Below are 143,066 nucleotides of genomic sequence, written 5' to 3' on the forward strand. Positions count from 1 at the left end.
AAGTGAGGTATCATTTTTATCGGGGGACATGGGGGAACGCTGGGTGGAAGGAAATTCATGGCTCCTCTCAGATTCCAGAACTTTCTACCACAGAAATATGAGGAACATGTGTTTTTTTAGCCAAATTTTGAGGTTTGCAAAGGATTCTGGGTAACAGAACCTGGTCCGAGCCACACAAGTCACCCCATCTTGGATTCCCCTAGGTCTCTAGTTTTCAGAAATGCACAGGTTTGGTAGGTTTCCCTAGGTGGCGGCTGAGCTACAAGCCAAAATCTACAGGTAGGCACTTTGCAAAAAACACCTCTGTTTTCCTTCACAAATTTGGATGCGTCCACTTTGCGCTTTGGGGCGTTTTCTGTCGCGGGCGCTAGGCCTACCCACACAAGTGAGGTATCATTTTTATCGGGAGACGCGGGGAACGCTGGGTGGAAGGAAATTTGTGGCTCCTCTCAGATTCCAGAACTTTATGCCACAGAAATGTGAGGAACATGTGTTTTTTTAGCCAAATTTTGAGATTTGCAAAGGATTCTGGGTAACAGAACCTGGTCTGAGCCACACAAGTCACCCCATCTTGGATTCCCCTAGGTCTCTAGTTTTCAGAAATGCAAAGGTTTGGTAGGTTTCCCTAGGTGGCGGCTGAGCTACAGGCCAAAATCTACAGGTAGGCACTTTGCAAAAAACACCTCTGTTTTCCTTCAAAAATGTGGCTGTGTCCACGTTGTGCTTTGGGGCATTTCCTGTCACGGGCGCTAGGCCTACGCACACAAGTGAGGTATCATTTTTATCGGGAGACGTGGGGGAACGCTGGGCGGAAGGAAATTCGTGGCTCCTCTCAGATTCCAGAACTTTCTGCCACAGAAATGTGAGGAACATGTGTTTTTTTAGCCAAATTTTGAGGTTTGCAAAGGATTCTGGGTAACAGAACATGGTCCGAGCCACACAAGTCACCCCATCTTGGATTCCCCTAGGTCTCTAGTTTTCAGAAATGCACAGGTTTGGTAGGTTTCCCTAGATGTCGGCTGAGCTACAAGCCAAAATCTACAGGTAGGCACTTTGCAAAAAACACCTCTGTTTTCCTTCACAAATTTGGATGTGTCCACGTTGCGCTTTGGGGCGTTTCCTGTCACGGGTGCTAGGCCTACGCATACAAGTGAGGTATCATTTTTATCGGGAGACATGGAGGAACGCTGGATGGAAGGAAATTCGTGTCTCCTCTCAGATTCCAAAACTTTTTGCCACAGAAATGTGAGGAACATGTGTTTTTTTAGCCAAATTTTGAGGTTTGATATGGATTCTGGGTAACAGAACCTGGTCCGAGCCACACAAGTCACCCCATCTTAGATTCCCCTAGGTCTCTAGTTTTCAGAAATGCACAGGTTTCCCTAGGTGGCGGCTGAGCTACAAGCCAATATCTACAGGTAGGCACTTTGCAAAAAACACCTCTGTTTTCCTTCACAAATTTGGATGCGTCCACTTTGCGCTTTGGGGCGTTTTCTGTCGCGGGCGCTAGGCCTGCCCACACAAGTGAGGTATAATTTTTATCGGGAGACGTGGGGGAACGCTGGGTGGAAGGAAATGTGTGGCTTCTCTCAGATTCCAGAACTTTCTGCCACAGAAATGTGAGGAACATGTGTTTTTTTAGCCAAATTTTGAGATTTGCAAAGGATTCTGGGTAACAGAACCTGGTCCGAGCCACACAAGTCACCCCATCCTGGATTCCCCTAGGTCTCTAGTTTTCAGAAATGCACAGGTTTCGTAGGTTTCCCTAGGTGGCGGCTGAGCTACAGGCCAAAATCTACAGGTAGGCACTTTGCAAAAAACACCTCTGTTTAACTTCACAAATTTGGATGTGTCCACGTTGCGCTTTGGGGCGTTTCCTGTCGCGGGCGCTAGGCCTACCCACACAAGTGAGGTATCATTTATATCGGGAGACGTGGGGGAACGCTGGGTGGAAGGAAATTTGTGGCTCCTCTCAGATTCCAGAACTTTCTGCCACAGAAATGTTAGGAACATGTGTTTTTTTAGCCAAATTTTGAGGTTTGCAAAGGATTCTGGGTAACAGAACCTGGTCCGAGCCACACAAGTCACCCCATCTTGGATTCCCCTAGGTCTCTAGTTTTCAGAAATGCACAGGTTTGGTAGGTTTCCCTAGGTGGCGGCTGGGCTACAGGCCAAAATCTACAGGTAGGCTCTTTGCAAAAAACACCTCTGTTTTCCTTTAACAATTTGGCTGTGTCCACGTTGCGCTTTGGGGCGTTTCCTGTCACGGGCGCTAGGCCTACGCATACAAGTGAGGTATCATTTTTATCGGGGGACATGGGGGAACGCTGGGTGGAAGGAAATTCATGGCTCCTCTCAGATTCCAGAACTTTCTACCACAGAAATATGAGGAACATGTGTTTTTTTAGCCAAATTTTGAGGTTTGCAAAGGATTCTGGGTAACAGAACCTGGTCCGAGCCACACAAGTCACCCCATCTTGGATTCCCCTAGGTCTCTAGTTTTCAGAAATGCACAGGTTTGGTAGGTTTCCCTAGGTGGCGGCTGAGCTACAAGCCAAAATCTACAGGTAGGCACTTTGCAAAAAACACCTCTGTTTTCCTTCACAAATTTGGATGCGTCCACTTTGCGCTTTGGGGCGTTTTCTGTCGCGGGCGCTAGGCCTACCCACACAAGTGAGGTATCATTTTTATCGGGAGACGCGGGGAACGCTGGGTGGAAGGAAATTTGTGGCTCCTCTCAGATTCCAGAACTTTATGCCACAGAAATGTGAGGAACATGTGTTTTTTTAGCCAAATTTTGAGATTTGCAAAGGATTCTGGGTAACAGAACCTGGTCTGAGCCACACAAGTCACCCCATCTTGGATTCCCCTAGGTCTCTAGTTTTCAGAAATGCAAAGGTTTGGTAGGTTTCCCTAGGTGGCGGCTGAGCTACAGGCCAAAATCTACAGGTAGGCACTTTGCAAAAAACACCTCTGTTTTCCTTAAAAAATGTGGCTGTGTCCACGTTGTGCTTTGGGGCATTTCCTGTCACGGGCGCTAGGCCTACGCACACAAGTGAGGTATCATTTTTATCGGGAGACGTGGGGGAACGCTGGGCGGAAGGAAATTCGTGGCTCCTCTCAGATTCCAGAACTTTCTGCCACAGAAATGTGAGGAACATGTGTTTTTTTAGCCAAATTTTGAGGTTTGCAAAGGATTCTGGGTAACAGAACATGGTCCGAGCCACACAAGTCACCCCATCTTGGATTCCCCTAGGTCTCTAGTTTTCAGAAATGCACAGGTTTGGTAGGTTTCCCTAGATGTCGGCTGAGCTACAAGCCAAAATCTACAGGTAGGCACTTTGCAAAAAACACCTCTGTTTTCCTTCACAAATTTGGATGTGTCCACGTTGCGCTTTGGGGCGTTTCCTGTCACGGGTGCTAGGCCTACGCATACAAGTGAGGTATCATTTTTATCGGGAGACATGGAGGAACGCTGGATGGAAGGAAATTCGTGTCTCCTCTCAGATTCCAAAACTTTTTGCCACAGAAATGTGAGGAACATGTGTTTTTTTAGCCAAATTTTGAGGTTTGATATGGATTCTGGGTAACAGAACCTGGTCCGAGCCACACAAGTCACCCCATCTTAGATTCCCCTAGGTCTCTAGTTTTCAGAAATGCACAGGTTTCCCTAGGTGGCGGCTGAGCTACAAGCCAATATCTACAGGTAGGCACTTTGCAAAAAACACCTCTGTTTTCCTTCACAAATTTGGATGCGTCCACTTTGCGCTTTGGGGCGTTTTCTGTCGCGGGCGCTAGGCCTGCCCACACAAGTGAGGTATAATTTTTATCGGGAGACGTGGGGGAACGCTGGGTGGAAGGAAATGTGTGGCTTCTCTCAGATTCCAGAACTTTCTGCCACAGAAATGTGAGGAACATGTGTTTTTTTAGCCAAATTTTGAGATTTGCAAAGGATTCTGGGTAACAGAACCTGGTCCGAGCCACACAAGTCACCCCATCTTGGATTCCCCTAGGTCTCTAGTTTTCAGAAATGCACAGGTTTGGTAGGTTTCCCTAGGTGGCGGCTGAGCTACAGGCCAAAATCTACAGGTAGGCACTTTGCAAAAAACACCTCTGTTTTCCTTCACAAATTTGGATGTGTCCACATTGCGCTTTGGGGCGTTTCCTGTCGCGGGCGCTAGGCCTACCCACACAAGTGAGGTATCATTTTTATCGGAAGACGTGGGGGAACGCTGGGTGGAAGGAAATTTGTGGCTCCTCTCAGATTCCAGAACTTTTTGCCACAGAAATGTTAGGAACATGTGTTTCTTTAGCCAAATTTTGAGGTTTGCAAAGGATTCTGGGTAACAGAACCTGGTCCGAGCCACACAAGTCACACCATCTTGGATTCCCCAAGGTCTTTAGTTTTCAGAAATGCACAGGTTTGGTAGGTTTCCCTAGGTGGCGGCTGAGCTACAGGCCAAAATCTACAGGTAGGCACTTTGCAAAAAACACCTCTGTTTTCCTTCACAAATTTGGATACGTCCACTTTGCGCTTTGGGGCGTTTTCTGTCGCGGGCGCTAGGCCTACCCACACAAGTGAGGTATCATTTTTATCGGGAGACGTGGGGGAACGCTGGGTGGAAGGAAATGTGTGGCTCCTCTCAGATTCCAGAACTTTCTGCCACAGAAATGTGAGGAACATGTGTTTTTTTAGCCAAATTTTGAGATTTGTAAAGGATTCTGGGTAACAGAACCTGGTCCGAGCCACACAAGTCACCCCATCTTGGATTCCCCTAGGTCTCTAGTTTTCAGAAATGCACAGGTTTGGTAGGTTTCCCTAGGGGGCGGCTGAGCTACAGGCCAAAATCTACAGGTAGGCACTTTGCAAAAAACACCTCTGTTTTCCTTCACAAATTTGGATGTGTCCACATTGCGCTTTGGGGCGTTTCCTGTCGCGGGCGCTAGGCCTACCCACACAAGTGAGGTATCATTTTTATCGGGAGATGTGGGGGAACGCTGGGTGGAAGGAAATTTGTGGCTCCTCTCAGATTCCAGAACTTTCTGCCACAGAAATGGTAGGAACATGTGTTTCTTTAGCCAAATTTTGAGGTTTGCAAAGGATTCTGGGTAACAGAACCTGGTCCGAGCCACACAAGTCACCCCATCTTGGATTCCCCTAGGTCTCTAGTTTTCAGAAATGCACAGGTTTGGTAGGTTTCCCTAGGTGGCGGCTGAGCTACAGGCCAAAATCTACAGGTAGGCACTTTGCAAAAAACACCTATGTTTTCCTTCAAAAATTTGGCTGTGTCCACGTTGCGCTTTGGGGCGTTTCTTGTCACGGGCGCTAGGCCTACGCACACAAGTGAGGTATCATTTTTATCGGGAGACGTGGGGGAACGCTGGGTGGAAGGAAATTCGAGGCTCCTCTCAGATTCCAGAACTTTCTGCCACAGAAATGGGAGGAACGTGTGTTTTTTTAGCCAAATTTTGAGGTTTGCAAAGGATTCCGGGTAACAGAACCTGGTCCGAGCCACACAAGTCACCCCATCTTAGATTCCCCTAGGTCTCTAGTTTTCAGAAATGCACAGGTTTGGTAGGTTTCCCTAGGTGGCGGCTGAGCTACAGGCCAAAATCTACAGGTAGGCACTTTGCAAAAAACACCTCTGTTTTCCTTCACAAATTTGGATGTGTCCACGTTGCGCTTTGGGGCGTTTCCTGTCGCGGGCGCTAGGCCTACCCACACAAGTGAGGTATCATTTTTATCGGGAGACGTGGGGGAACGCTGGGTGGAAGGAAATTCGTGGCTCCTCTCAGATTCCAGAACTTTCTGCCACAGAAATGTGAGGAACATGTGTTTTTTTAGCCAAATTTTGAGGTTTGCAAAGGATTCTGGGTAACAGAACCTGGTCCGAGCCACACAAGTCACCCCATCTTGGATTCCCCTAGGTCTCTAGTTTTCAGAAATGTACAGGTTTGGTAGGTTTCCCTAGGTGGCGGCTGAGCAAAAGGCCAAAATCTACAGGTAGGCACTTTGCAAAAAACACCTCTGTTTTCCTTCACAAATTTGGATGTGTCCACGTTGCGCTTTGGGGCGCTTCCTGTCGCGGGCGCTAGGCCTACCCACACAAGTGAGGTATCATTTTTATCGGGAGACGTGGGGGAACGCTGGGTGGAAGGAAATTTGTGGCTCCTCTCAGATTCCAGAACTTTCTGCCACAGAAATGTTAGGAACATGTGTTTTTTTAGCCAAATTTTGAGGTTTGCAAAGGATTCTGGGTAACAGAACCTGGTCCGAGCCACACAAGTCACCCCATCTTGGATTCCCCTAGGTCTCTAGTTTTCAGAAATGCACAGGTTTGGTAGGTTTCCCTAGGTGGCGGCTGAGCTACAGGCCAAAACCTACAGGTAGGCACTTTGCAAAAAACACCTGTGTTTTCCTTTAAAAATTTGGCTGTGTCCACGTTGCGCTTTGGGGCGTTTCCTGTCACGGGCGCTAGGCCTACGCATACAAGTGAGGTATCATTTGTATCGGGAGACATGGGGGAACGCTGGGTGGAAGGAAATTCGTGGCTCCTCTCAGATTCCAGAACTTTCTGCCACAGAAATGTGAGGAACATGTGTTTTTTTAGCCAAATTTTGAGGTTTGCAAAGGATTCAGCGTAACAGAACCTGGTCCGAGCCACACTAGTCACCCCATCTTGGATTCCCCTACGTCTCTAGTTTTCAGAAATGCACAGGTTTGGTAGGTTTCCCTAGGTGGCGGCTGAGCTACAAGCCAAAATCTACAGGTAGGCACTTTGCAAAAAACACCTCTGTTTTCCTTCACAAATTTGGATGCGTCCACTTTGCGCTTTGGGGCATTTCCTGTCACGGGCGCTAGGCCTACGCACACAAGTGAGGTATCATTTTTATCGGGAGACGTGGGGGAACGCTGGGCGGAAGGAAATTCGTGGCTCCTCTCAGATTCCAGAACTTTCTGCCACAGAAATGTGAGGAACATGTGTTTTTTTAGCCAAATTTTGAGGTTTGCAAAGGATTCTGGGTAACAGAACCTGGTCCGAGCCACACAAGTCACCCCATCTTGGATTCCCCCCTGTCTCTAGTTTTCAGAAATGCACAGGTTTGGTAGGTTTCCCTAGATGGCGGCTGAGCTACAGGCCAAAATCTACAGGTAGGCACTTAGCAAAAAACACCTGTGTTTTCCTTTAAAAATTTGGCTCTGTCCACGTTGCACTTTGGGGCGTTTCCTGTCATGGGCGCTAGGCCTACGCATACAAGTGAGGTATCATTTGTATCGGGAGACATGGGGGAACGCTGGGTGCAAGGAAATTCGTGGCTCCTCTCAGATTCCAGAACTTTCTACCACAGAAATGTGAGGAACATGTGTTTTTTTAGCCAAATTTTTGAGGTTTGCAAAGGATTCTGGGTAACAGAATCTGGTCCGAGCCACACTAGTCACCCCATCTTGGATTCCCCTAGGTCTCTAGTTTTCAGAAATGCACAGGTTTGGTAGGTTTCCCTAGGTGGCGGCTGAGCTACAAGCCAAAATCTACAGGTAGGCACTTTGCAAAAAACACCTCTGTTTTCCTTCACAAATTTGGATGCGTCCACTTTGCGCTTTGGGGCATTTCCTGTCACGGGCGCTAGGCCTACTCACACAAGTGAGGTATCATTTTTATCGGGAGACGTGGGGGAACGCTGGGCGGAAGGAAATTCGTGGCTCCTCTCAGATTCCAGAACTTTCTGCCACAGAAATGTGAGGAACATGTGTTTTTTTAGCCAAATTTTGAGGTTTGCAAAGGATTCTGGGTAACAGAACCTGGTCCGAGCCACACAAGTCCCCCCATCTTGGATTCCCCCCTGTCTCTAGTTTTCAGAAATGCACAGGTTTGGTAGGTTTCCCTAGATAGCGGCTGAGCTACAAGCCAAAATCTACAGGTAGGCACTTTGCAAAAAACACCTCTGTTTTCCTTCACAAATTTGGATGTGTCCACGTTGCGCTTTGGGGCGTTTCCTGTCGCGGGCGCTAGGCCTACCCACACAAGTGAGGTATAATTTTTATCGGGAGATGTGGGGGAACGCTGGGTGGAAGGAAATTCGTGGCTCCTCTCAGATTCCAGAACTTTCTGCAACTGAAATGTGAGGATCATGTGTTTTTTTAGCCAAATTTTGAGGTTTGCAAAGGATTCTGGGTAACAGAACCTGGTCCGAGCCACACAAGTCACCCCATCTTGGATTCCCCTAGGTCTCTAGTTTTCAGAAATGCACAGGTTTGGTATGTTTCCCTAGGTGGCGGCTGAGCTACAGGCCAAAATCTACAGGTAGGCACTTTGCAAAAAACACCTCTGTTTTCCTTCACAAATTTGGATGTGCCAACGTTGCGCTTTGGGGCGTTTCCTGTCGCGGGCGCTAGGCCTACCCACACAAGTGAGGTATCATTTTTATCGGGAGACGTGGGGGAACGCTGCGTGGAAGGAAATTTGTGGCTCCTCTCAGATTCCAGAACTTTCTGCCACAGAAATGTTAGGAACATGTGTTTTTTTAGCCAAATTTTGAGGTTTGCAAAGGATTCTGGGTAACAGAACCTGGTCCGAGCCACACAAGTCACCCCATCTTGGATTCCCCCCTGTCTCTAGTTTTCAGAAATGCACAGGTTTGGTAGGTTTCCCTAGATAGCGGCTGAGCTACAAGCCAAAATCTACAGGTAGGCACTTTGCAAAAAACACCTCTGTTTTCCTTCACAAATTTGGATGTGTCCACGTTGCGCTTTGGGGCGTTTCCTGTCACGGGCACTAGGCCTACCCACACAAGTGAGGTATAATTTTTATCGGGAGATGTGGGGGAACGCTGGGTGGAAGGAAATTCGTGGCTCCTCTCAGATTCCAGAACTTTCTGCAACTGAAATGTGAGGAACATGTGTTTTTTTAGCCAAATTTTGAGGTTTGCAAAGGATTCTGGGTAACAGAACCTGGTCCGAGCCACACAAGTCACCCCATCTTGGATTCCCCTAGGTCTCTAGTTTTCAGAAATGCACAGGTTTGGTAGGTTTCCCTAGGTGGCGGTTGAGCTACAGGCCAAAATCTACAGGTAGGCACTTTGCAAAAAACACCTCTGTTTTCCTTCACAAATTTGGATGTGTCCACATTGCGCTTTGGGGCGTTTCCTGTCGCGGGCGCTAGGCCTACCCACACAAGTGAGGTATCATTTTTATCGGGAGATGTGGGGGAACGCTGGGTGGAAGGAAATTTGTGGCTCCTCTCAGATTCCAGAACTTTCTGCCACAGAAATGGTAGGAACATGTGTTTCTTTAGCCAAATTTTGAGGTTTGCAAAGGATTCTGGGTAACAGAACCTGGTCCGAGCCACACAAGTCACCCCATCTTGGATTCCCCTAGGTCTCTAGTTTTCAGAAATGCACAGGTTTGGTAGGTTTCCCTAGGTGGCGGCTGAGCTACAGGCCAAAACCTACAGGTAGGCACTTTGCAAAAAACACCTGTGTTTTCCTTTAAAAATTTGGCTGTGTCCACGTTGCGCTTTGGGGCGTTTCCTGTCACGGGCGCTAGGCCTACGCATACAAGTGAGGTATCATTTGTATCGGGAGACATGGGGGAACGCTGGGTGGAAGGAAATTCGTGGCTCCTCTCAGATTCCGGAACTTTCTGCCACAGAAATGTGAGGAACATGTGTTTTTTTAGCCAAATTTTGAGGTTTGCAAAGGATTCAGGGTAACAGAACCTGGTCCGAGCCACACTAGTCACCCCATCTTGGATTCCCCTACGTCTCTAGTTTTCAGAAATGCACAGGTTTGGTAGGTTTCCCTAGGTGGCGGCTGAGCTACAAGCCAAAATCTACAGGTAGGCACTTTGCAAAAAACACCTCTGTTTTCCTTCACAAATTTGGATGCGTCCACTTTGCGCTTTGGGGCATTTCCTGTCACGGGCGCTAGGCCTACGCACACAAGTGAGGTATAATTTTTATCGGGAGACATGGGGGAACGCTGGGCGGAAGGAAATTCGTGGCTCCTCTCAGATTCCAGAACTTTCTGCCACTGAAATGTGAGGAACATGTGTTTTTTTAGCCAAATTTTGAGGTTTGCAAAGAATTCTGGGTAACAGAACCTGGTCCGAGCCACACAAGTCACACCATCTTGGATTCCCCCCTGTCTCTAGTTTTCAGAAATGCACAGGTTTGGTAGGTTTCCCTAGATGGCGGCTGAGCTACAAGCCAAAATCTACAGGTAGGCACTTTCCAAAAAACACCTCTGTTTTCCTTCACAAATTTGGATGTGTCCACGTTGCGCTTTGGGGCGGTTCCTGTCACGGGCGCTAGGCCTACCCACACAAGTGAGGTATCATTTTTATCGGGAGACGTGGGGGAACGCTGGGTGGAAGGAAATTTGTGGCTCCTCTCAGATTCCAGAACTTTCTGCCACAGAAATGTTAGGAACATGTGTTTTTTTAGCCAAATTTTGAGGTTTGCAAAGGATTCTGGGTAACAGAACCTGGTCCGAGCCACACAAGTCACCCCATCTTGGATTCCCCTAGGTCTCTAGTTTTCAGAAATGCACAGGTTTGGTAGGTTTCCCTAGGTGGCGGCTGAGCTACAGGCCAAAATCTACAGGTAGGCACTTAGCAAAAAACACCTGTGTTTTCCTTTAAAAATTTGGCTGTGTCCACGTTGCACTTTGGGGCGTTTCCTGTCACGGGCGCTAGGCCTACGCATACAAGTGAGGTATCATTTGTATCGGGAGACATGGGGGAACGCTGGGTGGAAGGAAATTCGTGGCTCCTCTCAGATTCCAGAACTTTCTGCCACAGAAATGTGAGGAACATGTGTTTTTTTAGCCAAATTTTTGAGGTTTGCAAAGGATTCTGGGTAACAGAATCTGGTCCGAGCCACACTAGTCACCCCATCTTGGATTCCCCTAGGTCTCTAGTTTTCAGAAATGCACAGGTTTGGTAGGTTTCCCTAGGTGGCGGCTGAGCTACAAGCCAAAATCTACAGGTAGGCACTTTGCAAAAAACACCTCTGTTTTCCTTCACAAATTTGGATGCGTCCACTTTGCGCTTTGGGGCATTTCCTGTCACGGGCGCTAGGCCTACTCACACAAGTGAGGTATCATTTTTATCGGGAGACGTGGGGGAACGCTGGGCGGAAGGAAATTCGTGGCTCCTCTCAGATTCCAGAACTTTCTGCCACAGAAATGTGAGGAACATGTGTTTTTTTAGCCAAATTTTGAGGTTTGCAAAGGATTCTGGGTAACAGAACCTGGTCCGAGCCACACAAGTCACCCCATCTTGGATTCCCCCCTGTCTCTAGTTTTCAGAAATGCACAGGTTTGGTAGGTTTCCCTAGATAGCGGCTGAGCTACAAGCCAAAATCTACAGGTAGGCACTTTGCAAAAAACACCTCTGTTTTCCTTCACAAATTTGGATGTGTCCACGTTGCGCTTTGGGGCGTTTCCTGTCGCGGGCGCTAGGCCTACCCACACAAGTGAGGTATCATTTTTATCGGGAGATGTGGGGGAACGCTGGGTGGAAGGAAATTCGTGGCTCCTCTCAGATTCCAGAACTTTCTGCAACTGAAATGTGAGGATCATGTGTTTTTTTAGCCAAATTTTGAGGTTTGCAAAGGATTCTGGGTAACAGAACCTGGTCCGAGCCACACAAGTCACCCCATCTTGGATTCCCCTAGGTCTCTAGTTTTCAGAAATGCACAGGTTTGGTAGGTTTCCCTAGGTGGCGGCTGAGCTACAGGCCAAAATCTACAGGTAGGCACTTTGCAAAAAACACCTCTGTTTTCCTTCACAAATTTGGATGTGCCAACGTTGCGCTTTGGGGCGTTTCCTGTCGCGGGCGCTAGGCCTACCCACACAAGTGAGGTATCATTTTTATCGGGAGACGTGGGGGAACGCTGGGTGGAAGGAAATTTGTGGCTCCTCTCAGATTCCAGAACTTTCTGCCACAGAAATGTTAGGAACATGTGTTTTTTTAGCCAAATTTTGAGGTTTGCAAAGGAGTCTGGGTAACAGAACCTGGTCCGAGCCACACAAGTCACCCCATCTTGGATTCCCCTAGGTCTCTAGTTTTCAGAAATGCACAGGTTTGGTAGGTTTCCCTAGGTGGCGGCTGAGCTACAGGCCAAAATCTACAGGTAGGCACTTTGCAAAAAACACCTGTGTTTTCCTTTAAAAATTTGGCTGTGTCCACGTTGCGCTTTGGGGCGTTTCCTGTCACGGGCGCTAGGCCTACGCATACAAGTGAGGTATCATTTGTATCGGGAGACATGGGGGAACGCTGGGTGGAAGGAAATTCGTGGCTCCTCTCAGATTCCAGAACTTTCTGCCACAGAAATGTGAGTAACATGTGTTTTTTTAGCCAAATTTTGAGGTTTGCAAAGGATTCTGGGTAACAGAACCTGGTCCGAGCCACACTAGTCACCCCATCTTGGATTCCCCTAGGTCTCTAGTTTTCAGAAATGCACAGGTTTGGTAGGTTTCCCTAGGTGGCGGCTGAGCTACAAGCCAAAATCTACAGGTAGGCACTTTGCAAAAAACACCTCTGTTTTCCTTCACAAATTTGGATGCGTCCACTTTGCGCTTTGGGGCATTTCCTGTCACGGGCGCTAGGCCTACGCACACAAGTGAGGTATCATTTTTATCGGGAGACGTGGGGGAACGCTGGGCGGAAGGAAATTCGTGGCTCCTCTCAGATTCCAGAACTTTCTGCAACTGAAATGTGAGGATCATGTGTTTTTTTAGCCAAATTTTGAGGTTTGCAAAGGATTCTGGGTAACAGAACCTGGTCCGAGCCACACAAGTCACCCCATCTTGGATTCCCCTAGGTCTCTAGTTTTCAGAAATGCACAGGTTTGGTAGGTTTCCCTAGGTGGCGGCTGAGCTACAGGCCAAAATCTACAGGTAGGCACTTTGCAAAAAACACCTCTGTTTTCCTTCACAAATTTGGATGTGCCAACGTTGCGCTTTGGGGCGTTTCCTGTCGCGGGCGCTAGGCCTACCCACACAAGTGAGGTATCATTTTTATCGGGAGACGTGGGGGAAAGCTGGGTGGAAGGAAATTTGTGGCTCCTCTCAGATTCCAGAACTTTCTGCAACTGAAATGTGAGGAACATGTGTTTTTTTAGCCAAATTTTGAGGTTTGCAAAGGATTCTGGGTAACAGAACCTGGTCCGAGCCACACAAGTCACCCCATCTTGGATTCCCCTAGGTCTCTAGTTTTCAGAAATGCACAGGTTTGGTAGGTTTCCCTAGGTGGCGGCTGAGCTACAGGCCAAAATCTACAGGTAGGCACTTTGCAAAAAACACCTCTGTTTTCCTTCACAAATTTGGATGCGCCAACGTTGCGCTTTGGGGCGTTTCCTGTCGCGGGCGCTAGGCCTACCCACACAAGTGAGGTATCATTTTTATCGGGAGACGTGGGGGAACGCTGGGTGGAAGGAAATTTGTTTCTCCTCTCAGATTCCAGAACTTTCTGCCACAGAAATGTGAGGAACATGTGTTTTTTTAGCCAAATTTTGAGGTTTGCAAAGGATTCTGGGTAACAGAACCTGGTCCGAGCCACACAAGTCACCCCATCTTGGATTCCCCTAGGTCTCTAGTTTTCAGAAATGCACAGGTTTGGTAGGTTTCCCTAGGTGGCGGCTGAGCTACAGGCCAAAATCTACAGGTAGGCACTTTGCAAAAAACACCTGTGTTTTCCTTTAAAAATTTGGCTGTGTCCACGTTGCGCTTTGGGGCGTTTCCTGTCACGGGCGCTAGGCCTACGCATACAAGTGAGGTATCATTTGTATCGGGAGACATGGGGGAACGCTGGGTGGAAGGAAATTCGTGGCTCCTCTCAGATTCCAGAACTTTCTGCCACAGAAATGTGAGGAACATGTGTTTTTTTAGCCAAATTTTGAGGTTTGCAAAGGAAACTGGGTAACAGAACCTGGTCCGAGCCACACTAGTCACCCCATCTTGGATTCCCCTAGGTCTCTAGTTTTCAGAAATGCACAGGTTTGGTAGGTTTCCCTAGGTGGCGGCTGAGCTACAAGCCAAAATCTACAGGTAGGCACTTTGCAAAAAACACCTCTGTTTTCCTTCACAAATTTGGATGCGTCCACTTTGCGCTTTGGGGCATTTCCTGTCACGGGCGCTAGGCCTACGCACACAAGTGAGGTATCATTTTTATTGGGAGACGTGGGGGAACGCTGGGCGGAAGGAAATTCGTGGCTCCTCTCAGATTCCAGAACTTTCTGCCACAGAAATGTGAGGAACATGTGTTTTTTTAGCCAAATTTTGAGGTTTGCAAAGGATTCTGGGTAACAGAACCTGGTCCGAGCCACACAAGTCACCCCATCTTGGATTCCCCCCTGTCTCTAGTTTTCAGAAATGCACAGGTTTGGTAGGTTTCCCTAGATAGCGGCTGAGCTACAAGCCAAAATCTACAGGTAGGCACTTTGCAAAAAACACCTCTGTTTTCCTTCACAAATTTGGATGTGTCCACGTTGCGCTTTGGGGCGTTTCCTGTCACGGGCACTAGGCCTACCCACACAAGTGAGGTATAATTTTTATCGGGAGATGTGGGGGAACGCTGGGTGGAAGGAAATTCGTGGCTCCTCTCAGATTCCAGAACTTTCTGCAACTGAAATGTGAGGAACATGTGTTTTTTTAGCCAAATTGTGAGGTTTGCAAAGGATTCTGGGTAACAGAACCTGGTCCGAGCCACACAAGTCACCCCATCTTGGATTCCCCTAGGTCTCTAGTTTTCAGAAATGCACAGGTTTGGTAGGTTTCCCTAGGTGGCGGCTGAGCTACAGGCCAAAATCTACAGGTAGGCACTTTGCAAAAAACACCTCTGTTTTCCTTCACAAATTTGGATGTGCCAACGTTGCGCTTTGGGGCGTTTCCTGTCGCGGGCGCTAGGCCTACCCACACAAGTGAGGTATCATTTTTATCGGGAGACGTGGGGGTACGCTGGGTGGAAGGAAATTCGTGGCTCCTCTCAGATTCCAGAACTTTCTGCCACAGAAATGTGAGGAACATGTGTTTTTTTAGCCAAATTTTGAGGTTTGCAAAGGATTCTGGGTAACAGAACCTGGTCCGAGCCACACAAGTCACCCCATCTTGGATTCCCCCCTGCCTCTAGTTTTCAGAAATGCACAGGTTTGGTAGGTTTCCCTAGATAGCGGCTGAGCTACAAGCCAAAATCTACAGGTAGGCACTTTGCAAAAAACACCTCTGTTTTCCTTCACAAATTTGGATGTGTCCACGTTGCGCTTTGGGGCGTTTCCTGTCGCGGGCGCTAGGCCTACCCACACAAGTGAGGTATAATTTTTATCGGGAGATGTGGGGGAACGCTGGGTGGAAGGAAATTCGTGGCTCCTCTCAGATTCCAGAACTTTCTGCAACTGAAATGTGAGGATCATGTGTTTTTTTAGCCAAATTTTGAGGTTTGCAAAGGATTCTGGGTAACAGAACCTGGTCCGAGCCACACAAGTCACCCCATCTTGGATTCCCCTAGGTCTCTAGTTTTCAGAAATGCACAGGTTTGGTAGGTTTCCCTAGGTGGCGGCTGAGCTACAGGCCAAAATCTACAGGTAGGCACTTTGCAAAAAACACCTATGTTTTCCTTCAAAAATTTGGCTGTGTCCACGTTGCGCTTTGGGGCGTTTCTTGTCACGGGCGCTAGGCCTACGCACACAAGTGAGGTATCATTTTTATCGGGAGACGTGGGGGAACGCTGGGTGGAAGGAAATTCAAGGCTCCTCTCAGATTCCAGAACTTTCTGCCACAGAAATGGGAGGAACGTGTGTTTTTTTAGCCAAATTTTGAGGTTTGCAAAGGATTCCGGGTAACAGAACCTGGTCCGAGCCACACAAGTCACCCCATCTTGGATTCCCCTAGGTCTCTAGTTTTCAGAAATGCACAGGTTTGGTAGGTTTCCCCAGGTGGCGGCTGAGCTACAGGCCAAAATCTACAGGTAGGCACTTTGCAAAAAACACCTATGTTTTCCTTCACAAATTTGGATGTGTCCACGTTGCGCTTTGGGGCGTTTCCTGTCTCGGGCGCTAGGCCTACCCACACAAGTGAGGTATCATTTTTATCTGGAGACGTGGGGGAACGCTGGGTGGAAGGAAATTCGTGGCTCCTCTCAGATTCCAGAACTTTCTGCCACAGAAATGTGAGGAACATGTGTTTTTTTAGCCAAATTTTGAGGTTTGCAAAGGATTCTGGGTAACAGAACCTGGTCCGAGCCACACAAGTCACCCCATCTTGGATTCCCCTAGGTCTCTAGTTTTCAGAAATGCACAGGTTTGGTAGGTTTCCCTAGGTGGCGGCTGAGCTACAGGCCAAAATCTACAGGTAGGCACTTTGCAAAAAACACCTCTGTTTTCCTTCACAAATTTGGATGTGTCCACGTTGCGCTTTGGGGCGCTTCCTGTCGCGGGCGCTAGGCCTACCCACACAAGTGAGGTATCATTTTTATCGGGAGACATGGGGGAATGCTGGGTGGAAGGAAAATTGTGGCTCCTCTCAGATTCCAGAACTTTCTGCCACCGAAATGTTAGGAACATGTGTTTTTTTAGCCAAATTTTGAGGTTTGCAAAGGATTCTGGGTAACAGAACCTGGTCCGAGCCACACAAGTCACCCCATCTTGGATTCCCCTAGGTCTCTAGTTTTCAGAAATGCACAGGTTTGGTAGGTTTCCCTAGGTGGCGGCTGAGCTACAGGCCAAAACCTACAGGTAGGCACTTTGCAAAAAACACCTGTGTTTTCCTTTAAAAATTTGGCTGTGTCCACGTTGCGCTTTGGGGCGTTTACTGTCACGGGCGCTAGGCCTACGCATACAAGTGAGGTATCATTTGTATCGGGAGACATGGGGGAACGCTGGGTGGAAGGAAATTCGTGGCTCCTCTCAGATTCCAGAACTTTCTGCCACAGAAATGTGAGGAACATGTGTTTTTTTAGCCAAATTTTGAGGTTTGCAAAGGATTCAGGGTAGCAGAACCTGGTCCGAGCCACACTAGTCACCCCATCTTGGATTCCCCTACGTCTCTAGTTTTCAGAAATGCACAGGTTTGGTAGGTTTCCCTAGGTGGCGGCTGAGCTACAAGCCAAAATCTACAGGTAGGCACTTTGCAAAAAACACCTCTGTTTTCCTTCACAAATTTGGATGCGTCCACTTTGCGCTTTGGGGCATTTCCTGTCACGGGCGCTAGGCCTACGCACACAAGTGAGGTATCATTTTTATCGGGAGACGTGGGGGAACGCTGGGCGGAAGGAAATTCGTGGCTCCTCTCAGATTCCAGAACTTTCTGCCACAGAAATGTGAGGAACATGTGTTTTTTTAGCCAAATTTTGAGGTTTGCAAAGGATTCTGGGTAACAGAACCTGGTCCGAGCCACACAAGTCACCCCATCTTGGATTCCCCCCTGTCTCTAGTTTTCAGAAATGCACAGGTTTGGTAGGTTTCCCTAGATGGCGGCTGAGCTACAAGCCAAAATCTACAGGTAGGCACTTTCCAAAAAACACCTCTGTTTTCCTTCACAAATTTGGATGTGTCCACGTTGCGCTTTGGGGCGGTTACTGTCGCGGGCGCTAGGCCTACCCACACAAGTGAGGTATCATTTTTATCGGGAGACGTGGGGGAACGCTGGGTGGAAGGAAATTTGTGGCTCCTCTCAGATTCCAGAACTTTCTGCCACAGAAATGTTAGGAACATGTGTTTTTTTAGCCAAATTTTGAGGTTTGCAAAGGATTCTGGGTAACAGAACCTGGTCCGAGCCACACAAGTCACCCCATCTTGGATTCCCCTAGGTCTCTAGTTTTCAGAAATGCACAGGTTTGGTAGGTTTCCCTAGGTGGCGGCTGAGCTACAGGCCAAAATCTACAGGTAGGCACTTAGCAAAAAACACCTGTGTTTTCCTTTAAAAATTTGGCTGTGTCCACGTTGCACTTTGGGGCGTTTCCTGTCACGGGCGCTAGGCCTACGCATACAAGTGAGGTATCATTTGTATCGGGAGACATGGGGGAACGCTGGGTGGAAGGAAATTCGTGGCTCCTCTCAGATTCCAGAACTTTCTGCCACAGAAATGTGAGGAACATGTGTTTTTTTAGCCAAATTTTTGAGGTTTGCAAAGGATTCTGGGTAACAGAATCTGGTCCGAGCCACACTAGTCACCCCACCCTGGATTCCCCTAGGTCTCTAGTTTTCAGAAATGCACAGGTTTGGTAGGTTTCCCTAGGTGGCGGCTGAGCTACAAGCCAAAATCTACAGGTAGGCACTTTGCAAAAAACACCTCTGTTTTCCTTCACAAATTTGGATGCGTCCACTTTGCGCTTTGGGGCATTTCCTGTCACGGGCGCTAGGCCTACTCACACAAGTGAGGTATCATTTTTATCGGGAGACGTGGGGGAACGCTGGGCGGAAGGAAATTCGTGGCTCCTCTCAGATTCCAGAACTTTCTGCCACAGAAATGTGAGGAACATGTGTTTTTTTAGCCAAATTTTGAGGTTTGCAAAGGATTCTGGGTAACAGAACCTGGTCCGAGCCACACAAGTCACCCCATCTTGGATTCCCCCCTGTCTCTAGTTTTCAGAAATGCACAGGTTTGGTAGGTTTCCCTAGATAGCGGCTGAGCTACAAGCCAAAATCTACAGGTAGGCACTTTGCAAAAAACACCTCTGTTTTCCTTCACAAATTTGGATGTGTCCACGTTGCGCTTTGGGGCGTTTCCTGTCGCGGGCGCTAGGCCTACCCACACAAGTGAGGTATAATTTTTATCGGGAGATGTGGGGGAACGCTGGGTGGAAGGAAATTCGTGGCTCCTCTCAGATTCCAGAACTTTCTGCAACTGAAATGTGAGGATCATGTGTTTTTTTAGCCAAATTTTGAGGTTTGCAAAGGATTCTGGGTAACAGAACCTGGTCCGAGCCACACAAGTCACCCCATCTTGGATTCCCCTAGGTCTCTAGTTTTCAGAAATGCACAGGTTTGGTAGGTTTCCCTAGATAGCGGCTGAGCTACAAGCCAAAATCTACAGGTAGGCACTTTGCAAAAAACACCTCTGTTTTCCTTCACAAATTTGGATGTGTCCACGTTGCGCTTTGGGGCGTTTCCTGTCGCGGGCGCTAGGCCTACCCACACAAGTGAGGTATAATTTTTATCGGGAGATGTGGGGGAACGCTGGGTGGAAGGAAATTCGTGGCTCCTCTCAGATTCCAGAACTTTCTGCCACAGAAATGTGAGGAACATGAGTTTTTTTAGCCAAATTTTGAGGTTTGCAAAGGATTCTGGGTAACAGAACCTGGTCCGAGCCACACTAGTCACCCCATCTTGGATTCCCCTAGGTCTCTAGTTTTCAGAAATGCACAGGTTTGGTAGGTTTCCCTAGGTGGCGGCTGAGCTACAAGCCAAAATCTACAGGTAGGCACTTTGCAAAAAACACCTCTGTTTTCCTTCACAAATTTGGATGCGTCCACTTTGCGCTTTGGGGCATTTCCTGTCACGGGCGCTAGGCCTACGCACACAAGTGAGGTATCATTTTTATCGGGAGACGTGGGGGAACGCTGGGCGGAAGGAAATTCGTGGCTCCTCTCAGATTCCAGAACTTTCTGCCACAGAAATGTGAGGAACATGTGTTTTTTTAGCCAAATTTTGAGGTTTGCAAAGGATTCTGGGTAACAGAACCTGGTCCGAGCCACACAAGTCACCCCATCTTGGATTCCCCCCTGTCTCTAGTTTTCAGAAATGCACAGGTTTGGTAGGTTTCCCTAGATAGCGGCTGAGCTACAAGCCAAAATCTACAGGTAGGCACTTTGCAAAAAACACCTCTGTTTTCCTTCACAAATTTGGATGTGTCCACGTTGCGCTTTGGGGCGTTTCCTGTCGCGGGCGCTAGGCCTACCCACACAAGTGAAGTATAATTTTTATCGGGAGATGTGGGGGAACGCTGGGTGGAAGGAAATTCGTGGCTCCTCTCAGATTCCAGAACTATCTGCAACTGAAATGTGAGGAACATGTGTTTTTTTAGCCAAATTTTGAGGTTTGCAAAGGATTCTGGGTAACAGAATCTGGTCCGAGCCACACTAGTCACCCCATCTTGGATTCCCCTAGGTCTCTAGTTTTCAGAAATGCACAGGTTTGGTAGGTTTCCCTAGGTGGCGGCTGAGCTACAAGCCAAAATCTACAGGTAGGCACTTTGCAAAAAACACCTCTGTTTTCCTTCACAAATTTGGATGCGTCCACTTTGCGCTTTGGGGCATTTCCTGTCACGGGCGCTAGGCCTACTCACACAAGTGAGGTATCATTTTTATCGGGAGACGTGGGGGAACGCTGGGCGGAAGGAAATTCGTGGCTCCTCTCAGATTCCAGAACTTTCTGCCAACGAAATGTGAGGAACATGTGTTTTTTTAGCCAAATTTTGAGGTTTGCAAAGGATTCTGGGTAACAGAACCTGGTCCGAGCCACACAAGTCACCCCATCTTGGATTCCCCCCTGTCTCTAGTTTTCAGAAATGCACAGGTTTGGTAGGTTTCCCTAGATAGCGGCTGAGCTACAAGCCAAAATCTACAGGTAGGCACTTTGCAAAAAACACCTCTGTTTTCCTTCACAAATTTGGATGTGTCCACGTTGCGCTTTGGGGCGTTTCCTGTCGCGGGCGCTAGGCCTACCCACACAAGTGAGGTATAATTTTTATCGGGAGATGTGGGTGAACGCTGGGTTGAAGGAAATTCGTGGCTCCTCTCAGATTCCAGAACTTTCTGCAACTGAAATGTGAGGATCATGTGTTTTTTTAGCCAAATTTTGAGGTTTGCAAAGGATTCTGGGTAACAGAACCTGGTCCGAGCCACACAAGTCACCCCATCTTGGATTCCCCTAGGTCTCTAGTTTTCAGAAATGCACAGGTTTGGTAGGTTTCCCTAGGTGGCGGCTGAGCTACAGGCCAAAATCTACAGGTAGGCACTTTGCAAAAAACACCTCTGTTTTCCTTCACAAATTTGGATGTGCCAACGTTGCGCTTTGGGGCGTTTCCTGTCTCGGGCGCTAGGCCTACCCACACAAGTGAGGTATCATTTTTATCGGGAGACGTGGGGGAACGCTGGGTGGAAGGAAATTTGTGGCTCCTCTCAGATTCCAGAACTTTCTGCCACAGAAATGTTAGGAACATGTGTTTTTTTAGCCAAATTTTGAGGTTTGCAAAGGATTCTGGGTAACAGAACCTGGTCCGAGCCACACAAGTCACCCCATCTTGGATTCCCCTAGGTCTCTAGTTTTCAGAAATGCACAGGTTTGGTAGGTTTCCCTAGGTGGCGGTTGAGCTACAGGCCAAAATCTACAGGTAGGCACTTTGCAAAAAACACCTGTGTTTTCCTTTAAAAATTTGGCTGTGTCCACGTTGCGCTTTGGGGCGTTTCCTGTCACGGGCGCTAGGCCTACGCATACAAGTGAGGTATCATTTGTATCGGGAGACATGGGGGAACGCTGGGTGGAAGGAAATTCGTGGCTCCTCTCAAATTCCAGAACTTTCTGCCACAGAAATGTGAGGAACATGTGTTTTTTTAGCCAAATTTTGAGGTTTGCAAAGGATTCTGGGTAACAGAACCTGGTCCGAGCCACACTAGTCACCCCATCTTGGATTCCCCTAGGTCTCTAGTTTTCAGAAATGCACAGGTTTGGTAGGTTTCCCTAGGTGGCGGCTGAGCTACAAGCCAAAATCTACAGGTAGGCACTTTGCAAAAAACACCTCTGTTTTCCTTCACAAATTTGGATGCGTCCACTTTGCGCTTTGGGGCATTTCCTGTCACGGGCGCTAGGCCTACGCACACAAGTGAGGTATCATTTTTATCGGGAGACGTGGGGGAACGCTGGGCGGAAGGAAATTCGTGGCTCCTCTCAGATTCCAGAACTTTCTGCCACAGAAATGTGAGGAACATGTGTTTTTTTAGCCAAATTTTGAGGTTTGCAAAGGATTCTGGGTAACAGAACCTGGTCCGAGCCACACAAGTCACCCTATCTTGGATTCCCCCCTGTCTCTAGTTTTCAGAAATGCACAGGTTTGGTAGGTTTCCCTAGATAGCGGCTGAGCTACAAGCCAAAATCTACAGGTAGGCACTTTGCAAAAAACACCTCTGTTTTCCTTCACAAATTTGGATGTGTCCACGTTGCGCTTTGGGGCGTTTCCTGTCGCGGGCGCTAGGCCTACCCACACAAGTGAGGTATAATTTTTATCGGGAGATGTGGGGGAACGCTGGGTGGAAGGAAATTCGTGGCTCCTCTCAGATTCCAGAACTTTCTGCAACTGAAATGTGAGGAACATGTGTTTTTTTAGCCAAATTTTGAGGTTTGCAAAGGATTCTGGGTAACAGAACCTGGTCCGAGCCACACAAGTCACCCCATCTTGGATTCCCCTAGGTCTCTAGTTTTCAGAAATGCACAGGTTTGGTAGGTTTCCCTAGGTGGCGGCTGAGCTACAGGCCAAAATCTACAGGTAGGCACTTTGCAAAAAACACCTCTGTTTTCCTTCACAAATTTGGATGTGCCAACGTTGCGCTTTGGGGCGTTTCCTGTCGCGGGCGCTAGGCCTACCCACACAAGTGAGGTATCATTTTTATCGGGAGACGTGGGGGAACGCTGGGTGGAAGGAAATTTGTGGCTCCTCTCAGATTCCAGAACTTTCTGCCACAGAAATGTTAGGAACATGTGTTTTTTTAGCCAAATTTTGAGGTTTGCAAAGGATTCTGGGTAACAGAACCTGGTCCGAGCCACACAAGTCACCCCATCTTGGATTCCCCTAGGTCTCTAGTTTTCAGAAATGCACAGGATTGGTAGGTTTCCCTAGGTGGCGGCTGCGCTACAAGCCAAAATCTACAGGTTGGCACTTTGCAAAAAACACCCCTGTTTTCCTTCACAAATTTGGATGTGTCCACTTTGAGCTTTGGGGCGTTTTCTGTCGCGGGCGCTAGGCCTACCCACACAAGTGAGGTATCATTTTTATCGGGAGACGCGGGGGAACGCTGGGTGGAAGGAAATTTGTGGCTCCTCTCAGATTCCAGAACTTTATGCCACAGAAACGTGAGGAACATGTGTTTTTTTAGCCAAATTTTGAGATTTGCAAAGGATTCTGGGTAACAGAACCTGGTCCGAGCCACACAAGTCACCCCATCTTGGATTCCCCTAGGTCTCTAGTTTTCAGAAATGCACAGGTTTGGTAGGTTTCCCTAGGTGGCGGCTGAGCTACAGGCCAAAATCTACAGGTAGGCACTTTGCAAAAAACACCTCTGTTTTCCTTCAAAAATTTGTCTGTGTCCACGTTGCGCTTTGGGGCATTTCCTGTCACGGGCGCTAGGCCTACGCACACAAGTGAGGTATCATTTTTATCGGGAGACGTGGAGGAACGCTGGGCGGAAGGAAATTAGTGGCGCCTCTCAGATTCCAGAACTTTCTGCCACAGAAATGTGAGGAACATGTGTTTTTTTAGCCAAATTTTGAGATTTGCAAAGGATTCTGGGTAACAGAACCTGGTCCGAGCCACACAAGTCACCCCATCTTGGATTCCCCCCTGTCTCTAGTTTTCAGAAATGCACAGGTTTGGTAGGTTTCCCTAGATGGCGGCTGAGCTACAAGCCAAAATCTACAGGTAGGCACTTTGCACAAAACACCTCTGTTTTCCTTCAAAAATGTGGCTGTGTCCACGTTGCGCTTTGGGGCGTTTCCTGTCGCGGGCGCTAGGCCTACGCACACAAGTGAGGTATCATTTTTATCGGGAGATGTGGGGGAACGCTGGGTGGAAGGAAGTTCGTGGCTCCTCTCAGATTCCAGAACTTTTTGCCACAGAAATGTGAGGAACATGTGTTTTTTTAGCCAAATTTTGAGGTTTGCAAAGGATTCTCGGTAACAGAACCTGGTCCGAGCCACACAAGTCACCCCATCTTGGATTCCCCTAGGTCTCTAGTTTTCAGAAATGCACAGGTTTGGTAGGTTTCCCTAGGTGGCGGCTGAGCTACAAGCCAAAATCTACAGGTAGGCACTTTGCAAAAAACACCTCTGTTTTCCTTCACAAATTTGGATGCGTCCACTTTGCGCTTTGGGGCGTTTTCTGTCGCGGGCGCTAGGCCTACCCACACAAGTGAGGTATCATTTTTATCGGGAGACGCGGGGGAACGCTGGGTGGAAGGAAATTTGTGGCTCCTCTCAGATTCCAGAACTTTATGCCACAGAAATGTGAGGAACATGTGTTTTTTTAGCCAAATTTTGAGATTTGCAAAGGATTCTGGGGAACAGAACCTGGTCCGAGCCACACAAGTCACCCCATCTTGGATTCCCCTAGGTCTCTAGTTTTCAGAAATGCACAGGTTTGGTAGGTTTCCCTAGGTGGCGGCTGAGCTACAGGCCAAAATCTACAGGTAGGCACTTTGCAAAAAACACCTCTGTTTTCCTTCAAAAATTTGGCTATATCCACGTTGCGCTTTGGGGCGTTTCCTGTCACGGGCGCTAGGCCTACGCATACAAGTGAGGTATCATTTGTATCGGGAGACATGGGGGAACGCTGGGTGGAAGGAAATTCGTGGCTCCTCTCAGATTCCAGAACTTTCTGCCACAGAAATGTGAGGAACAGGTGTTTTTTTAGCCAAATTTTGAGGTTTGCAAAGGATTCTGGGTAACAGAACCTGGTCCGAGCCACACTAGTCACCCCATCTTGGATTCCCCTACGTCTCTAGTTTTCAGAAATGCACAGGTTTGGTAGGTTTCCCTAGGTGGCGGCTGAGCTACAAGCCAAAATCTACAGGTAGGCACTTTGCAAAAAACACCTCTGTTTTCCTTCACAAATTTGGATGCGTCCACTTTGCGCATTGGGGCATTTCCTGTCATGGGCGCTAGGCCTACGCAAACAAGTGAGGTATCATTTTTATCGGGAGACGTGGGGGAACGCTGGGCGGAAGGAAATTCGTGGCTCCTCTCAGATTCCAGAACTTTCTGCCACAGAAATGTGAGGAACATGTGTTTTTTTAGCCAAATTTTGAGGTTTGCAAAGGATTCTGGGTAACAGAACCTGGTCCGAGCCACACAAGTCACCCCATCTTGGATTCCCCCCTGTCTCTAGTTTTCAGAAATGCACAGGTTTGGTAGGTTTCCCTAGATGGCGGCTGAGCTACAAGCCAAAATCTACAGGTAGGCACTTTGCAAAAAACACCTCTGTTTTCCTTCACAAATTTGGATGTGTCCACGTTGCGCTTTGGGGCGTTTCCTGTCGCGGGCGCTAGGCCTACCCACACAAGTGAGGTATCATTTTTATCGGGAGACGTGGGGGAACGCTGGGTGGAAGGAAATTTGTGGCTCCTCTCAGATTCCAGAACTTTCTGCCACAGAAATGTGAGGAACATGTGTTTTTTTAGCCAAATTTTGAGGTTTGCAAAGGATTCTGGGTAACAGAACCTGGTCCGAGCCACACAAGTCACCCCATCTTGGATTCCCCTAGGTCTCTAGTTTTCAGAAATGCACAGGTTTGGTAGGTTTCCCTAGGTGGCGGCTGAGCTACAGGCCAAAATCTACAGGTAGGCACTTTGCAAAAAACACCTCTGTTTTCCTTAAAAAATTTGGCTGTATCCACGTTGCGCTTTGGGGCGTTTCCTGTCACGGGCGCTAGGCCTACGCACACAAGTGAGGTATCATTTTTATCGGGAGATGTGGGGGAACGCTGGGTGGAAGGAAATTCGTGGCTCCTCTCAGATTCCAGAACTTTTTGCCACAGAAATGTGAGGAACATGTGTTTTTTTAGCCACATTTTGAGGTTTGGAAAGGATTCTGGGTAACAGAACCTGGTCCGAGCCACACAAGTCACCCCATCTTGGATTCCCCTAGGTCTCTAGTTTTCAGAAATGCACAGGTTTGGTAGGTTTCCCTAGGTGGCGGCTGAGCTACAAGCCAAAATCTACAGGTAGGCACTTTGCAAAAAACACCTCTGTTTTCCTTCACAAATTTGAATGCGTCCACTTTGCGCTTTGGGGCGTTTTCTGTCGCGGGCGCTAGGCCTACCCACACAAGTGAGGTATCATTTTTATCCGGAGACGCGGGGAACGCTGGGTGGAAGGAAATTTGTGGCTCCTCTCAGATTCCAGAACTTTCTGCCACAGAAATGTTAGGAACATGTGTTTTTTTAGCCAAATTTTGAGGTTTGCAAAGGATTCTGGGTAACAGAACCTGGTCCGAGCCACACAAGTCACCCCATCTTGGATTCCCCTAGGTCTCTAGTTTTCAGAAATGCACAGGATTGGTAGGTTTCCCTAGGTGGCGGCTGCGCTACAAGCCAAAATCTACAGGTTGGCACTTTGCAAAAAACACCTCTGTTTTCCTACACAAATTTGGATGCGTCCACTTTGAGCTTTGGGGCGTTTTCTGTCGCGGGCGCTAGGCCTACCCACACAAGTGAGGTATCATTTTTATCGGGAGACGCGGGGGAACGCTGGGTGGAAGGAAATTTGTGGCTCCTCTCAGATTCCAGAACTTTATGCCACAGAAACGTGAGGAACATGTGTTTTTTAGCCAAATTTTGAGATTTGCAAAGGATTCTGGGTAACAGAACCTGGTCCGAGCCACACAAGTCACCCCATCTTGGATTCCCCTAGGTCTCTAGTTTTCAGAAATGCACAGGTTTGGTAGGTTTCCCTAGGTGGCGGCTGAGCTACAGGCCAAAATCTACAGGTAGGCACTTTGCAAAAAACACCTCTGTTTTCCTTCAAAAATTTGGCTGTGTCCACGTTGCGCTTTGGGGCATTTCCTGTCACGGGCGCTAGGCCTACGCACACAAGTGAGGTATCATTTTTATCGGGAGACGTGGAGGAACGCTGGGCGGAAGGAAATTCGTGGCTCCTCTCAGATTCCAGAACTTTCTGCCACAGAAATGTGAGGAACGTGTTTTTTTTTAGCCAAATTTTGAGGTTTGCAAAGGATTCTGGGTAACAGAACCTGGTCCGAGCCACACAAGTCACCCCATCTTGGATTCCCCCCTGTCTCTAGTTTTCAGAAATGCACAGGTTTGGTAGGTTTCCCTAGATGGCGGCTGAGCTACAAGCCAAAATCTACAGGTAGGCACTTTGCAAAAAACACCTCTGTTTTCCTTCACAAATTTGGATGTGTCCACGTTGCGCTTTGGGGCGTTTCCTGTCGCGGGCGCTAGGCCTACCCACACAAGTGAGGTATCATTTTTATCGGGAGACATGGGGGAACGCTGGGTGGAAGGAAATTCGTGGCTCCTCTCAGATTCCAGAACTTTCTGCAACTGAAATGTGAGGAACATGTGTTTTTGTAGCCAAATTTTGAGGTTTGCAAAGGATTCTGGGTAACAGAACCTGGTCCGAGCCACACAAGTCACCCCATCTTGGATTCCCCTAGGTCTCTAGTTTTCAGAAATGCACAGGTTTGGTAGGTTTCCCTAGGTGGCGGCTGAGCTACAGGCCAAAATCTACAGGTAGGCACTTTGCAAAAAACACCTCTGTTTTCCTTCACAAATTTGGATGTGTCCACGTTGCGCTTTGGGGCGTTTCCTGTCGCGGGCGCTAGGCCTACCCACACAAGTGAGGTATCATTTTTATCGGGAGACGTGGGGGAACGCTGGGTGGAAGGAAATTTGTGGCTCCTCTCAGATTCCAGAACTTTCTGCCACAGAAATGTGAGGAACATGTGTTTTTTTAGCCAAATTTTGAGGTTTGCAAAGGATTCTGGGTAACAGAACCTGGTCCGAGCCACACAAGTCACCCCATCTTGGATTCCCCTAGGTCTCTAGTTTTCAGAAATGCACAGGTTTGGTAGGTTTCCCTAGGTGGCGGCTGAGCTACAGGCCAAAATCTACAGGTAGGCACTTTGCAAAAAACACCTCTGTTTTCCTTCAAAAATTTGGCTGTATCCACGTTGCGCTTTGGGGCGTTTCCTGTCACGGGCGCTAGGCCTACGCACACAAGTGAGGTATCATTTTTATCGGGAGATGTGGGGGAACGCTGGGTGGAAGGAAATTCGTGGCTCCTCTCAGATTCCAGAACTTTTTGCCACAGAAATGTGAGGAACATGTGTTTTTTTAGCCACATTTTGAGGTTTGCAAAGGATTCTGGGTAACAGAACCTGGTCCGAGCCACACAAGTCACCCCATCTTGGATTCCCCTAGGTCTCTAGTTTTCAGAAATGCACAGGTTTGGTAGGTTTCCCTAGGTGGCGGCTGAGCTACAGGCCAAAATCTACAGGTAGGCACTTTGCAAAAAACACCTCTGTTTTCCTTCACAAATTTGGCTGTGTCCACGTTGCGCTTTGGGGCATTTCCTGTCACGGGCGGTAGGCCTACGCACACAAGTGAGGTATCATTTTTATCGGGAGACGTGGAGGAACGCTGGGCGGAAGGAAATTCGTGGCTCCTCTCAGATTCCAGAACTTTCTGCCACAGAAATGTGAGGAACATGTGTTTTTTTAGCCAAATTTTGAGGTTTGCAAAGGATTCTGGGTAACAGAACCTGGTCCGAGCCACACAAGTCACCCCATCTTGGATTCCCCCCTGTCTCTAGTTTTCAGAAATGCACAGGTTTGGTAGGTTTCCCTAGATGGCGGCTGAGCTACAAGCCAAAATCTACAGGTAGGCACTTTGCAAAAAACACCTCTGTTTTCCTTCAAAAATGTGGCTGTGTCCACGTTGCACTTTGGGGCGTTTCCTGTCACGGGCGCTAGGCCTACGCAAACAAGTGATGTATCATTTTTATCGGGAGATGTGGGGGAACGCTGGGTGGAAGGAAGTTCGTGGCTCCTCTCAGATTCCAGAACTTTTTGCCACAGAAATGTGAGGAACATGTGTTTTTTTAGCTAAATTTTGAGGTTTGCAAAGGATTCTGGGTAACAGAACCTGGTCCGAGCCACACAAGTCACCCCATCTTGGATTCCCCTAGGTCTCTAGTTCTCAGAAATGCACAGGTTTGGTAGGTTTCCCTAGGTGGCGGCTGAGCTACAGGCCAAAATCTACAGGTAGGCACTTTGCAAAAAACACCTCTGTTTTCCTTAAAAAATTTGGCTGTGTCCACGTTGCGCTTTGGGGCGTTTCTTGTCACGGGCGCTAGGCCTACGCATACAAGTGAGGGATCATTTGTATCGGGAGACATGGGGGAACGCTGGGTGGAAGGAAATTCGTGGCTCCTCTCAGATTCCAGAACTTTCTGCCACAGAAATGTGAGGAACAGGTGTTTTTTTAGCCAAATTTTGAGGTTTGCAAAGGATTCTGGGTAACAGAACCTGGTCCGAGCCACACTAGTCACCCCATCTTGGATTCCCCTACGTCTCTAGTTTTCAGAAATGCACAGGTTTGGTAGGTTTCCCTAGGTGGCGGCTGAGCTACAAGCCAAAATCTACAGGTAGGCACTTTGCAAAAAACACCTCTGTTTTCCTTCACAAATTTGGATGCGTCCACTTTGCGCATTGGGGCATTTCCTGTCATGGGCGCTAGGCCTACGCACACAAGTGAGGTATCATTTTTATCGGGAGACGTGGGAGAACGCTGGGCGGAAGGAAATTCATGGCTCCTCTCAGATTCCAGAACTTTCTGCCACAGAAATGTGAGGAACATGTGTTTTTTTAGCCAAATTTTAAGGTTTGCAAAGGATTCTGGGTAACAGAACCTGGTCCGGGCCACACTAGTCACCCCATCTTGGATTCCCCTAGGTCTCTAGTTTTCAGAAATGCACAGGTTTGGTAGGTTTCCCTAGGTGGCGGCTGAGCTACAAGCCAAAATCTACAGGTAGGCACTTTGCAAAAAACACCTCTGTTTTCCTTCACAAATTTGGATGCGTCCACTTTGCGCTTTGGGGCATTTCCTGTCACGGGCGCTAGGCCTACGCACACAAGTGAGGTATCATTTTTATCGGGAGACGTGGGGGAACGCTGGGCGGAAGGAAATTTGTGGCTCCTCTCAGATTCCAGAACTTTCTGCAACTGAAATGTGAGGAACATGTGTTTTTTTAGCCAAATTTTGAGGTTTGCAAAGGATTCTGGGTAACAGAACCTGGTCCGAGCCACACAAGTCACCCCATCTTGGATTCCCCTAGGTCTCTAGTTTTCAGAAATGCACAGGTTTGGTAGGTTTCCCTAGGTGGCGGCTGAGCTACAGGCCAAAATCTACAGGTAGGCACTTTGCAAAAAACACCTCTGTTTTCCTTCACAAATTTGGATGTGCCAACGTTGCGCTTTGGGGCGTTTCCTGTCGCGGGCGCTAGGCCTACGCACACAAGTGAGGTATCATTTTTATCGGGAGACGTGGGGGAACGCTGGGTGGAAGGAAATTTGTGGCTCCTCTCAGATTCCAGAACTTTCTGCCACAGAAATGTTAGGAACATGTGTTTTTTTAGCCAAATTTTGAGGTTTGCAAAGGATTCTGGGTAACAGAACCTGGTCCGAGCCACACAAGTCACCCCATCTTGGATTCCCCTAGGTCTCTAGTTTTCAGAAATGCACAGGTTTGGTAGGTTTCCCTAGGTGGCGGCTGAGCTACAGGCCAAAATCTACAGGTAGGCACTTTGCAAAAAACACCTCTGTTTTCCTTCAAAAATTTGGCTGTATCCACGTTGCGCTTTGGGGCGTTTCCTGTCACGGGCGCTAGGCCTACGCACACAAGTGAGGTATCATTTTTATCGGGAGATGTGGGGGAACGCTGGGTGGAAGGAAATTCGTGGCTCCTCTCAGATTCCAGAACTTTTTGCCACAGAAATGTGAGGAACATGTGTTTTTTTAGCCACATTTTGAGGTTTGCAAAGGATTCTGGGTAACAGAACCTGGTCCGAGCCACACAAGTCACCCCATCTTGGATTCCCCTAGGTCTCTAGTTTTCAGAAATGCACAGGTTTGGTAGGTTTCCCTAGGTGGCGGCTGAGCTACAAGCCAAAATCTACAGGTAGGCACTTTGCAAAAAACACCTCTGTTTTCCTTCACAAATTTGGATACGTCCACTTTGCGCTTTGGGGCGTTTTCTGTCGCGGGCGCTAGGCCTACCCACACAAGTGAGGTATCATTTTTATCGGGAGACGCGGGGGAACGCTGGGTGGAAGGAAATTTGTGGCTCCTCTCAGATTCCAGAACTTTCTGCCACAGAAATGTTAGGAACATGTGTTTTTTTAGCCGAATTTTGAGGTTTGCAAAGGATTCTGGGTAACAGAACCTGGTCCGAGCCACACAAGTCACCCCATCTTGGATTCCCCTAGGTCTCTAGTTTTCAGAAATGCACAGGATTGGTAGGTTTCCCTAGGTGGCGGCTGCGCTACAAGCCAAAATCTACAGGTTGACACTTTGCAAAAAACACCTCTGTTTTCCTTCACAAATGTGGCTGTGTCCACGTTGCGCTTTGGGGCGTTTCCTGTCACGGGCGCTAGGCCTACGCACACAAGTGAGGTATCATTTTTATCGGGAGATGTGGGGGAACGCTGGGTGGAAGGAAGTTCGTGGCTCCTCTCAGATTCCAGAACTTTTTGCCACAGAAATGAGAGGAACATGTGTTTTTTTAGCCAAATTTTGAGGTTTGCAAAGGATTCTGGGTAACAGAACCTGGTCCGAGCCACACAAGTCACCCCATCTTGGATTCCCCTAGGTCTCTAGTTTTCAGAAATGCACAGGTTTGGTAGGTTTCCCTAGGTGGCGGCTGAGCTACAAGCCAAAATCTACAGGTAGGCACTTTGCAAAAAACACCTCTGTTTTCCTTCACAAATTTGGATGCGTCCACTTTGCGCTTTGGGGCGTTTTCTGTCGCGGGCGCTAGGCCTACCCACACAAGTGAGGTATCATTTTTATCGGGAGACGTGGGGGAACGCTGGGTGGAAGGAAATTTGTGGCTCCTCTCAGATTCCAGAACTTTATGCCACAGAAATGTGAGGAACATGTGTTTTTTTAGCCAAATTTTGAGATTTGCAAAGGATTCTGGGTAACAGAACCTGGTCAGAGCCACACAAGTCACCCCATCTTGGATTCCCCTAGGTCTCTAGTTTTCAGAAATGCACAGGTTTGGTAGGTTTCCCTAGGTGGCGGCTGAGCTACAGGCCAAAATCTACAGGTAGGCACTTTGCAAAAAACACCTCTGTTTTCCTTAAAAAATTTGGCTGTGTCCACGTTGCGCTTTGGGGCATTTCCTGTCACGCGCGCTAGGCCTACGCACACAAGTGAGGTATCATTTTTATCGGGAGACGTGGGGGAACGCTGGGTGGAAGGAAATTTGTGGCTCCTCTCAGATTCCAGAACTTTCTGCCACAGAAATGTGAGGAACATGTGTTTTTTTAGCCAAATTTTGAGGTTTGCAAAGGATTCTGGGTAACAGAACCTGGTCCGAGCCACACAAGTCACCCCATCTTGGATTCCCCCCTGTCTCTAGTTTTCAGAAATGCACAGGTTTGGTAGGTTTCCCTAGATAGCGGCTGAGCTACAAGCCAAAATCTACAGGTAGGCACTTTGCAAAAAACACCTCTGTTTTCCTTCACAAATTTGGATGTGTCCACATTGCGCTTTGGGGCATTTCCTGTCGCGGGCGCTAGGCCTACCCACTCAAGTGAGGTATCATTTTTATCGGGAGATGTGGGGGAACGCTGGGTGGAATGAAATTCGTGGCTCCTCTCAGATTCCAGAACTTTCTGCAACTGAAATGTGAGGAACATGTGTTTTTTTAGCCAAATTTTGAGGTTTGCAAAGGATTCTGGGTAACAGAACCTGGTCCGAGCCACACAAGTCACCCCATCTTGGATTCCCCTAGGTCTCTAGTTTTCAGAAATGCACAGGTTTGGTAGGTTTCCCTAGGTGGCGGCTGAGCTACAAGCCAAAATCTACAGGTAGGCACTTTGCAAAAAACACCTCTGTTTTCCTTCACAAATTTGGATGCGTCCACTTTGCGCTTTGGGGCGTTTTCTGTCGCGGGCGCTAGGCCTACCCACACAAGTGAGGTATCATTTTTATCGGGAGACGTGGGGGAACGCTGGGTGGAAGGAAATTTGTGGCTCCTCTCAGATTCCAGAACTTTCTGCCACAGAAATGTTAGGAACATGTGTTTTTTTAGCCAAATTTTGAGGTTTGCAAAGGATTCTGGGTAACAGAACCTGGTCCGAGCCACACAAGTCACCCCATCTTGGATTCCCCTAGGTCTCTAGTTTTCAGAAATGCACAGGTTTGGTAGGTTTCCCTAGGTGGCGGCTGAGCTACAGGCCAAAATCTACAGGTAGGCACTTTGCAAAAAACACCTGTGTTTTCCTTTAAAAATTTGGCTGTGTCCACATTGCGCTTTGGGGCGTTTCCTGTCACGGGCGCTACGCCTACCCATACAAGTGAGGTATCATTTGTATCGGGAGACATTGGGGAACGCTGGGTGGAAGGAAATTCGTGGCTCCTCTCAGATTCCAGAACTTTCTGCCACAGAAATGTGAGGAACATGTGTTTTTTTAGCCAAATTTTGAGGTTTGCAAAGGATTCTGGGTAACAGAACCTGGTCCGAGCCACACAAGTCACCCCATCTTGGATTCCCCTAGGTCTCTAGTTTTCAGAAATGCACAGGTTTGGTAGGTTTCCCTAGGTGGCGGCTGAGCTACAGGCCAAAATCTACAGGTAGGCACTTTGCAAAAAACACCTCTGTTTTCCTTCAAAAATTTGGCTGTATCCACGTTGCGCTTTGGGGCGTTTCCTGTCACGGGCGCTAGGCCTACGCACACAAGTGAGGTATCATTTTTATCGGGAGATGTGGGGGAACGCTGGGTGGAAGGAAATTCGTGGCTCCTCTCAGATTCCAGAACTTTTTGCCACAGAAATGTGAGGAACATGTGTTTTTTTAGCCACATTTTGAGGTTTGCAAAGGATTCTGGGTAACAGAACCTGGTCCGAGCCACACAAGTCACCCCATCTTGGATTCCCCTAGGTCTCTAGTTTTCAGAAATGCACAGGTTTGGTAGGTTTCCCTAGGTGGCGGCTGAGCTACAGGCCAAAATCTACAGGTAGGCACTTTGCAAAAAACACCTCTGTTTTCCTTCACAAATTTGGCTGTGTCCACGTTGCGCTTTGGGGCATTTCCTGTCACGGGCGCTAGGCCTACGCACACAAGTGAGGTATCATTTTTATCGGGAGACGTGGAGGAACGCTGGGCGGAAGGAAATTCGTGGCTCCTCTCAGATTCCAGAACTTTCTGCCACAGAAATGTGAGGAACATGTGTTTTTTTAGCCAAATTTTGAGGTTTGCAAAGGATTCTGGGTAACAGAACCTGGTCCGAGCCACACAAGTCACCCCATCTTGGATTCCCCCCTGTCTCTAGTTTTCAGAAATGCACAGGTTTGGTAGGTTTCCCTAGATGGCGACTGAGCTACAAGCCAAAATCTACAGGTAGGCACTTTGCAAAAAACACCTCTGTTTTCCTTCAAAAATGTGGCTGTGTCCACGTTGCGCTTTGGGGCGTTTCCTGTCACGGGCGCGAGGCCTACGCACACAAGTGAGGTATCATTTTTATCGGGAGATGTGGGGGAACGCTGGGTGGAAGGAAGTTCGTGGCTCCTCTCAGATTCCAGAACTTTTTGCCACAGAAATGTGAGGAACATGTGTTTTTTTAGCCAAATTTTGAGGTTTGCAAAGGATTCTGGGTAACAGAACCTGGTCCGAGCCACACAAGTCACCCCATCTTGGATTCCCCTAGGTCTCTAGTTTTCAGAAATGCACAGGTTTGGTAGGTTTCCCTAGGTGGCGGCTGAGCTACAAGCCAAAATCTACAGGTAGGCACTTTGCAAAAAACACCTCTGTTTTCCTTCACAAATTTGGATGCGTCCACTTTGCGCTTTGGGGTGTTTTCTGTCGCGGGCGCTAGGCCTACCCACACAAGTGAGGTATCATTTTTATCGGGAGACGCGGGGGAACGCTGGGTGGAAGGAAATTTGTGGCTCCTCTCAGATTCCAGAACTTTGGGCCGTATTTATACTCTGGTTGCGCCGAATTTGCGTAGTTTTTTTTTTACGCAAATTCGACGCTAAACTAACGCCAACTAACGCCATATTTATACTATGGCTTTAGACGCTTCGGGCGCCAAAGTGCCCGGAGTGTGCGTCATTTTTTAGCGTGAACCCCTTCCTTGCGTTAATGATATGCAAGGGAGGCGTTCCCGTCTTAAAAAATGACTCCCAGGCCTTTACGTGGTATTTATACTCCCGGGCAAAAATGACGCCCGGGAGTGGGCGTGGCCAAAAACGGCGCATTTGCGCCGCTTTTTAACGCCTGGGTCAGGCATGGCGTTAAGGGACAAGTGAGCTCAAAATGAGCCCGGAGTGCCCTCCCCTGCCCCCAGGGACCCCCCCTGCCACCCTTGCCCACCCCAGGAGGACACCCAAGGACGGAGGGACCCATCCCATGGACATTAAGGTAAGTTCAGGTAAGTATTTTTTTTTTTTTTTTTTGTGGCATAGGGGGGCCTGATTTGTGCCCCCCTACATGCCACTATGCCCAATGACCATGCCCAGGGGACATAAGTCCCCTGGGCATGGCCATTGGGCAAGGGGGCATGACTCCTATCTTTACAATGATAGGAGTCATGTTGATGGGGGATGGGCGTCGAAAAAAAAACGGCGCAAGTCGGGTTTTGACGATTTTTTTGCGTCAACCTGACTTGCGCCATTTTAAGACGCCCTAACGTCATTTTTTCCCAACGCCGGAGCTGCCTGGTCTACGTGGTTTTTTTCCACGCACACCAGGCAGCGCCGGTCTGATTGCGCCGTCTAACGCCATTCCATAAATACGGCACCCGCATGGCGCTTCAGAATGGCGTTAGACGGCGCAAAAGTTTTTGACGCTAAACTGCGTTAGCGCAGTTTAGCGTCAAAAAGTATAAATATGGGCCTTTATGCCACAGAAATGTGAGGAACATGTGTTTTTTTAGCCAAATTTTGAGATTTGCAAAGGATTCTGGATAACAGAACCTGGTCCGAGCCACACAAGTCACCCCATCTTGGATTCCCCTAGGTCTCTAGTTTTCAGAAATGCACAGGTTTGGTAGGTTTCCCTAGGTGGCGGCTGAGCTACAGGCCAAAATCTACAGGTAGGCACTTTGCAAAAAACACCTCTGTTTTCCTTCAAAAATGTGGCTGTGTCCACGTTGCGCTTTGGGGCGTTTCTTGTCACGGGCGCTAGGCCTACGCATACAAGTGAGGTATCATTTGTATCAGGAGACATGGGGGAACGCTGGGTGGAAGGAAATTCGTGGCTCCTCTCAGATTCCAGAACTTTCTGCCACAGAAATGTGAGGAACAGGTGTTTTTTTAGCCAAATTTTGAGGTTTGCAAAGGATTCTGGGTAACAGAACCTGGTCCGAGCCACACTAGTCACCCCATCTTGGATTCCCCTACGTCTCTAGTTTTCAGAAATGCACAGGTTTGGTAGGTTTCCCTAGGTGGCGGCTGAGCTACAAGCCAAAATCTACAGGTAGGCACTTTGCAAAAAACACCTCTGTTTTCCTTCACAAATTTGGATGCGTCCACTTTGCGCATTGGGGCATTTCCTGTCATGGGCGCTAGGCCTCCGCACACAAGTGAGGTATCATTTTTATCGGGAGACGTGGGGGAACGCTGGGCGGAAGGAAATTCGTGGCTCCTCTCAGATTCCAGAACTTTCTGCCACAGAAATGTGAGGAACATGTGTTTTTTTAGCCAAATTTTGAGGTTTGCAAAGGATTCTGGGTAACAGAACCTGGTCCGGGCCACACTAGTCACCCCATCTTGGATTCCCCTAGGTCTCTAGTTTTCAGAAATGCACAGGTTTGGTAGGTTTCCCTAGGTGGCGGTTGAGCTACAAGCCAAAATCTACAGGTAGGCACTTTGCAAAAAACACCTCTGTTTTCCTTCACAAATTTGGATGCGTCCACTTTGCGCTTTGGGGCATTTCCTGTCACGGGCGCTAGGCCTATGCACACAAGTGAGGTATCATTTTTATCGGGAGACGTGGGGGAACGCTGGGCGGAAGGAAATTTGTGGCTCCTCTCAGATTCCAGAACTTTCTGCAACTGAAATGTGAGGAACATGTGTTTTTTTAGCCAAATTTTGAGGTTTGCAAAGGATTCTGGGTAACAGAACCTGGTCCGAGCCACACAAGTCACCCCATCTTGGATTCCCCCCTGTCTCTAGTTTTCAGAAATGCACAGGTTTGGTAGGTTTCCCTAGGTGGCGGCTGAGCTACAGGCCAAAATCTACAGGTAGGCACTTTGCAAAAAACACCTCTGTTTTCCTTCACAAATTTGGATGTGCCAACGTTGCGCTTTGGGGCGTTTCCTGTCGCAGGCGCTAGGCCTACGCACACAAGTGAGGTATCATTTTTATCGGGAGACGTGGGGGAACGCTGGGTGGAAGGAAATTTATGGCTCCTCTCAGATTCCAGAACTTTCTGCCACAGAAATGTTAGGAACATGTGTTTTTTTAGCCAAATTTTGATGTTTGCAAAGGATTCTGGGTAACAGAACCTGGTCCGAGCCACACAAGTCACCCCATCTTGGATTCCCCTAGGTCTCTAGTTTTCAGAAATGCACAGGTTTGGTAGGTTTCCCTAGGTGGCGGCTGAGCTACAGGCCAAAATCTACAGGTAGGCACTTTGCAAAAAACACCTCTGTTTTCCTTCAAAAATTTGGCTGTATCCACGTTGCGCTTTGGGGCGTTTCCTGTCACGGGCGCTAGGCCTACGCACACAAGTGAGGTATCATTTTTATCGGGAGATGTGGGGGAACGCTGGGTGGAAGGAAATTCGTGGCTCCTCTCAGATTCCAGAACTTTTTGCCACAGAAATGTGAGGAACATGTGTTTTTTTAGCCACATTTTGAGGTTTGCAAAGGATTCTGGGTAACAGAACCTGGTCCGAGCCACACAAGTCACCCCATCTTGGATTCCCCTAGGTCTCTAGTTTTCAGAAATGCACAGGTTTGGTAGGTTTCCCTAGGTGGCGGCTGAGCTACAAGCCAAAATCTACAGGTAGGCACTTTGCAAAAAACACCTCTGTTTTCCTTCACAAATTTGGATACGTCCACTTTGCGCTTTGGGGCGTTTTCTGTCACGGGCGCTAGGCCTACCCACACAAGTGAGGTATCATTTTTATCGGGAGACGCGGGGGAACGGTGGGTGGAAGGAAATTTGTGGCTCCTCTCAGATTCCAGAACTTTCTGCCACAGAAATGTTAGGAACATGTGTTTTTTTTGCCAAATTTTGAGGTTTGCAAAGGATTCTGGGTAACAGAACCTGGTCCGAGCCGTACAAGTCACCCCATCTTGGATTCCCCTAGGTCTCTAGTTTTCAGAAATGCACAGGATTGGTAGGTTTCCCTAGGTGGCGGCTGCGCTACAAGCCAAAATCTACAGGTTGGCACTTTGCAAAAAACACCTCTGTTTTCCTTCACAAATGTGGCTGTGTCCACGTTGCGCTTTGGGGCGTTTCCTGTCACGGGCGCTAGGCCTACGCACACAAGTGAGGTATCATTTTTATCGGGAGATGTGGGGGAACGCTGGGTGGAAGGAAGTTCGTGGCTCCTCTCAGATTCCAGAACTTTTTGCCACAGAAATGTGAGGAACATGTGTTTTTTTAGCCAAATTTTGAGGTTTGCAAAGGATTCTGGGTAACAGAACCTGGTCCGAGCCACACAAGTCACCCCATCTTGGATTGCCCTAGGTCTCTAGTTTTCAGAAATGCACAGGTTTGGTAGGTTTCCCTAGGTGGCGGCTGAGCTACAGGCCAAAATCTACAGGTAGGCACTTTGCAAAAAACACCTCTGTTTTCCTTCACAAATTTGGCTGTGTCCACGTTGCGCTTTGGGGCATTTCCTGTCACGGGCGCTAGGCCTACGCACACAAGTGAGGTATCATTTTTATCGGGAGACGTGGGGGAACGCTGGGCGGAAGGAAATTCGTGGCTCCTCTCAGATTCCAGAACTTTCTGCCACAGAAATGTGAGGAACATGTGTTTTTTTAGCCAAATTTTGAGGTTTGCAAAGGATTCTGGGTAACAGAACCTGGTCCGAGCCACACAAGTCACCCCATCTTGGATTCCCCCCTGTCTCTAGTTTTCAGAAATGCACAGGTTTGGTAGGTTTCCCTAGATAGCGGCTGAGCTACAAGCCAAAATCTACAGGTAGGCACTTTGCAAAAAACACCTCTGTTTTCCTTCACAAATTTGGATGTGTCCACGTTGCGCTTTGGGGCGTTTCCTGTCGCGGGCGCTAGGCCTACCCACTCAAGTGAGGTATCATTTTTATCGGGAGATGTGGGGGAACGCTGGGTGGAATGAAATTCGTGGCTCCTCTCAGATTCCAGAACTTTCTGCAACTGAAATGTGAGGAACATGTGTTTTTTTAGCCAAATTTTGAGGTTTGCAAAGGATTCTGGGTAACAGAACCTGGTCCGAGCCACACAAGTCACCCCATCTTGGATTCCCCTAGGTCTCTAGTTTTCAGAAATGCACAGGTTTGGTAGGTTTCCCTAGGTGGCGGCTGAGCTACAGGCCAAAATCTACAGGTAGGCACTTTGCAAAAAACACCTCTGTTTTCCTTCACAAATTTGGATGTGCCAACGTTGCGCTTTGGGGCGTTTCCTGTCGCGGGCGCTAGGCCTACCCACACAAGTGAGGTATCATTTTTATCGGGAGACGTGGGGGAACGCTGGGTGGAAGGAAATTTGTGGCTCCTCTCAGATTCCAGAACTTTCTGCCACAGAAATGTGAGGAACATGTGTTTTTTTAGCCAAATTTTGAGGTTTGCAAAGGATTCTGGGTAACAGAACCTGGTCCGAGCCACACAAGTCACCCCATCTTGGATTCCCCTAGGTCTCTAGTTTTCAGAAATGCACAGGTTTGGTAGGTTTCCCTAGGTGGCGGCTGAGCTACAGGCCAAAATCTACAGGTAGGCACTTTGCAAAAAACACCTGTGTTTTCCTTTAAAAATTTGGCTGTGTCCACATTGCGCTTTGGGGCGTTTCCTGTCACGGGCGCTACGCCTACCCATACAAGTGAGGTATCATTTGTATCGGGAGACATTGGGGAACGCTGGGTGGAAGGAAATTCGTGGCTCCTCTCAGATTCCAGAACTTTCTGCCACAGAAATGTGAGGAACATGTGTTTTTTTAGCCAAATTTTGAGGTTTGCAAAGGATTCTGGGTAACAGAACCTGGTCCGAGCCACACTAGTCACCCCATCTTGGATTCCCCTAGGTATCTAGTTTTCAGAAATGCACAGGTTTGGTAGGTTTCCCTAGGTGGCGGCTGAGCTACAAGCCAAAATCTACAGGTAGGCACTTTGCAAAAAACACCTCTGTTTTCCTTCACAAATTTGGATGCGTCCACTTTGCGCTTTGGGGCATTTCCTGTCACGGGCGCTAGGCCTACGCACACAAGTGAGGTATCATTTTTATCGGGAGACGTGGGGGAACGCTGGGCGGAAGGAAATTTGTGGCTCCTCTCAGATTCCAGAACTTTCTGCAACTGAAATGTGAGGAACATGTGTTTTTTTAGCCAAATTTTGAGGTTTGCAAAGGATTCTGGGTAACAGAACCTGGTCCGAGCCACACAAGTCACCCCATCTTGGATTCCCCTAGGTCTCTAGTTTTCAGAAATGCACAGGTTTGGTAGGTTTCCCTAGGTGGCGGCTGAGCTACAGGCCAAAATCTACAGGTAGGCACTTTGCAAAAAACACCTCTGTTTTCCTTCAAAAATTTGGCTGTATCCACGTTGCGCTTTGGGGCGTTTCCTGTCACGGGCGCTAGGCCTACGCACACAAGTGAGGTATCATTTTTATCGGGAGATGTGGGGGAACGCTGGGTGGAAGGAAATTCGTGGCTCCTCTCAGATTCCAGAACTTTTTGCCACAGAAATGTGAGGAACATGTGTTTTTTTAGCCACATTTTGAGGTTTGCAAAGGATTCTGGGAAACAGAACCTGGTCCGAGCCACACAAGTCACCCCATCTTGGATTCCCCTAGGTCTCTAGTTTTCAGAAATGCACAGGTTTGGTAGGTTTCCCTAGGTGGCGGCTGAGCTACAAGCCAAAATCTACAGGTAGGCACTTTGCAAAAAACACCTCTGTTTTCCTTCACAAATTTGGATGTGTCCACTTTGCGCTTTGGGGCGTTTTCTGTCGCGGGCGCTAGGCCTACCCACACAAGTGAGGTATCATTTTTATCGGGAGACGCGGGGGAACGCTGGGTGGAAGGAAATTTGTGGCTCCTCTCAGATTCCAGAACTTTCTGCCACAGAAATGTAAGGAACATGTGTTTTTTTAGCCAAATTTTGAGGTTTGCAAAGGATTCTGGGTAACAGAACCTGGTCCGAGCCACACAAGTCACCCCATCTTGGATTCCCCTAGGTCTCTAGTTTTCAGAAATGCACAGGATTGGTAGGTTTCCCTAGGTGGCGGCTGCGCTACAAGCCAAAATCTACAGGTTGGCACTTTGCAAAAAACACCTCTGTTTTCCTTCACAAATGTGGCTGTGTCCACGTTGCGCTTTGGGGCGTTTCCTGTCACGGGCGCTAGGCCTACGCACACAAGTGAGGTATCATTTTTATCGGGAGATGTGGGGGAACGCTGGGTGGAAGGAAGTTCGTGGCTCCTCTCAGATTCCAGAACTTTTTGCCACAGAAATGTGAGGAACATGTGTTTTTTTAGCCAAATTTTGAGGTTTGCAAAGGATTCTGGGTAACAGAACCTGTCCCGAGCCACACAAGTCACCCCATCTTGGATTCCCCTGGGTCTCTAGTTTTCAGAAATGCATAGGTTTGGTAGGTTTCCCTAGGTGGCGGCTGAGCTACAAGCCAAAATCTACAGGTAGGCACTTTGCAAAAAACACCTCTGTTTTCCTTCACAAATTTGGATGCGTCCACTTTGCGCTTTGGGGCGTTTTCTGTCGCGGGCGCTAGGCCTACCCACACAAGTGAGGTATCATTTTTATCGGGAGACGTGGGGGAACGCTGGGTGGAAGGAAATTTGTGGCTCCTCTCAGATTCCAGAACTTTATGCCACAGAAATGTGAGGAACATGTGTTTTTTTAGCCAAATTTTGAGATTTGCAAAGGATTCTGGGTAACAGAACCTGGTCGGAGCCACACAAGTCACCCCATCTTGGATTCCCCTAGGTCTCTAGTTTTCAGAAATGCACAGGTTTGGTAGGTTTCCCTAGGTGGCGGCTGAGCTACAGGCCAAAATCTACAGGTAGGCACTTTGCAAAAAACACCTCTGTTTTCCTTCAAAAATGTGGCTGTGTCCACGTTGCGCTTTGGGGCATTTCCTGTCACGCGCGCTAGGCCTACGCACACAAGTGAGGTATCATTTTTATCGGGAGACGTGGGGGAACGCTGGGTGGAAGGACATTTGTGGCTCCTCTCAGATTCCAGAACTTTCTGCCACAGAAATGTGAGGAACATGTGTTTTTTTAGCCAAATTTTGAGGTTTGCAAAGGATTCTGGGTAACAGAACCTGGTCCGAGCCACACAAGTCACCCCATCTTGGATTCCCCCCTGTCTCTAGTTTTCAGAAATGCACAGGTTTGGTAGGTTTCCCTAGATAGCGGCTGAGCTACAAGCCAAAATCTACAGGTAGGCACTTTGCAAAAAACACCTCTGTTTACCTTCACAAATTTAGATGTGTCCACGTTGCGCTTTGGGGCGTTTCCTGTCGCGGGCGCTAGGCCTACCCACTCAAGTGAGGTATCATTTTTATCGGGAGATGTGGGGGAACGCTGGGTGGAAGGAAATTCGTGGCTCCTCTCAGATTCCAGAACTTTCTGCAACTGAAATGTGAGGAACATGTGTTTTTTTTAGCCAAATTTTGAGGTTTGCAAAGGATTCTGGGTAACAGAACCTGGTCCAAGCCACACAAGTCACCCCATCTTGGATTCCCCTAGGTCTCTAGTTTTCAGAAATGCACAGGTTTGGTAGGTTTCCCTAGGTGGCGGCTGAGCTACAGGCCAAAATCTACAGGTAGGCACTTTGCAAAAAACACCTCTGTTTTCCTTCACAAATTTGGATGTGCCAACGTTGCGCTTTGGGGCGTTTCCTGTCGCGGGCGCTAGGCCTACCCACACAAGTGAGGTATCATTTTTATCGGGAGACGTGGGGGAACGCTGGGTAGAAGGAAATTTGTGGCTCCTCTCAGATTCCAGAACTTTCTGCCACAGAAATTTTAGGAACAGGTGTTTTTTTAGCCAAATTTTGAGGTTTGCAAAGGATTCTGGGTAACAGAACCTGGTCCGAGCCACACAAGTCACCCCATCTTGGATTCCCCTAGGTCTCTAGTTTTCAGAAATGCACAGGTTTGGTAGGTTTCCCTAGGTGGCGGCTGAGCTACAGGCCAAAATCTACAGGTAGGCACTTTGCAAAAAACACCTGTGTTTTCCTTTAAAAATGTGGCTGTGTCCACGTTGCGCTTTGGGGCGTTTCCTGTCACGGGCGCTAGGCCTACCCATACAAGTGAGGTATCATTTGTATCGGGAGACATGGGGGAACGCTGGGTGGAAGGAAATTCGTGGCTCCTCTCAGATTCCAGAACTTTCTGCCACAGAAATGTGAGGAACATGTGTTTTTTTAGCCAAATTTTGAGGTTTGCAAAGGATTCTGGGTAACAGAACCTGGTCCGAGCCACACTAGTCACCCCATCTTGGATTCCCCTACGTCTCTAGTTTTCAGAAATGCACAGGTTTGGTAGGTTTCCCTAGGTGGCGGCTGAGCTACAAGCCAAAATCTACAGGTAGGCACTTTGCAAAAAACACCTCTGTTTTCCTTCACAAATTTGGATGCGTCCACTTTGCGCTTTGGGGCATTTCCTGTCACGGGCGCTAGGCCTACGCACACAAGTGAGGTATCATTTTTATCGGGAGACGTGGGGGAACGCTGGGCGGAAGGAAATTCGTGGCTCCTCTCAGATTCCAGAACTTTCTGCCACAGAAATGTGAGGAACATGTGTTTTTTTAGCCAAATTTTGAGGTTTGCAAAGGATTCTGGGTAACAGAACCTGGTCCGAGCCACACAAGTCACCCCATCTTGGATTCCCCCCTGTCTCTAGTTTTCAGAAATGCACAGGTTTGGTAGGTTTCCCTAGGTGGCGGCTGAGCTACAGGCCAAAATCTACAGGTAGGCACTTTGCAAAGAACACCTCTGTTTTCCTTAAAAAATTTGGCTGTGTCCACGTTACGCTTTGGGGCGTTTCTTGTCACGGGCGCTAGGCCTACGCATACAAGTGAGGTATCATTTGTATCGGGAGACATGGGGGAACGCTGGGTGGAAGGAAATTCGTGGCTCCTCTCAGATTCCAGAACTTTCTGCCACAGAAATGTGAGGAACAGGTGTTTTTTTAGCCAAATTTTGAGGTTTGCAAAGGATTCTGGGTAACAGAACCTGGTCCGAGCCACACTAGTCACCCCATCTTGGATTCCCCTACGTCTCTAGTTTTCAGAAATGCACAGGTTTGGTAGGTTTCCCTAGGTGGCGGCTGAGCTACAAGCCAAAATCTACAGGTAGGCACTTTGCAAAAAACACCTCTGTTTTCCTTCACAAATTTGGATGCGTCCACTTTGCGCATTGGGGCATTTCCTGTCATGGGCGCTAGGCCTACGCACACAAGTGAGGTATCATTTTTATCGGGAGACGTGGGGGAACGCTGGGCGGAAGGAAATTCGTGGCTCCTCTCAGATTCCAGAACTTTCTGCCACAGAAATGTGAGGAACATGTGTTTTTTTAGCCAAATTTTGAGGTTTGCAAAGGATTCTGGGTAACAGAACCTGGTCCGAGCCACACAAGTCACCCCATCTTGGATTCCCCCGTCTCTAGTTTTCAGAAATGCACAGGTTTGGTAGGTTTCCCTAGATGGCGTCTGAGCTACAAGCCAAAATCTACAGGTAGGCACTTTGCAAAAAACACCTCTGTTTTCCTTCACAAATTTGGATGTGTCCACGTTGCGCTTTGGGGCGTTTCCTGTCGTGGGCGCTAGGCCTACCCACACAAGTGAGGTATCATTTTTATCGGGAGACGTGGGGGAACGCTGGGTGGAAGGAAATTTGTGGCTCCTCTCAGATTCCAGAACTTTCTGCAACTGAAATGTGAGGAACATGTGTTTTTTTAGCCAAATTTTGAGGTTTGCAAAGGATTCTGGGTAACAGAACCTGGTCCGGGCCACACTAGTCACCCCATCTTGGATTCCCCTAGGTCTCTAGTTTTCAGAAATGCACAGGTTTGGTAGGTTTCCCTAGGTGGCGGCTGAGCTACAAGCCAAAATCTACAGGTAGACACTTTGCAAAAAACACCTCTGTTTTCCTTCACAAATTTGGATGCGTCCACTTTGCGCTTTGGGGCATTTCCTGTCACGGGCGCTAGGCCTACGCACACAAGTGAGGTATCATTTTTATCGGGAGACGTGGGGGAACGCTGGGCGGAAGGAAATTTGTGGCTCCTCTCAGATTCCAGAACTTTCTGCAACTGAAATGTGAGGAACATGTGTTTTTTTAGCCAAATTTTGAGGTTTGCAAAGGATTCTGGGTAACAGAACCTGGTCCGAGCCACACAAGTCACCCCATCTTGGATTCCCCTAGGTCTCTAGTTTTCAGAAATGCACAGGTTTGGTAGGTTTCCCTAGATAGCGGCTGAGCTACAAGCCAAAATCTACAGGTAGGCACTTTGCAAAAATCACCTCTGTTTACCTTCACAAATTTAGATGTGTCCACGTTGCGCTTTGGGGCGTTTCCTGTCGCGGGCGCTAGGCCTACCCACTCAAGTGAGGTATCATTTTTATCGGGAGATGTGGGGGAACGCTGGGTGGAAGGAAATTCGTGGCTCCTCTCAGATTCCAGAACTTTCTGCAACTGAAATGTGAGGAACATGTGTTTTTTTTAGCCAAATTTTGAGGTTTGCAAAGGATTCTGGGTAACAGAACCTGGTCCGAGCCACACAAGTCACCCCATCTTGGATTCCCCTAGGTCTCTAGTTTTCAGAAATGCACAGGTTTGGTAGGTTTCCCTAGGTGGCGGCTGAGCTACAGGCCAAAATCTACAGGTAGGCACTTTGCAAAAAACACCTCTGTTTTCCTTCACAAATTTGGATGTGCCAACGTTGCGCTTTGGGGCGTTTCCTGTCGCGGGCGCTAGGCCTACCCACACAAGTGAGGTATCATTTTTATCGGGAGACGTGGGGGAACGCTGGGTAGAAGGAAATTTGTGGCTCCTCTCAGATTCCAGAACTTTCTGCCACAGAAATGTTAGGAACAGGTGTTTTTTTAGCCAAATTTTGAGGTTTGCAAAGGATTCTGGGTAACAGAACCTGGTCCGAGCCACACAAGTCACCCCATCTTGGATTCCCCTAGGTCTCTAGTTTTCAGAAATGCACAGGTTTGGTAGGTTTCTCTAGGTGGCGGCTGAGCTACAGGCCAAAATCTACAGGTAGGCACTTTGCAAAAAACACCTGTGTTTTCCTTTAAAAATGTGGCTGTGTCCACGTTGCGCTTTGGGGCGTTTCCTGTCACGGGCGCTAGGCCTACCCATACAAGTGAGGTATCATTTGTATCGGGAGACATGGGGGAACGCTGGGTGGAAGGAAATTCGTGGCTCCTCTCAGATTCCAGAACTTTCTGCCACAGAAATGTGAGGAACATGTGTTTTTTTAGCCAAATTTTGAGGTTTGCAAAGGATTCTGGGTAACAGAACCTGGTCCGAGCCACACTAGTCACCCCATCTTGGATTCCCCTACGTCTCTAGTTTTCAGAAATGCACAGGTTTGGTAGGTTTCCCTAGGTGGCGGCTGAGCTACAAGCCAAAATCTACAGGTAGGCACTTTGCAAAAAACACCTCTGTTTTCCTTCACAAATTTGGATGCGTCCACTTTGCGCTTTGGGGCATTTCCTGTCACGGGCGCTAGGCCTACGCACACAAGTGAGGTATCATTTTTATCGGGAGACGTGGGGGAACGCTGGGCGGAAGGAAATTCGTGGCTCCTCTCAGATTCCAGAACTTTCTGCCACAGAAATGTGAGGAACATGTGTTTTTTTAGCCAAATTTTGAGGTTTGCTAAGGATTCTGGGTAACAGAACCTGGTCCGAGCCACACAAGTCACCCCATCTTGGATTCCCCCCTGTCTCTAGTTTTCAGAAATGCACAGGTTTGGTAGGTTTCCCTAGGTGGCGGCTGAGCTACAGGCCAAAATCTACAGGTAGGCACTTTGCAAAAAACACCTCTGTTTTCCTTCAAAAATTTGGCTGTGTCCACGTTACGCTTTGGGGCGTTTCTTGTCACGGGCGCTAGGCCTACGCATACAAGTGAGGTATCATTTGTATCGGGAGACATGGGGGAACGCTGGGTGGAAGGAAATTCGTGGCTCCTCTCAGATTCCAGAACTTTCTGCCACAGAAATGTGAGGAACAGGTGTTTTTTTAGCCAAATTTTGAGGTTTGCAAAGGATTCTGGGTAACAGAACCTGGTCCGAGCCACACTAGTCACCCCATCTTGGATTCCCCTACGTCTCTAGTTTTCAGAAATGCACAGGTTTGGTAGGTTTCCCTAGCTGGCGGCTGAGCTACAAGCCAAAATCTACAGGTAGGCACTTTGCAAAAAACACCTCTGTTTTCCTTCACAAATTTGGATGCGTCCACTTTGCGCATTGGGGCATTTCCTGTCATGGGCGCTAGGCCTACGCACACAAGTGAGGTATCATTTTTATCGAGAGACGTGGGGGAACGCTGGGCGGAAGGAAATTCGTGGCTCCTCTCAGATTCCAGAACTTTCTGCCACAGAAATGTGAGGAACATGTGTTTTTTTAGCCAAATTTTGAGGTTTGCAAAGGATTCTGGGTAACAGAACCTGGTCCGAGCCACACAAGTCACCCCATCTTGGATTCCCCCCTGTCTCTAGTTTTCAGAAATGCACAGGTTTGGTAGGTTTCCCTAGATGACGTCTGAGCTACAAGCCAAAATCTACAGGTAGGCACTTTGCAAAAAACACCTCTGTTTTCCTTCACAAATTTGGATGTGTCCACGTTGCGCTTTGGGGCGTTTCCTGTCGTGGGCGCTAGGCCTACCCACACAAGTGAGGTATCATTTTTATCGGGAGACGTGGGGGAACGCTGGGTGGAAGGAAATTTGTGGCTCCTCTCAGATTCCAGAACTTTCTGCAACTGAAATGTGAGGAACATGTGTTTTTTTAGCCAAATTTTGAGGTTTGCAAAGGATTCTGGGTAACAGAACCTGGTCCGAGCCACACAAGTCACCCCATCTTGGATTCCCCTAGGTCTCTAGTTTTCAGAAATGCACAGGTTTGGTAGGTTTCCCTAGGTGGCGGCTGAGCTACAGGCCAAAATCTACAGGTAGGCACTTTGCAAAAAACACCTCTGTTTTCCTTCACAAATTTGGATGTGCCAACGTTGCGCTTTGGGGCGTTTCCTGTCGCGGGCGCTAGGCCTACCCACACAAGTGAGGTATCATTTTTATCGGGAGACGTGGGGGAACGCTGGGTGGAAGGAAATTTGTGGCTCCTCTCAGATTCCAGAACTTTCTGCCACAGAAATGTTAGGAACATGTGTTTTTTTAGCCAAATTTTGAGGTTTGCAAAGGATTCTGGGTAACAGAACCTGGTCCGAGCCACACAAGTCACCCCATCTTGGATTCCCCTAGGTCTCTAGTTTTCAGAAATGCACAGGTTTGGTAGGTTTCCCTAGGTGGCGGCTGAGCTACAGGCCAAAATCTACAGGTAGGCACTTTGCAAAAAACACCTCTGTTTACCTTCACAAATTTAGATGTGTCCACGTTGCGCTTTGGGGCGTTTCCTGTCGCGGGCGCTAGGCCTACCCACTCAAGTGAGGTATCATTTTTATCGGGAGATGTGGGAACGCTGGGTGGAAGGAAATTCGTGCCTCCTCTCAGATTCCAGAACTTTCTGCAACTGAAATGTGAGGAACATGTGTTTTTTTAGCCAAATTTTGAGGTTTGCAAAGGATTCTGGGTAACAGAACCTGGTCCGAGCCACACAAGTCACCCCATCTTGGATTCCCCTAGGTCTCTAGTTTTCAGAAATGCACAGGTTTGGTAGGTTTCCCTAGGTGGCGGCTGAGCTACAGGCCAAAATCTACAGGTAGGCACTTTGCAAAAAACACCTCTGTTTTCCTTCACAAATTTGGATGTGCCAACGTTGCGCTTTGGGGCGTTTCCTGTCGCGGGCGCTAGGCCTACCCACACAAGTGAGGTATCATTTTTATCGGGAGACGTGGGGGAACGCTGGGTAGAAGGAAATTTGTGGCTCCTCTCAGATTCCAGAACTTTCTGCCACAGAAATGTTAGGAACAGGTGTTTTTTTAGCCAAATTTTGAGGTTTGCAAAGGATTCTGGGTAACAGAACCTGGTCCGAGCCACACAAGTCACCCCATCTTGGATTCCCCTAGTTCTCTAGTTTTCAGAAATGCACAGGTTTGGTAGGTTTCCCTAGGTGGCGGCTGAGCTACAGGCCAAAATCTACAGGTAGGCACTTTGCAAAAAACACCTGTGTTTTCCTTTAAAAATGTGGCTGTGTCCACGTTGCGCTTTGGGGCGTTTCCTGTCACGGGCGCTAGGCCTACCCATACAAGTGAGGTATCATTTGTATCGGGAGACATGGGGGAACGCTGGGTGGAAGGAAATTCGTGGCTCCTCTCAGATTCCAGAACTTTCTGCCAAAGAAATGTGAGGAACATGTGTTTTTTTAACCAAATTTTGAGGTTTGCAAAGGATTCTGGGTAACAGAACCTGGTCCGAGCCACACTAGTCACCCCATCTTGGATTCCCCTACGTCTCTAGTTTTCAGAAATGCACAGGTTTGGTAGGTTTCCCTAGGTGGTGGCTGAGCTACAAGCCAAAATCTACAGGTAGGCACTTTGCAAAAAACACCTCTGTTTTCCTTCACAAATTTGGATGCGTCCACTTTGCGCTTTGGGGCATTTCCTGTCACGGGCGCTAGGCCTACGCACACAAGTGAGGTATCATTTTTATCGGGAGACGTGGGGGAACGCTGGGCGGAAGGAAATTCGTGGCTCCTCTCAGATTCCAGAACTTTCTGCCACAGAAATGTGAGGAACATGTGTTTTTTTAGCCAAATTTTGAGGTTTGCAAAGGATTCTGGGTAACAGAACCTGGTCCGAGCCACACAAGTCACCCCATCTTGGATTCCCCCCTGTCTCTAGTTTTCAGAAATGCACAGGTTTGGTAGGTTTCCCTAGGTGGCGGCTGAGCTACAGGCCAAAATCTACAGGTAGGCACTTTGCAAAAAACACCTCTGTTTTCCTTCAAAAATTTGGCTGTGTCCACGTTACGCTTTGGGGCGTTTCTTGTCACGGGCGCTAGGCCTACGCATACAAGTGAGGTATCATTTGTATCGGGAGACATGGGGGAACGCTGGGTGGAAGGAAATTCGTGGCTCCTCTCAGATTCCAGAACTTTCTGCCACAGAAATGTGAGGAACAGGTGTTTTTTTAGCCAAATTTTGAGGTTTGCAAAGGATTCTGGGTAACAGAACCTGGTCCGAGCCACACTAGTCACCCCATCTTGGATTCCCCTACGTCTCTAGTTTTCAGAAATGCACAGGTTTGGTAGGTTTCCCTAGGTGGCGGCTGAGCTACAAGCCAAAATCTACAGGTAGGCACTTTGCAAAAAACACCTCTGTTTTCCTTCACAAATTTGGATGTGTCCACGTTGCGCTTTGGGGCGTTTCCTGTCGTGGGCGCTAGGCCTACCCACACAAGTGAGGTATCATTTTTATCGGGAGACGTGGGGGAACGCTGGGTGGAAGGAAATTTGTGGCTCCTCTCAGATTCCAGAACTTTCTGCAACTGAAATGTGAGGAACATGTGTTTTTTTAGCCAAATTTTGAGGTTTGCAAAGGATTCTGGGTAACAGAACCTGGTCCGAGCCACACAAGTCACCCCATCTTGGATTCCCCTAGGTCTCTAGTTTTCAGAAATGCACAGGTTTGGTAGGTTTCCCTAGGTGGCGGCTGAGCTACAGGCCAAAATCTACAGGTAGGCACTTTGCAAAAAACACCTCTGTTTTCCTTCACAAATTTGGATGTGCCAACGTTGCGCTTTGGGGCGTTTCCTGTCGCGGGCGCTAGGCCTACGCACACAAGTGAGGTATCATTTTTATCGGGAGACGTGGGGGAACGCTGGGTGGAAGGAAATTTGTGGCTCCTCTCAGATTCCAGAACTTTCTGCCACAGAAATGTTAGGAACATGTGTTTTTTTAGCCAAATTTTGAGGTTTGCAAAGGATTCTGGGTAACAGAACCTGGTCCGAGCCACACAAGTCACCCCATCTTGGATTCCCCTAGGTCTCTAGTTTTCAGAAATGCACAGGTTTGGTAGGTTTCCCTAGGTGGCGGCTGAGCTACAGGCCAAAATCTACAGGTAGGCACTTTGCAAAAAACACCTCTGTTTACCTTCACAAATTTAGATGTGTCCACGTTGCGCTTTGGGGCGTTTCCTGTCGCGGGCGCTAGGCCTACCCACTCAAGTGAGGTATCATTTTTATCGGGAGATGTGGGGGAACGCTGGGTGGAAGGAAATTCGTGGCTCCTCTCAGATTCCAGAACTTTCTGCAACTGAAATGTGAGGAACATGTGTTTTTTTAGCCAAATTTTGAGGTTTGCAAAGGATTCTGGGTAACAGAACCTGGTCCGAGCCACACAAGTCACCCCATCTTGGATTCCCCTAGGTCTCTAGTTTTCAGAAATGCACAGGTTTGGTAGGTTTCCCTAGGTGGCGGCTGAGCTACAGGCCAAAATCTACAGGTAGGCACTTTGCAAAAAACACCTCTGTTTTCCTTCACAAATTTGGATGTGCCAACGTTGCGCTTTGGGGCGTTTCCTGTCGCGGGCGCTAGGCCTACCCACACAAGTGAGGTATCATTTTTATCGGGAGACGTGGGGGAACGCTGGGTAGAAGGACATTTGTGGCTCCTCTCAGATTCCAGAACTTTCTGCCACGGAAATGTGAGGAACAGGTGTTTTTTTAGCCAAATTTTGAGGTTTGCAAAGGATTCTGGGTAACAGAACCTGGTCCGAGCCACACAAGTCACCCCATCTTGGATTCCCCTAGGTCTCTAGTTTTCAGAAATGCACAGGTTTGGTAGGTTTCCCTAGGTGGCGGCTGAGCTACAGGCCAAAATCTACAGGTAGGCACTTTGCAAAAAACACCTGTGTTTTCCTTTAAAAATGTGGCTGTGTCCACGTTGCGCTTTGGGGCGTTTCCTGTCACGGGCGCTAGGCCTACCCATACAAGTGAGGTATCATTTGTATCGGGAGACATGGGGGAACGCTGGGTGGAAGGAAATTCGTGGCTCCTCTCAGATTCCAGAACTTTCTGCCACAGAAATGTGAGGAACATGTGTTTTTTTAGCCAAATTTTGAGGTTTGCAAAGGATTCTGGGTAACAGAACCTGGTCCGAGCCACACTAGTCACCCCATCTTGGATTCCCCTACGTCTCTAGTTTTCAGAAATGCACAGGTTTGGTAGGTTTCCCTAGGTGGCGGCTGAGCTACAAGCCAAAATCTACAGGTAGGCACTTTGCAAAAAACACCTCTGTTTTCCTTCACAAATTTGGATGCGTCCACTTTGCGCTTTGGGGCATTTCCTGTCACGGGCGCTAGGCCTACGCACACAAGTGAGGTATCATTTTTATCGGGAGACGTGGGGGAACGCTGGGCGGAAGGAAATTCGTGGCTCCTCTCAGATTCCAGAACTTTCTGCCACAGAAATGTGAGGAACATGTGTTTTTTTAGCCAAATTTTGAGGTTTGCAAAGGATTCTGGGTAACAGAACCTGGTCCGAGCCACACAAGTCACCCCATCTTGGATTCCCCCCTGTCTCTAGTTTTCAGAAATGCACAGGTTTGGTAGGTTTCCCTAGGTGGCGGCTGAGCTACAGGCCAAAATCTACAGGTAGGCACTTTGCAAAAAACACCTCTGTTTTCCTTCAAAAATTTGGCTGTGTCCACGTTACGCTTTGGGGCGTTTCTTGTCACGGGCGCTAGGCCTACGCATACAAGTGAGGTATCATTTGTATCGGGAGACATGGGGGAACGCTGGGTGGAAGGAAATTCGTGGCTCCTCTCAGATTCCAGAACTTTCTGCCACAGAAATGTGAGGAACAGGTGTTTTTTTAGCCAAATTTTGAGGTTTGCAAAGGATTCTGGGTAACAGAACCTGGTCCGAGCCACACTAGTCACCCCATCTTGGATTCCCCTACGTCTCTAGTTTTCAGAAATGCACAGGTTTGGTAGGTTTCCCTAGGTGGCGGCTGAGCTACAGGCCAAAATCTACAGGTAGGCACTTTGCAAAAAACACCTCTGTTTTCCTTCACAAATTTGGATGTGCCAACGTTGCGCTTTGGGGCGTTTCCTGTCGCGGGCGCTAGGCCTACGCACACAAGTGAGGTATCATTTTTATCGGGAGACGTGGGGGAACGCTGGGTGGAAGGAAATTTGTGGCTCCTCTCAGATTCCAGAACTTTCTGCCACAGAAATGTGAGGAACATGTGTTTTTTTAGCCAAATTTTGAGGTTTGCAAAGGATTCTGGGTAACAGAACCTGGTCCGAGCCACACAAGTCACCCCATCTTGGATTCCCCCCTGTCTCTAGTTTTCAGAAATGCACAGGTTTGGTAGGTTTCCCTAGATAGCGGCTGAGCTACAAGCCAAAATCTACAGGTAGGCACTTTGCAAAAAACACCTCTGTTTACCTTCACAAATTTAGATGTGTCCACGTTGCGCTTTGGGGCGTTTCCTGTCGCGGGCGCTAGGCCTACCCACTCAAGTGAGGTATCATTTTTATCGGGAGATGTGGGGGAACGCTGGGTGGAAGGAAATTCGTGGCTCCTCTCAGATTCCAGAACTTTCTGCAACTGAAATGTGAGGAACATGTGTTTTTTTAGCCAAATTTTGAGGTTTGCAAAGGATTCTGGGTAACAGAACCTGGTCCGAGCCACACAAGTCACCCCATCTTGGATTCCCCTAGGTCTCTAGTTTTCAGAAATGCACAGGTTTGGTAGGTTTCCCTAGATGACGTCTGAGCTACAAGCCAAAATCTACAGGTAGGCACTTTGCAAAAAACACCTCTGTTTTCCTTCACAAATTTGGATGTGTCCACGTTGCGCTTTGGGGCGTTTCCTGTCGTGGGCGCTAGGCCTACCCACACAAGTGAGGTATCATTTTTATCGGGAGACGTGGGGGAACGCTGGGTGGAAGGAAATTTGTGGCTCCTCTCAGATTCCAGAACTTTCTGCAACTGAAATGTGAGGAACATGTGTTTTTTTAGCCAAATTTTGAGGTTTGCAAAGGATTCTGGGTAACAGAACCTGGTCCGAGCCACACAAGTCACCCCATCTTGGATTCCCCTAGGTCTCTAGTTTTCAGAAATGCACAGGTTTGGTAGGTTTCCCTAGGTGGCGGCTGAGCTACAGGCCAAAATCTACAGGTAGGCACTTTGCAAAAAACACCTCTGTTTTCCTTCACAAATTTGGATGTGCCAACGTTGCGCTTTGGGGCGTTTCCTGTCGCGGGCGCTAGGCCTACCCACACAAGTGAGGTATCATTTTTATCGGGAGACGTGGGGGAACGCTGGGTGGAAGGAAATTTGTGGCTCCTCTCAGATTCCAGAACTTTCTGCCACAGAAATGTTAGGAACATGTGTTTTTTTAGCCAAATTTTGAGGTTTGCAAAGGATTCTGGGTAACAGAACCTGGTCCGAGCCACACAAGTCACCCCATCTTGGATTCCCCTAGGTCTCTAGTTTTCAGAAATGCACAGGTTTGGTAGGTTTCCCTAGGTGGCGGCTGAGCTACAGGCCAAAATCTACAGGTAGGCACTTTGCAAAAAACACCTCTGTTTACCTTCACAAATTTAGATGTGTCCACGTTGCGCTTTGGGGCGTTTCCTGTCGCGGGCGCTAGGCCTACCCACTCAAGTGAGGTATCATTTTTATCGGGAGATGTGGGAACGCTGGGTGGAAGGAAATTCGTGCCTCCTCTCAGATTCCAGAACTTTCTGCAACTGAAATGTGAGGAACATGTGTTTTTTTAGCCAAATTTTGAGGTTTGCAAAGGATTCTGGGTAACAGAACCTGGTCCGAGCCACACAAGTCACCCCATCTTGGATTCCCCTAGGTCTCTAGTTTTCAGAAATGCACAGGTTTGGTAGGTTTCCCTAGGTGGCGGCTGAGCTACAGGCCAAAATCTACAGGTAGGCACTTTGCAAAAAACACCTCTGTTTTCCTTCACAAATTTGGATGTGCCAACGTTGCGCTTTGGGGCGTTTCCTGTCGCGGGCGCTAGGCCTACCCACACAAGTGAGGTATCATTTTTATCGGGAGACGTGGGGGAACGCTGGGTAGAAGGAAATTTGTGGCTCCTCTCAGATTCCAGAACTTTCTGCCACAGAAATGTTAGGAACAGGTGTTTTTTTAGCCAAATTTTGAGGTTTGCAAAGGATTCTGGGTAACAGAACCTGGTCCGAGCCACACAAGTCACCCCATCTTGGATTCCCCTAGTTCTCTAGTTTTCAGAAATGCACAGGTTTGGTAGGTTTCCCTAGGTGGCGGCTGAGCTACAGGCCAAAATCTACAGGTAGGCACTTTGCAAAAAACACCTGTGTTTTCCTTTAAAAATGTGGCTGTGTCCACGTTGCGCTTTGGGGCGTTTCCTGTCACGGGCGCTAGGCCTACCCATACAAGTGAGGTATCATTTGTATCGGGAGACATGGGGGAACGCTGGGTGGAAGGAAATTCGTGGCTCCTCTCAGATTCCAGAACTTTCTGCCACAGAAATGTGAGGAACATGTGTTTTTTTAGCCAAATTTTGAGGTTTGCAAAGGATTCTGGGTAACAGAACCTGGTCCGAGCCACACTAGTCACCCCATCTTGGATTCCCCTACGTCTCTAGTTTTCAGAAATGCACAGGTTTGGTAGGTTTCCCTAGGTGGCGGCTGAGCTACAAGCCAAAATCTACAGGTAGGCACTTTGCAAAAAACACCTCTGTTTTCCTTCACAAATTTGGATGCGTCCACTTTGCGCTTTGGGGCATTTCCTGTCACGGGCGCTAGGCCTACGCACACAAGTGAGGTATCATTTTTATCGGGAGACGTGGGGGAACGCTGGGCGGAAGGAAATTCGTGGCTCCTCTCAGATTCCAGAACTTTCTGCCACAGAAATGTGAGGAACATGTGTTTTTTTAGCCAAATTTTGAGGTTTGCAAAGGATTCTGGGTAACAGAACCTGGTCCGAGCCACACAAGTCACCCCATCTTGGATTCCCCCCTGTCTCTAGTTTTCAGAAATGCACAGGTTTGGTAGGTTTCCCTAGGTGGCGGCTGAGCTACAGGCCAAAATCTACAGGTAGGCACTTTGCAAAAAACACCTCTGTTTTCCTTCAAAAATTTGGCTGTGTCCACGTTACGCTTTGGGGCGTTTCTTGTCACGGGCGCTAGGCCTACGCATACAAGTGAGGTATCATTTGTATCGGGAGACATGGGGGAACGCTGGGTGGAAGGAAATTCGTGGCTCCTCTCAGATTCCAGAACTTTCTGCCACAGAAATGTGAGGAACAGGTGTTTTTTTAGCCAAATTTTGAGGTTTGCAAAGGATTCTGGGTAACAGAACCTGGTCCGAGCCACACTAGTCACCCCATCTTGGATTCCCCTACGTCTCTAGTTTTCAGAAATGCACAGGTTTGGTAGGTTTCCCTAGGTGGCGGCTGAGCTACAGGCCAAAATCTACAGGTAGGCACTTTGCAAAAAACACCTCTGTTTTCCTTCACAAATTTGGATGTGCCAACGTTGCGCTTTGGGGCGTTTCCTGTCGCGGGCGCTAGGCCTACGCACACAAGTGAGGTATCATTTTTATCGGGAGACGTGGGGGAACGCTGGGTGGAAGGAAATTTGTGGCTCCTCTCAGATTCCAGAACTTTCTGCCACAGAAATGTGAGGAACATGTGTTTTTTTAGCCAAATTTTGAGGTTTGCAAAGGATTCTGGGTAACAGAACCTGGTCCGAGCCACACAAGTCACCCCATCTTGGATTCCCCCCTGTCTCTAGTTTTCAGAAATGCACAGGTTTGGTAGGTTTCCCTAGATAGCGGCTGAGCTACAAGCCAAAATCTACAGGTAGGCACTTTGCAAAAAACACCTCTGTTTACCTTCACAAATTTAGATGTGTCCACGTTGCGCTTTGGGGCGTTTCCTGTCGCGGGCGCTAGGCCTACCCACTCAAGTGAGGTATCATTTTTATCGGGAGATGTGGGGGAACGCTGGGTGGAAGGAAATTCGTGGCTCCTCTCAGATTCCAGAACTTTCTGCAACTGAAATGTGAGGAACATGTGTTTTTTTAGCCAAATTTTGAGGTTTGCAAAGGATTCTGGGTAACAGAACCTGGTCCGAGCCACACAAGTCACCCCATCTTGGATTCCCCTAGGTCTCTAGTTTTCAGAAATGCACAGGTTTGGTAGGTTTCCCTAGGTGGCGGCTGAGCTACAGGCCAAAATCTACAGGTAGGCACTTTGAAAAAAACACCTCTGTTTTCCTTCACAAATTTGGATGTGCCAACGTTGCGCTTTGGGGCGTTTCCTGTCGCGGGCGCTAGGCCTACCCACACAAGTGAGGTATCATTTTTATCGGGAGACGTGGGGGAACGCTGGGTAGAAGGAAATTTGTGGCTCCTCTCAGATTCCAGAACTTTCTGCCACAGAAATGTTAGGAACATGTGTTTTTTTAGCCAAATTTTGAGGTTTGCAAAGGATTCTGGGTAACAGAACCTGGTCCGAGCCACACAAGTCACCCCATCTTGGATTCCCCTAGGTCTCTAGTTTTCAGAAATGCACAGGTTTGGTAGGTTTCCCTAGGTGGCGGCTGAGCTACAGGCCAAAATCTACAGGTAGGCACTTTGCAAAAAACACCTGTGTTTTCCTTTAAAAATGTGGCTGTGTCCACGTTGCGCTTTGGGGCGTTTCCTGTCACGGGCGCTAGGCCTACCCATACAAGTGAGGTATCATTTGTATCGGGAGACATGGGGGAATGCTGGGTGGAAGGAAATTTGTGGCTCCTCTCAGATTCCAGAACTTTCTGCCACAGAAATGTGAGGAACATGTGTTTTTTTAGCCAAATTTTGAGGTTTGCAAAGGATTCTGGGTAACAGAACCTGGTCCGAGCCACACTAGTCACCCCATCTTGGATTCCCCTAGGTCTCTAGTTTTCAGAAATGCACAGGTTTGGTAGGTTTCCCTAGGTGGCGGCTGAGCTACAAGCCAAAATCTACAGGTAGGCACTTTGCAAAAAACACCTCTGTTTTCCTTCACAAATTTGGATGCGTCCACTTTGCGCTTTGGGGCATTTCCTGTCACGGGCGCTAGGCCTACGCACACAAGTGAGGTATCATTTTTATCGGGAGACGTGGGGGAACACTGGGCGGAAGGAAATTCGTGGCTCCTCTCAGATTCCAGAACTTTCTGCCACAGAAATGTGAGGAACATGTGTTTTTTTAGCCAAATTTTGAGGTTTGCAAAGGATTCTGGGTAACAGAACCTGGTCCGAGCCACACAAGTCACCCCATCTTGGATTCCCCCCTGTCTCTAGTTTTCAGAAATGCACAGGTTTGGTAGGTTTCCCTAGATAGCGGCTGAGCTACAAGCCAAAATCTACAGGTAGGCACTTTGCAAAAAACACCTCTGTTTTCCTTCACAAATTTGGATGTGTCCACGTTGCGCTTTGGGGCGTTTCCTGTCGCGGGCGCTAGGCCTACCCACTCAAGTGAGGTATCATTTTTATCGGGAGATGTGGGGGAACGCTGGGTGGAAGGAAATTCGTGGCTCCTCTCAGATTCCAGAACTTTCTGCAACTGAAATGTGAGGAACATGTGTTTTTTTAGCCAAATTTTGAGGTTTGCAAAGGATTCTGGGTAACAGAACCTGGTCCGAGCCACACAAGTCACCCCATCTTGGATTCCCCTAGGTCTCTAGTTTTCAGAAATGCACAGGTTTGGTAGGTTTCCCTAGGTGGCGGCTGAGCTACAGGCCAAAATCTACAGGAAGGCACTTTGCAAAAAACACCTCTGTTTTCCTTCACAAATTTGGATGTGCCAACGTTGCGCTTTGGGGCGTTTCCTGTCGCGGGCGCTAGGCCTACCCACACAAGTGAGGTATCATTTTTATCGAGAGACGTGGGGGAACATTGGGTGGAAGGAAATTTGTGGCTCCTCTCAGATTCCAGAACTTTCTGCCACAGAAATGTTAGGAACATGTGTTTTTTTAGCCAAATTTTGAGGTTTGCAAAGGATTCTGGGTAACAGAACCTGGTCCGAGCCACACAAGTCACCCCATCTTGGATTCCCCTAGGTCTCTAGTTTTCAGAAATGCACAGGTTTGGTAGGTTTCCCTAGGTGGCGGCTGAGCTACAGGCCAAAATCTACAGGTAGGCACTTTGCAAAAAACACCTGTGTTTTACTTTAAAAATTTGGCTGTGTCCACGTTGCGCTTTGGGGCGTTTCCTGTCACGGGCGCTAGGCCTACCCATACAAGTGAGGTATCATTTGTATCGGGAGACATTGGGGAACGCTGGGTGGAAGGAAATTCGTGGCTCCTCTCAGATTCCAGAACTTTCTGCCACAGAAATGTGAGGAACATGTGTTTTTTTAGCCAAATTTTGAGGTTTGCAAAGGATTCTGGGTAACAGAACCTGGTCCAAGCCACACTAGTCACCCCATCTTGGATTCCCCTAGGTATCTAGTTTTCAGAAATGCACAGGTTTGGTAGGTTTCCCTAGGTGGCGGCTGATCTACAAGCCAAAATCTACAGGTAGGCACTTTGCAAAAAACACCTCTGTATTCCTTCACAAATTTGGATGCGTCCACTTTGCGCTTTGGGGCATTTCCTGTCACGGGCGCTAGGCCTACGCACACAAGTGAGGTATCATTTTTATCGGGAGACGTGGGGGAACGCTGGGCGGAAGGAAATTCGTGGCTCCTCTCAGATTCCAGAACTTTCTGCCACAGAAATGTGAGGAACATGTGTTTTTTTAGCCAAATTTTGAGGTTTGCAAAGGATTCTGGGTAACAGAACCTGGTCCGAGCCACACAAGTCACCCCATCTTGGATTCCCCTAGGTCTCTAGTTTTCAGAAATGCACAGGTTTAGTAGGTTTCCCTAGGTGGCGGCTGAGCTACAGGCCAAAATCTACAGGTAGGCACTTTGCAAAAAACACCTCTGTTTTCCTTCACAAATTTGGATGTGCCAACGTTGCGCTTTGGGGCGTTTCCTGTCGCGGGCGCTAGGCCTACCCACACAAGTGAGGTATCATTTTTATCGGGAGACGTGGGGGAATGCTGGGTGGGAGGAAATTTGTGGCTCCTCTCAGATTCCAGAACTTTCTGCCACAGAAATGTTAGGAACATGTGTTTTTTTAGACAAATTTTGAGGTTTGCAAAGGATTCTGGGTAACAGAACCTGGTCCGAGCCACACAAGTCACCCCATCTTGGATTCCCCTAGGTCTCTAGTTTTCAGAAATGCACAGGTTTGGTAGGTTTCCCTAGGTGGCGGCTGAGCTACAAGCCAAAATCTACAGGTAGGCACTTTGCAAAAAACACCTCTGTTTTCCTTCACAAATTTGGATGCGTCCACTTTGCGCTTTGGGGCGTTTTCTGTCACAGGCGCTAGGCCTACCCACACAAGGGAGGTATCATTTTTATCGGGAGACGCGGGGGAACGCTGGGTGGAAGGAAATTTGTGGCTCCTCTCAGATTCCAGAACTTTATGCCACAGAAATGTGAGGAACATGTGTTTTATTAGCCAAATTTTGAGATTTGCAAAGGATTCTGGGTAACAGAACCTGGTCCGAGCCACACAAGTCACCCCATCTTGGATTCCCCTAGGTCTCTAGTTTTCAGAAATGCACAGGTTTGGTAGGTTTCCCTAGGTGGCGGCTGAGCTACAAGCCAAAATCTACAGGTAGGCACTTTGCAAAAAACACCTCTGTTTTCCTTCACAAATTTGGATGCGTCCACTTTGCGCTTTGGGGCGTTTTCTGTCGCAGGCGCTAGGCCTACCCACACAAGGGAGGTATCATTTTTATCTGGAGACGCGGGGGAACGCTGGGTGGAAGGAAATTTGTGGCTCCTCTCAGATTCCAGAACTTTATGCCACAGAAATGTGAGGAACATGTGTTTTATTAGCCAAATTTTGAGATTTGCAAAGGATTCTGGGTAACAGAACCTGGTCCGAGCCACACAAGTCACCCCATCTTGGATTCCCCTAGGTCTCTAGTTTTCAGAAATGCACAGGTTTGGTAGGTTTCCCTAGGTGGCGGCTGAGCTACAAGCCAAAATCTACAGGTAGGCACTTTGCAAAAAACACCTGTGTTTTCCTTTAAAAATTTGGCTGTGTCCACGTTGCGCTTTGGGGCGTTTCCTGTCACGGGCGCTAGGCCTACCCATACAAGTGAGGTATCATTTGTATCGGGAGACATTGGGGAACGCTGGGTGGAAGGAAATTCGTGGCTCCTCTCAGATTCCAGAACTTTCTGCCACAGAAATGTGAGGAACATGGGTTTTTTTAGCCAAATTTTGAGGTTTGCAAAGGATTCTGGGTAACAGAACCTAGTCCGAGCCACACTAGTCACCCCATCTTGGATTCCCCTAGGTATCTAGTTTTCAGAAATGCACAGGTTTGGTAGGTTTCCCTAGGTGGCGGCTGAGCTACAAGCCAAAATCTACAGGTAGGCACTTTGCAAAAAACACCTCTGTTTTCCTTCACAAATTTGGATGCGTCCACTTTGCGCTTTGGGGCATTTCCTGTCACGGGCGCTAGGCCTACGCACACAAGTGAGGTATCATTTTTATCGGGAGACGTGGGGGAACGCTGGGCGGAAGGAAATTCGTGGCTCCTCTCAGATTCCAGAACTTTCTGCCACAGAAATGTGAGGAGCATGTGTTTTTTTAGCCAAATTTTGAGGTTTGCAAAGGATTCTGGGTAACAGAACCTGGTCCGAGCCACACAAGTCACCCCATCTTGGATTCCCCTAGGTCTCTAGTTTTCAGAAATGCACAGGTTTAGTAGGTTTCCCTAGGTGGCGGCTGAGCTACAGGCCAAAATCTACAGGTAGGCACTTTGCAAAAAACACCTCTGTTTTCCTTCACAAATTTGGATGTGCCAACGTTGCGCTTTGGGGCGTTTCCTGTCGCGGGCGCTAGGCTTACCCACACAAGTGAGGTATCATTTTTATCGGGAGACGTGGGGGAACGCTGGGTGGGAGGAAATTTGTGGCTCCTCTCAGATTCCAGAACTTTCTGCCACAGAAATGTTAGGAACATGTGTTTTTTTAGCCAAATTTTGAGGTTTGCAAAGGATTCTGGGTAACAGAACCTGGTCCGAGCCACACAAGTCACACCATCTTGGATTCCCCTAGGTCTCTAGTTTTCAGAAATGCACAGGTTTGGTAGGTTTCCCTAGGTGGCGGCTGAGCTACAGGCCAAAATCTACAGGTAGGCACTTTGCAAAAAACACCTCTGTTTTCCTTCAAAAATGTGGCTGTATCCACGTTGCGCTTTGGGGCGTTACCTGTCACGGGCGCTAGGCCTACGCACACAAGTGAGGTATCATTTTTATCGGGAGATGTGTGGGAACGCTGGGTGGAAGGAAATTCGTGGCTCCTCTCAGATTCCAGAACTTTTTGCCACAGAAATGTGAGGAACATGTGTTTTTTTAGCCACATTTTGAGGTTTGCAAAGGATTCTGGGTAACAGAACCTGGACCGAGCCACACAAGTCACCCCATCTTGGATTCCCCTAGGTCTCTAGTTTTCAGAAATGCACAGGTTTGGTAGGTTTCCCTAGGTGGCGGCTGAGCTACAAGCCAAAATCTTCAGGTAGGCACTTGGCAAAAAACACCTGTGTTTTCCTTCAAAAATGTGGCTGTGTCCACGTTGTGCTTTGGGGCGTTTCCTGTCACGGGCGCTAGGCCTACGCACACAAGTGAGGTATCATTTTTATCGGGAGATGTGGGGGAACGCTGGGTGGAAGGAAGTTCGTGGCTCCTCTCAGATTCCAGAACTTTTTGCCACAGAAATGTGAGGAACATGTGTTTTTTTAGCCAAATTTTGAGGTTTGCAAAGGATTCTGGGTAACAGAACCTGGTCCGAGCCACACAAGTCACCCCATCTTGGATTCCCCTAGGTCTGTAGTTTTCAGAAATGCACAGGTTTGGTAGGTTTCCCTAGGTGGCGGCTGAGCTACAAGCCAAAATCTACAGGTAGGCACTTTGCAAAAAACACCTCTGTTTTCCTTCACAAATTTGGATGCGTCCACTTTGCGCTTTGGGGCGTTTTCTGTCGCGGGCGCTAGGCCTACCCACACAAGTGAGGTATCATTTTTATCGGGAGACGCGGGGGAACGCTGGGTGGAAGGAAATTTGTGGCTCCTCTCAGATTCCAGAACTTTATGCCACAGAAATGTGAGGAACATGTGTTTTTTTAGCCAAATTTTGAGATTTGCAAAGGATTCTGGGTAACAGAACCTGGTCCGAGCCACACTAGTCACCCCATCTTGGATTCCCCTACGTCTCTAGTTTTCAGAAATGCACAGGTTTGGTAGGTTTCCCTAGGTGGCGGCTGAGCTACAAGCCAAAATCTACAGGTAGGCACTTTGCAAAAAACACCTCTGTTTTCCTTCACAAATTTGGATGTGTCCACGTTGCGCTTTGGGGCGTTTCCTGTCGCGGGCGCTAGGCCTACCCACACAAGTGAGGTATCATTTTTATCGGGAGAAGTGGGGGAACGCTGGGTGGAAGGAAATTCGTGGCTCCTCTCAGATTCCAGAACTTTCTGCAACTGAAATGTGAGGAACATGTGTTTTTTTAGCCAAATTTTGAGGTTTGCAAAGGATTCTGGGTAACAGAACCTGGTCCGAGCCACACAAGTCACCCCATCTTGGATTCCCCTAGGTCTCTAGTTTTCAGAAATGCACAGGTTTGGTAGGTTTCCCTAGGTGGCGGCTGAGCTACAGGCCAAAATCTACAGGTAGGCACTTTGCAAAAAACACCTCTGTTTTCCTTCTCAAATTTGGATGTGTCCACGTTGCGCTTTGGGGCGTTTCCTGTCGCGGGCGCTAGGCCTACCCACACAAGTGAGGTATCATTTTTATCGGGAGACGTGGGGAAACGCTGGGTGGAAGGAAATTTGTGGCTCCTCTCAGATTCCAGAACTTTCTGCCACAGAAATGTTAGGAACATGTGTTTTTTTAGCCAAATTTTGAGGTTTGCAAAGGATTCTGGGTAACAGAACCTGGTCTGAGCCACACAAGTCACCCCATCTTGGATTCCCCTAGGTCTCTAGTTTTCAGAAATGCACAGGTTTGGTAGGTTTCCCTAGGTGGCGGCTGAGCTACAGGCCAATATCTACAGGTAGGCACTTTGCAAAAAACACCTCTGTTTTACTTTAAAAATTTGGCTGTGTCCACGTTGCGCTTTGGGGCATTTCCTGTCACGGGCGCTAGGCCTACGCATACAAGTGAGGTATCATTTGTATCGGGAGACATGGGGGAACGCTGGATGGAACGAAATTCGTGGCTCCTCTCAGATTCCAGAACTTTCTGCCACAGAAATGTGAGGAACATGTGTTTTTTTAGCCAAATTTTGAGGTTTGCAAAGGATTCTGGGTAACAGAACCTGGTCCGAGCCACACTAGTCACCCCATCTTGGATTCCCCTAGGTCTCTAGTTTTCAGAAATGCACAGGTTTGGTAGGTTTCCCTAGGTGGCGGCTGAGCTGCAAGCCAAAATCTACAGGTAGGCACTTTGCAAAAAACACCTCTGTTTTCCTTCACAAATTTGGATGCGTCCACTTTGCGCTTTGGGGCATTTCCTGTCACGGGCGCTAGGCCTACGCACACAAGTGAGGTATCATTTTTATCGGGAGACGTGGGGGAACGCTGGGCGGAAGGAAATTCGTGGCTCCTCTCAGATTCCAGAACTTTCTGCCACAGAAATGTGAGGAACATGTGTTTTTTTAGCCAAATTTTGAGGTTTGCAAAGGATTCTGGGTAACAGAACCTGGTCCGAGCCACACAAGTCACCCCATCTTGGATTCCCCCCTCTCTCTAGTTTTCAGAAATGCACAGGTTTGGTAGGTTTCCCTAGATAGCGGCTGAGCTACAAGCCAAAATCTACAGGTAGGCACTTTGCAAAAAACACCTCTGTTTTCCTTCACAAATTTGGATGTGTCCACGTTGCGCTTTGGGGCGTTTCCTGTCGCGGGCGCTAGGCCTACCCACACAAGTGAGGTATAATTTTTATCGGGAGATGTGGGGGAACGCTGGGTGGAAGGAAATTCGTGGCTCCTCTCAGATTCCAGAACTTTCTGCAACTGAAATGTGAGGAACATGTGTTTTTTTAGCCAAATTTTGAGGTTTGCAAAGGATTCTGGGTAACAGAACCTGGTCCGAGCCACACAAGTCACCCCATCGTGGATTCCCCTAGGTCTCTAGTTTTCAGAAATGCACAGGTTTGGTAGGTTTCCCTAGGTGGCGGGTGAGCTACAGGCCAAAATCTACAGGTAGGCACTTTGCAAAAAACACCTCTGTTTTCCTTCACAAATTTGGATGTGCCAACGTTGCGCTTTGGGGCGTTTCCTGTCGCGGGCGCTAGGCCTACCCACACAAGTGAGGTATCATTTTTATCGGGAGATGTGGGGGAACGCTGGGTGGAAGGAAGTTCGTGGCTCCTCTCAGATTCCAGAACTTTTTGCCACAGAAATGTGAGGAATATGTGTTTTTTTAGCCAAATTTTGAGGTTTGCAAAGGATTCTGGGTAACAGAACCTGGTCCGAGCCACACAAGTCACCCCATCTTGGATTCCCCTAGGTCTCTAGTTTTCAGAAATGCACAGGTTTGGTAGGTTTCCCTAGGTGGCGGCTGAGCTACAGGCCAAAATCTACCGATAGGCACTTTGCAAAAAACACCTCTGTTTTCCTTCAAAAATTTGGCTGTATCCACGTTGCGCTTTGGGGCGTTTCCTGTCACGGGCGCTAGGCCTACGCACACAAGTGAGGTATCATTTTTATCGGGAGATGTGGGGGAACGCTGGGTGGAAGGAAATTCGTGGCTCCTCTCAGATTCCAGAACTTTTTGCCACAGAAATGTGAGGAACATGTGTTTTTTTAGCCACATTTTGAGGTTTGCAAAGGATTCTGGGTAACAGAACCTAGTCCGAGCCACACAAGTCACCCCATCTTGGATTCCCCTAGGTCTCTAGTTTTCAGAAATGCACAGGTTTGGTAGGTTTCCCTAGGTGGCGGCTGAGCTACAAGCCAAAATCTACAGGTAGGCACTTTGCAAAAAACACCTCTGTTTTCCTTTAAAAATTTGGCTGTGTCCACGTTGCGCTTTGGGGCATTTCCTGTCATGGGCGCTAGGCCAACGCACACAAGTGAGGTATCATTTTTATCGGGAGACGTGGGGGAACGCTGGGCGGAAGGAAATTCGTGGCTCCTCTCAGATTAAAGAACTTTCTGCCACAGAAATGTGAGGAACATGTGTTTTTTTAGCCAAATTTTGAGGTTTGCAAAGGATTCTGGGTAACAGAACCTGGTCCGAGCCACACAAGTCACCCCATCTTGGATTCCCCCCTGTCTCTAGTTTTCAGAAATGCACAGGTTTGGTAGGTTTCCCTAGGTGGCGGCTGAGCTACAGGCCAAAATCTACAGGTAGGCACTTTGCAAAAAACACCTCTGTTTTCCTTCACAAATTTGGATGTGTCCACGTTGCGCTTTGGGGCGTTTCCTGTCGCGGGCGCTAGGCCTACCCACACAAGTGAGGTATCATTTTTATCGGGAGACGTGGGGGAACGCTGGGTGGAAGGAAATTTGTGGCTCCTCTCAGATTCCAGTACTTTCTGCCACAGAAATGTTAGGAACATGTGTTTTTTTAGCCAAATTTTGAGGTTTGCAAAGGATTCTGGGTAACAGAACCTGGTCCGAGCCACACAAGTCACCCCATCTTGGATTCCCCTAGGTCTCTAGTTTTCAGAAATGCACAGGTTTGGTAGGTTTCCCTAGGTGGCGGCTGAGCTACAGGCCAAAATCTACAGGTAGGCACTTTGCAAAAAACACCTGTGTTTTCCTTTAAAAATTTGGCTGTGTCCACGTTGCGCTTTGGGGCGTTTCCTGTCACGGGCGCTAGGCCTACGCATACAAGTGAGGTATCATTTGTATCGGGAGACATGGGGGAACGCTGGGTGGAAGGAAATTCGTGGCTCCTCTCAGATTCCAGAACTTTCTGCCACAGAAATGTGAGGAACATGTGTTTTTTTAGCCAAATTTTGAGGTTTGCAAAGGATTCTGGGTAACAGAACCTGGTCCGAGCCACACAAGTCACCCCATCTTGGATTCCCCTAGGTCTCTAGTTTTCAGAAATGCACAGGATTGGTAGGTTTCCCTAGGTGGCGGCTGCGCTACAAGCCAAAATCTACAGGTAGGCACTTTGCAAAAAGCACCTCTGTTTTCCTTCACAAATTTGGATGTGTCCACGTTGCGCTTTGGGGCGTTTCCTGTTGCGGGCGCTAGGCCTACCCACACAAGTGAGGTATCATTTTTATCGGGAGACGTGGGGGAACGCTGGGTGGAAGGAAATTCGTGGCTCCTCTCAGATTCCAGAACTTTCTGCAACTGAAATGTGAGGAACATGTGTTTTTTTAGCCAAATTTTGAGGTTTGCAAAGGATTCTGGGTAACAGAACCTGGTCCGAGCCACACAAGTCACCCCATCTTGGATTCCCCTAGGTCTCTAGTTTTCAGAAATGCACAGGTTTGGTAGGTTTCCCTAGGTGGCGGCTGAGCTACAGGCTAAAATCTACCGGTAGGCACTTTGCAAAAAACACCTCTGTTTTCCTTCACAAATTTGGATGTGTCCACGTTGCGCTTTGGGGCGTTTCCTGTCGCGGGCGCTAGGCCTACCCACACAAGTGAGGTATCATTTTTATCGGGAGACGTGGGGGAACGCTGGGCGGAAGGAAATTCGTGGCTCCTCTCAGATTCCAGAACTTTATGCCACAGAAATGTGAGGAACATGTGTTTTTTTAGCCAAATTTTGAGGTTTGCAAAGGATTCTGGGTAACAGAACCTGGTCCGAGCCACACAAGTCACCCCATCTTGGATTCCCCCCTGTCTCTAGTTTTCAGAAATGCACAGGTTTGGTAGGTTTCCCTAGATGGCGGCTGAGCTACAAGCCAAAATCTACAGGTAGGCACTTTGCAAAAAACACCTCTGTTTTCCTTCACAAATTTGGATGTGTCCACGTTGCGCTTTGGGGCGTTTCCTGTCGCGGGCGCTAGCCCTACCCACACAAGTGAGGTATCATTTTTATCGGGAGACTTGGGGGAACGCTGGGTGGAAGGAAATTCGTGGCTCCTCTCAGATTCCAGAACTTTCTGCAACTGAAATGTGAGGAACATGTGTTTTTTTAGCCAAATTTTGAGGTTTGCAAAGGATTCTGGGTAACAGAACCTGGTCCGAGCCACACAAGTCACCCCATCTTGGATTCCCCTAGGTCTCTAGTTTTCAGAAATGCACAGGTTTGGTAGGTTTCCCTAGGTGGCGGCTGAGCTACAGGCCAAAATCTACAGGTAGGCACTTTGCAAAAAACACCTCTGTTTTCCTTCACAAATTTGGATGCGTCCACTTTGCCCTTTGGGGCGTTTTTTGTCGCGGGCGCTAGGCCTACCCACACAAGTGAGGTATCATTTTTATCGGGAGACGCGGGGGAACGCTGGGTGGAAGGAAATTTGTGGCTCCTCTCAGATTCCAGAACTTTCTGCCACAGAAATGTTAGGAACATGTGTTTTTTTAGCCAAATTTTGAGGTTTGCAAAGGATTCTGGGTAACAGAACCTGGTCCGAGCCACACAAGTCACCCCATCTTGGATTCCCCTAGGTCTCTAGTTTTCAGAAATGCACAGGATTGGTAGGTTTCCCTAGGTGGCGGCTGCGCTACAAGCCAAAATCTACAGGTTGGCACTTTGCAAAAAACACCTCTGTTTTCCTTCACAAATTTGGATGCGTCCACTTTGAGCTTTGGGGCGTTTTCTGTCGCGGGCGCTAGGCCTACCCACACAAGTGAGGTATCATTTTTATCGGGAGACGCGGGGGAACGCTGGGTGGAAGGAAATTTGTGGCTCCTCTCAGATTCCAGAACTTTATGCCACAGAAATGTGAGGAACATGTGTTTTTTTAGCCAAATTTTGAGATTTGCAAAGGATTCTGGGTAACAGAACCTGGTCCGAGCCACACAAGTCACCCCATCTTGGATTCCCCTAGGTCTCTAGTTTTCAGAAATGCACAGGTTTGGTAGGTTTCCCTAGATGGCGGCTGAGCTACAAGCCAAAATCTACAGGTAGGCACTTGGCAAAAAACACCTGTGTTTTCCTTCAAAAATGTGGCTGTGTCCACATTGCGCTTTGGGGCGTTTCCTGTCACGGGCGCTAGGCCTACGCACACAAGTGAGGTATCATTTTTATCGGGAGATGTGGGGGAACGCTGGGTGGAAGGAAGTTCGTGGCTCCTCTCAGATTCCAGAACTTTTTGCCACAGAAATGTGAGGAACATGTGTTTTTTTAGCCAAATTTTGAGGTTTGCAAAGGATTCTGGGTAACAGAACCTGGTCCGAGCCACACAAGTCACCCCATCTTGGATTCCCCTAGGTCTCTAGTTTTCAGAAATGCACAGGTTTGGTAGGTTTCCCTAGGTGGCGGCTGAGCTACAAGCCAAAATCTACAGGTAGGCACTTTGCAAAAAACACCTCTGTTTTCCTTCACAAATTTGGATGCGTCCACTTTGCGCTTTGGGGCGTTTTCTGTCGCGGGCGCTAGGCCTACCCACACAAGTGAGGTATCATTTTTATCGGGAGACGCGGGGGAACGCTGGGTGGAAGGAAATTTGTGGCTCCTCTCAGATTCCAGAACTTTATGCCACAGAAATGTTAGGAACATGTGTTTTTTTAGCCAAATTTTGAGATTTGCAAAGGATTCTGGGTAACAGAACCTGGTCCGAGCCACACTAGTCACCCCATCTTGGATTCCCCTACGTCTCTAGTTTTCAGAAATGCACAGGTTTGGTAGGTTTCCCTAGGTGGCGGCTGAGCTACAAGCCAAAATCTACAGGTAGGCACTTTGCAAAAAACACCTCTGTTTTCCTTCACAAATTTGGATGTGTCCACGTTGCGCTTTGGGGCGTTTCCTGTCGCGGGCGCTAGGCCTACCCACACAAGTGAGGTATCATTTTTATCGGGAGAAGGGGGGGAACGCTGGGTGGAAGGAAATTCGTGGCTCCTCTCAGATTCCAGAACTTTCTGCAACTGAAATGTGAGGAACATGTGTTTTTTTAGCCAAATTTTGAGGTTTGCAAAGGATTCTGGGTAACAGAACCTGGTCCGAGCCACACAAGTCACCCCATCTTGGATTCCCCTAGGTCTCTAGTTTTCAGAAATGCACAGGTTTGGTAGGTTTCCCTAGGTGGCGGCTGAGCTACAGGCCAAAATCTACAGGTAGGCACTTTGCAAAAAACACCTCTGTTTTCCTTCACAAATTTGGATGTGTCCACGTTGCGCTTTGGGGCGTTTCCTGTCGCGGGCGCTAGGCCTACCCACACAAGTGAGGTATCATTTTTATCGGGAGACGTGGGGAAACGCTGGGTGGAAGGAAATTTGTGGCTCCTCTCAGATTCCAGAACTTTCTGCCACAGAAATGTTAGGAACATGTGTTTTTTTAGCCAAATTTTGAGGTTTGCAAAGGATTCTGGGTAACAGAACCTGGTCCGAGCCACACAAGTCACCCCATCTTGGATTCCCCTAGGTCTCTAGTTTTCAGAAATGCACAGGTTTGGTAGGTTTCCCTAGGTGGCGGCTGAGCTACAGGCCAAAATCTACAGGTAGGCACTTTGCAAAAAACACCTCTGTTTTCCTTTAAAAATTTGGCTGTGTCCACGTTGCGCTTTGGGGCATTTCCTGTCACGGGCGCTAGGCCTACGCATACAAGTGAGGTATCATTTGTATCGGGAGACATGGGGGAACGCTGGGTGGAAGGAAATTCGTGGCTCCTCTCAGATTCCAGAACTTTCTGCCACAGAAATGTGAGGAACATGTGTTTTTTTAGCCAAATTTTGAGGTTTGCAAAGGATTCTGGGTAACAGAACCTGGTCCGAGCCACACTAGTCACCCCATCTTGGATTCCCCTAGGTCTCTAGTTTTCAGAAATGCACAGGTTTGGTAGGTTTCCCTAGGTGGCGGCTGAGCTGCAAGCCAAAATCTACAGGTAGGCACTTTGCAAAAAACACCTCTGTTTTCCTTCACAAATTTGGATGCGTCCACTTTGCGCTTTGGGGCATTTCCTGTCACGGGCGCTAGGCCTACGCACACAAGTGAGGTATCATTTTTATCGGGAGACGTGGGGGAACGCTGGGCGGAAGGAAATTCGTGGCTCCTCTCAGATTCCAGAACTTTCTGCCACAGAAATGTGAGGAACATGTGTTTTTTTAGCCAAATTTTGAGGTTTGCAAAGGATTCTGGGTAACAGAACCTGGTCCGAGCCACAAAAGTCACCCCATCTTGGATTCCCCCCTCTCTCTAGTTTTCAGAAATGCACAGGTTTGGTAGGTTTCCCTAGATAGCGGCTGAGCTACAAGCCAAAATCTACAGGTAGGCACTTTGCAAAAAACACCTCTGTTTTCCTTCACAAATTTGGATGTGTCCACGTTGCGCTTTGGGGCGTTTCCTGTCGCGGGCGCTAGGTCTACCCACACAAGTGAGGTATAATTTTTATCGGGAGATGTGGGGGAACGCTGGGTGGAAGGAAATTCGTGGCTCCTCTCAGATTCCAGAACTTTCTGCAACTGAAATGTGAGGAACATGTGTTTTTTTAGCCAAATTTTGAGGTTTGCAAAGGATTCTGGGTAACAGAACCTGGTCCGAGCCACACAAGTCACCCCATCTTGGATTCCCCTAGGTCTCTAGTTTTCAGAAATGCACAGGTTTGGTAGGTTTCCCTAGGTGGCGGGTGAGCTACAGGCCAAAATCTACAGGTAGGCACTTTGCAAAAAACACCTCTGTTTTCCTTCACAAATTTGGATGTGCCAACGTTGCGCTTTGGGGTGTTTCCTGTCGCGGGCGCTAGGCCTACCCACACAAGTGAGGTATCATTTTTATCGGGAGACGTGGGGGAGCGCTGGGTGGAAGGAAATTTGTGGCTCCTCTCAGATTCCAGAACTTTCTGCCACAGAAATGATAGGAACATGTGTTTTTTTAGCCAAATTTTGAGGTTTGCAAAGGATTCTGGGTAACAGAACCTGGTCCGAGCCACACAAATCACCCCATCTTGGATTCCCCTAGGTCTCTAGTTTTCAGAAATGCACAGGTTTGGTAGGTTTCCCTAGGTGGCGGCTGAGCTACAGGCCAAAATCTACAGGTAGGCACTTTGCAAAAAACACCTCAGTTTTCCTTCAAAAATTTGGCTGTATCCACGTTGCGCTTTGGGGCGTTTCCTGTCACGGGCGCTAGGCCTACGCACACAAGTGAGGTATCATTTTTATCGGGAGATGTGGGGGAACGCTGGGTGGAAGGAAATTCGTGGCTCCTCTCAGATTCCAGAACTTTTTGCCACAGAAATGTGAGGAACATGTGTTTTTTTAGCCACATTTTGAGGTTTGCAAAGGATTCTGGGTAACAGAACCTAGTCCGAGCCACACAAGTCACCCCATCTTGGATTCCCCTAGGTCTCTAGTTTTCAGAAATGCACAGGTTTGGTAGGTTTCCCTAGGTGGCGGCTGAGCTACAAGCCAAAATCTACAGGTAGGCACTTTGCAAAAAACACCTCTGTTTTCCTTCACAAATTTGGATGCGTCCACTTTGCGCTTTGGGGCGTTTTCTGTCGCGGGCGCTAGGCCTACCCACACAAGTGAGGTATCATTTTTATCGGGAGACGCGGGGGAACGCTGGGTGGAAGGAAATTTGTGGCTCCTCTCAGATTCCAGAACTTTCTGCCACAGAAATGTTAGGAACATGTGTTTTTTTAGCCAAATTTTGAGGTTTGCAAAGGATTCTGGGTAACAGAACCTGGTCCGAGCCACACGAGTCACCCCATCTTGGATTCCCCTAGGTCTCTAGTTTTCAGAAATGCACAGGATTGGTAGGTTTCCCTAGGTGGCGGCTGCGCTACAAGCCAAAATCTACAGGTTGGTACTTTGCAAAAAACACCTCTGTTTTCCTTCACAAATTTGGATGCGTCCTCTTTGCGCTTTGGGGCGTTTTCTGTCGCGGGCGCTAGGCCTACCCACACAAGTGAGGTATCATTTTTATCGGGAGACGCGGGGGAACGCTGGGTGGAAGGAAATTTGTGGCTCCTCTCAGATTCCAGAACTTTATGCCACAGAAATATGAGGAACATGTGTTTTTTTAGCCAAATTTTGAGATTTGCAAAGGATTCTGGGTAACAGAACCTGGTCCGAGCCACACAAGTCACCCCATCTTGGATTCCCCTAGGTCTCTAGTTTTCAGAAATGCACAGGTTTGGTAGGTTTCCCTAGGTGGCGGCTGAGCTACAGGCCAAAATCTACAGGTAGGCACTTTGCAAAAAACACCTCTGTTTTCCTTCAAAAATTTGGCTGTGTCCACGTTGCGCTTTGGGGCATTTCCTGTCACGGGCGCTAGGCCTACGCACACAAGTGAGGTATCATTTTTATCAGGAGACGTGGGGGAACGCTGGGCGGAAGGAAATTCGTGGCTCCTCTCAGATTCCAGAACTTTCTGCCACAGAAATGTGAGGAACATGTGTTTTTTTAGCCAAATTTTGAGGTTTGCAAAGGATTCTGGGTAACAGAACCTGGTCCGAGCCACACAAGTCACCCCATCTTGGATTCCCCCCTGTCTCTAGTTTTCAGAAATGCACAGGTTTGGTAGGTTTCCCTAGTTGGCGGCTGAGCTACAAGCCAAAATCTACAGGTAGGCACTTTGCAAAAACACCTCTGTTTTCCTTCACAAATTTGGATGTGTCCACTTTGCGCTTTGGGGCGTTTCCTGTCGCGGGCGCTAGGCCTACCCACACAAGTGAGGTATCATTTTTATCGGGAGATGTGGGGGAACGCTGGGTGGAAGGAAATTCGTGGCTCCTCTCAGATTCCAGAACTTTCTGCAACTGAAATGTGAGGAACATGTGTTTTTTTAGCCAAATTTTGAGGTTTGCAAAGGATTCTGGGTAACAGAACCTGGTCCGAGCCACACAAGTCACCCCATCTTGGATTCCCCTAGGTCTCTAGTTTTCAGAAATGCACAGGTTTGGTAGGTTTCCCTAGGTGGCGGCTGAGCTACAGGCCAAAATCTACAGGTAGGCACTTTGCAAAAAACACCTCTGTTTTCCTTCAAAAATGTGGCTGTGTCCACGTTGCGCTTTGGGGCGTTTCCTGTCACGGGCGCTAGGCCTACGCACACAAGTGAGGTATCATTTTTATCGGGAGATGTGGGGGAACGCTGGGTGGAAGGAAGTTCGTGGCTCCTCTCAGATTCCAGAACTTTTTGCCACAGAAATGTGAGGAATATGTGTTTTTTTAGCCAAATTTTGAGGTTTGCAAAGGATTCTGGGTAACAGAACCTGGTCCGAGCCACACAAGTCACCCCATCTTGGATTCCCCTAGGTCTCTAGTTTTCAGAAATGCACAGGTTTGGTAGGTTTCCCTAGGTGGCGGCTGAGCTACAGGCCAAAATCTACAGGTAGGCACTTTGCAAAAAACACCTCTGTTTTCCTTCAAAAATTTGGCTGTATCCACGTTGCGCTTTGGGGCGTTTCCTGTCACGGGCGCTAGGCCTACGCACACAAGTGAGGTATCATTTTTATCGGGAGATGTGGGGGAACGCTGGGTGGATGGAAATTCGTGGCTCCTCTCAGATTCCAGAACTTTTTGCCACAGAAATGTGAGGAACATGTGTTTTTTTAGCCAAATTTTGAGGTTTGCAAAGGATTCTGGGTAACAGAACCTGGTCCGAGCCACACAAGTCACCCCATCTTGGATTTCCCCCTGTCTCTAGTTTTCAGAAATGCACAGGTTTGGTAGGTTTCCCTAGTTGGCGGCTGAGCTACAAGCGAAAATCTACAGGTAGGCACTTTGCAAAAACACCTCTGTTTTCCTTCACAAATTTGGATGTGTCCACTTTGCGCTTTGGGGCGTTTCCTGTCGCGGGCGCTAGGCCTACCCACACAAGTGAGGTATCATTTTTATCGGGAGATGTGGGGGAACGCTGGGTGGAAGGAAATTCGTGGCTCCTCTCAGATTCCAGAACTTTCTGCAACTGAAATGTGAGGAACATGTGTTTTTTTAGCCAAATTTTGAGGTTTGCAAAGCATTCTGGGTAACAGAACCTGGTCCGAGCCACACAAGTCACCCCATCTTGGATTCCCCTAGGTCTCTAGTTTTCAGAAATGCACAGGTTTGGTAGGTTTCCCTAGGTGGCGGCTGAGCTACAGGCCAAAATCTACAGGTAGGCACTTTGCAAAAAACACCTCTGTTTTCCTTCAAAAATGTGGCTGTGTCCACGTTGCGCTTTGGGGCGTTTCCTGTCACGGGCGCTAGGCCTACGCACACAAGTGAGGTATCATTTTTATCGGGAGATGTGGGGGAACGCTGGGTGGAAGGAAATTCGTGGCTCCTCTCAGATTCCAGAACTTTTTGCCACAGAAATGTGAGGAATATGTGTTTTTTTAGCCAAATTTTGAGGTTTGCAAAGGATTCTGGGTAACAGAACCTGGTCCGAGCCACACAAGTCACCCCATCTTGGATTCCCCTAGGTCTCTAGTTTTCAGAAATGCACAGGTTTGGTAGGTTTCCCTAGATGGCGGCTGAGCTACAGGCCAAAATCTACAGGTAGGCACTTTGCAAAAAACACCTCTGTTTTCCTTCACAAATTTGGATGTATCCACGTTGCGCTTTGGGGCGTTTCCTGTCACGGGCGCTAGGCCTACGCACACAAGTGAGGTATCATTTTTATCGGGAGATGTGGGGGAACGCTGGGTGGACGGAAATTCGTGGCTCCTCTCAGATTCCAGAACTTTTTGCCACAGAAATGTGAGGAACATGTGTTTTTTTAGCCACATTTTGAGGTTTGCAAAGGATTCTGGGTAACAGAACCTAGTCCGAGCCACACAAGTCACCCCATCTTGGATTCCCCTAGGTCTCTAGTTTTCAGAAATGCACAGGTTTGGTAGGTTTCCCTAGGTGGCGGCTGAGCTACAAGCCAAAATCTACAGGTAGGCACTTTGCAAAAAACACCTCTGTTTTCCTTCACAAATTTGAATGCGTCCACTTTGCGCTTTGGGGCGTTTTCTGTCGCGGGCGCTAGGCCTACCCACACAAGTGAGGTATCATTTTTATCGGGAGACGCGGGGGAACGCTGGGTGGAAGGAAATTTGTGGCTCCTCTCAGATTCCAGAACTTTCTGCCACAGAAATGTTAGGAACATGTGTTTTTTTAGCCAAATTTTGAGGTTTGCAAAGGATTCTGGGTAACAGAACCTGGTCCGAGCCACACAAGTAACCCCATCTTGGATTCCCCTAGGTCTCTAGTTTTCAGAAATGCACAGGATTGGTAGGTTTCCCTAGGTGGCGGCTGCGCTACAAGCCAAAATCTACAGGTAGGCACTTTGCAAAAAGCACCTCTGTTTTCCTTCACAAATTTGGATGCGTCCACTTTGCGCTTTGGGGCGTTTTCTGTCGCGGGCGCTAGGCCTACCCACACAAGTGAGGTATCATTTTTATCGGGAGACGCGGGGGAACGCTGGGTGGAAGGAAATTTGTGGCTCCTCTCAGATTCCAGAACTTTATGCCACAGAAATGTGAGGAACGTGTGTTTTTTTAGCCAAATTTTGAGATTTGCAAAGGATTCTGGGTAACAGAACCTGGTCCGAGCCACACTAGTCACCCCATCTTGGATTCCCCTACGTCTCTAGTTTTCAGAAATGCACAGGTTTGGTAGGTTTCCCTAGGTGGCGGCTGAGCTACAAGCCAAAATCTACAGGTAGGCACTTTGCAAAAAACACCTCTGTTTTCCTTCACAAATTTGGATGCGTCCACTTTGCGCATTGGGGCATTTCCTGTCATGGGCGCTAGGCCTACGCACACAAGTGAGGTATCATTTTTATCGGGAGACGTGGGGGAACGCTGGGCGGAAGGAAATTCGTGGCTCCTCTCAGATTAAAGAACTTTCTGCCACAGAAATGTGAGGAACATGTGTTTTTTTAGCCAAATTTTGAGGTTTGCAAAGGATTCTGGGTAACAGAACCTGGTCCGAGCCACACAAGTCACCCCATCTTGGATTCCCCTAGGTCTCTAGTTTTCAGAAATGCACAGGTTTGGTAGGTTTCCCTAGGTGGCGGCTGAGCTACAGGCCAAAATCTACAGGTAGGCACTTTGCAAAAAACACCTCTGTTTTCCTTCACAAATTTGGATGTGTCCACGTTGCGCTTTGGGGCGTTTCCTGTCGCGGGCGCTAGGCCTACCCACACAAGTGAGGTATCATTTTTATCGGGAGACGTGGGGGAACGCTGGGTGGAAGGAAATTTGTGGCTCCTCTCAGATTCCAGTACTTTCTGCCACAGAAATGTTAGGAACATGTGTTTTTTTAGCCAAATTTTGAGGTTTGCAAAGGATTCTGGGTAACAGAACCTGGTCCGAGCCACACAAGTCACCCCATCTTGGATTCCCCTAGGTCTCTAGTTTTCAGAAATGCACAGGTTTGGTAGGTTTCCCTAGGTGGCGGCTGAGCTACAGGCCAAAATCTACAGGTAGGCACTTTGCAAAAAACACCTGTGTTTTCCTTTAAAAATTTGGCTGTGTCCACGTTGCGCTTTGGGGCGTTTCCTGTCACGGGCGCTAGGCCTACGCATACAAGTGAGGTATCATTTGTATCGGGAGACATGGGGGAACGCTGGGTGGAAGGAAATTCGTGGCTCCTCTCAGATTCCAGAACTTTCTGCCACAGAAATGTGAGGAACATGTGTATTTTTAGCCAAATTTTGAGGTTTGCAAAGGATTCTGGGTAACAGAACCTGGTCCGAGCCACACAAGTCACCCCATCTTGGATTCCCCTAGGTCTCTAGTTTTCAGAAATGCACAGGATTGGTAGGTTTCCCTAGGTGGCGGCTGCGCTACAAGCCAAAATCTACAGGTAGGCACTTTGCAAAAAGCACCTCTGTTTTCCTTCACAAATTTGGATGTGTCCACGTTGCGCTTTGGGGCGTTTCCTGTTGCGGGCGCTAGGCCTACCCACACAAGTGAGGTATCATTTTTATCGGGAGACGTGGGGGAACGCTGGGTGGAAGGAAATTTGTGGCTCCTCTCAGATTCCAGAACTTTATGCCACAGAAATGTGAGGAACATGTGTTTTTTTAGCCAAATTTTGAGATTTGCAAAGGATTCTGGGTAACAGAACCTGGTCCGAGCCACACTAGTCACCCCATCTTGGATTCCCCTACGTCTCTAGTTTTCAGAAATGCACAGGTTTGGGAGGTTTCCCTAGGTGGCGGCTGAGCTACAAGCCAAAATCTACAGGTAGGCACTTTGCAAAAAACACCTCTGTTTTCCTTCTCAAATTTGGATGCGTCCACTTTGCGCATTGGGGCATTTCCTGACATGGGCGCTAGGCCTACGCACACAAGTGAGGTATCATTTTTATCGGGAGACGTGGGGGAACGCTGGGCGGAAGGAAATTCGTGGCTCCTCTCAGATTAAAGAACTTTCTGCCACAGAAATGTGAGGAACATGTGTTTTTTTAGCCAAATTTTGAGGTTTGCAAAGGATTCTGGGTAACAGAACCTGGTCCGAGCCACACAAGTCACCCCATCTTGGATTCCCCCCTGTCTCTAGTTTTCAGAAATGCACAGGTTTGGTAGGTTTCCCTAGTTGGCGGCTGAGCTACAAGCGAAAATCTACAGGTAGGCACTTTGCAAAAACACCTCTGTTTTCCTTCACAAATTTGGATGTGTCCACTTTGCGCTTTGGGGCGTTTCCTGTCGCGGGCGCTAGGCCTACCCACACAAGTGAGGTATCATTTTTATCGGGAGATGTGGGGGAACGCTGGGTGGAAGGAAATTCGTGGCTCCTCTCAGATTCCAGAACTTTCTGCAACTGAAATGTGAGGAACATGTGTTTTTTTAGCCAAATTTTGAGGTTTGCAAAGCATTCTGGGTAACAGAACCTGGTCCGAGCCACACAAGTCACCCCATCTTGGATTCCCCTAGGTCTCTAGTTTTCAGAAATGCACAGGTTTGGTAGGTTTCCCTAGGTGGCGGCTGAGCTACAGGCCAAAATCTACAGGTAGGCACTTTGCAAAAAACACCTCTGTTTTCCTTCAAAAATGTGGCTGTGTCCACGTTGCGCTTTGGGGCGTTTCCTGTCACGGGCGCTAGGCCTACGCACACAAGTGAGGTATCATTTTTATCGGGAGATGTGGGGGAACGCTGGGTGGAAGGAAATTCGTGGCTCCTCTCAGATTCCAGAACTTTTTGCCACAGAAATGTGAGGAATATGTGTTTTTTTAGCCAAATTTTGAGGTTTGCAAAGGATTCTGGGTAACAGAACCTGGTCCGAGCCACACAAGTCACCCCATCTTGGATTCCCCTAGGTCTCTAGTTTTCAGAAATGCACAGGTTTGGTAGGTTTCCCTAGATGGCGGCTGAGCTACAGGCCAAAATCTACAGGTAGGCACTTTGCAAAAAACACCTCTGTTTTCCTTCACAAATTTGGATGTATCCACGTTGCGCTTTGGGGCGTTTCCTGTCACGGGCGCTAGGCCTACGCACACAAGTGAGGTATCATTTTTATCGGGAGATGTGGGGGAACGCTGGGTGGACGGAAATTCGTGGCTCCTCTCAGATTCCAGAACTTTTTGCCACAGAAATGTGAGGAACATGTGTTTTTTTAGCCACATTTTGAGGTTTGCAAAGGATTCTGGGTAACAGAACCTAGTCCGAGCCACACAAGTCACCCCATCTTGGATTCCCCTAGGTCTCTAGTTTTCAGAAATGCACAGGTTTGGTAGGTTTCCCTAGGTGGCGGCTGAGCTACAAGCCAAAATCTACAGGTAGGCACTTTGCAAAAAACACCTCTGTTTTCCTTCACAAATTTGAATGCGTCCACTTTGCGCTTTGGGGCGTTTTCTGTCGCGGGCGCTAGGCCTACCCACACAAGTGAGGTATCATTTTTATCGGGAGACGCGGGGGAACGCTGGGTGGAAGGAAATTTGTGGCTCCTCTCAGATTCCAGAACTTTCTGCCACAGAAATGTTAGGAACATGTGTTTTTTTAGCCAAATTTTGAGGTTTGCAAAGGATTCTGGGTAACAGAACCTGGTCCGAGCCACACAAGTAACCCCATCTTGGATTCCCCTAGGTCTCTAGTTTTCAGAAATGCACAGGATTGGTAGGTTTCCCTAGGTGGCGGCTGCGCTACAAGCCAAAATCTACAGGTAGGCACTTTGCAAAAAGCACCTCTGTTTTCCTTCACAAATTTGGATGCGTCCACTTTGCGCTTTGGGGCGTTTTCTGTCGCGGGCGCTAGGCCTACCCACACAAGTGAGGTATCATTTTTATCGGGAGACGCGGGGGAACGCTGGGTGGAAGGAAATTTGTGGCTCCTCTCAGATTCCAGAACTTTATGCCACAGAAATGTGAGGAACGTGTGTTTTTTTAGCCAAATTTTGAGATTTGCAAAGGATTCTGGGTAACAGAACCTGGTCCGAGCCACACTAGTCACCCCATCTTGGATTCCCCTACGTCTCTAGTTTTCAGAAATGCACAGGTTTGGTAGGTTTCCCTAGGTGGCGGCTGAGCTACAAGCCAAAATCTACAGGTAGGCACTTTGCAAAAAACACCTCTGTTTTCCTTCACAAATTTGGATGCGTCCACTTTGCGCATTGGGGCATTTCCTGTCATGGGCGCTAGGCCTACGCACACAAGTGAGGTATCATTTTTATCGGGAGACGTGGGGGAACGCTGGGCGGAAGGAAATTCGTGGCTCCTCTCAGATTAAAGAACTTTCTGCCACAGAAATGTGAGGAACATGTGTTTTTTTAGCCAAATTTTGAGGTTTGCAAAGGATTCTGGGTAACAGAACCTGGTCCGAGCCACACAAGTCACCCCATCTTGGATTCCCCTAGGTCTCTAGTTTTCAGAAATGCACAGGTTTGGTAGGTTTCCCTAGGTGGCGGCTGAGCTACAGGCCAAAATCTACAGGTAGGCACTTTGCAAAAAACACCTCTGTTTTCCTTCACAAATTTGGATGTGTCCACGTTGCGCTTTGGGGCGTTTCCTGTCGCGGGCGCTAGGCCTACCCACACAAGTGAGGTATCATTTTTATCGGGAGACGTGGGGGAACGCTGGGTGGAAGGAAATTTGTGGCTCCTCTCAGATTCCAGTACTTTCTGCCACAGAAATGTTAGGAACATGTGTTTTTTTAGCCAAATTTTGAGGTTTGCAAAGGATTCTGGGTAACAGAACCTGGTCCGAGCCACACAAGTCACCCCATCTTGGATTCCCCTAGGTCTCTAGTTTTCAGAAATGCACAGGTTTGGTAGGTTTCCCTAGGTGGCGGCTGAGCTACAGGCCAAAATCTACAGGTAGGCACTTTGCAAAAAACACCTGTGTTTTCCTTTAAAAATTTGGCTGTGTCCACGTTGCGCTTTGGGGCGTTTCCTGTCACGGGCGCTAGGCCTACGCATACAAGTGAGGTATCATTTGTATCGGGAGACATGGGGGAACGCTGGGTGGAAGGAAATTCGTGGCTCCTCTCAGATTCCAGAACTTTCTGCCACAGAAATGTGAGGAACATGTGTATTTTTAGCCAAATTTTGAGGTTTGCAAAGGATTCTGGGTAACAGAACCTGGTCCGAGCCACACAAGTCACCCCATCTTGGATTCCCCTAGGTCTCTAGTTTTCAGAAATGCACAGGATTGGTAGGTTTCCCTAGGTGGCGGCTGCGCTACAAGCCAAAATCTACAGGTAGGCACTTTGCAAAAAGCACCTCTGTTTTCCTTCACAAATTTGGAGGCGTCCACTTTGCGCTTTGGGGCGTTTTCTGTCGCGGGCGCTAGGCCTACCCACACAAGTGAGGTATCATTTTTATCGGGAGACGTGGGGGAACGCTGGGTGGAAGGAAATTTGTGGCTCCTCTCAGATTCCAGAACTTTATGCCACAGAAATGTGAGGAACATGTGTTTTTTTAGCCAAATTTTGAGATTTGCAAAGGATTCTGGGTAACAGAACCTGGTCCGAGCCACACTAGTCACCCCATCTTGGATTCCCCTACGTCTCTAGTTTTCAGAAATGCACAGGTTTGGGAGGTTTCCCTAGGTGGCGGCTGAGCTACAAGCCAAAATCTACAGGTAGGCACTTTGCAAAAAACACCTCTGTTTTCCTTCTCAAATTTGGATGCGTCCACTTTGCGCATTGGGGCATTTCCTGACATGGGCGCTAGGCCTACGCACACAAGTGAGGTATCATTTTTATCGGGAGACGTGGGGGAACGCTGGGCGGAAGGAAATTCGTGGCTCCTCTCAGATTAAAGAACTTTCTGCCACAGAAATGTGAGGAACATGTGTTTTTTTAGCCAAATTTTGAGGTTTGCAAAGGATTCTGGGTAACAGAACCTGGTCCGAGCCACACAAGTCACCCCATCTTGGATTCCCCCCTGTCTCTAGTTTTCAGAAATGCACAGGTTTGGTAGGTTTCCCTAGATGGCGGCTGAGCTACAAGCCAAAATCTACAGGTAGGCACTTTGCAAAAAAACACCTCTGTTTTCCTTCACAAATTTGGATGTGTCCACGTTGCGCTTTGGGGCGTTTCCTGTCGCGGGCGCTAGGCCTACCCACACAAGTGAGGTATCATTTTTATCGGGAGACGGGGGGAACGCTGGGTGGAAGGAAATTCGTGGCTCCTCTCAGATTCCAGAACTTTCTGCAACTGAAATGTGAGGAACATGTGTTTTTTTAGCCAAATTTTGAGGTTTGCAAAGGATTCTGGGTAACAGAACCTGGTCCGAGCCACACAAGTCACCCCATCTTGGATTCCCCTAGGTCTCTAGTTTTCAGAAATGCACAGGTTTGGTAGGTTTCCCTAGGTGGCGGCTGAGCTACAGGCCAAAATCTACAGGTAGGCACTTTGCAAAAAACACCTCTGTTTTCCTTCACAAATTTGGATGTGTCCACGTTGCGCTTTGGGGCGTTTCCTGTCGCGGGCGCTAGGCCTACCCACACAAGTGAGGTATCATTTTTATCGGGAGACGTGGGGGAACGCTGGGTGGAAGGAAATTTGTGGCTCCTCTCAGATTCCAGTACTTTCTGCCACAGAAATGTTAGGAACATGTGTTTTTTTAGCCAAATTTTGAGGTTTGCAAAGGATTCTGGGTAACAGAACCTGGTCCGAGCCACACAAGTCACCCCATCTTGGATTCCCCTACGTCTCTAGTTTTCAGAAATGCACAGGTTTGGTAGGTTTCCCTAGGTGGCGGCTGAGCTACAGGCCAAAATCTACAGGTAGGCACTTTGCAAAAAACACCTGTGTTTTCCTTTAAAAATTTGGCTGTGTCCACGTTGCGCTTTGGGGCGTTTCCTGTCACGGGCGCTAGGCCTACGCACACAAGTGAGGTATCATTTTTATCGGGAGATGTGGGGGAACGCTGGGTTGAAGGAAATTCGTGGCTCCTCTCAGATTCCAGAACTTTTTGCCACAGAAATGTGAGGAACATGTGTTTTTTTAGCCACATTTTGAGGTTTGCAAAGGATTCTGGGTAACAGAACCTAGTCCGAGCCACACAAGTCACCCCATCTTGGATTCCCCTAGGTCTCTAGTTTTCAGAAATGCACAGGTTTGGTAGGTTTCCCTAGGTGGCGGCTGAGCTACAAGCCAAAATCTACAGGTAGGCACTTTGCAAAAAACACCTCTGTTTTCCTTCACAAATTTGGATGCGTCCACTTTGCGCTTTGGGGCGTTTTCTGTCGCGGGCGCTAGGCCTACCCACACAAGTGAGGTATCATTTTTATCGGGAGACGCGGGGGAACGCTGGGTGGAAGGAAATTTGTGGCTCCTCTCAGATTCCAGAACTTTCTGCCACAGAAATGTTAGGAACATGTGTTTTTTTAGCCAAATTTTGAGGTTTGCAAAGGATTCTGGGTAACAGAACCTGGTCCGAGCCACACGAGTCACCCCATCTTGGATTCCCCTAGGTCTCTAGTTTTCAGAAATGCACAGGATTGGTAGGTTTCCCTAGGTGGCGGCTGCGCTACAAGCCAAAATCTACAGGTTGGTACTTTGCAAAAAACACCTCTGTTTTCCTTCACAAATTTGGATGCGTCCTCTTTGCGCTTTGGGGCGTTTTCTGTCGCGGGCGCTAGGCCTACCCACACAAGTGAGGTATCATTTTTATCGGGAGACGCGGGGGAACGCTGGGTGGAAGGAAATTTGTGGCTCCTCTCAGATTCCAGAACTTTATGCCACAGAAATATGAGGAACATGTGTTTTTTTAGCCAAATTTTGAGATTTGCAAAGGATTCTGGGTAACAGAACCTGGTCCGAGCCACACAAGTCACCCCATCTTGGATTCCCCTAGGTCTCTAGTTTTCAGAAATGCACAGGTTTGGTAGGTTTCCCTAGGTGGCGGCTGAGCTACAGGCCAAAATCTACAGGTAGGCACTTTGCAAAAAACACCTCTGTTTTCCTTCAAAAATTTGGCTGTGTCCACGTTGCGCTTTGGGGCATTTCCTGTCACGGGCGCTAGGCCTACGCACACAAGTGAGGTATCATTTTTATCAGGAGACGTGGGGGAACGCTGGGCGGAAGGAAATTCGTGGCTCCTCTCAGATTCCAGAACTTTCTGCCACAGAAATGTGAGGAACATGTGTTTTTTTAGCCAAATTTTGAGGTTTGCAAAGGATTCTGGGTAACAGAACCTGGTCCGAGCCACACAAGTCACCCCATCTTGGATTCCCCCCTGTCTCTAGTTTTCAGAAATGCACAGGTTTGGTAGGTTTCCCTAGTTGGCGGCTGAGCTACAAGCCAAAATCTACAGGTAGGCACTTTGCAAAAACACCTCTGTTTTCCTTCACAAATTTGGATGTGTCCACTTTGCGCTTTGGGGCGTTTCCTGTCGCGGGCGCTAGGCCTACCCACACAAGTGAGGTATCATTTTTATCGGGAGATGTGGGGGAACGCTGGGTGGAAGGAAATTCGTGGCTCCTCTCAGATTCCAGAACTTTCTGCAACTGAAATGTGAAGAACATGTGTTTTTTTAGCCAAATTTTGAGGTTTGCAAAGGATTCTGGGTAACAGAACCTGGTCCGAGCCACACAAGTCACCCCATCTTGGATTCCCCTAGGTCTCTAGTTTTCAGAAATGCACAGGTTTGGTAGGTTTCCCTAGGTGGCGGCTGAGCTACAGGCCAAAATCTACAGGTAGGCACTTTGCAAAAAACACCTCTGTTTTCCTTCAAAAATGTGGCTGTGTCCACGTTGCGCTTTGGGGCGTTTCCTGTCACGGGCGCTAGGCCTACGCACACAAGTGAGGTATCATTTTTATCGGGAGATGTGGGGGAACGCTGGGTGGAAGGAAGTTCGTGGCTCCTCTCAGATTCCAGAACTTTTTGCCACAGAAATGTGAGGAATATGTGTTTTTTTAGCCAAATTTTGAGGTTTGCAAAGGATTCTGGGTAACAGAACCTGGTCCGAGCCACACAAGTCACCCCATCTTGGATTCCCCTAGGTCTCTAGTTTTCAGAAATGCACAGGTTTGGTAGGTTTCCCTAGGTGGCGGCTGAGCTACAGGCCAAAATCTACAGGTAGGCACTTTGCAAAAAACACCTCTGTTTTCCTTCAAAAATTTGGCTGTATCCACGTTGCGCTTTGGGGCGTTTCCTGTCACGGGCGCTAGGCCTACGCACACAAGTGAGGTATCATTTTTATCGGGAGATGTGGGGGAACGCTGGGTGGACGGAAATTCGTGGCTCCTCTCAGATTCCAGAACTTTTTGCCACAGAAATGTGAGGAACATGTGTTTTTTTAGCCAAATTTTGAGGTTTGCAAAGGATTCTGGGTAACAGAACCTGGTCCGAGCCACACAAGTCACCCCATCTTGGATTTCCCCCTGTCTCTAGTTTTCAGAAATGCACAGGTTTGGTAGGTTTCCCTAGTTGGCGGCTGAGCTACAAGCGAAAATCTACAGGTAGGCACTTTGCAAAAACACCTCTGTTTTCCTTCACAAATTTGGATGTGTCCACTTTGCGCTTTGGGGCGTTTCCTGTCGCGGGCGCTAGGCCTACCCACACAAGTGAGGTATCATTTTTATCGGGAGATGTGGGGGAACGCTGGGTGGAAGGAAATTCGTGGCTCCTCTCAGATTCCAGAACTTTCTGCAACTGAAATGTGAGGAACATGTGTTTTTTTAGCCAAATTTTGAGGTTTGCAAAGCATTCTGGGTAACAGAACCTGGTCCGAGCCACACAAGTCACCCCATCTTGGATTCCCCTAGGTCTCTAGTTTTCAGAAATGCACAGGTTTGGTAGGTTTCCCTAGGTGGCGGCTGAGCTACAGGCCAAAATCTACAGGTAGGCACTTTGCAAAAAACACCTCTGTTTTCCTTCAAAAATGTGGCTGTGTCCACGTTGCGCTTTGGGGCGTTTCCTGTCACGGGCGCTAGGCCTACGCACACAAGTGAGGTATCATTTTTATCGGGAGATGTGGGGGAACGCTGGGTGGAAGGAAATTCGTGGCTCCTCTCAGATTCCAGAACTTTTTGCCACAGAAATGTGAGGAATATGTGTTTTTTTAGCCAAATTTTGAGGTTTGCAAAGGATTCTGGGTAACAGAACCTGGTCCGAGCCACACAAGTCACCCCATCTTGGATTCCCCTAGGTCTCTAGTTTTCAGAAATGCACAGGTTTGGTAGGTTTCCCTAGATGGCGGCTGAGCTACAGGCCAAAATCTACAGGTAGGCACTTTGCAAAAAACACCTCTGTTTTCCTTCACAAATTTGGATGTATCCACGTTGCGCTTTGGGGCGTTTCCTGTCACGGGCGCTAGGCCTACGCACACAAGTGAGGTATCATTTTTATCGGGAGATGTGGGGGAACGCTGGGTGGACGGAAATTCGTGGCTCCTCTCAGATTCCAGAACTTTTTGCCACAGAAATGTGAGGAACATGTGTTTTTTTAGCCACATTTTGAGATTTGCAAAGGATTCTGGGTAACAGAACCTGGTCCGAGCCACACTAGTCACCCCATCTTGGATTCCCCTACGTCTCTAGTTTTCAGAAATGCACAGGTTTGGGAGGTTTCCCTAGGTGGCGGCTGAGCTACAAGCCAAAATCTACAGGTAGGCACTTTGCAAAAAACACCTCTGTTTTCCTTCTCAAATTTGGATGCGTCCACTTTGCGCATTGGGGCATTTCCTGACATGGGCGCTAGGCCTACGCACACAAGTGAGGTATCATTTTTATCGGGAGACGTGGGGGAACGCTGGGCGGAAGGAAATTCGTGGCTCCTCTCAGATTAAAGAACTTTCTGCCACAGAAATGTGAGGAACATGTGTTTTTTTAGCCAAATTTTGAGGTTTGCAAAGGATTCTGGGTAACAGAACCTGGTCCGAGCCACACAAGTCACCCCATCTTGGATTCCCCCCTGTCTCTAGTTTTCAGAAATGCACAGGTTTGGTAGGTTTCCCTAGTTGGCGGCTGAGCTACAAGCGAAAATCTACAGGTAGGCACTTTGCAAAAACACCTCTGTTTTCCTTCACAAATTTGGATGTGTCCACTTTGCGCTTTGGGGCGTTTCCTGTCGCGGGCGCTAGGCCTACCCACACAAGTGAGGTATCATTTTTATCGGGAGATGTGGGGGAACGCTGGGTGGAAGGAAATTCGTGGCTCCTCTCAGATTCCAGAACTTTCTGCAACTGAAATGTGAGGAACATGTGTTTTTTTAGCCAAATTTTGAGGTTTGCAAAGCATTCTGGGTAACAGAACCTGGTCCGAGCCACACAAGTCACCCCATCTTGGATTCCCCTAGGTCTCTAGTTTTCAGAAATGCACAGGTTTGGTAGGTTTCCCTAGGTGGCGGCTGAGCTACAGGCCAAAATCTACAGGTAGGCACTTTGCAAAAAACACCTCTGTTTTCCTTCAAAAATGTGGCTGTGTCCACGTTGCGCTTTGGGGCGTTTCCTGTCACGGGCGCTAGGCCTACGCACACAAGTGAGGTATCATTTTTATCGGGAGATGTGGGGGAACGCTGGGTGGAAGGAAATTCGTGGCTCCTCTCAGATTCCAGAACTTTTTGCCACAGAAATGTGAGGAATATGTGTTTTTTTAGCCAAATTTTGAGGTTTGCAAAGGATTCTGGGTAACAGAACCTGGTCCGAGCCACACAAGTCACCCCATCTTGGATTCCCCTAGGTCTCTAGTTTTCAGAAATGCACAGGTTTGGTAGGTTTCCCTAGATGGCGGCTGAGCTACAGGCCAAAATCTACAGGTAGGCACTTTGCAAAAAACACCTCTGTTTTCCTTCACAAATTTGGATGTATCCACGTTGCGCTTTGGGGCGTTTCCTGTCACGGGCGCTAGGCCTACGCACACAAGTGAGGTATCATTTTTATCGGGAGATGTGGGGGAACGCTGGGTGGACGGAAATTCGTGGCTCCTCTCAGATTCCAGAACTTTTTGCCACAGAAATGTGAGGAACATGTGTTTTTTTAGCCACATTTTGAGGTTTGCAAAGGATTCTGGGTAACAGAACCTAGTCCGAGCCACACAAGTCACCCCATCTTGGATTCCCCTAGGTCTCTAGTTTTCAGAAATGCACAGGTTTGGTAGGTTTCCCTAGGTGGCGGCTGAGCTACAAGCCAAAATCTACAGGTAGGCACTTTGCAAAAAACACCTCTGTTTTCCTTCACAAATTTGAATGCGTCCACTTTGCGCTTTGGGGCGTTTTCTGTCGCGGGCGCTAGGCCTACCCACACAAGTGAGGTATCATTTTTATCGGGAGACGCGGGGGAACGCTGGGTGGAAGGAAATTTGTGGCTCCTCTCAGATTCCAGAACTTTCTGCCACAGAAATGTTAGGAACATGTGTTTTTTTAGCCAAATTTTGAGGTTTGCAAAGGATTCTGGGTAACAGAACCTGGTCCGAGCCACACAAGTAACCCCATCTTGGATTCCCCTAGGTCTCTAGTTTTCAGAAATGCACAGGATTGGTAGGTTTCCCTAGGTGGCGGCTGCGCTACAAGCCAAAATCTACAGGTAGGCACTTTGCAAAAAGCACCTCTGTTTTCCTTCACAAATTTGGATGCGTCCACTTTGCGCTTTGGGGCGTTTTCTGTCGCGGGCGCTAGGCCTACCCACACAAGTGAGGTATCATTTTTATCGGGAGACGCGGGGGAACGCTGGGTGGAAGGAAATTTGTGGCTCCTCTCAGATTCCAGAACTTTATGCCACAGAAATGTGAGGAACGTGTGTTTTTTTAGCCAAATTTTGAGATTTGCAAAGGATTCTGGGTAACAGAACCTGGTCCGAGCCACACTAGTCACCCCATCTTGGATTCCCCTACGTCTCTAGTTTTCAGAAATGCACAGGTTTGGTAGGTTTCCCTAGGTGGCGGCTGAGCTACAAGCCAAAATCTACAGGTAGGCACTTTGCAAAAAACACCTCTGTTTTCCTTCACAAATTTGGATGCGTCCACTTTGCGCATTGGGGCATTTCCTGTCATGGGCGCTAGGCCTACGCACACAAGTGAGGTATCATTTTTATCGGGAGACGTGGGGGAACGCTGGGCGGAAGGAAATTCGTGGCTCCTCTCAGATTAAAGAACTTTCTGCCACAGAAATGTGAGGAACATGTGTTTTTTTAGCCAAATTTTGAGGTTTGCAAAGGATTCTGGGTAACAGAACCTGGTCCGAGCCACACAAGTCACCCCATCTTGGATTCCCCTAGGTCTCTAGTTTTCAGAAATGCACAGGTTTGGTAGGTTTCCCTAGGTGGCGGCTGAGCTACAGGCCAAAATCTACAGGTAGGCACTTTGCAAAAAACACCTCTGTTTTCCTTCACAAATTTGGATGTGTCCACGTTGCGCTTTGGGGCGTTTCCTGTCGCGGGCGCTAGGCCTACCCACACAAGTGAGGTATCATTTTTATCGGGAGACGTGGGGGAACGCTGGGTGGAAGGAAATTTGTGGCTCCTCTCAGATTCCAGTACTTTCTGCCACAGAAATGTTAGGAACATGTGTTTTTTTAGCCAAATTTTGAGGTTTGCAAAGGATTCTGGGTAACAGAACCTGGTCCGAGCCACACAAGTCACCCCATCTTGGATTCCCCTAGGTCTCTAGTTTTCAGAAATGCACAGGTTTGGTAGGTTTCCCTAGGTGGCGGCTGAGCTACAGGCCAAAATCTACAGGTAGGCACTTTGCAAAAAACACCTGTGTTTTCCTTTAAAAATTTGGCTGTGTCCACGTTGCGCTTTGGGGCGTTTCCTGTCACGGGCGCTAGGCCTACGCATACAAGTGAGGTATCATTTGTATCGGGAGACATGGGGGAACGCTGGGTGGAAGGAAATTCGTGGCTCCTCTCAGATTCCAGAACTTTCTGCCACAGAAATGTGAGGAACATGTGTATTTTTAGCCAAATTTTGAGGTTTGCAAAGGATTCTGGGTAACAGAACCTGGTCCGAGCCACACAAGTCACCCCATCTTGGATTCCCCTAGGTCTCTAGTTTTCAGAAATGCACAGGATTGGTAGGTTTCCCTAGGTGGCGGCTGCGCTACAAGCCAAAATCTACAGGTAGGCACTTTGCAAAAAGCACCTCTGTTTTCCTTCACAAATTTGGAGGCGTCCACTTTGCGCTTTGGGGCGTTTTCTGTCGCGGGCGCTAGGCCTACCCACACAAGTGAGGTATCATTTTTATCGGGAGACGTGGGGGAACGCTGGGTGGAAGGAAATTTGTGGCTCCTCTCAGATTCCAGAACTTTATGCCACAGAAATGTGAGGAACATGTGTTTTTTTAGCCAAATTTTGAGATTTGCAAAGGATTCTGGGTAACAGAACCTGGTCCGAGCCACACTAGTCACCCCATCTTGGATTCCCCTACGTCTCTAGTTTTCAGAAATGCACAGGTTTGGGAGGTTTCCCTAGGTGGCGGCTGAGCTACAAGCCAAAATCTACAGGTAGGCACTTTGCAAAAAACACCTCTGTTTTCCTTCTCAAATTTGGATGCGTCCACTTTGCGCATTGGGGCATTTCCTGACATGGGCGCTAGGCCTACGCACACAAGTGAGGTATCATTTTTATCGGGAGACGTGGGGGAACGCTGGGCGGAAGGAAATTCGTGGCTCCTCTCAGATTAAAGAACTTTCTGCCACAGAAATGTGAGGAACATGTGTTTTTTTAGCCAAATTTTGAGGTTTGCAAAGGATTCTGGGTAACAGAACCTGGTCCGAGCCACACAAGTCACCCCATCTTGGATTCCCCCCTGTCTCTAGTTTTCAGAAATGCACAGGTTTGGTAGGTTTCCCTAGATGGCGGCTGAGCTACAAGCCAAAATCTACAGGTAGGCACTTTGCAAAAAAACACCTCTGTTTTCCTTCACAAATTTGGATGTGTCCACGTTGCGCTTTGGGGCGTTTCCTGTCGCGGGCGCTAGGCCTACCCACACAAGTGAGGTATCATTTTTATCGGGAGACGGGGGGAACGCTGGGTGGAAGGAAATTCGTGGCTCCTCTCAGATTCCAGAACTTTCTGCAACTGAAATGTGAGGAACATGTGTTTTTTTAGCCAAATTTTGAGGTTTGCAAAGGATTCTGGGTAACAGAACCTGGTCCGAGCCACACAAGTCACCCCATCTTGGATTCCCCTAGGTCTCTAGTTTTCAGAAATGCACAGGTTTGGTAGGTTTCCCTAGGTGGCGGCTGAGCTACAGGCCAAAATCTACAGGTAGGCACTTTGCAAAAAACACCTCTGTTTTCCTTCACAAATTTGGATGTGTCCACGTTGCGCTTTGGGGCGTTTCCTGTCGCGGGCGCTAGGCCTACCCACACAAGTGAGGTATCATTTTTATCGGGAGACGTGGGGGAACGCTGGGTGGAAGGAAATTTGTGGCTCCTCTCAGATTCCAGTACTTTCTGCCACAGAAATGTTAGGAACATGTGTTTTTTTAGCCAAATTTTGAGGTTTGCAAAGGATTCTGGGTAACAGAACCTGGTCCGAGCCACACAAGTCACCCCATCTTGGATTCCCCTACGTCTCTAGTTTTCAGAAATGCACAGGTTTGGTAGGTTTCCCTAGGTGGCGGCTGAGCTACAGGCCAAAATCTACAGGTAGGCACTTTGCAAAAAACACCTGTGTTTTCCTTTAAAAATTTGGCTGTGTCCACGTTGCGCTTTGGGGCGTTTCCTGTCACGGGCGCTAGGCCTACGCACACAAGTGAGGTATCATTTTTATCGGGAGATGTGGGGGAACGCTGGGTTGAAGGAAATTCGTGGCTCCTCTCAGATTCCAGAACTTTTTGCCACAGAAATGTGAGGAACATGTGTTTTTTTAGCCACATTTTGAGGTTTGCAAAGGATTCTGGGTAACAGAACCTAGTCCGAGCCACACAAGTCACCCCATCTTGGATTCCCCTAGGTCTCTAGTTTTCAGAAATGCACAGGTTTGGTAGGTTTCCCTAGGTGGCGGCTGAGCTACAAGCCAAAATCTACAGGTAGGCACTTTGCAAAAAACACCTCTGTTTTCCTTCACAAATTTGGATGCGTCCACTTTGCGCTTTGGGGCGTTTTCTGTCGCGGGCGCTAGGCCTACCCACACAAGTGAGGTATCATTTTTATCGGGAGACGCGGGGGAACGCTGGGTGGAAGGAAATTTGTGGCTCCTCTCAGATTCCAGAACTTTCTGCCACAGAAATGTTAGGAACATGTGTTTTTTTAGCCAAATTTTGAGGTTTGCAAAGGATTCTGGGTAACAGAACCTGGTCCGAGCCACACGAGTCACCCCATCTTGGATTCCCCTAGGTCTCTAGTTTTCAGAAATGCACAGGATTGGTAGGTTTCCCTAGGTGGCGGCTGCGCTACAAGCCAAAATCTACAGGTTGGTACTTTGCAAAAAACACCTCTGTTTTCCTTCACAAATTTGGATGCGTCCTCTTTGCGCTTTGGGGCGTTTTCTGTCGCGGGCGCTAGGCCTACCCACACAAGTGAGGTATCATTTTTATCGGGAGACGCGGGGGAACGCTGGGTGGAAGGAAATTTGTGGCTCCTCTCAGATTCCAGAACTTTATGCCACAGAAATATGAGGAACATGTGTTTTTTTAGCCAAATTTTGAGATTTGCAAAGGATTCTGGGTAACAGAACCTGGTCCGAGCCACACAAGTCACCCCATCTTGGATTCCCCTAGGTCTCTAGTTTTCAGAAATGCACAGGTTTGGTAGGTTTCCCTAGGTGGCGGCTGAGCTACAGGCCAAAATCTACAGGTAGGCACTTTGCAAAAAACACCTCTGTTTTCCTTCAAAAATTTGGCTGTGTCCACGTTGCGCTTTGGGGCATTTCCTGTCACGGGCGCTAGGCCTACGCACACAAGTGAGGTATCATTTTTATCAGGAGACGTGGGGGAACGCTGGGCGGAAGGAAATTCGTGGCTCCTCTCAGATTCCAGAACTTTCTGCCACAGAAATGTGAGGAACATGTGTTTTTTTAGCCAAATTTTGAGGTTTGCAAAGGATTCTGGGTAACAGAACCTGGTCCGAGCCACACAAGTCACCCCATCTTGGATTCCCCCCTGTCTCTAGTTTTCAGAAATGCACAGGTTTGGTAGGTTTCCCTAGTTGGCGGCTGAGCTACAAGCCAAAATCTACAGGTAGGCACTTTGCAAAAACACCTCTGTTTTCCTTCACAAATTTGGATGTGTCCACTTTGCGCTTTGGGGCGTTTCCTGTCGCGGGCGCTAGGCCTACCCACACAAGTGAGGTATCATTTTTATCGGGAGATGTGGGGGAACGCTGGGTGGAAGGAAATTCGTGGCTCCTCTCAGATTCCAGAACTTTCTGCAACTGAAATGTGAAGAACATGTGTTTTTTTAGCCAAATTTTGAGGTTTGCAAAGGATTCTGGGTAACAGAACCTGGTCCGAGCCACACAAGTCACCCCATCTTGGATTCCCCTAGGTCTCTAGTTTTCAGAAATGCACAGGTTTGGTAGGTTTCCCTAGGTGGCGGCTGAGCTACAGGCCAAAATCTACAGGTAGGCACTTTGCAAAAAACACCTCTGTTTTCCTTCAAAAATGTGGCTGTGTCCACGTTGCGCTTTGGGGCGTTTCCTGTCACGGGCGCTAGGCCTACGCACACAAGTGAGGTATCATTTTTATCGGGAGATGTGGGGGAACGCTGGGTGGAAGGAAGTTCGTGGCTCCTCTCAGATTCCAGAACTTTTTGCCACAGAAATGTGAGGAATATGTGTTTTTTTAGCCAAATTTTGAGGTTTGCAAAGGATTCTGGGTAACAGAACCTGGTCCGAGCCACACAAGTCACCCCATCTTGGATTCCCCTAGGTCTCTAGTTTTCAGAAATGCACAGGTTTGGTAGGTTTCCCTAGGTGGCGGCTGAGCTACAGGCCAAAATCTACAGGTAGGCACTTTGCAAAAAACACCTCTGTTTTCCTTCAAAAATTTGGCTGTATCCACGTTGCGCTTTGGGGCGTTTCCTGTCACGGGCGCTAGGCCTACGCACACAAGTGAGGTATCATTTTTATCGGGAGATGTGGGGGAACGCTGGGTGGACGGAAATTCGTGGCTCCTCTCAGATTCCAGAACTTTTTGCCACAGAAATGTGAGGAACATGTGTTTTTTTAGCCAAATTTTGAGGTTTGCAAAGGATTCTGGGTAACAGAACCTGGTCCGAGCCACACAAGTCACCCCATCTTGGATTTCCCCCTGTCTCTAGTTTTCAGAAATGCACAGGTTTGGTAGGTTTCCCTAGTTGGCGGCTGAGCTACAAGCGAAAATCTACAGGTAGGCACTTTGCAAAAACACCTCTGTTTTCCTTCACAAATTTGGATGTGTCCACTTTGCGCTTTGGGGCGTTTCCTGTCGCGGGCGCTAGGCCTACCCACACAAGTGAGGTATCATTTTTATCGGGAGATGTGGGGGAACGCTGGGTGGAAGGAAATTCGTGGCTCCTCTCAGATTCCAGAACTTTCTGCAACTGAAATGTGAGGAACATGTGTTTTTTTAGCCAAATTTTGAGGTTTGCAAAGCATTCTGGGTAACAGAACCTGGTCCGAGCCACACAAGTCACCCCATCTTGGATTCCCCTAGGTCTCTAGTTTTCAGAAATGCACAGGTTTGGTAGGTTTCCCTAGGTGGCGGCTGAGCTACAGGCCAAAATCTACAGGTAGGCACTTTGCAAAAAACACCTCTGTTTTCCTTCAAAAATGTGGCTGTGTCCACGTTGCGCTTTGGGGCGTTTCCTGTCACGGGCGCTAGGCCTACGCACACAAGTGAGGTATCATTTTTATCGGGAGATGTGGGGGAACGCTGGGTGGAAGGAAATTCGTGGCTCCTCTCAGATTCCAGAACTTTTTGCCACAGAAATGTGAGGAATATGTGTTTTTTTAGCCAAATTTTGAGGTTTGCAAAGGATTCTGGGTAACAGAACCTGGTCCGAGCCACACAAGTCACCCCATCTTGGATTCCCCTAGGTCTCTAGTTTTCAGAAATGCACAGGTTTGGTAGGTTTCCCTAGATGGCGGCTGAGCTACAGGCCAAAATCTACAGGTAGGCACTTTGCAAAAAACACCTCTGTTTTCCTTCACAAATTTGGATGTATCCACGTTGCGCTTTGGGGCGTTTCCTGTCACGGGCGCTAGGCCTACGCACACAAGTGAGGTATCATTTTTATCGGGAGATGTGGGGGAACGCTGGGTGGACGGAAATTCGTGGCTCCTCTCAGATTCCAGAACTTTTTGCCACAGAAATGTGAGGAACATGTGTTTTTTTAGCCACATTTTGAGGTTTGCAAAGGATTCTGGGTAACAGAACGTAGTCCGAGCCACACAAGTCACCCCATCTTGGATTCCCCTAGGTCTCTAGTTTTCAGAAATGCACAGGTTTGGTAGGTTTCCCTAGGTGGCGGCTGAGCTACAAGCCAAAATCTACAGGTAGGCACTTTGCAAAAAACACCTCTGTTTTCCTTCACAAATTTGAATGCGTCCACTTTGCGCTTTGGGGCGTTTTCTGTCGCGGGCGCTAGGCCTACCCACACAAGTGAGGTATCATTTTTATCGGGAGACGCGGGGGAACGCTGGGTGGAAGGAAATTTGTGGCTCCTCTCAGATTCCAGAACTTTCTGCCACAGAAATGTTAGGAACATGTGTTTTTTTAGCCAAATTTTGAGGTTTGCAAAGGATTCTGGGTAACAGAACCTGGTCCGAGCCACACAAGTAACCCCATCTTGGATTCCCCTAGGTCTCTAGTTTTCAGAAATGCACAGGATTGGTAGGTTTCCCTAGGTGGCGGCTGCGCTACAAGCCAAAATCTACAGGTAGGCACTTTGCAAAAAGCACCTCTGTTTTCCTTCACAAATTTGGATGCGTCCACTTTGCGCTTTGGGGCGTTTTCTGTCGCGGGCGCTAGGCCTACCCACACAAGTGAGGTATCATTTTTATCGGGAGACGCGGGGGAACGCTGGGTGGAAGGAAATTTGTGGCTCCTCTCAGATTCCAGAACTTTATGCCACAGAAATGTGAGGAACGTGTGTTTTTTTAGCCAAATTTTGAGATTTGCAAAGGATTCTGGGTAACAGAACCTGGTCCGAGCCACACTAGTCACCCCATCTTGGATTCCCCTACGTCTCTAGTTTTCAGAAATGCACAGGTTTGGTAGGTTTCCCTAGGTGGCGGCTGAGCTACAAGCCAAAATCTACAGGTAGGCACTTTGCAAAAAACACCTCTGTTTTCCTTCACAAATTTGGATGCGTCCACTTTGCGCATTGGGGCATTTCCTGTCATGGGCGCTAGGCCTACGCACACAAGTGAGGTATCATTTTTATCGGGAGACGTGGGGGAACGCTGGGCGGAAGGAAATTCGTGGCTCCTCTCAGATTAAAGAACTTTCTGCCACAGAAATGTGAGGAACATGTGTTTTTTTAGCCAAATTTTGAGGTTTGCAAAGGATTCTGGGTAACAGAACCTGGTCCGAGCCACACAAGTCACCCCATCTTGGATTCCCCTAGGTCTCTAGTTTTCAGAAATGCACAGGTTTGGTAGGTTTCCCTAGGTGGCGGCTGAGCTACAGGCCAAAATCTACAGGTAGGCACTTTGCAAAAAACACCTCTGTTTTCCTTCACAAATTTGGATGTGTCCACGTTGCGCTTTGGGGCGTTTCCTGTCGCGGGCGCTAGGCCTACCCACACAAGTGAGGTATCATTTTTATCGGGAGACGTGGGGGAACGCTGGGTGGAAGGAAATTTGTGGCTCCTCTCAGATTCCAGTACTTTCTGCCACAGAAATGTTAGGAACATGTGTTTTTTTAGCCAAATTTTGAGGTTTGCAAAGGATTCTGGGTAACAGAACCTGGTCCGAGCCACACAAGTCACCCCATCTTGGATTCCCCTAGGTCTCTAGTTTTCAGAAATGCACAGGTTTGGTAGGTTTCCCTAGGTGGCGGCTGAGCTACAGGCCAAAATCTACAGGTAGGCACTTTGCAAAAAACACCTGTGTTTTCCTTTAAAAATTTGGCTGTGTCCACGTTGCGCTTTGGGGCGTTTCCTGTCACGGGCGCTAGGCCTACGCATACAAGTGAGGTATCATTTGTATCGGGAGACATGGGGGAACGCTGGGTGGAAGGAAATTCGTGGCTCCTCTCAGATTCCAGAACTTTCTGCCACAGAAATGTGAGGAACATGTGTATTTTTAGCCAAATTTTGAGGTTTGCAAAGGATTCTGGGTAACAGAACCTGGTCCGAGCCACACAAGTCACCCCATCTTGGATTCCCCTAGGTCTCTAGTTTTCAGAAATGCACAGGATTGGTAGGTTTCCCTAGGTGGCGGCTGCGCTACAAGCCAAAATCTACAGGTAGGCACTTTGCAAAAAGCACCTCTGTTTTCCTTCACAAATTTGGAGGCGTCCACTTTGCGCTTTGGGGCGTTTTCTGTCGCGGGCGCTAGGCCTACCCACACAAGTGAGGTATCATTTTTATCGGGAGACGTGGGGGAACGCTGGGTGGAAGGAAATTTGTGGCTCCTCTCAGATTCCAGAACTTTATGCCACAGAAATGTGAGGAACATGTGTTTTTTTAGCCAAATTTTGAGATTTGCAAAGGATTCTGGGTAACAGAACCTGGTCCGAGCCACACTAGTCACCCCATCTTGGATTCCCCTACGTCTCTAGTTTTCAGAAATGCACAGGTTTGGGAGGTTTCCCTAGGTGGCGGCTGAGCTACAAGCCAAAATCTACAGGTAGGCACTTTGCAAAAAACACCTCTGTTTTCCTTCTCAAATTTGGATGCGTCCACTTTGCGCATTGGGGCATTTCCTGACATGGGCGCTAGGCCTACGCACACAAGTGAGGTATCATTTTTATCGGGAGACGTGGGGGAACGCTGGGCGGAAGGAAATTCGTGGCTCCTCTCAGATTAAAGAACTTTCTGCCACAGAAATGTGAGGAACATGTGTTTTTTTAGCCAAATTTTGAGGTTTGCAAAGGATTCTGGGTAACAGAACCTGGTCCGAGCCACACAAGTCACCCCATCTTGGATTCCCCCCTGTCTCTAGTTTTCAGAAATGCACAGGTTTGGTAGGTTTCCCTAGATGGCGGCTGAGCTACAAGCCAAAATCTACAGGTAGGCACTTTGCAAAAAAACACCTCTGTTTTCCTTCACAAATTTGGATGTGTCCACCTTGCGCTTTGGGGCGTTTCCTGTCGCGGGCGCTAGGCCTACCCACACAAGTGAGGTATCATTTTTATCGGGAGACGGGGGGAACGCTGGGTGGAAGGAAATTCGTGGCTCCTCTCAGATTCCAGAACTTTCTGCAACTGAAATGTGAGGAACATGTGTTTTTTTAGCCAAATTTTGAGGTTTGCAAAGGATTCTGGGTAACAGAACCTGGTCCGAGCCACACAAGTCACCCCATCTTGGATTCCCCTAGGTCTCTAGTTTTCAGAAATGCACAGGTTTGGTAGGTTTCCCTAGGTGGCGGCTGAGCTACAGGCCAAAATCTACAGGTAGGCACTTTGCAAAAAACACCTCTGTTTTCCTTCACAAATTTGGATGTGTCCACGTTGCGCTTTGGGGCGTTTCCTGTCGCGGGCGCTAGGCCTACCCACACAAGTGAGGTATCATTTTTATCGGGAGACGTGGGGGAACGCTGGGTGGAAGGAAATTTGTGGCTCCTCTCAGATTCCAGTACTTTCTGCCACAGAAATGTTAGGAACATGTGTTTTTTTAGCCAAATTTTGAGGTTTGCAAAGGATTCTGGGTAACAGAACCTGGTCCGAGCCACACAAGTCACCCCATCTTGGATTCCCCTACGTCTCTAGTTTTCAGAAATGCACAGGTTTGGTAGGTTTCCCTAGGTGGCGGCTGAGCTACAGGCCAAAATCTACAGGTAGGCACTTTGCAAAAAACACCTGTGTTTTCCTTTAAAAATTTGGCTGTGTCCACGTTGCGCTTTGGGGCGTTTCCTGTCACGGGCGCTAGGCCTACGCATACAAGTGAGGTATCATTTGTATCGGGAGACATGGGGGAACGCTGGGTGGAAGGAAATTCGTGGCTCCTCTCAGATTCCAGAACTTTCTGCCACAGAAATGTGAGGAACATGTGTTTTTTTAGCCAAATTTTGAGGTTTGCAAAGGATTCTGGGTAACAGAACCTGGTCCGAGCCACACTAGTCACCCCATCCTGGATTCCCCTAGGTCTCTAGTTTTCAGAAATGCACAGGTTTGGTATGTTTCCCTAGGTGGCGGCTGAGCTGCAAGCCAAAATCTACAGGTAGGCACTTTGCAAAAAACACCTCTGTTTTCCTTCACAAATTTGGATGCGTCCACTTTGCGCTTTGGGGCATTTCCTGTCACGGGCGCTAGGCCTACGCACACAAGTGAGGTATCATTTTTATCGGGAGACGTGGGGGAACGCTGGGAGGAAGGAAATTCGTGGCTCCTCTCAGATTCCAGAACTTTCTGCCACAGAAATGTGAGGAACATGTGTTTTTTTAGCCAAATTTTGAGGTTTGCAAAGGATTCTGGGTAACAGAACCTGGTCCGAGCCACACAAGTCACCCCATCTTGGATTCCCCCCTGTCTCTAGTTTTCAGAAATGCACAGGTTTGGTAGGTTTCCCTAGATGGCGGCTGAGCTACAAGCCAAAATCTACAGGTAGGCACTTTGCAAAAAACACCTCTGTTTTCCTTCACAAATTTGGATGTGTCCACGTTGCGCTTTGGGGCGTTTCCTGTCGCGGGCGCTAGGCCTACCCACACAAGTGAGGTATCATTTTTATCGGGAGACGTGGGGGAACGCTGGGTGGAAGGAAATTCGTGGCTCCTCTCAGATTCCAGAACTTTCTGCAACTGAAATGTGAGGAACATGTGTTTTTTTAGCCAAATTTTGAGGTTTGCAAAGGATTCTGGGTAACAGAACCTGGTCCGAGCCACACAAGTCACCCCATCTTGGATTCCCCTAGGTCTCTAGTTTTCAGAAATGCACAGGTTTGGTAGGTTTCCCTATGTGGCGGCTGAGCTACAGGCCAAAATCTACAGGTAGGCACTTTGCAAAAAACACCTCTGTTTTCCTTCACAAATTTGGATGTGTCCACGTTGCGCTTTGGGGCGTTTCCTGTCGCGGGCGCTAGGCCTACCCACACAAGTGAGGTATCATTTTTATCGGGAGACGTGGGGGAACGCTGGGTGGAAGGAAATTTGTGGCTCCTCTCAGATTCCAGAACTTTCTGCCACAGAAATGTTAGGAACATGTGTTTTTTTAGCCAAATTTTGAGGTTTGCAAAGGATTCTGGGTAACAGAACCTGGTCCGAGCCACACAAGTCACCCCATCTTGGATTCCCCTAGGTCTCTAGTTTTCAGAAATGCACAGGTTTGGTAGGTTTCCCTAGGTGGCGGCTGAGCTACAGGCCAAAATCTACAGGTAGGCACTTTGCAAAAAACACCTGTGTTTTCCTTTAAAAATTTGGCTGTGTCCACGTTGCGCTTTGGGGCGTTTCCTGTCACGGGCGCTAGGCCTACGCATACAAGTGAGGTATCATTTGTATCGGGAGACATGGGGGAACGCTGGGTGGAAGGAAATTCGTGGCTCCTCTCAGATTCCAGAACTTTCTGCCACAGAAATGTGAGGAACATGTGTTTTTTTAGCCAAATTTTGAGGTTTGCAAAGGATTCTGGGTAACAGAACCTGGTCCGAGCCACACTTGTCACCCCATCTTGGATTCCCCTAGGTCTCTAGTTTTCAGAAATGCACAGGTTTGGTAGGTTTCCCTAGGTGGCGGCTGAGCTGCAAGCCAAAATCTACAGGTAGGCACTTTGCAAAAAACACCTCTGTTTTCCTTCACAAATTTGGATGCGTCCACTTTGCGCTTTGGGGTATTTCCTGTCACGGGCGCTAGGCCTACGCACACAAGTGAGGTATCATTTTTATCGCGAGACGTGGGGGAACGCTGGGCGGAAGGAAATTCGTGGCTCCTCTCAGATTCCAGAACTTTCTGCCACAGAAATGTGAGGAACATGTGTTTTTTTAGCCAAATTTTGAGGTTTGCAAAGGATTCTGGGTAACAGAACCTGGTCCGAGCCACACAAGTCACCCCATCTTGGATTCCCCCCTCTCTCTAGTTTTCAGAAATGCACAGGTTTGGTAGGTTTCCCTAGATAGCGGCTGAGCTACAAGCCAAAATCTACAGGTAGGCACTTTGCAAAAAACACCTCTGTTTTCCTTCACAAATTTGGATGTGTCCACGTTGCGCTTTGGGGCGTTTCCTGTCGCGGGCGCTAGGCCTACCCACACAAGTGAGGTATAATTTTTATCGGGAGATGTGGGGGAACGCTGGGTGGAAGGAAATTCGTGGCTCCTCTCAGATTCCAGAACTTTCTGCAACTGAAATGTGAGGAACATGTGTTTTTTTAGCCAAATTTTGAGGTTTGCAAAGGATTCTGGGTAACAGAACCTGGTCCGAGCCACACAAGTCACCCCATCTTGGATTCCCCTAGGTCTCTAGTTTTCAGAAATGCACAGGTTTGGTAGGTTTCCCTAGGTGGCGGGTGAGCTACAGGCCAAAATCTACAGGTAGGCACTTTGCAAAAAACACCTCTGTTTTCCTTCACAAATTTGGATGTGCCAACGTTGCGCTTTGGGGCGTTTCCTGTCGCGGGCGCTAGGCCTACCCACACAAGTGAGGTATCATTTTTATCGGGAGACGTGGGGGAACGCTGGGTGGAAGGAAATTTGTGGCTCCTCTCAGATTCCAGAACTTTCTGCCACAGAAATGTTAGGAACATGTGTTTTTTTAGCCAAATTTTGGGGTTTGCAAAGGATTCTGGGTAACAGAACCTGGTCCGAGCCACACAAGTCACCCCATCTTGGATTCCCCTAGGTCTCTAGTTTTCAGAAATAGACAGCTTTGGTAGGTTTCCCTAGGTGGCGGCTGAGCTACAGGCCAAAATCTACAGGTAGGCACTTTGCAAAAAACACCTCTGTTTTCCTTCAAAAATTTGGCTGTATCCACGTTGCGCTTTGGGGCGTTTCCTGTCACGGGCGCTAGGCCTACGCACACAAGTGAGGTATCATTTTTATCGGGAGATGTGGGGGAACGCTGGGTGGAAGGAAATTCGTGGCTCCTCTCAGATTCCAGAACTTTTTGCCACAGAAATGTGAGGAACATGTGTTTTTTTAGCCACATTTTGAGGTTTGCAAAGGATTCTGGGTAACAGAACCTGGTCCGAGCCACAGAAGTCACCCCATCTTGGATTCCCCTAGGTCTCTAGTTTTCAGAAATGCACAGGTTTGGTAGGTTTCCCTATGTGGCGGCTGAGCTACAGGCCAAAATCTACAGGTAGGCACTTTGCAAAAAACACCTCTGTTTTCCTTTTAAAAATTTGGCTGTGTCGACGTTGCGCTTTGGGGCATTTCCTGTCACGGGCGCTAGGCCTACGCACACAAGTGAGGTATCATTTTTATCAGGAGACGTGGGGGAACGCTGGGCGGAAGGAAGTTCGTGGCTCCTCTCAGATTCCAGAACTTTTTGCCACAGAAATGTGAGGAACATGTGTTTTTTTAGCCAAATTTTGAGGTTTGCAAAGGATTCTGGGTAACAGAACCTGGTCCGAGCCACACAAGTCACCCCATCTTGGATTCCCCTAGGTCTCTAGTTTTCAAAAATGCACAGGTTTGGTAGGTTTCCCTAGGTGGGGGCTGAGCTACAAGCCAAAATCTACAGGTAGGCACTTTGCAAAAAACACCTCTGTTTTCCTTCACAAATTTGGATGCGTCCACTTTGCGCTTTGGGGCGTTTTCTGTCGCGAGCGCTAGGCCTACCCACACAAGTGAGGTATCATTTTTATCGGGAGACGCGGGGGAACGCTGGGTGGAAGGAAATTTGTGGCTCCTCTCAGATTCCAGAACTTTCTGCCACAGAAATGTTAGGAACATGTGTTTTTTTAGCCAAATTTTGAGGTTTGCAAAGGATTCTGGGTAACAGAACCTGGTCCGAGCCACACAAGTCACCCCATCTTGGATTCCCCTAGGTCTCTAGTTTTCAGAAATGCACAGGATTGGTAGGTTTCCCTAGGTGGCGGCTGCGCTACAAGCCAAAATCTACAGGTTGGCACTTTGCAAAAAACACCTCTGTTTTCCTTCACAAATTTGGATGCGTCCACTTTGCGCTTTGGGGCGTTTTCTGTCGCGGAAGCTAGGCCTACCCAAACAAGTGAGGTATCATTTTTATCGGGAGACGCGGGGGAACGCTGGGTGGAAGGAAATTTGTGGCTCCTCTCAGATTCCAGAACTTTTTGCCACAGAAATGTGAGGAACATGTGTTATTTTAGCCACATTTTGAGGTTTGCAAAGGATTCTGGGTAACAGAACCTAGTCCGAGCCACACAAGTCACCCCATCTTGGATTCCCCTAGGTCTCTAGTTTTCAGAAATGCACAGGTTTGGTAGGTTTCCCTAGGTGGCGGCTGAGCTACAAGCCAAAATCTACAGGTAGGCACTTTGCAAAAAACACCTCTGTTTTCCTTCACAAATTTGGATGCGTCCACTTTGCGCTTTGGGGCGTTTTCTGTCGCGAGCGCTAGGCCTACCCACACAAGTGAGGTATCATTTTTATCGGGAGACGCGGGGGAACGCTGGGTGGAAGGAAATTTGTGGCTCCTCTCAGATTCCAGAACTTTCTGCCACAGAAATGTTAGGAACATGTGTTTTTTTAGCCAAATTTTGAGGTTTGCAAAGGATTCTGGGTAACAGAACCTGGTCCGAGCCACACAAGTCACCCCATCTTGGATTCCCCTAGGTCTCTAGTTTTCAGAAATGCACAGGATTGGTAGGTTTCCCTAGGTGGCGGCTGCGCTACAAGCCAAAATCTACAGGTTGGCACTTTGCAAAAAACACCTCTGTTTTCCTTCACAAATTTGGATGCGTCCACTTTGCGCTTTGGGGCGTTTTCTGTCGCGGAAGCTAGGCCTACCCAAACAAGTGAGGTATCATTTTTATCGGGAGACGCGGGGGAACGCTGGGTGGAAGGAAATTTGTGGCTCCTCTCAGATTCCAGAACTTTTTGCCACAGAAATGTGAGGAACATGTGTTTTTTTAGCCACATTTTGAGGTTTGCAAAGGATTCTGGGTAACAGAACCTGGTCCGAGCCACACAAGTCACCCCATCTTGGATTCCCCTAGGTCTCTAGTTTTCAGAAATGCACAGGTTTGGTAGGTTTCCCTAGGTGGCGGCTGAGCTACAAGCCAAAATCTACAGGTAGGCACTTTGCAAAAAACACCTCTGTTTTCCTTCACAAATTTGGATGCGTCCACTTTGCGCTTTGGGGCGTTTTCTTTTCGCGAGCGCTAGGCCTACCCACACAAGTGAGGTATCATTTTTATCGGGAGATGCGGGGGAACGCTGGGTGGAAGGAAATTTGTGGCTCCTCTCAGATTCCACAACTTTCTGCCACAGAAATGTTAGGAACATGTGTTTTTTTAGCCAAATTTTGAGGTTTGCAAAGGATTCTGGGTAACAGAACCTGGTCCGAGCCACACAAGTCACCCCATCTTGGATTCCCCTAGGTCTCTAGTTTTCAGAAATGCACAGAATTGGTAGGTTTCCCTAGGTGGCGGCTGCGCTACAAGCCAAAATCTACAGGTTGGCACTTTGCAAAAAACACCTCTGTTTTCCTTCACAAATTTGGATGCGTCCACTTTGCGCTTTGGGGCGTTTTCTGTCGCGGGCGCTAGGCCTACCCACACAAGTGAGGTATCATTTTTATCGGGAGACGCGGGGGAACGCTGGGTGGAAGGAAATTTGTGGCTCCTCTCAGATTCCAGAACTTTATGCCACAGAAATATGAGGAACATGTGTTTTTTTAGCCAAATTTTGAGATTTGCAAAGGATTCTGGGTAACAGAACCTGGTCCGAGCCACACAAGTCACCCCATCTTGGATTCCCCTAGGTCTCTAGGTTTCAGAAATGCACAGGTTTGGTAGGTTTCCCTAAGTGGCGGCTGAGCTACAGGCCAAAATCTACAGGTAGGCACTTTGCAAAAAACACCTCTTTTTTCCTTTTAAAAATTTGGCTGTGTCGACGTTGCGCTTTGGGGCATTTCCTGTCACGGGCGCTAGGCCTACGCACACAAGTGAGGTATCATTTTTATCAGGAGACGTGGGGGAACGCTGGGCGGAAGGAAATTCGTGGCTCCTCTCAGATTCCAGAACTTTCTGCCACAGAAATGTGAGGAACATGTGTTTTTTTAGCCAAATTTTGAGGTTTGCAAAGGATTCTGGGTAACAGAACCTGGTCCGAGCCACACAAGTCACCCCATCTTGGATTCCCCCCTGTCTCTAGTTTTCAGAAATGCACAGGTTTGGTAGGTTTCCCTAGATGGCGGCTGAGCTACAAGCCAAAATCTACAGGTAGGCACTTTGCAAAAAACACCTCTGTTTTCCTTCACAAATTTGGATGTGTCCACTTTGCGCTTTGGGGCGTTTCCTGTCGCGGGCGCTAGGCCTACCCACACAAGTGAGGTATCATTTTTATCGGGAGATGTGGGGGAACGCTGGGTGGAAGGAAATTCGTGGCTCCTCTCAGATTCCAGAACTTTCTGCAACTGAAATGTGAGGAACATGTGTTTTTTTAGCCAAATTTTGAGATTTGCAAAGGATTCTGGGTAACAGAACCTGGTCCGAGCCACACAAGTCACCCCATCTTGGATTCCCCTAGGTCTCTAGTTTTCAGAAATGCACAGGTTTGGTAGGTTTCCCTAGGTGGCGGCTGAGCTACAGGCCAAAATCTACAGGTAGGCACTTTGCAAAAAACACCTCTGTTTTCCTTATAAAATTTGGCTGTGTCCACGTTGCGCTTTGGGGCATTTCCTGTCACGGGCGCTAGGCCTACGCACACAAGTGAGGTATCATTTTTATCGGGAGACGTGGGGGAACGCTGGGCGGAAGGAAATTCGTGGCTCCTCTCAGATTCCAGAACTTTTTGCCACAGAAATGTGAGGAACATGTGTTTTTTTAGCCACATTTTGAGGTTTGCAAAGGATTCTGGGTAACAGAACCTAGTCCGAGCCACACAAGTCACCCCATCTTGGATTCCCCTAGGTCTCTAGTTTTCAGAAATGCACAGGTTTGGTAGGTTTCCCTAGGTGGCGGCTGAGCTACAAGCCAAAATCTACAGGTAGGCACTTTGCAAAAAACACCTCTGTTTTCCTTCACAAATTTGGATGTGTCCACTTTGCGCTTTGGGGCGTTTTCTGTCGCGAGCGCTAGGCCTACCCACACAAGTGAGGTATCATTTTTATCGGGAGACGCGGGGGAACGCTGGGTGGAAGGAAATTTGTGGCTCCTCTCAGATTCCAGAACTTTCTGCCACAGAAATGTTAGGAACATGTGTTTTTTTAGCCAAATTTTGAGGTTTGCAAAGGATTCTGGGTAACAGAACCTGGTCCGAGCCACACAAGTCACCCCATCTTGGATTCCCCTAGGTCTCTAGTTTTCAGAAATGCACAGGATTGGTAGGTTTCCCTAGGTGGCGGCTGCGCTACAAGCCAAAATCTACAGGTTGGCACTTTGCAAAAAACACCTCTGTTTTCCTTCACAAATTTGGATGCGTCCACTTTGCGCTTTGGGGCGTTTTCTGTCGCGGGCGCTAGGCCTACCCACACAAGTGAGGTATCATTTTTATCGGGAGACGCGGGGGAACGCTGGGTGGAAGGAAATTTGTGGCTCCTCTCAGATTCCAGAACTTTATGCCACAGAAATGTGAGGAACATGTGTTTTTTTAGCCAAATTTTGAGATTTGCAAAGGATTCTGGGTAACAGAACCTGGTCCGAGCCACACAAGTCACCCCATCTTGGATTCCCCTAGGTCTCTAGTTTTCACAAATGCACAGGTTTGGTAGGTTTCCCTAGGTGGCGGCTGAGCTACAGGCCAAAATCTACAGGTAGGCACTTTGCAAAAAACACCTCTGTTTTCCTTTTAAAAATTTGGCTGTGTCGACGTTGCGCTTTGGGGCATTTCCTGTCACGGGCGCTAGGCCTACGCACACAAGTGAGGTATCATTTTTATCAGGAGACGTGGGGGAACGCTGGGCGGAAGGAAATTCGTGGCTCCTCTCAGATTCCAGAACTTTCTGCCACAGAAATGTGAGGAACATGTGTTTTTTTAGCCAAATTTTGAGGTTTGCAAAGGATTCTGGGTAACAGAACCTGGTCCGAGCCACACAAGTCACCCCATCTTGGATTCCCCCCTGTCTCTAGTTTTCAGAAATGCACAGGTTTGGTAGGTTTCCCTAGATGGCGGCTGAGCTACAAGCCAAAATCTACAGGTAGGCACTTTGCAAAAAACACCTCTGTTTTCCTTCACAAATTTGGATGTGTCCACTTTGCGCTTTGGGGCGTTTCCTGTCGCGGGCGCTAGGCCTACCCACACAAGTGAGGTATCATTTTTATCGGGAGATGTGGGGGAACGCTGGGTGGAAGGAAATTCGTGGCTCCTCTCAGATTCCAGAACTTTCTGCAACTGAAATGTGAGGAACATGTGTTTTTTTAGCCAAATTTTGAGGTTTGCAAAGGATTCTGGGTAACAGAACCTGGTCCGAGCCACACAAGTCACCCCATCTTGGATTCCCCTAGGTCTCTAGTTTTCAGAAATGCACAGGTTTGGTAGGTTTCCCTAGGTGGCGGCTGAGCTACAGGCCAAAATCTACAGGTAGGCACTTTGCAAAAAAAAACCTCTGTTTTCCTTAAAAAATGTGGCTGTGTCCACGTTGCGGTTTGGGGCGTTTCCTGTCACGGGCGCTAGGCCTACGCACACAAGTGAGGTATCATTTTTATCGGGAGATGTGGGGGAACGCTGGGTGGAAGGAAGTTCGTGGCTCCTCTCAGATTCCAGAACTTTTTGCCACAGAAATGTGAGGAACATGTGTTTTTTTTAGCCAAATTTTGAGGTTTGCAAAGGATTCTGGGTAACAGAACCTGGTCCGAGCCACACAAGTCACCCCATCTTGGATTCCCCTAGGTGTCTAGTTTTCAGAAATGCACAGGTTTGGTAGGTTTCCCTAGGTGGGGGCTGAGCTACAAGCCAAAATCTACAGGTAGGCACTTTGCAAAAAACACCTCTGTTTTCCTTCACAAATTTGGATGCGTCCACTTTGCGCTTTGGGGCGTTTCCTGTCACGGGCGCTAGGCCTACGCATGCAAGTGAGGTATCATTTTTATCGGGAGACATGGGAGAACGCTGGGTGGAAGGAAATTCGTGGCTCCTCTCAGATTCCAGAACTTTTTGCCACAGAAATGTGAGGAACATGTGTTTTTTTAGCCAAATTTTGAGGTTTGCAAAGGATTCTGGGTAACAGAACCTGGTCCGAGCCACACAAGTCACCCCATCTTGGATTCCCCTAGGTCTCTAGTTTTCAGAAATGCACAGGTTTGGTAGGTTTCCCTAGGTGGCGGCTGAGCTACAGGCCAAAATCTACAGGTAGGCACTTTGCAAAAAACACCTCTGTTTTCCTTCAAAAATGTGGCTGTGTCCACGTTGCGCTTTGGGGCGTTTCCTGTCACGGGCGCTAGGCCTACGCACACAAGTGAGGTATCATTTTTATCGGGAGATGTGGGGGAACGCTGGGTGGAAGGAAGTTCGTGGCTCCTCTCAGATTCCAGAACTTTTTGCCACAGAAATGTGAGGAACATGTGTTTTATTAGCCAAATTTTGAGGTTTGCAAAGGATTCTGGGTAACAGAACCTGGTCCGAGCCACACAAGTCACCCCATCTTGGATTCCCCTAGGTCTCTAGTTTTCAGAAATGAACAGGTTTGGTAGGTTTCCCTAGGTGGCGGCTGAGCTACAAGCCAAAATCTACAGGTAGGCACTTTGCAAAAAACACCTCTGTTTTCCTTCACAAATTTGGATGCGTCCACTTTGCGCTTTGGGGCGTTTTCTGTCGCGGGCGCTAGGCCTACCCACACAAGTGAGGTATCATTTTTATCGGGAGACGCGGGGGAACGCTGGGTGGAAGGACATTTGTGGCTCCTCTCAGATTCCAGAACTTTATGCCACAGAAATGTGAGGAACATGTGTTTTTTTAGCCAAATTTTGAGATTTGCAAAGGATTCTGGGTAACAGAACCTGGTCCGAGCCACACAAGTCACCCCGTCTTAGATTCCCCTAGGTCTCTAGTTTTCAGAAATGCACAGGTTTGGTAGGTTTCCCTAGGTGGCGGCTGAGCTACAGGCCAAAATCTACAGGTAGGCACTTTGCAAAAAACACCTCTGTTTTCCTTCAAAAATTTGGCTGTGTCCACGTTGCGCTTTGGGGCATTTCCTGTCACGGGCGCTAGGCCTACGCACACAAGTGAGGTATCATTTTTATCGGGAGACGTGGGGGAACGCTGGGCGGAAGGAAATTCGTGGCTCCTCTCAGATTCCAGAACTTTCTGCCACAGAAATGTGAGGAACATGTGTTTTTTTAGCCAAATTTTGAGGTTTGCAAAGGATTCTGGGTAACAGAACCTGGTCCGAGCCACACAAGTCACCCCATCTTGGATTCCCCTAGGTCTCTAGTTTTCAGAAATGCACAGGTTTGGTAGGTTTCCCTAGATGTCGGCTGAGCTACAAGCCAAAATCTACAGGTAGGCACTTTGCAAAAAACACCTCTGTTTTCCTTCACAAATTTGGATGTGTCCATGTTGCGCTTTGGGGCGTTTCCTGTCACGGGCGCTAGGCCTACGCATACAAGTGAGGTATCATTTTTATCAGGAGACATGGGGGAACGCTGGGTGGAAGGAATTTCGTGGCTCCTCTCAGATTCCAGAACTTTTTGCCACAGAAATGTGAGGAACATGTGTTTTTTTAGCCAAATTTTGAGGTTTGCAAAGGATTCTGGGTAACAGAACCTGGTCCGAGCCACACAAGTCACCCCATCTTGGATTCCCCTAGGTGTCTAGTTTTCAGAAATGCACAGGTTTGGTAGGTTTCCCTAGGTGGGGGCTGAGCTACAAGCCAAAATCTACAGGTAGGCACTTTGCAAAAAACACCTCTGTTTTCCTTCACAAATTTGGATGCGTCCACTTTGCGCTTTGGGGCGTTTCCTGTCACGGGCGCTAGGCCTACGCATGCAAGTGAGGTATCATTTTTATCGGGAGACATGGGAGAACGCTGGGTGGAAGGAAATTCGTGGCTCCTCTCAGATTCCAGAACTTTTTGCCACAGAAATGTGAGGAACATGTGTTTTTTTAGCCAAATTTTGAGGTTTGCAAAGGATTCTGGGTAACAGAACCTGGTCCGAGCCACACAAGTCACCCCATCTTGGATTCCCCTAGGTCTCTAGTTTTCAGAAATGCACAGGTTTGGTAGGTTTCCCTAGGTGGCGGCTGAGCTACAGGCCAAAATCTACAGGTAGGCACTTTGCAAAAAACACCTCTGTTTTCCTTCAAAAATGTGGCTGTGTCCACGTTGCGCTTTGGGGCGTTTCCTGTCACGGGCGCTAGGCCTACGCACACAAGTGAGGTATCATTTTTATCGGGAGATGTGGGGGAACGCTGGGTGGAAGGAAGTTCGTGGCTCCTCTCAGATTCCAGAACTTTTTGCCACAGAAATGTGAGGAACATGTGTTTTATTAGCCAAATTTTGAGGTTTGCAAAGGATTCTGGGTAACAGAACCTGGTCCGAGCCACACAAGTCACCCCATCTTGGATTCCCCTAGGTCTCTAGTTTTCAGAAATGCACAGGTTTGGTAGGTTTCCCTAGGTGGCGGCTGAGCTACAAGCCAAAATCTACAGGTAGGCACTTTGCAAAAAACACCTCTGTTTTCCTTCACAAATTTGGATGCGTCCACTTTGCGCTTTGGGGCGTTTTCTGTCGCGGGCGCTAGGCCTACCCACACAAGTGAGGTATCATTTTTATCGGGAGACGCGGGGGAACGCTGGGTGGAAGGAAATTTGTGGCTCCTCTCAGATTCCAGAACTTTATGCCACAGAAATGTGAGGAACATGTGTTTTTTTAGCCAAATTTTGAGATTTGCAAAGGATTCTGGGTAACAGAACCTGGTCCGAGCCACACAAGTCACCCCGTCTTAGATTCCCCTAGGTCTCTAGTTTTCAGAAATGCACAGGTTTGGTAGGTTTCCCTAGGTGGCGGCTGAGCTACAGGCCAAAATCTACAGGTAGGCACTTTGCAAAAAACACCTCTGTTTTCCTTCAAAAATTTGGCTGTGTCCACGTTGCGCTTTGGGGCATTTCCTGTCACGGGCGCTAGGCCTACGCACACAAGTGAGGTATCATTTTTATCGGGAGACGTGGGGGAACGCTGGGCGGAAGGAAATTCGTGGCTCCTCTCAGATTCCAGAACTTTCTGCCACAGAAATGTGAGGAACATGTGTTTTTTTAGCCAAATTTTGAGGTTTGCAAAGGATTCTGGGTAACAGAACCTGGTCCGAGCCACACAAGTCACCCCATCTTGGATTCCCCTAGGTCTCTAGTTTTCAGAAATGCACAGGTTTGGTAGGTTTCCCTAGATGTCGGCTGAGCTACAAGCCAAAATCTACAGGTAGGGCACTTTGCAAAAAACACCTCTGTTTTCCTTCACAAATTTGGATGTGTCCATGTTGCGCTTTGGGGCGTTTCCTGTCACGGGCGCTAGGCCTACGCATACAAGTGAGGTATCATTTTTATCAGGAGACATGGGGGAACGCTGGGTGGAAGGAATTTCGTGGCTCCTCTCAGATTCCAGAACTTTTTGCCACAGAAATGTGAGGAACATGTGTTTTTTTTAGCCAAATTTTGAGGTTTGCAAAGGATTCTGGGTAACAGAACCTGGTCCGAGCCACACAAGTCACCCCATCTTGGATTCCCCTAGGTCTCTAGTTTTCAGAAATGCACAGGTTTGGTAGGTTTCCCTAGGTGGCGGCTGAGCTACAGGCCAAAATCTACAGGTAGGCACTTTGCAAAAAACACCTCTGTTTTCCTTCAAAAATTTGGCTGTGTCCACGTTGCGCTTTGGGGCGTTTCCTGTCACGGGCGCTAGGCCTACGCACACAAGTGAGGTATCATTTTTATCGGGAGATGTGGGGGAACGCTGGGTGGAAGGAAATTCGTGGCTCCTCTCAGATTCCAGAACTTTTTGCCACAGAAATGTGAGGAACATGTGTTTTTTTAGCCAAATTTTGAGGTTTGCAAAGGATTCTGGGTAACAGAACCTGGTCCGAGCCACACAAGTCACCCCATCTTGGATTCCCCTAGGTCTCTAGTTTTCAGAAATGCACAGGTTTGGTAGGTTTCCCTAGGTGGCGGCTGAGCTACAGGCCAAAATCTACAGGTAGGCACTTTGCAAAAAACACCTCTGTTTTCCTTCACAAATTTGGATGTGTCCACTTTGCGCTTTGGGGCGTTTTCTGTCGCGAGCGCTAGGCCTACCCACACAAGTGAGGTATCATTTTTATCGGGAGACGCGGGGGAACGCTGGGTGGAAGGAAATTTGTGGCTCCTCTCAGATTCCAGAACTTTCTGCCACAGAAATGTTAGGAACATGTGTTTTTTTAGCCAAATTTTGAGGTTTGCAAAGGATTCTGGGTAACAGAACCTGGTCCGAGCCACACAAGTCACCCCATCTTGGATTCCCCTAGGTCTCTAGTTTTCAGAAATGCACAGGATTGGTAGGTTTCCCTAGGTGGCGGCTGCGCTACAAGCCAAAATCTACAGGTTGGCACTTTGCAAAAAACACCTCTGTTTTCCTTCACAAATTGGATGCGTCCACTTTGCGCTTTGGGGCGTTTTCTGTCGCGGGCGCTAGGCCTACCCACACAAGTGAGGTATCATTTTTATCGGGAGACGCGGGGGAACGCTGGGTGGAAGGAAATTTGTGGCTCCTCTCAGATTCCAGAACTTTATGCCACAGAAATGTGAGGAACATGTGTTTTTTTAGCCAAATTTTGAGATTTGCAAAGGATTCTGGGTAACAGAACCTGGTCCGAGCCACACAAGTCACCCCATCTTGGATTCCCCTAGGTCTCTAGTTTTCACAAATGCACAGGTTTGGTAGGTTTCCCTAGGTGGCGGCTGAGCTACAGGCCAAAATCTACAGGTAGGCACTTTGCAAAAAACACCTCTGTTTTCCTTTTAAAAATTTGGCTGTGTCGACGTTGCGCTTTGGGGCATTTCCTGTCACGGGCGCTAGGCCTACGCATGCAAGTGAGGTATCATTTTTATCGGGAGACATGGGAGAACGCTGGGTGGAAGGAAATTCGTGGCTCCTCTCAGATTCCAGAACTTTTTGCCACAGAAATGTGAGGAACATGTGTTTTTTTAGCCAAATTTTGAGGTTTGCAAAGGATTCTGGGTAACAGAACCTGGTCCGAGCCACACAAGTCACGCCATCTTGGATTCCCCTAGGTCTCTAGTTTTCAGAAATGCACAGGTTTGGTAGGTTTCCCTAGGTGGCGGCTGAGCTACAGGCCAAAATCTACAGGTAGGCACTTTGCAAAAAACACCTCTGTTTTCCTTCAAAAATGTGGCTGTGTCCACGTTGCGCTTTGGGGCATTTCCTGTCACGGGCGCTAGGCCTACGCACACAAGTGAGGTATCATTTTTATCGGGAGATGTGGGGGAACGCTGGGTGGAAGGAAGTTCGTGGCTCCTCTCAGATTCCAGAACTTTTTGCCACAGAAATGTGAGGAACATGTGTTTTTTTAGCCAAATTTTGAGGTTTGCAAAGGATTCTGGGTAACAGAACCTGGTCCGAGCCACACAAGTCACCCCATCTTGGATTCCCCTAGGTCTCTAGTTTTCAGAAATGCACAGGTTTGGTAGGTTTCCCTAGGTGGCGGCTGAGCTACAAGCCAAAATCTACAGGTAGGCACTTTGCAAAAAACCACCTCTGTTTTCCTTCACAAATTTGGATGCGTCCACTTTGCGCTTTGGGGCGTTTTCTGTCGCGGGCGCTAGGCCTACCCACACAAGTGAGGTATCATTTTTATCGGGAGACCCGGGGGAACGCTGGGTGGAAGGAAATTTGTGGCTCCTCTCAGATTCCAGAACTTTATGCCACAGAAATGTGAGGAACATGTGTTTTTTTAGCCAAATTTTGAGATTTGCAAAGGATTCTGGGTAACAGAACCTGGTCCGAGCCACACAAGTCACCCCGTCTTAGATTCCCCTAGGTCTCTAGTTTTCAGAAATGCACAGGTTTGGTAGGTTTCCCTAGGTGGCGGCTGAGCTACAGGCCAAAATCTACAGGTAGGCACTTTGCAAAAAACACCTCTGTTTTCCTTCAAAAATTTGGCTGTGTCCACGTTGCGCTTTGGGGCATTTCCTGTCACGGGCGCTAGGCCTACGCACACAAGTGAGGTATCATTTTTATCGGGAGAAGTGGGGGAACGCTGGGCGGAAGGAAATTCGTGGCTCCTCTCAGATTCCAGAACTTTCTGCCACAGAAATGTGAGGAACATGTGTTTTTTTAGCCAAATTTTGAGGTTTGCAAAGGATTCTGGGTAACAGAACCTGGTCCGAGCCACACAAGTCTCCCCATCTTGGATTCCCCTAGGTCTCTAGTTTTCAGAAATGCACAGGTTTGGTAGGTTTCCCTAGATGTCGGCTGAGCTACAAGCCAAAATCTACAGGTAGGCACTTTGCAAAAAACACCTCTGTTTTCCTTCACAAATTTGGATGTGTCCACGTTGCGCTTTGGGGCGTTTCCTGTCACGGGCGCTAGGCCTACGCATACAAGTGAGGTATCATTTTTATCAGGAGACATGGGGGAACGCTGGGTGGAAGGAATTTCGTGGCTCCTCTCAGATTCCAGAACTTTTTGCCACAGAAATGTGAGGAACATGTGTTTTTTTAGCCAAATTTTGAGGTTTGCAAAGGATTCTGGGTAACAGAACCTGGTCCGAGCCACACAAGTCACCCCATCTTGGATTCCCCTAGGTCTCTAGTTTTCAGAAATGCACAGGTTTGGTAGGTTTCCCTAGGTGGCGGCTGAGCTACAGGCCAAAATCTACAGGTAGGCACTTTGCAAAAAACACCTCTGTTTTCCTTCAAAAATTTGGCTGTGTCCACGTTGCGCTTTGGGGCGTTTCCTGTCACGGGCGCTAGGCCTACGCACACAAGTGAGGTATCATTTTTATCGGGAGATGTGGGGGAACGCTGGGTGGAAGGAAATTCGTGGCTCCTCTCAGATTCCAGAACTTTTTGCCACAGAAATGTGAGGAACATGTGTTTTTTGAGCCAAATTTTGAGGTTTGCAAAGGATTCTGGGTAATAGAACCTGGTCCGAGCCACACAAGTCACCCCATATTGGATTCCCCTAGGTCTCTAGTTTTCAGAAATGCACAGGTTTGGTAGGTTTCCCTAGGTGGCGGCTGAGCTACAGGCCAAAATCTACAGGTAGGCACTTTGCAAAAAACACCTCTGTTTTCCTTCACAAATTTGGATGTGTCCACTTTGCGGTTTGGGGCGTTTTCTGTCGCGAGCGCTAGGCCTACCCACACAAGTGAGGTATCATTTTTATCGGGAGACGCGGGGGAACGCTGGGTGGAAGGAAATTCGTGGCTCCTCTCAGATTCCAGAACTTTCTGCAACTGAAATGTGAGGAACATGTGTTTTTTTAGCCAAATTTTGAGGTTTGCAAAGGATTCTGGGTAACAGAACCTGGTCCGAGCCACACAAGTCACCCCATCTTGGATTCCCCTAGGTCTCTAGTTTTCAGAAATGCACAGGTTTGGTAGGTTTCCCTAGGTGGCGGCTGAGCTACAGGCCAAAATCTACAGGTAGGCACTTTGCAAAAAAAAACCTCTGTTTTCCTTAAAAAATGTGGCTGTGTCCACGTTGCGGTTTGGGGCGTTTCCTGTCACGGGCGCTAGGCCTACGCACACAAGTGAGGTATCATTTTTATCGGGAGATGTGGGGGAACGCTGGGTGGAAGGAAGTTCGTGGCTCCTCTCAGATTCCAGAACTTTTTGCCACAGAAATGTGAGGAACATGTGTTTTTTTTAGCCAAATTTTGAGGTTTGCAAAGGATTCTGGGTAACAGAACCTGGTCCGAGCCACACAAGTCACCCCATCTTGGATTCCCCTAGGTGTCTAGTTTTCAGAAATGCACAGGTTTGGTAGGTTTCCCTAGGTGGGGGCTGAGCTACAAGCCAAAATCTACAGGTAGGCACTTTGCAAAAAACACCTCTGTTTTCCTTCACAAATTTGGATGCGTCCACTTTGCGCTTTGGGGCGTTTCCTGTCACGGGCGCTAGGCCTACGCATGCAAGTGAGGTATCATTTTTATCGGGAGACATGGGAGAACGCTGGGTGGAAGGAAATTCGTGGCTCCTCTCAGATTCCAGAACTTTTTGCCACAGAAATGTGAGGAACATGTGTTTTTTTAGCCAAATTTTGAGGTTTGCAAAGGATTCTGGGTAACAGAACCTGGTCCGAGCCACACAAGTCACCCCATCTTGGATTCCCCTAGGTCCTCTAGTTTTCAGAAATGCACAGGTTTGGTAGGTTTCCCTAGGTGGCGGCTGAGCTACAGGCCAAAATCTACAGGTAGGCACTTTGCAAAAAACACCTCTGTTTTCCTTCAAAAATGTGGCTGTGTCCACGTTGCGCTTTGGGGCGTTTCCTGTCACGGGCGCTAGGCCTACGCACACAAGTGAGGTATCATTTTTATCGGGAGATGTGGGGGAACGCTGGGTGGAAGGAAGTTCGTGGCTCCTCTCAGATTCCAGAACTTTTTGCCACAGAAATGTGAGGAACATGTGTTTTATTAGCCAAATTTTGAGGTTTGCAAAGGATTCTGGGTAACAGAACCTGGTCCGAGCCACACAAGTCACCCCATCTTGGATTCCCCTAGGTCTCTAGTTTTCAGAAATGAACAGGTTTGGTAGGTTTCCCTAGGTGGCGGCTGAGCTACAAGCCAAAATCTACAGGTAGGCACTTTGCAAAAAACACCTCTGTTTTCCTTCACAAATTTGGATGCGTCCACTTTGCGCTTTGGGGCGTTTTCTGTCGCGGGCGCTAGGCCTACCCACACAAGTGAGGTATCATTTTTATCGGGAGACGCGGGGGAACGCTGGGTGGAAGGACATTTGTGGCTCCTCTCAGATTCCAGAACTTTATGCCACAGAAATGTGAGGAACATGTGTTTTTTTAGCCAAATTTTGAGATTTGCAAAGGATTCTGGGTAACAGAACCTGGTCCGAGCCACACAAGTCACCCCGTCTTAGATTCCCCTAGGTCTCTAGTTTTCAGAAATGCACAGGTTTGGTAGGTTTCCCTAGGTGGCGGCTGAGCTACAGGCCAAAATCTACAGGTAGGCACTTTGCAAAAAACACCTCTGTTTTCCTTCAAAAATTTGGCTGTGTCCACGTTGCGCTTTGGGGCATTTCCTGTCACGGGCGCTAGGCCTACGCACACAAGTGAGGTATCATTTTTATCGGGAGACGTGGGGGAACGCTGGGCGGAAGGAAATTCGTGGCTCCTCTCAGATTCCAGAACTTTCTGCCACAGAAATGTGAGGAACATGTGTTTTTTTAGCCAAATTTTGAGGTTTGCAAAGGATTCTGGGTAACAGAACCTGGTCCGAGCCACACAAGTCACCCCATCTTGGATTCCCCTAGGTCTCTAGTTTTCAGAAATGCACAGGTTTGGTAGGTTTCCCTAGATGTCGGCTGAGCTACAAGCCAAAATCTACAGGTAGGCACTTTGCAAAAAACACCTCTGTTTTCCTTCACAAATTTGGATGTGTCCATGTTGCGCTTTGGGGCGTTTCCTGTCACGGGCGCTAGGCCTACGCATACAAGTGAGGTATCATTTTTATCAGGAGACATGGGGGAACGCTGGGTGGAAGGAATTTCGTGGCTCCTCTCAGATTCCAGAACTTTTTGCCACAGAAATGTGAGGAACATGTGTTTTTTTAGCCAAATTTTGAGGTTTGCAAAGGATTCTGGGTAACAGAACCTGGTCCGAGCCACACAAGTCACCCCATCTTGGATTCCCCTAGGTGTCTAGTTTTCAGAAATGCACAGGTTTGGTAGGTTTCCCTAGGTGGGGGCTGAGCTACAAGCCAAAATCTACAGGTAGGCACTTTGCAAAAAACACCTCTGTTTTCCTTCACAAATTTGGATGCGTCCACTTTGCGCTTTGGGGCGTTTCCTGTCACGGGCGCTAGGCCTACGCATGCAAGTGAGGTATCATTTTTATCGGGAGACATGGGAGAACGCTGGGTGGAAGGAAATTCGTGGCTCCTCTCAGATTCCAGAACTTTTTGCCACAGAAATGTGAGGAACATGTGTTTTTTTAGCCAAATTTTGAGGTTTGCAAAGGATTCTGGGTAACAGAACCTGGTCCGAGCCACACAAGTCACCCCATCTTGGATTCCCCTAGGTCTCTAGTTTTCAGAAATGCACAGGTTTGGTAGGTTTCCCTAGGTGGCGGCTGAGCTACAGGCCAAAATCTACAGGTAGGCACTTTGCAAAAAACACCTCTGTTTTCCTTCAAAAATGTGGCTGTGTCCACGTTGCGCTTTGGGGCGTTTCCTGTCACGGGCGCTAGGCCTACGCACACAAGTGAGGTATCATTTTTATCGGGAGATGTGGGGGAACGCTGGGTGGAAGGAAGTTCGTGGCTCCTCTCAGATTCCAGAACTTTTTGCCACAGAAATGTGAGGAACATGTGTTTTATTAGCCAAATTTTGAGGTTTGCAAAGGATTCTGGGTAACAGAACCTGGTCCGAGCCACACAAGTCACCCCATCTTGGATTCCCCTAGGTCTCTAGTTTTCAGAAATGCACAGGTTTGGTAGGTTTCCCTAGGTGGCGGCTGAGCTACAAGCCAAAATCTACAGGTAGGCACTTTGCAAAAAACACCTCTGTTTTCCTTCACAAATTTGGATGCGTCCACTTTGCGCTTTGGGGCGTTTTCTGTCGCGGGCGCTAGGCCTACCCACACAAGTGAGGTATCATTTTTATCGGGAGACGCGGGGGAACGCTGGGTGGAAGGAAATTTGTGGCTCCTCTCAGATTCCAGAACTTTATGCCACAGAAATGTGAGGAACATGTGTTTTTTTAGCCAAATTTTGAGATTTGCAAAGGATTCTGGGTAACAGAACCTGGTCCGAGCCACACAAGTCACCCCGTCTTAGATTCCCCTAGGTCTCTAGTTTTCAGAAATGCACAGGTTTGGTAGGTTTCCCTAGGTGGCGGCTGAGCTACAGGCCAAAATCTACAGGTAGGCACTTTGCAAAAAACACCTCTGTTTTCCTTCAAAAATTTGGCTGTGTCCACGTTGCGCTTTGGGGCATTTCCTGTCACGGGCGCTAGGCCTACGCACACAAGTGAGGTATCATTTTTATCGGGAGACGTGGGGGAACGCTGGGCGGAAGGAAATTCGTGGCTCCTCTCAGATTCCAGAACTTTCTGCCACAGAAATGTGAGGAACATGTGTTTTTTTAGCCAAATTTTGAGGTTTGCAAAGGATTCTGGGTAACAGAACCTGGTCCGAGCCACACAAGTCACCCCATCTTGGATTCCCCTAGGTCTCTAGTTTTCAGAAATGCACAGGTTTGGTAGGTTTCCCTAGATGTCGGCTGAGCTACAAGCCAAAATCTACAGGTAGGCACTTTGCAAAAAACACCTCTGTTTTCCTTCACAAATTTGGATGTGTCCATGTTGCGCTTTGGGGCGTTTCCTGTCACGGGCGCTAGGCCTACGCATACAAGTGAGGTATCATTTTTATCAGGAGACATGGGGGAACGCTGGGTGGAAGGAATTTCGTGGCTCCTCTCAGATTCCAGAACTTTTTGCCACAGAAATGTGAGGAACATGTGTTTTTTTAGCCAAATTTTGAGGTTTGCAAAGGATTCTGGGTAACAGAACCTGGTCCGAGCCACACAAGTCACCCCATCTTGGATTCCCCTAGGTCTCTAGTTTTCAGAAATGCACAGGTTTGGTAGGTTTCCCTAGGTGGCGGCTGAGCTACAGGCCAAAATCTACAGGTAGGCACTTTGCAAAAAACACCTCTGTTTTCCTTCAAAAATTTGGCTGTGTCCACGTTGCGCTTTGGGGCGTTTCCTGTCACGGGCGCTAGGCCTACGCACACAAGTGAGGTATCATTTTTATCGGGAGATGTGGGGGAACGCTGGGTGGAAGGAAATTCGTGGCTCCTCTCAGATTCCAGAACTTTTTGCCACAGAAATGTGAGGAACATGTGTTTTTTTAGCCAAATTTTGAGGTTTGCAAAGGATTCTGGGTAACAGAACCTGGTCCGAGCCACACAAGTCACCCCATCTTGGATTCCCCTAGGTCTCTAGTTTTCAGAAATGCACAGGTTTGGTAGGTTTCCCTAGGTGGCGGCTGAGCTACAGGCCAAAATCTACAGGTAGGCACTTTGCAAAAAACACCTCTGTTTTCCTTCACAAATTTGGATGTGTCCACTTTGCGCTTTGGGGCGTTTTCTGTCGCGAGCGCTAGGCCTACCCACACAAGTGAGGTATCATTTTTATCGGGAGACGCGGGGGAACGCTGGGTGGAAGGAAATTTGTGGCTCCTCTCAGATTCCAGAACTTTCTGCCACAGAAATGTTAGGAACATGTGTTTTTTTAGCCAAATTTTGAGGTTTGCAAAGGATTCTGGGTAACAGAACCTGGTCCGAGCCACACAAGTCACCCCATCTTGGATTCCCCTAGGTCTCTAGTTTTCAGAAATGCACAGGATTGGTAGGTTTCCCTAGGTGGCGGCTGCGCTACAAGCCAAAATCTACAGGTTGGCACTTTGCAAAAAACACCTCTGTTTTCCTTCACAAATTTGGATGCGTCCACTTTGCGCTTTGGGGCGTTTTCTGTCGCGGGCGCTAGGCCTACCCACACAAGTGAGGTATCATTTTTATCGGGAGACGCGGGGGAACGCTGGGTGGAAGGAAATTTGTGGCTCCTCTCAGATTCCAGAACTTTATGCCACAGAAATGTGAGGAACATGTGTTTTTTTAGCCAAATTTTGAGATTTGCAAAGGATTCTGGGTAACAGAACCTGGTCCGAGCCACACAAGTCACCCCATCTTGGATTCCCCTAGGTCTCTAGTTTTCACAAATGCACAGGTTTGGTAGGTTTCCCTAGGTGGCGGCTGAGCTACAGGCCAAAATCTACAGGTAGGCACTTTGCAAAAAACACCTCTGTTTTCCTTTTAAAAATTTGGCTGTGTCGACGTTGCGCTTTGGGGCATTTCCTGTCACGGGCGCTAGGCCTACGCATGCAAGTGAGGTATCATTTTTATCGGGAGACATGGGAGAACGCTGGGTGGAAGGAAATTCGTGGCTCCTCTCAGATTCCAGAACTTTTTGCCACAGAAATGTGAGGAACATGTGTTTTTTTAGCCAAATTTTGAGGTTTGCAAAGGATTCTGGGTAACAGAACCTGGTCCGAGCCACACAAGTCACGCCATCTTGGATTCCCCTAGGTCTCTAGTTTTCAGAAATGCACAGGTTTGGTAGGTTTCCCTAGGTGGCGGCTGAGCTACAGGCCAAAATCTACAGGTAGGCACTTTGCAAAAAACACCTCTGTTTTCCTTCAAAAATGTGGCTGTGTCCACGTTGCGCTTTGGGGCATTTCCTGTCACGGGCGCTAGGCCTACGCACACAAGTGAGGTATCATTTTTATCGGGAGATGTGGGGGAACGCTGGGTGGAAGGAAGTTCGTGGCTCCTCTCAGATTCCAGAACTTTTTGCCACAGAAATGTGAGGAACATGTGTTTTTTTAGCCAAATTTTGAGGTTTGCAAAGGATTCTGGGTAACAGAACCTGGTCCGAGCCACACAAGTCACCCCATCTTGGATTCCCCTAGGTCTCTAGTTTTCAGAAATGCACAGGTTTGGTAGGTTTCCCTAGGTGGCGGCTGAGCTACAAGCCAAAATCTACAGGTAGGCACTTTGCAAAAAACACCTCTGTTTTCCTTCACAAATTTGGATGCGTCCACTTTGCGCTTTGGGGCGTTTTCTGTCGCGGGCGCTAGGCCTACCCACACAAGTGAGGTATCATTTTTATCGGGAGACCCGGGGGAACGCTGGGTGGAAGGAAATTTGTGGCTCCTCTCAGATTCCAGAACTTTATGCCACAGAAATGTGAGGAACATGTGTTTTTTTAGCCAAATTTTGAGATTTGCAAAGGATTCTGGGTAACAGAACCTGGTCCGAGCCACACAAGTCACCCCGTCTTAGATTCCCCTAGGTCTCTAGTTTTCAGAAATGCACAGGTTTGGTAGGTTTCCCTAGGTGGCGGCTGAGCTACAGGCCAAAATCTACAGGTAGGCACTTTGCAAAAAACACCTCTGTTTTCCTTCAAAAATTTGGCTGTGTCCACGTTGCGCTTTGGGGCATTTCCTGTCACGGGCGCTAGGCCTACGCACACAAGTGAGGTATCATTTTTATCGGGAGAAGTGGGGGGAACGCTGGGCGGAAGGAAATTCGTGGCTCCTCTCAGATTCCAGAACTTTCTGCCACAGAAATGTGAGGAACATGTGTTTTTTTAGCCAAATTTTGAGGTTTGCAAAGGATTCTGGGTAACAGAACCTGGTCCGAGCCACACAAGTCTCCCCATCTTGGATTCCCCTAGGTCTCTAGTTTTCAGAAATGCACAGGTTTGGTAGGTTTCCCTAGATGTCGGCTGAGCTACAAGCCAAAATCTACAGGTAGGCACTTTGCAAAAAACACCTCTGTTTTCCTTCACAAATTTGGATGTGTCCACGTTGCGCTTTGGGGCGTTTCCTGTCACGGGCGCTAGGCCTACGCATACAAGTGAGGTATCATTTTTATCAGGAGACATGGGGGAACGCTGGGTGGAAGGAATTTCGTGGCTCCTCTCAGATTCCAGAACTTTTTGCCACAGAAATGTGAGGAACATGTGTTTTTTTAGCCAAATTTTGAGGTTTGCAAAGGATTCTGGGTAACAGAACCTGGTCCGAGCCACACAAGTCACCCCATCTTGGATTCCCCTAGGTCTCTAGTTTTCAGAAATGCACAGGTTTGGTAGGTTTCCCTAGGTGGCGGCTGAGCTACAGGCCAAAATCTACAGGTAGGCACTTTGCAAAAAACACCTCTGTTTTCCTTCAAAAATTTGGCTGTGTCCACGTTGCGCTTTGGGGCGTTTCCTGTCACGGGCGCTAGGCCTACGCACACAAGTGAGGTATCATTTTTATCGGGAGATGTGGGGGAACGCTGGGTGGAAGGAAATTCGTGGCTCCTCTCAGATTCCAGAACTTTTTGCCACAGAAATGTGAGGAACATGTGTTTTTTGAGCCAAATTTTGAGGTTTGCAAAGGATTCTGGGTAATAGAACCTGGTCCGAGCCACACAAGTCACCCCATATTGGATTCCCCTAGGTCTCTAGTTTTCAGAAATGCACAGGTTTGGTAGGTTTCCCTAGGTGGCGGCTGAGCTACAGGCCAAAATCTACAGGTAGGCACTTTGCAAAAAACACCTCTGTTTTCCTTCACAAATTTGGATGTGTCCACTTTGCGGTTTGGGGCGTTTTCTGTCGCGAGCGCTAGGCCTACCCACACAAGTGAGGTATCATTTTTATCGGGAGACGCGGGGGGAACGCTGGGTGGAAGGAAATTTGTGGCTCCTCTCAGATTCCAGAACTTTCTGCCACAGAAATGTTAGGAACATGTGTTTTTTTAGCCAAATTTTGAGGTTTGCAAAGGATTCTGGGTAACAGAACCTGGTCCGAGCCACACAAGTCACCCCATCTTGGATTCCCCTAGGTCTCTAGTTTTCAGAAATGCACAGGATTGGTAGGTTTCCCTAGGTGGCGGCTGCGCTACAAGCCAAAATCTACAGGTTGGCACTTTGCAAAAAACACCTCTGTTTTCCTTCACAAATTTGGATGCGTCCACTTTGCGCTTTGGGGCGTTTTCTGTCGCGGGCGCTAGGCCTACCCACACAAGTGAGGTATCATTTTTATCGGGAGACGCGGGGGAACGCTGGGTGGAAGGAAATTTGTGGCTCCTCTCAGATTCCAGAACTTTATGCCACAGAAATGTGAGGAACATGTGTTTTTTTAGCCAAATTTTGAGATTTGCAAAGGATTCTGGGTAACAGAACCTGGTCCGAGCCACACAAGTCACCCCATCTTGGATTCCCCTAGGTCTCTAGTTTTCACAAATGCACAGGTTTGGTAGGTTTCCCTAGGTGGCGGCTGAGCTACAGGCCAAAATCTACAGGTAGGCACTTTGCAAAAAACACCTCTGTTTTCCTTTTAAAAATGTGGCTGTGTCGACGTTGCGCTTTGGGGCATTTCCTGTCACGGGCGCTAGGCCTACGCACACAAGTGAGGTATCATTTTTATCAGGAGACGTGGGGGAACGCTGGGCGGAAGGAAATTCGTGGCTCCTCTCAGATTCCAGAACTTTCTGCCACAGAAATGTGAGGAACATGTGTTTTTTTTAGCCAAATTTTGAGGTTTGCAAAGGATTCTGGGTAACAGAACCTGGTCCGAGCCACACAAGTCACCCCATCTTGGATTCCCCCCTGTCTCTAGTTTTCAGAAATGCACAGGTTTGGTAGGTTTCCCTAGATGGCGGCTGAGCTACAAGCCAAAATCTACAGGTAGGCACTTTGCAAAAAACACCTCTGTTTTCCTTCACAAATTTGGATGTGTCCACTTTGCGCTTTGGGGCGTTTCCTGTCGCGGGCGCTAGGCCTACCCACACAAGTGAGGTATCATTTTTATCGGGAGATGTGGGGGAACGCTGGGTGGAAGGAAATTCGTGGCTCCTCTCAGATTCCAGAACTTTCTGCAACTGAAATGTGAGGAACATGTGTTTTTTTAGCCAAATTTTGAGGTTTGCAAAGGATTCTGGGTAACAGAACCTGGTCCGAGACACACAAGTCACCCCATCTTGGATTCCCCTACGTCTCTAGTTTTCAGAAATGCACAGGTTTGGTAGGTTTCCCTAGGTGGCGGCTGAGCTACAGGCCAAAATCTACAGGTAGGCACTTTGCAAAAAACACCTCTGTTTTCCTTCAAAAATGTGGCTGTGTCCACGTTGCGGTTTGGGGCGTTTCCTGTCACGGGCGCTAGGCCTACGCACACAAGTGAGGTATCATTTTTATCGGGAGATGTGGGGGAACGCTGGGTGGAAGGAAGTTCGTGGCTCCTCTCAGATTCCAGAACTTTTTGCCACAGAAATGTGAGGAACATGTGTTTTTTTAGCCAAATTTTGAGGTTTGCAAAGGATTCTGCGTAACAGAACCTGGTCCGAGCCACACAAGTCACCCCATCTTGGATTCCCCTAGGTGTCTAGTTTTCAGAAATGCACAGGTTTGGTAGGTTTCCCTAGGTGGGGGCTGAGCTACAAGCCAAAATCTACAGGTAGGCACTTTGCAAAAAACACCTCTGTTTTCCTTCACAAATTTGGATGCGTCCACTTTGCGCTTTGGGGCGTTTCCTGTCACGGGCGCTAGGCCTACGCATGCAAGTGAGGTATCATTTTTATCGGGAGACATGGGAGAACGCTGGGTGGAAGGAAATTCGTGGCTCCTCTCAGATTCCAGAACTTTTTGCCACAGAAATGTGAGGAACATGTGTTTTTTTAGCCAAATTTTGAGGTTTGCAAAGGATTCTGGGTAACAGAACCTGGTCCGAGCCACACAAGTCACCCCATCTTGGATTCCCCTAGGTCTCTAGTTTTCAGAAATGCACAGGTTTGGTAGGTTTCCCTAGGTGGCGGCTGAGCTACAGGCCAAAATCTACAGGTAGGCACTTTGCAAAAAACACCTCTGTTTTCCTTCAAAAATGTGGCTGTGTCCACGTTGCGCTTTGGGGCGTTTCCTGTCACGGGCGCTAGGCCTACGCACACAAGTGAGGTATCATTTTTATCGGGAGATGTGGGGGAACGCTGGGTGGAAGGAAGTTCGTGGCTCCTCTCAGATTCCAGAACTTTTTGCCACAGAAATGTGAGGAACATGTGTTTTTTTAGCCAAATTTTGAGGTTTGCAAAGGATTCTGGGTAACAGAACCTGGTCCGAGCCACACAAGTCACCCCATCTTGGATTCCCCTAGGTCTCTAGTTTTCAGAAATGCACAGGTTTGGTAGGTTTCCCTAGGTGGTGGCTGAGCTACAAGCCAAAATCTACAGGTAGGCACTTTGCAAAAAACACCTCTGTTTTCCTTCACAAATTTGGATGCGTCCACTTTGCGCTTTGGGGCGTTTTCTGTCGCGGGCGCTAGGCCTACCCACACAAGTGAGGTATCATTTTTATCGGGAGACGCGGGGGAACGCTGGGTGGAAGGAAATTTGTGGCTCCTCTCAGATTCCAGAACTTTATGCCACAGAAATGTGAGGAACATGTGTTTTTTTAGCCAAATTTTGAGATTTGCAAAGGATTCTGGGTAACAGAACCTGGTCCGAGCCACACAAGTCACCCCGTCTTAGATTCCCCTAGGTCTCTAGTTTTCAGAAATGCACAGGTTTGGTAGGTTTCCCTAGGTGGCGGCTGAGCTACAGGCCAAAATCTACAGGTAGGCACTTTGCAAAAAACACCTCTGTTTTCCTTCAAAAATTTGGCTGTGTCCACGTTGCGCTTTGGGGCATTTCCTGTCACGGGCGCTAGGCCTACGCACACAAGTGAGGTATCATTTTTATCGGGAGACGTGGGGGAACGCTGGGCGGAAGGAAATTCGTGGCTCCTCTCAGATTCCAGAACTTTCTGCCACAGAAATGTGAGGAACATGTGTTTTTTTAGCCAAATTTTGAGGTTTGCAAAGGATTCTGGGTAACAGAACCTGGTCCGAGCCACACAAGTCACCCCATCTTGGATTCCCCTAGGTCTCTAGTTTTCAGAAATGCACAGGTTTGGTAGGTTTCCCTAGATGTCGGCTGAGCTACAAGCCAAAATCTACAGGTAGGCACTTTGCAAAAAACACCTCTGTTTTCCTTCACAAATTTGGATGTGTCCACGTTGCGCTTTGGGGCGTTTCCTGTCACGGGCGCTAGGCCTACGCATACAAGTGAGGTATCATTTTTATCAGGAGACATGGGGGAACGCTGGGTGGAAGGAATTTCGTGGCTCCTCTCAGATTCCAGAACTTTTTGCCTCAGAAATGTGAGGAACATGTGTTTTTTTAGCCAAATTTTGAGGTTTGCAAAGGATTCTGGGTAACAGAACCTGGTCCGAGCCACACAAGTCACCCCATCTTGGATTCCCCTAGGTCTCTAGTTTTCAGAAATGCACAGGTTTGGTAGGTTTCCCTAGGTGGCGGCTGAGCTACAGGCCAAAATCTACAGGTAGGCACTTTGCAAAAAACACCTCTGTTTTCCTTCAAAAATTTGGCTGTGTCCACGTTGCGCTTTGGGGCGTTTCCTGTCACGGGCGCTAGGCCTACGCACACAAGTGAGGTATCATTTTTATCGGGAGATGTGGTGGAACGCTGGGTGGAAGGAAATTCGTGGCTCCTCTCAGATTCCAGAACTTTTTGCCACAGAAATGTGAGGAACATGTGTTTTTTTAGCCAAATTTTGAGGTTTGCAAAGGATTCTGGGTAACAGAACCTGGTCCGAGCCACACAAGTCACCCCATATTGGATTCCCCTAGGTCTCTAGTTTTCAGAAATGCACAGGTTTGGTAGGTTTCCCTAGGTGGCGGCTGAGCTACAGGCCAAAATCTACAGGTAGGCACTTTGCAAAAAACACTGCTGTTTTCCTTCAAAAATTTGTCTGTGTCCACGTTGCGCTTTGGGGCGTTTCCTGTCACGGGCGCTAGGCCTACGCACACAAGTGAGGTATCATTTTTATCGGGAGATGTGGGGGAACGCTGGGTGGAAGGAAATTCGTGGCTCCTCTCAGATTCCAGAACTTTTTGCCACAGAAATGTGAGGAACATGTGTTTTTTTAGCCAAATTTTGAGGTTTGCAAAGGATTCTGGGTAACAGAACCTGGTCCGAGCCACACAAGTCACCCCATCTTGGATTCCCCTAGGTCTCTAGTTTTCAGAAATGCACAGGTTTGGTAGGTTTCCCTAGGTGGCGGCTGAGCTACAGGCCAAAATCTACAGGTAGGCACTTTGCAAAAAACACCTCTGTTTTCCTTCACAAATTTGGATGCGTCCACTTTGCGCTTTGGGGCGTTTTCTGTCGCGGGCGCTAGGCCTACCCACACAAGTGAGTTATCATTTTTATCGGGAGACGCGGGGGAACGCTGGGTGGAAGGAAATTTGTGGCTCCTCTCAGATTCCAGAACTTTATGCCACAGAAATGTGAGGAACATGTGTTTTTTTAGCCACATTTTGAGATTTGCAAAGGATTCTGGGTAACAGAACCTGGTCCGAGCCACACAAGTCACCCCATCTTGGATTCCCCTAGGTCTCTAGTTTTCAGAAATGCACAGGTTTGGTAGGTTTCCCTAGGTGGCGGCTGAGCTACAGGCCAAAATCTACAGGTAGGCACTTTTCAAAAAACACCTCTGTTTTCCTTCAAAAATTTGGCTGTGTCCACGTTGCGCTTTGGGGCATTTCCTGTCACGGGCGCTAGGCCTACGCACACAAGTGAGGTATCATTTTTATCGGGAGATGTGGGGGAACGCTGGGTAGAAGGAAATTCGTGGCTCCTCTCAGATTCCAGAACTTTCTGCCACAGAAATGTGAGGAACATGTGTTTTTTTAGCCAAATTTTGAGGTTTGCAAAGGATCCTGGGTAACAGAACCTGGTCCGAGCCACACAAGTCACCCCATCTTGGATTCCCCCCTGTCTCTAGTTTTCAGAAATGCACCGGTTTGGTAGGTTTCCCTAGATGGCAGCTGAGCTACAAGCCAAAATCTACAGGTAGGCACTTTGCAAAAAACACCTCTGTTTTCCTTCACAAATTTGGATGCGTCCACTTTGCGCTTTGGGGCGTTTTCTGTCCTGGGCGCTAGGCCTACCCACACAAGTGAGGTATCATTTTTATCGGGAGACGCGGGGGAACGCTGGGTGGAAGGAAATTTGTGGCTCCTCTCAGATTCCAGAACTTTATGCCACAGAAATGTGAGGAACATGTGTTTTTTTAGCCAAATTTTGAGATTTGCAAAGGATTCTGGGTAACAGAACCTGGTCCGAGCCACACAAGTCACCCCATCTTGGATTCCCCTAGGTCTCTAGTTTTCAGAAATGCACAGGTTTGGTAGGTTTCCCTAGGCGGCGGCTGAGCTACAGGCCAAAATCTACTGGTATGCACTTTGCAAAAAACACCTCTGTTTTCCTTCAAAAATTTGTCTGTGTCCACGTTGCGCTTTGGGGCATTTCCTGTCACGGGCGCTAGGCCTACGCACACAAGTGAGGTATCATTTTTATCGGGAGACGTGGGGGAACGCTGGGCTGAAGGAAATTCGTGGCTCCTCTCAGATTCCAGAACTTTCTGCCACAGAAATGTGAGGAACATGTGTTTTTTTAGCCAAATTTTGAGGTTTGCAAAGGATTCTGGGTAACAGAACCTGGTCCGAGCCACACAAGTCACCCCATCTTGGATTCCCCCCTGTCTCTAGTTTTCAGAAATGCACCGGTTTGGTAGGTTTCCCTAGATGGCGGCTGAGCTACAAGCCAAAATCTACAGGTAGGCACTTTGCAAAAAACACCTCTGTTTTCCTTCACAAATTTGGATGTGTCCACGTTGCGCTTTGGGGCGTTTTCTGTCGCGGGCGCTAGGCCTACCCACACAAGTGAGGTATCATTTTTATCGGGAGACGCGGGGAACGCTGGGTGGAAGGAAATTTGTGGCTCCTCTCAGATTCCAGAACTTTATGCCACAGAAATGTGAGGAACATGTGTTTTTTTAGCCAAATTTTGAGATTTGCAAAGGATTCTGGGTAACAGAACCTGGTCCGAGCCACACAAGTCACCCCATCTTGGATTCCCCTAGGTCTCTAGTTTTCAGAAATGCACAGGTTTGGTAGGTTTCCCTAGGTGGCGGCTGAGCTACAAGCCAAAATCTACAGGTAGGCACTTTGCAAAAAACACCTCTGTTTTCCTTCACAAATTTGGATGCGTCCACTTTGCGCTTTGGGGCGTTTTCTGTCGCGGGCGCTAGGCCTACCCACACAAGTGAGGTATCATTTTTATCGGGAGATACGGGGGAACGCTGGGTGGAAGGAAATTTGTGGCTCCTCTCAGATTCCAGAACTTTATGCCACAGAAATGTGAGGAACATGTGTTTTTTTAGCCAAATTTTGAGATTTGCAAAGGATTCTGGGTAACAGAACCTGGTCCGAGCCACACAAGTCACCCCGTCTTGGATTCCCCTAGGTCTCTAGTTTTCAGAAATGCACAGGTTTGGTAGGTTTCCCTATGTGGCGGCTGAGCTACAGGCCAAAATCTACAGGTAGGCACTTTGCAAAAAACACCTGTTTTCCTTCAAAAATTTGGCTGTGTCCACGTTGCGCTTTGGGGCATTTCCTGTCACGGGCGCTAGGCCTACGCACACAAGTGAGGTATCATTTTTATCGGGAGACGTGGGGGAACGCTGGGCGGAAGGAAATTCGTGGCTCCTCTCAGATTCCAGAACTTTCTGCCACAGAAATGTGAGGAACATGTGTTTTTTTAGCCAAATTTTGAGGTTTGCAAAGGATTCTGGGTAACAGAACCTGGTTCGAGCCACACAAGTCACCCCATCTTGGATTCCCCTAGGTCTCTAGTTTTCAGAAATGCACGGGTTTGGTAGGTTTCCCTAGGTGGCGGCTGAGCTACAAGCCAAAATCTACAGGTAGGCACTTTGCAAAAAACACCTCTGTTTTCCTTCACAAATTTGGATGCGTCCACTTTGCGCTTTGGGGCGTTTTCTGTCGCAGGCGCTAGGCCTACCCACACAAGTGAGGTATCATTTTTATCGGGAGACGCGGGGGAACGCTGGGTGGAAGGAAATTTGTGGCTCCTCTCAGATTCCAGAACTTTATGCCACAGAAATGTGAGGAACATGTGTTTTATTAGCCAAATTTTGAGATTTGCAAAGGATTCTGGGTAACAGAACCTGGTCCGAGCCACACAAGTCACCCCATCTTGGATTCCCCTAGGTCTCTAGTTTTCAGAAATGCACAGGTTTGGTAGGTTTCCCTAGGTGGCGGCTGAGCTACAGGCCAAAATCTACAGGTAGGCACTTTGCAAAAAACACCTCTGTTTTCCTTCAAAAATTTGGCTGTGTCCACGTTGCGCTTTGGGGCATTTCCTGTCACGGGCGCTAGGCCTACGCACACAAGTGAGGTATCATTTTTATCGGGAGATGTGGGGGAACGCTGGGTGGAAGGAAATTCGTGGCTCCTCTCAGATTCCAGAACTTTCTGCCACAGAAATGTGAGGAACATGTGTTTTTTTAGCCAAATTTTGAGGTTTGCAAAGGATTCTGGGTAACAGAACCTGGTCCGAGCCACACAAGTCACCCCATCTTGGATTCCCCTAGGTCTCTAGTTTTCAGAAATGCACAGGTTTGGTAGGTTTCCCTAGGCGGCGGCTGAGCTACAGGCCAAAATCTACAGGTAGACACTATGCAAAAACCACCTCTGTTTTCCTTCACAAATTTGGATGCGTCCACTTTGGGGCATTTTCTGTCGCGGGCGCTAGGCCTACCCACACAAGTGAGGTATCATTTTTATCGGGAGACGCGGGGGAACGCTGGGTGGAAGGAAATTTGTGGCTCCTCTCAGATTCCAGAACTTTATGCCACAGAAATGTGAGGAACATGTGTTTTTTTAGCCAAATTTTGAGATTTGCAAAGGATTCTCGGTAACAGAACCTGGTCCGAGCCACACAAGTCACCCCATCTTGGATTCCCCTAGGTCTCTAGTTTTCAGAAATGCACAGGTTGGGTAGGTTTCCCTAGGCGGCGGCTGAGCTACAGGCCAAAATCTACAGGTAGGCACTTTGCAAAAAACACCTCTGTTTTCCTTCAAAAATTTGGCTGTGTCCACGTTGCGCTTTGGGGCATTTCCTGTCACGGGCGCTAGGCCTACGCACACAAGTGAGGTATCATTTTTATCGGGAGACGTGGGGGAACGCTGGGCTGAAGGAAATTCGTGGCTCCTCTCAGATTCCAGAACTTTCTGCCACAGAAATGTGAGGAACATGTGTTTTTTTAGCCAAATTTTGAGGTTTGCAAAGGATTCTGGGTAACAGAACCTGGTCCGAGCCACACAAGTCACCCCATCTTGGATTCCCCTAGGTCTCTAGTTTTCAGAAATGCACAGGTTGGGTAGGTTTCCCTAGGCGGCGGCTGAGCTACAGGCCAAAATCTACAGGTAGGCACTTTGCAAAAAACACCTCTGTTTTCCTTCAAAAATTTGGCTGTGTCCACGTTGCGTTTTGGGGCATTTCCTGTCACGGGCGCTAGGCCTACGCACACAAGTGAGGTATCATTTTTATCGGGAGATGCGGGGGAACGCTGGGTGGAAGGAAATTTGTGGCTCCTCTCAGATTCCAGAACTTTATGCCACAGAAATGTGAGGAACATGTGTTTTTTTAGCCAAATTTTGAGATTTGCAAAGGATTCTGGGTAACAGAACCTGGTCCGAGCCACACAAGTCACCCCGTCTTGGATTCCCCTAGGTCTCTAGTTTTCAGAAATGCACAGGTTTGGTAGGTTTCCCTAGGTGGCGGCTGAGCTACAGGCCAAAATCTACAGGTAGGCACTTTGCAAAAAACACCTCTGTTTTCCTTCAAAAATTTGGCTGTGTCCACGTTGCGCTTTGGGGCATTTCCTGTCACGGGCGCTAGGCCTACGCACACAAGTGAGGTATCATTTTTATCGGGAGACGTGGGGGAACGCTGGGCTGAAGGAAATTCGTGGCTCCTCTCAGATTCCAGAACTTTCTGCCACAGAAATGTGAGGAACATGTGTTTTTTTAGCCAAATTTTGAGGTTTGCAAAGGATTCTGGGTAACAGAACCTGGTCAGAGCCACACAAGTCACCCCATCTTGGATTCCCCTAGGTCTCTAGTTTTCAGAAATGCACAGGTTTGGTAGGTTTCCCTAGGTGGCGGCTGAGCTACAGGCCAAAATCTACAGGTAGGCACTTTGCAAAAAACACCTCTGTTTTCCTTCAAAAATTTGGCTGTGTCCACGTTGCGCTTTGGGGCGTTTCCTGTCACGGGCGCTAGGCCTACGCACACAAGTGAGGTATCATTTTTATCGGGAGATGTGGGGGAACGCTGGGTGGAAGGAAATTCGTGGCTCCTCTCAGATTCCAGAACTTTTTGCCACAGAAATGTGAGGAACATGTGTTTTTTTAGCCAAATTTTGAGGTTTGCAAAGGATTCTGGGTAACAGAACCTGGTCCGAGCCACACAAGTCACCCCATATTGGATTCCCCTAGGTCTCTAGTTTTCAGAAATGCACAGGTTTGGTAGGTTTCCCTAGGTGGCGGCTGAGCTACAGGCCAAAATCTACAGGTAGGCACTTTGCAAAAAACACCTCTGTTTTCCTTCACAAATTTGGATGTGTCCACTTTGCGCTTTGGGGCGTTTTCTGTCGCGAGCGCTAGGCCTACCCACACAAGTGAGGTATCATTTTTATCGGGAGACGCGGGGGAACGCTGGGTGGAAGGAAATTTGTGGCTCCTCTCAGATTCCAGAACTTTCTGCCACAGAAATGTTAGGAACATGTGTTTTTTTAGCCAAATTTTGAGGTTTGCAAAGGATTCTGGGTAACAGAACCTGGTCCGAGCCACACAAGTCACCCCATCTTGGATTCCCCTAGGTCTCTAGTTTTCAGAAATGCACAGGATTGGTAGGTTTCCCTAGGTGGCGGCTGCGCTACAAGCCAAAATCTACAGGTTGGCACTTTGCAAAAAACACCTCTGTTTTCCTTCACAAATTTGGATGCGTCCACTTTGCGCTTTGGGGCGTTTTCTGTCGCGGGCGCTAGGCCTACCCACACAAGTGAGGTATCATTTTTATCGGGAGACGCGGGGGAACGCTGGGTGGAAGGAAATTTGTGGCTCCTCTCAGATTCCAGAACTTTATGCCACAGAAATGTGAGGAACATGTGTTTTTTTAGCCAAATTTTGAGATTTGCAAAGGATTCTGGGTAACAGAACCTGGTCCGAGCCACACAAGTCACCCCATCTTGGATTCCCCTAGGTCTCTAGTTTTCACAAATGCACAGGTTTGGTAGGTTTCCCTAGGTGGCGGCTGAGCTACAGGCCAAAATCTACAGGTAGGCACTTTGCAAAAAACACCTCTGTTTTCCTTTTAAAAATTTGGCTGTGTCGACGTTGCGCTTTGGGGCATTTCCTGTCACGGGCGCTAGGCCTACGCACACAAGTGAGGTATCATTTTTATCAGGAGACGTGGGGGAACGCTGGGCGGAAGGAAATTCGTGGCTCCTCTCAGATTCCAGAACTTTCTGCCACAGAAATGTGAGGAACATGTGTTTTTTTAGCCAAATTTTGAGGTTTGCAAAGGATTCTGGGTAACAGAACCTGGTCCGAGCCACACAAGTCACCCCATCTTGGATTCCCCCCTGTCTCTAGTTTTCAGAAATGCACAGGTTTGGTAGGTTTCCCTAGATGGCGGCTGAGCTACAAGCCAAAATCTACAGGTAGGCACTTTGCAAAAAACACCTCTGTTTTCCTTCACAAATTTGGATGTGTCCACTTTGCGCTTTGGGGCGTTTCCTGTCGCGGGCGCTAGGCCTACCCACTCAAGTGAGGTATCATTTTTATCGGGAGATGTGGGGGAACGCTGGGTGGAAGGAAATTCGTGGCTCCTCTCAGATTCCAGAACTTTCTGCAACTGAAATGTGAGGAACATGTGTTTTTTTAGCCAAATTTTGAGGTTTGCAAAGGATTCTGGGTAACAGAACCTGGTCCGAGCCACACAAGTCACCCCATCTTGGATTCCCCTAGGTCTCTAGTTTTCAGAAATGCACAGGTTTGGTAGGTTTCCCTAGGTGGCGGCTGAGCTACAGGCCAAAATCTACAGGTAGGCACTTTGCAAAAAACACCTCTGTTTTCCTTCAAAAATGTGGCTGTGTCCACGTTGCGCTTTGGGGCGTTTCCTGTCACGGGCGCTAGGCCTACGCACACAAGTGAGGTATCATTTTTATCGGGAGATGTGGGGGAACGCTGGGTGGAAGGAAGTTCGTGGCTCCTCTCAGATTCCAGAACTTTTCGCCACAGAAATGTGAGGAACATGTGTTTTTTTAGCCAAATTTTGAGGTTTGCAAAGGATTCTGGGTAACAGAACCTGGTCCGAGCCACACAAGTCACCCCATCTTGGATTCCCCCCTGTCTCTAGTTTTCAGAAATGCACAGGTTTGGTAGGTTTCCCTAGATGGCGGCTGAGCTACAAGCCAAAATCTACAGGTAGGCACTTTGCAAAAAACACCTCTGTTTTCCTTCACAAATTTGGATGTGTCCACTTTGCGCTTTGGGGCGTTTCCTGTCGCGGGCGCTAGGCCTACCCACACAAGTGAGGTATCATTTTTATCGGGAGATGTGGGGGAACGCTGGGTGGAAGGAAATTCGTGGCTCCTCTCAGATTCCAGAACTTTCTGCAACTGAAATGTGAGGAACATGTGTTTTTTTAGCCAAATTTTGAGGTTTGCAAAGGATTCTGGGTAACAGAACCTGGTCCGAGACACACAAGTCACCCCATCTTGGATTCCCCTACGTCTCTAGTTTTCAGAAATGCACAGGTTTGGTAGGTTTCCCTAGGTGGCGGCTGAGCTACAGGCCAAAATCTACAGGTAGGCACTTTGCAAAAAACACCTCTGTTTTCCTTCAAAAATGTGGCTGTGTCCACGTTGCGGTTTGGGGCGTTTCCTGTCACGGGCGCTAGGCCTACGCACACAAGTGAGGTATCATTTTTATCGGGAGATGTGGGGGAACGCTGGGTGGAAGGAAGTTCGTGGCTCCTCTCAGATTCCAGAACTTTTTGCCACAGAAATGTGAGGAACATGTGTTTTTTTAGCCAAATTTTGAGGTTTGCAAAGGATTCTGCGTAACAGAACCTGGTCCGAGCCACACAAGTCACCCCATCTTGGATTCCCCTAGGTGTCTAGTTTTCAGAAATGCACAGGTTTGGTAGGTTTCCCTAGGTGGGGGCTGAGCTACAAGCCAAAATCTACAGGTAGGCACTTTGCAAAAAACACCTCTGTTTTCCTTCACAAATTTGGATGCGTCCACTTTGCGCTTTGGGGCGTTTCCTGTCACGGGCGCTAGGCCTACGCATGCAAGTGAGGTATCATTTTTATCGGGAGACATGGGAGAACGCTGGGTGGAAGGAAATTCGTGGCTCCTCTCAGATTCCAGAACTTTTTGCCACAGAAATGTGAGGAACATGTGTTTTTTTAGCCAAATTTTGAGGTTTGCAAAGGATTCTGGGTAACAGAACCTGGTCCGAGCCACACAAGTCACCCCATCTTGGATTCCCCTAGGTCTCTAGTTTTCAGAAATGCACAGGTTTGGTAGGTTTCCCTAGGTGGCGGCTGAGCTACAGGCCAAAATCTACAGGTAGGCACTTTGCAAAAAACACCTCTGTTTTCCTTCAAAAATGTGGCTGTGTCCACGTTGCGCTTTGGGGCGTTTCCTGTCACGGGCGCTAGGCCTACGCACACAAGTGAGGTATCATTTTTATCGGGAGATGTGGGGGAACGCTGGGTGGAAGGAAGTTCGTGGCTCCTCTCAGATTCCAGAACTTTTTGCCACAGAAATGTGAGGAACATGTGTTTTTTTAGCCAAATTTTGAGGTTTGCAAAGGATTCTGGGTAACAGAACCTGGTCCGAGCCACACAAGTCACCCCATCTTGGATTCCCCTAGGTCTCTAGTTTTCAGAAATGCACAGGTTTGGTAGGTTTCCCTAGGTGGTGGCTGAGCTACAAGCCAAAATCTACAGGTAGGCACTTTGCAAAAAACACCTCTGTTTTCCTTCACAAATTTGGATGCGTCCACTTTGCGCTTTGGGGCGTTTTCTGTCGCGGGCGCTAGGCCTACCCACACAAGTGAGGTATCATTTTTATCGGGAGACGCGGGGGAACGCTGGGTGGAAGGAAATTTGTGGCTCCTCTCAGATTCCAGAACTTTATGCCACAGAAATGTGAGGAACATGTGTTTTTTTAGCCAAATTTTGAGATTTGCAAAGGATTCTGGGTAACAGAACCTGGTCCGAGCCACACAAGTCACCCCGTCTTAGATTCCCCTAGGTCTCTAGTTTTCAGAAATGCACAGGTTTGGTAGGTTTCCCTAGGTGGCGGCTGAGCTACAGGCCAAAATCTACAGGTAGGCACTTTGCAAAAAACACCTCTGTTTTCCTTCAAAAATTTGGCTGTGTCCACGTTGCGCTTTGGGGCATTTCCTGTCACGGGCGCTAGGCCTACGCACACAAGTGAGGTATCATTTTTATCGGGAGACGTGGGGGAACGCTGGGCGGAAGGAAATTCGTGGCTCCTCTCAGATTCCAGAACTTTCTGCCACAGAAATGTGAGGAACATGTGTTTTTTTAGCCAAATTTTGAGGTTTGCAAAGGATTCTGGGTAACAGAACCTGGTCCGAGCCACACAAGTCACCCCATCTTGGATTCCCCTAGGTCTCTAGTTTTCAGAAATGCACAGGTTTGGTAGGTTTCCCTAGATGTCGGCTGAGCTACAAGCCAAAATCTACAGGTAGGCACTTTGCAAAAAACACCTCTGTTTTCCTTCACAAATTTGGATGTGTCCACGTTGCGCTTTGGGGCGTTTCCTGTCACGGGCGCTAGGCCTACGCATACAAGTGAGGTATCATTTTTATCAGGAGACATGGGGGAACGCTGGGTGGAAGGAATTTCGTGGCTCCTCTCAGATTCCAGAACTTTTTGCCTCAGAAATGTGAGGAACATGTGTTTTTTTAGCCAAATTTTGAGGTTTGCAAAGGATTCTGGGTAACAGAACCTGGTCCGAGCCACACAAGTCACCCCATCTTGGATTCCCCTAGGTCTCTAGTTTTCAGAAATGCACAGGTTTGGTAGGTTTCCCTAGGTGGCGGCTGAGCTACAGGCCAAAATCTACAGGTAGGCACTTTGCAAAAAACACCTCTGTTTTCCTTCAAAAATTTGGCTGTGTCCACGTTGCGCTTTGGGGCGTTTCCTGTCACGGGCGCTAGGCCTACGCACACAAGTGAGGTATCATTTTTATCGGGAGATGTGGTGGAACGCTGGGTGGAAGGAAATTCGTGGCTCCTCTCAGATTCCAGAACTTTTTGCCACAGAAATGTGAGGAACATGTGTTTTTTTAGCCAAATTTTGAGGTTTGCAAAGGATTCTGGGTAACAGAACCTGGTCCGAGCCACACAAGTCACCCCATATTGGATTCCCCTAGGTCTCTAGTTTTCAGAAATGCACAGGTTTGGTAGGTTTCCCTAGGTGGCGGCTGAGCTACAGGCCAAAATCTACAGGTAGGCACTTTGCAAAAAACACTGCTGTTTTCCTTCAAAAATTTGTCTGTGTCCACGTTGCGCTTTGGGGCGTTTCCTGTCACGGGCGCTAGGCCTACGCACACAAGTGAGGTATCATTTTTATCGGGAGATGTGGGGGAACGCTGGGTGGAAGGAAATTCGTGGCTCCTCTCAGATTCCAGAACTTTTTGCCACAGAAATGTGAGGAACATGTGTTTTTTTAGCCAAATTTTGAGGTTTGCAAAGGATTCTGGGTAACAGAACCTGGTCCGAGCCACACAAGTCACCCCATCTTGGATTCCCCTAGGTCTCTAGTTTTCAGAAATGCACAGGTTTGGTAGGTTTCCCTAGGTGGCGGCTGAGCTACAGGCCAAAATCTACAGGTAGGCACTTTGCAAAAAACACCTCTGTTTTCCTTCACAAATTTGGATGCGTCCACTTTGCGCTTTGGGGCGTTTTCTGTCGCGGGCGCTAGGCCTACCCACACAAGTGAGTTATCATTTTTATCGGGAGACGCGGGGGAACGCTGGGTGGAAGGAAATTTGTGGCTCCTCTCAGATTCCAGAACTTTATGCCACAGAAATGTGAGGAACATGTGTTTTTTTAGCCACATTTTGAGATTTGCAAAGGATTCTGGGTAACAGAACCTGGTCCGAGCCACACAAGTCACCCCATCTTGGATTCCCCTAGGTCTCTAGTTTTCAGAAATGCACAGGTTTGGTAGGTTTCCCTAGGTGGCGGCTGAGCTACAGGCCAAAATCTACAGGTAGGCACTTTTCAAAAAACACCTCTGTTTTCCTTCAAAAATTTGGCTGTGTCCACGTTGCGCTTTGGGGCATTTCCTGTCACGGGCGCTAGGCCTACGCACACAAGTGAGGTATCATTTTTATCGGGAGATGTGGGGGAACGCTGGGTAGAAGGAAATTCGTGGCTCCTCTCAGATTCCAGAACTTTCTGCCACAGAAATGTGAGGAACATGTGTTTTTTTAGCCAAATTTTGAGGTTTGCAAAGGATCCTGGGTAACAGAACCTGGTCCGAGCCACACAAGTCACCCCATCTTGGATTCCCCCCTGTCTCTAGTTTTCAGAAATGCACCGGTTTGGTAGGTTTCCCTAGATGGCAGCTGAGCTACAAGCCAAAATCTACAGGTAGGCACTTTGCAAAAAACACCTCTGTTTTCCTTCACAAATTTGGATGCGTCCACTTTGCGCTTTGGGGCGTTTTCTGTCCTGGGCGCTAGGCCTACCCACACAAGTGAGGTATCATTTTTATCGGGAGACGCGGGGGAACGCTGGGTGGAAGGAAATTTGTGGCTCCTCTCAGATTCCAGAACTTTATGCCACAGAAATGTGAGGAACATGTGTTTTTTTAGCCAAATTTTGAGATTTGCAAAGGATTCTGGGTAACAGAACCTGGTCCGAGCCACACAAGTCACCCCATCTTGGATTCCCCTAGGTCTCTAGTTTTCAGAAATGCACAGGTTTGGTAGGTTTCCCTAGGCGGCGGCTGAGCTACAGGCCAAAATCTACTGGTATGCACTTTGCAAAAAACACCTCTGTTTTCCTTCAAAAATTTGTCTGTGTCCACGTTGCGCTTTGGGGCATTTCCTGTCACGGGCGCTAGGCCTACGCACACAAGTGAGGTATCATTTTTATCGGGAGACGTGGGGGAACGCTGGGCTGAAGGAAATTCGTGGCTCCTCTCAGATTCCAGAACTTTCTGCCACAGAAATGTGAGGAACATGTGTTTTTTTAGCCAAATTTTGAGGTTTGCAAAGGATTCTGGGTAACAGAACCTGGTCCGAGCCACACAAGTCACCCCATCTTGGATTCCCCCCTGTCTCTAGTTTTCAGAAATGCACCGGTTTGGTAGGTTTCCCTAGATGGCGGCTGAGCTACAAGCCAAAATCTACAGGTAGGCACTTTGCAAAAAACACCTCTGTTTTCCTTCACAAATTTGGATGTGTCCACGTTGCGCTTTGGGGCGTTTTCTGTCGCGGGCGCTAGGCCTACCCACACAAGTGAGGTATCATTTTTATCGGGAGACGCGGGGAACGCTGGGTGGAAGGAAATTTGTGGCTCCTCTCAGATTCCAGAACTTTATGCCACAGAAATGTGAGGAACATGTGTTTTTTTAGCCAAATTTTGAGATTTGCAAAGGATTCTGGGTAACAGAACCTGGTCCGAGCCACACAAGTCACCCCATCTTGGATTCCCCTAGGTCTCTAGTTTTCAGAAATGCACAGGTTTGGTAGGTTTCCCTAGGTGGCGGCTGAGCTACAAGCCAAAATCTACAGGTAGGCACTTTGCAAAAAACACCTCTGTTTTCCTTCACAAATTTGGATGCGTCCACTTTGCGCTTTGGGGCGTTTTCTGTCGCGGGCGCTAGGCCTACCCACACAAGTGAGGTATCATTTTTATCGGGAGATGCGGGGGAACGCTGGGTGGAAGGAAATTTGTGGCTCCTCTCAGATTCCAGAACTTTATGCCACAGAAATGTGAGGAACATGTGTTTTTTTAGCCAAATTTTGAGATTTGCAAAGGATTCTGGGTAACAGAACCTGGTCCGAGCCACACAAGTCACCCCGTCTTGGATTCCCCTAGGTCTCTAGTTTTCAGAAATGCACAGGTTTGGTAGGTTTCCCTATGTGGCGGCTGAGCTACAGGCCAAAATCTACAGGTAGGCACTTTGCAAAAAACACCTGTTTTCCTTCAAAAATTTGGCTGTGTCCACGTTGCGCTTTGGGGCATTTCCTGTCACGGGCGCTAGGCCTACGCACACAAGTGAGGTATCATTTTTATCGGGAGACGTGGGGGAACGCTGGGCGGAAGGAAATTCGTGGCTCCTCTCAGATTCCAGAACTTTCTGCCACAGAAATGTGAGGAACATGTGTTTTTTTAGCCAAATTTTGAGGTTTGCAAAGGATTCTGGGTAACAGAACCTGGTTCGAGCCACACAAGTCACCCCATCTTGGATTCCCCTAGGTCTCTAGTTTTCAGAAATGCACGGGTTTGGTAGGTTTCCCTAGGTGGCGGCTGAGCTACAAGCCAAAATCTACAGGTAGGCACTTTGCAAAAAACACCTCTGTTTTCCTTCACAAATTTGGATGCGTCCACTTTGCGCTTTGGGGCGTTTTCTGTCGCAGGCGCTAGGCCTACCCACACAAGTGAGGTATCATTTTTATCGGGAGACGCGGGGGAACGCTGGGTGGAAGGAAATTTGTGGCTCCTCTCAGATTCCAGAACTTTATGCCACAGAAATGTGAGGAACATGTGTTTTATTAGCCAAATTTTGAGATTTGCAAAGGATTCTGGGTAACAGAACCTGGTCCGAGCCACACAAGTCACCCCATCTTGGATTCCCCTAGGTCTCTAGTTTTCAGAAATGCACAGGTTTGGTAGGTTTCCCTAGGTGGCGGCTGAGCTACAGGCCAAAATCTACAGGTAGGCACTTTGCAAAAAACACCTCTGTTTTCCTTCAAAAATTTGGCTGTGTCCACGTTGCGCTTTGGGGCATTTCCTGTCACGGGCGCTAGGCCTACGCACACAAGTGAGGTATCATTTTTATCGGGAGATGTGGGGGAACGCTGGGTGGAAGGAAATTCGTGGCTCCTCTCAGATTCCAGAACTTTCTGCCACAGAAATGTGAGGAACATGTGTTTTTTTAGCCAAATTTTGAGGTTTGCAAAGGATTCTGGGTAACAGAACCTGGTCCGAGCCACACAAGTCACCCCATCTTGGATTCCCCTAGGTCTCTAGTTTTCAGAAATGCACAGGTTTGGTAGGTTTCCCTAGGCGGCGGCTGAGCTACAGGCCAAAATCTACAGGTAGACACTATGCAAAAACCACCTCTGTTTTCCTTCACAAATTTGGATGCGTCCACTTTGGGGCATTTTCTGTCGCGGGCGCTAGGCCTACCCACACAAGTGAGGTATCATTTTTATCGGGAGACGCGGGGGAACGCTGGGTGGAAGGAAATTTGTGGCTCCTCTCAGATTCC

This window comes from Pleurodeles waltl, chromosome 3_1, assembly GCF_031143425.1.
Source record: "Pleurodeles waltl isolate 20211129_DDA chromosome 3_1, aPleWal1.hap1.20221129, whole genome shotgun sequence".
Classification (NCBI taxonomy): domain Eukaryota; kingdom Metazoa; phylum Chordata; class Amphibia; order Caudata; family Salamandridae; genus Pleurodeles; species Pleurodeles waltl.